Source organism: Mesoplodon bidens (genome assembly GCF_964165515.1).
Source record: "Mesoplodon bidens genome assembly, chromosome: 1".
Classification (NCBI taxonomy): domain Eukaryota; kingdom Metazoa; phylum Chordata; class Mammalia; order Artiodactyla; family Ziphiidae; genus Mesoplodon; species Mesoplodon bidens.
In genome coordinates, this window is record NC_138176.1 from 228440030 (window position 1) to 228584208 (window position 144179).

At 41.6% G+C, this 144179-nt stretch overlaps 4 protein-coding genes across 8 annotated transcripts; 2 read left to right on the plus strand and 2 right to left on the minus strand.

Moving 5' to 3' along the window:
• The first annotated feature begins 4291 nt into the window (after positions 1-4291).
• Positions 4292-5359, plus strand: LOC308619608 (toll-like receptor 2). The gene has a single exon (XM_081238593.1). The coding sequence runs from the start codon at positions 4313-4315 to the stop codon at positions 5090-5092; it is 780 nt and encodes a 259-aa protein (XP_081094719.1). The 5' UTR covers positions 4292-4312; the 3' UTR covers positions 5093-5359.
• A 1360-nt stretch (positions 5360-6719) lies between these two features.
• TLR2 (toll like receptor 2) lies at positions 6720-19161 on the plus strand. Of its 4 annotated transcripts, none has more exons than XM_081238560.1 (2): positions 6720-6772; positions 13910-19161. In XM_081238560.1, the coding sequence occupies exon 2, from the start codon at positions 13926-13928 to the stop codon at positions 16281-16283; it is 2358 nt and encodes a 785-aa protein (XP_081094686.1). In that variant the 5' UTR covers positions 6720-6772; positions 13910-13925; the 3' UTR covers positions 16284-19161. The 4 variants fall into 4 exon arrangements, with proteins under 4 accessions (XP_081094686.1, XP_081094684.1, XP_081094687.1 ...); XM_081238558.1 differs by lacking the exon at positions 6720-6772 and adding an exon at positions 7052-7616; XM_081238561.1 differs by lacking the exon at positions 6720-6772 and adding an exon at positions 7635-7891.
• Positions 19162-20669: 1508 nt separating this feature from the next.
• On the minus strand, positions 20670-85991 carry RNF175 (ring finger protein 175). The gene is given in 11 exon segments (XM_081228148.1): positions 20670-20796; positions 20799-20800; positions 30198-30277; positions 30281-30299; positions 33345-33475; positions 37974-38094; positions 42428-42535; positions 58202-58291; positions 64250-64302; positions 64306-64338; positions 85860-85991. Coding segments are annotated over 11 exon segments (870 nt in total). The 5' UTR covers positions 85977-85991; the 3' UTR covers positions 20670-20680.
• Positions 85992-122900: 36909 nt separating this feature from the next.
• Positions 122901-131309, minus strand: SFRP2 (secreted frizzled related protein 2). 2 transcript variants are annotated; one of them, XM_081228077.1, is made up of 3 exons: positions 130468-131280; positions 128021-128101; positions 122901-124059 (listed from the first exon to the last, which is right to left on the minus strand). In XM_081228077.1, the coding sequence occupies exons 1-3, from the start codon at positions 130964-130966 to the stop codon at positions 123755-123757; spliced, it is 885 nt and encodes a 294-aa protein (XP_081084203.1). In that variant the 5' UTR covers positions 130967-131280; the 3' UTR covers positions 122901-123754. The 2 variants fall into 2 exon arrangements, with proteins under 2 accessions (XP_081084203.1, XP_081084204.1); XM_081228078.1 differs by lacking the exon at positions 128021-128101 and having other exon boundaries at positions 130468-131309.
• Positions 131310-144179: the final 12870 nt, after the last annotated feature.

Below are 144179 nucleotides of genomic sequence, written 5' to 3' on the forward strand. Positions count from 1 at the left end.
AAGCTCTCTTAAATGTTTCAATGTATGACAAATGTTTCAATCCGTGTTTCTACAAACAATGAAAAATTTCAACTTAAAATCACAAGTATAAATGAAGTATACATTTTAAGTTGGAATTACAAGCTTGACCTTGACTCTAATAGACCAAATTTTAAAAATGTGACAAGTCTTTAAAACACAAATATTCATAGATTCATTAACACAAAATATTAATATAAATACTAATTATAAATCTTCCAGAGATTGCATCGAGAAACTTTTTGGGTCAAGTATGACTGTCCATACAATGGCCAAGAAGACAGCAACCTCCAGGCTTTGAAAGATACTTACACACACGTAGGAAACCATTACATCATCATACACAATTTGGGAATTCATTCATAGAGAGGTGGCAAATGATATGGCCTAGGAAGCTGGCAATATTCTTGTCTGTGACCGTGACTGGTACACACTGAACCCTAGTTATGCTTTGTAACAGGACTGAACCTAGAGAAGGCAGTGGTCACACAGCTCATGTCCCTGGCTCTGAGTCATTATCATGAGCTCATTTTTTTCCATCCACATGGAAGACGGCAACTTCTACCCAGACTGCCACATCACATGGTTGGATTTAGCAGTTATTTGATTCTTAAGATATTTCAATATATTTCCCAAGGCACTCCAAAGAACTTAGAAATTGATAAAATTCTGCCTTCTTTTTTTTTTTTTTTTCTTTTTGCGGTATGCGGGCCTCTCACTGTTGTGGCCTCTCCCGTTGCAGAGCACAGGCTCCGAACGCGCAGGCTCAGCGGCCATGGCTCACGGGCCCAGCCGCTCCGCGGCATATGGGATCCTCCCAGACCGGGGCACGAACCCGTATCCCCTGCATCGGCAGGCGGACTCTCAACCACTGCGCCACCAGGGAGGCCCTGCCTTCTTTTCATATTCTTCCTGACTGATGAGGCCATACAGATATTAAAATGATACCAGCTGCTCGCTCATGGTTTTGTCTGACTCTGTGCTTGGAAACAATACACTATATTTCTTCATTCTAGTCTTTAAACAAGGTCAGCTATTGTGCGGCAAGGGTAGGAAGTTGGGGCGAGAAGCCACTGGTCAGACTTCTCTCCCTTGCAGTCCCACCTGTGTCTGCAATGTCCGTACTCCATTCTTCCAGACCCAACTGTTGTTCTGAAAAGGCATGTCAATCCACCACTCAACAAGTAATAGTTGGGACTTCCCTGGTGGTCCAGTGGTTAAGAGCCCACCTTCCAATGCAGGAGACGCGGGTTTGATCCCTGGTTGGAGAGCTAAGATCCCACATGCCGCAGGGCAACTAAGCCTGCGCACCACAACTAGAGCCCACATGCTCTAGAGCTCCCGTGCCGCAACTAGAGAGCCCTCATGCCGCAACAAAAGATCCACGTGCTGCAACTAAGATCCGAATCGGCCAAATAAATAAATATTTTTTTAAAACAGCAAGTAATAGTTGATTAGTGCCTACTGTGTTCTCAGGGCTGGGAATACTTCACTGCAAAAGGGAGAACAAAGTCCATGCCCTCATGAAATTTACATCCAGCCATATTCAGCAGCTGTGTGTGAATTTGAAATCTCCTTTTCTATCATCTACTACCAGTCTTGCAACAGATGAAAATTATTTGCATTGTCCTTGAGAGTTTTGTATATTTGGACCTAACCTATACAAACTTACCTCATATATCATCTTCATGGTTTGGCCCTTTGCATCTGGGATAGTGCATCAGAGAACTTGAAGAAAAGTCTCTTCCCTCTCTTTTTTCATTTTCCCAAGTTTTAGATTCCTGAAATATTCACAGATTCTCTAAATTAAAAAAAAAACAAGACTTTTATGGACTTTCTGTTCTGAATTAACTTAAGTTTGATGCTTCCAATCCTTGGAGTTAGGTACCAAGAAGTCTGAAATCAATGTAGAAGATCAGCCACTTGGGCTGACAGATGAAGCAGTCAATTTTACTCTAAGAGATTTTATTGGTCTTTGTTTCTTCTTTCTTTCTTTCTTTTTTTAAAAAATGAACATTTAGACCATTCTGACTAGGAATATCTTAATTTCTGGAATCACTATAGTCTGATGAGTTTAGTCCTGGAATGGACTTTGTAAAATTTGGGTGATGAATCGCTCTGATTACACATGGAGTGGTATTGCAAGGCAGAAAGCTGAAAATAAGCATTCCAGAAGGAATAAAGCCATCTGAATATAATATTAGAAGATTTTATGATATTATATTTCTAGGTAGTTTGGACTTCCTGAGTCACTTAAGAAACAATTTTCTTTCCATCAGGAAATATCTTAGTCAGGTCTCTTTTTGTTGCAAGTGAGAGAAATTAATGTAAACTTATTAAAGTAAAAGGAGATATTTTATAAGCAAGGCAGGATGACCTGCTAGAGAAATTAGGTGTTTTCTCCCTCCTTCTCTATGAGGCAAGCAAAAAGTTTGCTCCTCTATTTTGGAGGCCTGATATATCCATCCTTTGCTCTTGGAGAGAAGAGGATGTTTTAAAGTCGGTTTTATTGAGATAATTTATATATAATAACATTTATCAATATATAAAGTACAGTTTGATGAGCTCGACAAAGAGATACAGTCATGTAACCACCATTGCAATCATGATACAGAACATTTCTATCACCCCCAAAAGTCCCCATATGCCCCTATACAATCAATCCCCTCCTCAACCCAGCTCCCTGATACCCTTGCTTTCTGTCATAGTTTTGCTTTATGTAGAATTTAAATCTAAATGAATTGTGTAGAATTCATTTAAATGAATTCTATAGCATGTATTTGTTTGTGTCTGACTTCTTTCACTTAGTATAATTCTTTTCAGATCATCCATATTCTTGCATATTTCAGCAGCTCTGCCTTTTTATTGTTGAGTGGTATTCTATTGTACACACATACAACGATTTCTTTATCTGTTCATGAGATGATAGATATTTGGGTCATTTCTAGCTCTGAATAAAGTACATACTTTTGTGTGGACTTATTTTTCCATTTCTCGTGGGTAATTACCTAAGATTGAGATTGTTGCATCTTTAAGTGCATATTTAATTTGATAAGAAACTGTCAAACTTTCCCAAAGTGGGTGTAGCATTTTGCATTGCCAGCAGCAATGTATGAGAGTTTCAGTTGTTCTACATCCTCGGTATTGTCGGTATTGTCTGTCTTTCATTTTAGCCTTTCTAGTGGGCATGTAGTGGTATCTCAATGTGTACCCCCTGCCCGAGTTTTATTGAGATATGATTGACATGTAGTATTGTATTAGTTTAAGATGTATAACATAATGATTTGATATATGTATATATAGTGTGAAATAATCATCACAATATGTTTAGTTAAAATCCATCATTTCACATAGTTATTATTTTTTTCTGGTGATGAGAACTTTTAAGATCTACTCTTAGCAACTTTTGAAGGTATAATAACAGTATTACTAAAACAGTACTACTAACTATAGTCACCATGCTGTACGTTACATTCCCAGAAGTATATATCTTATAACTGGAAATTTGTACCTTTTGACCACATATAAAGAGGTCAATTTCACTCTGAAAGGTTTTGTCAATCTTTCAAGTTTCCAAAATATTTAGAACTTAGAAATACTGCTCTTCATATGAGATCACAAGTAACAAAAGACACTCTTATACTCAGGCCCACAGTGAAAAAACTAATAGTAAAACAAGTTGAAGTAATTAAACAATAAGATTTGAAAATCAGTTATTGAATGTAGAACTGGAAGACTGTACTTCAGGAAAATGGAAAATGGGATGGCTGCGATTCCACAATCAGACCAGGCCCAATAGTAACTGTAATAACAACAGAGCTTAGCTATGAGAATTTTCCACAATGACAGAACTTTAAAAACATGCTTTTATATTAACTAAAGATATTCACAGTTGAAACTGCCAAAGCTTGCTTAATACCATATCTCCCTTCTCAATATTTAAAATCCACAGGATACTCGGATCTCAGTGAACATTTGATGGTTGGAGAATAACTGAAACAGTCAGTTCAAAGGTTCTCCCCTACATACTTTGACTTTAAGACAAAATAATCTATAAACTCGGGACAATGTTGCTTTCTCTAGAAAAACCTGACTAACATTGATCTTTGTCAGTGTACACTTGGTTCTTTACTTAACTCTTATCAGTGGCCAGAAAAGGTAACATACTTGAATTTATCCAGTGTCAAACTATACAATCTAACACTCAATGTTTCCCAGACACTAGGCATATTAGATGTTAGCAATGTAGTCTTTTATTTTGTCACATCTTAAAGAACTTTACATTTTCAGGTACATGTCAAAGATGCTCCCAGGTACTTCCTTCTTCTTGGCAAGTAAGCAAGAAAATAAAACTTTCTCTAAGCAGCAACTTGATTCTTTTCAAAAACTGAAGACTTTGGAAGCTGGTGGCAACAGCTTCATTTGCTCCTGTGACTTCCTGTCTTTCACACAGGGGCAGCAAGCCCTGGCCCAGGTCCTGATCGACTGGCCAGAAGAGTACCTGTGTGACTCTCCATCCCCCGTGCGGGGCCAGCGGGTTCAGGACACCCGGCTCTCGCTTTCTGAATGCCACAGGGCAGCCGTGGTGTCTTCCGTGTGCTGCACCCTTTTCCTGTTGTTCCTGCTCGTGGGGGTTCTGTGCCACCGTTTCCATGGACTGTGGTACATGAAGATGATGTGGGCCTGGCTCCAGGCCAAGAGGAAGCCCAGCAAGGCTCCCTGCAGGGACATCTGCTATGACGCCTTTGTGTCCTACAGTGAACGGGATTCCTACTGGGTGGAGACCCTCATGGTCCAGGAGCTCGAGCACTTCAGACCTCCCTTTAAGTTGTGTCTTCACAAGCGGGACTTCATTCCTGGCAAGTGGATTATCGACAATATCATTGACTCCATTGAAAAGAGCCACAAAACCATCTTTGTGCTTTCTGAGAACTTTGTGAAGAGTGAGTGGTGCAAGTACGAGCTGGACTTCTCCCATTTTCGTCTCTTTGATGAGAACGACGATGCTGCCATACTCATTCTGCTGGAGCCCATTGAGAAAAAGGCCATCCCCAGCAGGAAGGGTTTCAGTTGAAGAACAATTCTAGTTTTTAAAGGAAAAATATCTGTAAAATGAAATACTCTCAGGTTTCAAAACTCAGCTCTATGGTGATTCGGAGTTTTACTATTATCATTTTGCATAGACACTAATAAATAGTATTCTTCAAAAGTTACAGATGTTATTGAAATCTCTTCAAAGAAAATTTTTGAAGAATGAGCATTTGCGTACAACGATCTGTGTATTAGTGCAAGGATTACAGCAGATTTTCATTAAGTGACTTTTGACGGTTATATTTATTATTTTCTCTATTACAAAATATTTTATGTGAACAAGACAGTGTTTTTTGATAACTTCGTTTTAGAATTTCAGTCAGATTCTCAAAAAATAGATACCATGAGAGTTACTTTTTACCGAATTATCTTTTCATACTGTGTTCATTTTCTAACTTAAAAAAAACCCAAACACGTCGTGTAGGCAGTTAGAGGAGGTCTTATACTGCAAAGAAGCTAAAGGCGTTTGGAGTCTCACTTGGGATTTGCCACTTGGCTCTGAGCCATATGAATTGAGGCAAGTTCTTTAGTCACTTGAATTGAAGGCGTAATAATATCAGAACTATTTATTTCACGTGTTATTATGAGACTCAGGTGAAAAGATTTATGTGAAAGTGCTTCGAAAACGTGAAGAACTGAACACGTATAAGGATGTGCCTGAGTAGAAGGTGCTAATAGCTTTGCTGAGAGTGTAGAGAAAAATTCACTGCATGTAGATGACACTGGTAGTAAGTTGTGGGTAAATACATAATTTCTACTTAACTTTGTCAGGATATTCTAATCAACTTTGGGATTACAAAGCAATAGCATCAGTCAATCTAGGCAGCTTATCTAGAAAAGATACATAGAGAAAGAACAGAGGTTTTCAGTTTCAGGGCAAAAAATTGGAAAGAAGTTTTCTGAAGGACACACTTGAGAAATCATGAGGAAGAGAGGGGGAGATTTTGAAGTAATAAGAAGAAAGTGTTTCAGACAGCTGGAGAGCCTGGATGGTCAGGGATGCAGAGAAATGTCCCCACGGTAATCAGTAAACTGTATAGAAAAACAGACTTCATCCCCTCAAGTTCACATTCATGCCTATAGGCTAAGTTTGCCTAAGGCTGGAGCCTTTGATGAAGACTAGGCATGTGGAATAGGGTAACACAAAGAACCCTGGGTTTAGGGTAAAATTCTGGTTTCAAATCTCAATTCTGCCACTTAGAATTTGCATGGCATTTCCTCCTGTGTCAAAGAGGAAATAGAATGCTTCTTCAGCCTCCAATCTCAATTTGGGAAGGTCAAATGTAATTATGAAAATAAAATATAGTTTATGAATAGTAAGGCAGCTTAATTTTGAAAAGGGAGCTAGTTTCCCTTAAAAACATGTCTCACTAGTTTCTGTGGCAATGAAGAAAGCCAATCTAAGGCTGTTCGTTTTGGGAATTACCCACTTTGAGAAACAGGGGTGGAAATGCGCAAGGGAAGGACTTAGGTTCAAAACCTTAGACATAAGGAAGGGGGAGCCCACATCTTTTCAGGGTAAGAGCAGGGATGGGAGGTGGGTGCTAGGGAAAGTCAGCGCACCACCAGGGGACCGCCACAAGATTGATTTTTAAAAAAAATCTGGGCTGTCCTTATCTGCTCTTCAGGCAAAATCTTGCTGCGTTGGTTTGCATAGTGACTGGTGAGTTATTTTAATGCAGGAGAGAATAGACTTGCGGGTGGAAGTGGACCCTGGAGATATAATGACCGGGAAATTGTGTTTAAAAGGTCGTGGTCGGGGTGGGAGGTGAATGAGAGGCATGATTCGTGAGCCTGAATTTGGGCGTCCAAGGACGCAGAAGAATGGAGACGGCGTGTTTCAGGGCAGTAAGAGGCTCCGGGTGCCCGAGGCTTCAAGGAAATACTGGTTGGGTAATAAGCCTTCTCGTTAGTTTCGAAATCTAACTCTGTGCTGGGGGAATCCCACACGGAGGCCTTAAGCATCTCCCCACACCCTGGCCCCAGCGCCCGCCTCCGACCCGGGCCGGGCACCAGGCGGCGGTGGGGTAGCACCTGGGTCACGTTCACCCGACGGAGCCCGCGGAAAGGGAGGCGGCGGGCCCCAGGCCACAGGTGCCAGGCGCGCTCCGCAGAACGGGTAGTCCCCGGACCCTGGAGAAGGGGGCGCCGGCCACAGGCAGCGTCCCCGCGCACTCTTCCGGGGCGCGGGCAGGTCCCGGCCGGAGGCGGCAGAAGGCGCGGCCTGGCGGCGGCTGCGCAGTCTCCGGATACATCGGGCCGAAAATACGCTCGGTGGGCTTCCTCACTCCGCAGCCTTTCCCGGACCGGGCGGGCAGGGTCCCAGGGTGGCCGAGGCGCGGACGCGGACGCCGGGCATCCCCGCTTCCCAGTCGGCGGCACCCGGGACCCCAGTCGTGCGGCGCGGGCCCGGGGAAGGGGGGAGTCCCCGACCCCGAGGCCGTCGACGCTCCTGCAGCCCCGTCTGCTAGGCCTCGCACGGGAATGTGGACACCCGCCCCGCCGAGGTGAGAGAAGCGGGGGCCTCACGGAAAGGGACGGGGGTGTGGTCGAGGTTCGCCCAGCCCTTGGCGTCCCGGTGCCCGCGGGCCGTGGCGGGGCCGTCCAGCCTCCGAGGGGGCGCCGCGGGGAGCTTCCGCGGGCTCCGCGCTGCGGGCGGCCACGTTCCGGGAGGCGCGGTGGCCGGTGGCTCCGGTTCCCGAAGGGCCGCCCTCTCGTCGGAGGCTCAGGGCGCCCCGGTCGCCCCCGCCCCTTCACTCGGAGCGGCGGTGACGAGGTTCAGGTAGAGGCTTTCAAGGTTGCATAGGTGCGTCCTGCTGGCGGTGCGTCTGCGCTCACTGCTTACCGCTGGGACCCGACTTCCAAAGATGGGATTTCGGCCACCAGGGCTCAGCAATGGGACGGGGTCAGGACTCGCATCTGCCTAGGACTCTCGCTCCCCAACCCCGAGCCTGGTCTCTGCTCTGGGGTGGGCTTCATGCCATTAAGACTTCGTCAACGTCTATAAATGGCAACTTGTGCTTGGAACTTGGATGTCAGCCAGGATAGTGTTTTTCCTGTTTGGAAAAAAAAGGGGGGGCGGTGCTGGGAGAGAGAGAGAGAAATTGTTCCGGGTGTAAACAATTCAGCCGGGTGAGATGCTTGTAATCTTGTGGAAGGTCTTGTCTGCACTGTTACTAACTCAGATCTTTACCAAAAAGCAACTGGGAGATAGGATGGCTGACTTGAAAGTAGACACACACACACACAAAAAAGGCAAATATCCTGACCTGATTATTTGAAAATGACTTATTCACCGATATTTAAGTTTCTTCTTCCTGTTCTAAGCAGAGAACCTTTGTGTCTTCTTTAAACTTTTTATAATGTATCAATTTTATGAAAATTACCTGAAGTTGACAACATGTTTTGGAAGTTTCTAAGCCATCAGTTATTTTTTTCCATTGCTTTACTTAAGAATTTGTCTTGGTTAGTTAAATATCTTGTTTTGATTTCAGTGATTGAGCATAATTTATTGTATGTGGCACCTTGGGTGTGACCTTATAAAGATATTTCAGTAAATCTAAGTTGTATTTACTCCTCCCAAATAGGTTTGCTTGTCAAAAAAAAATTTTTTTATCTCCACAATGTCATTTAAAATTTACATTACTTTTTCCTCATTCAGGAAACCCATGTCTGAGTTTCTGAGTGCTGTCTTTCTTATCTGTCGTTACACTAAAAAAATCCACTCGTTGCTTCTTGTTGCCTACTCTTACCTGGTTTATTTTCCATGTGTTGAAGAACATTTGTTTTTGGGTACTTCTTTCAATGAAGGTCTACAAATGTCTGAAAATGTCTTATCTTTACTCTTGGATGATTATTTAAATGGGTATAGATGTCTAGACTAAGAGGTATGTTTACTCAGCCCTTTGAGGCTATTATTCCATCGTTTTGGGGCTAGATGAGGAATTTCTATTCTTTGGGATTCAATATGCATTTATAATTTGTAAATTTATGTTTTTCTTCAGTTCTGAAGAATTCTTAGTTATTATATCTTTTAATATTTGGATCCACACCAGCATATGTGACAGGCCTGGGTTTTGATTTCTTATGGGAGATTTCTAGGAGGCTAGCTTCTAGCCAGGTGGAGACCCTGGGTCAGAGGGCAGAGGTTTTTTTTTTTTTTTTTTTTTTGCGGTATGCGGGCCTCTCACTGTTGTGACCTCTCCCGTTGTGGAGCATAGGCTCTGGACGAGCAGGCTCAGCAGCCATGGCTCACGGGCCCAGCCGCTCCACGGCATGTGGGATCTTCCCGGACCGGGGCACGAACCCGTGTCCCCTGCATCGGCAGGCGGACTCTCAACCACTGCGCCACCAGGGAAGCCCAAGGGCAGAGGTTTTTGAGGCCCCTGTTCACATATGGCGTAGCCTCTTCTCTGCGCTTGGCTTTATGGAGAGCCCACTGTCACTTCTCTACCACGTGCTGCGCCACGAGTCCTTCTCCAGTCTGGCTTCACCCAGGCATCTCAGACCTTGCCCTAGAGTGGGCGTCTGTCCCTGGTTTCACTCTGGGCCACAGGGCTTCAACTTCCTCTCAGCTCAGTCGGCTCTAACACCAGGTTTACTCCTCAGACTTCCATCCTATCCCGAGCCTTGGACTAATAATTCCTCAGCACTCTGGCAACTTTCTGAATTCTTTAAGCGGATGATTTTTATACTTTGTGCAGATCCACAGCCTTTGTTAGATCTGACTCCACTCCATCTAACTTGAGCCATCGCCTTCCCTTTCTCAGTGTCTTACATTGAGGAGTTCTCTGCCCCCTCCTGTAGTGTATTGGGGAAATGGGAGGAGAGACAAGTAATTCTGACCTGAAGTGTCAAGTTGTTAACTGTAGTTTTAGCATCATCCATAATTATTATTTGTTGAAAACCGACCATGTAATAGGTATCATATAATATGTATATGAAATAGCCCAAGATCTCTGCTCTTATAATTTTTACGTTTTAAAGAGAAAAAGCCAGGAAAAATAAAAAATGAACGTATTTGACCTTAAATCTTAGCCAAAAATTGGTATAGATTTCTTAAGATTTGTGCAATATGTTACAAAGTGGAAAAAATCAAGTAAATTTTGGTTCTCCAATGCAATTATACTAAGGGGATTTTTTTTTTCAACAACTGATTAAGCAGAAAGACAGTGGGATAGACATAGTGCCAAATAGTAATAGCCATTTCATCTTAACCCTGTCAGTTTTAGAGGTGGGACAATGCTAGATCTGTGGCCTCTGTGGGTTAGTTTCTGTTGTCTGCTGTTTCTGCTTTTCTCATGCTTATCACCTTGCTTTCGTTAGCGCCCAGTTGTTTTTCATTTTTTACTGGACATTCTATTTGAAAAACTGTTTCTAGAAAGAAATCTAAGGGCTAGGATGATGTTTTATTCTTCTGGAGAACATTTTCCTTTGCTTCTGTAGGTACCCATGAGCCCTAGCGTTCCAGAAATAATCTTAGTCCATATTCAGAGATGGAGGCTGCCCGAGCCATCCAGATAAATCAAAGCTGTGCTGCAACCTGTGAGGACTTATTTTCCTCTAGTTCAGCCTTGTCTATCCCGTCCATGACTGCCCCAGACCTGAACATTTGACTCCCTGCTTCCTAAGGCTGTCAAACGTGCTCTGCTGCCTGTCACACTGTGCTTACTGTGTTCAACGCAAGAAAAGACAAAACTGAAAATTCTGGCAGAGAATGTGAAACTATAAAAATGTCATAGCAGAAGTGGAAAGGAACCAAATAGAAATTATAGAGATGAAAACTGTAATAATCAAAAAATGTAAAAGCAGTGGATGGATTTAACAGTACATTAAACATAGCTGAAGAAAGGAAAAGAAACTAGAAAATAGATCAGAAGAAAATACCTCGATTGAAACTTGACGAGACAAAAGTATGGAAAGAACAGAAGAGAAAGAGACATGGACAATACAGCTAAACTAGTGTTTAGGTGAAAATTCATGACCTGAAATGGATATATTAGACATGAAGAATGGCTGAAAATTAATGAGGAAGCATCTATCTCAGGAAATTAGAATGAGAACCGTAAAATAAATCTGGAGAAAGCAGAAGGAAGTAAATAGTAATATGAGTAGAAATTAATGAAATAGAAAATAAATAGAGGCTCTATAGAGTGAGAAGTTGTTTATTCAAAAATGGTGATAGGACTTTCCTGGTGGTGCAGTGGTTGAGAATCTGGCTGCCAATGCAGGGGACACAGGTTTGATCCCTGGTCCGGGAAGATCCCTCCCACATGCCATGGAGCAACTAAGCCTGTGCGCTGCAACTACTGAAGCCGTGCACCGCAACTGCTGAAGCCAGTTCGCCACAACTACTGAAGCCTGTGTGCCTAGAGCCCGTGCTCCACAACAAGAGAAGCCACTGCAATGAGAAGCCCGTGCACCGCAACGAAGAGTAGCCCCTGCTTGCTGCAACTAGAGAAAGCCTGCGCGTAGCAACGAGGACCCAATACAGCCAAAACTAAATGGATAAAATAAATAAATTTTTAAAAATGCTAATGAAAATGATAAACCTCTGGCAAGACAATTGAGAAAGAAAGCAGGCACAAATATCATCTAAGGAATAGAATAGAGGTGCTGCAGACATTAAAACAATAAGAGGATGTAAGCAACTATGTCAGTAAATTTGAAAATTTGGAAGAAAATGATAAATTCTTTGAAAAACACAACTGACAAAAGAATAAAAAGAAAATCTGAATCATTCCATAGCTGTTAAATTAATGTATTTAACAAAAACAAACAACAACAAAAACTGTATGAGGACATTAGGAGAAAGAAATTTGTAGGGCAATTTTACTTCTGAATATAGATTCAAAAATTCTAAACAAAATATTATAGATAAAATCCAGCAATGTATAAAAAGGATAATGCATCCAGACGAATGTGGGTTTATTCTAAAAATGCAACGTTGCTTTAACACAGACATTTATCCATTGTAGTCACCAATATTTATTAACAAAGTGAAGGAGGAAATGTTCTTATCTCAGTAGTTACAGGAAGAAAAAAAAATTTGATAAAATTCAACATTCACTAATCAAGACAATGAAGTAAAGGTATAAGGATTGGAAAAAGTAAATAAAGCCATCATTATACCTGGATGATATGATTGTGTATGTAGAAAATTAAAAGGAATCTACAAACTGTGAAATTGCTGAATTAGTTTTGCAAGGTTGCTCAATGCATGATAGATATGTAAAGCTTAATTGAATTTCTCTCTCTGTATATATAGGTATATGCCACATATAAGTAATAATACTATTTTCAAAACTTCAAAAGTATCAGATGCCTAGAAATAAACCTCACAAAATATACTCAAGTCCTCTGTGTAGAAAATCATAAGACATTATTGTGATAATGAAGACCCAAATAAATGGAAAGATATATCATGCTCATGGATTGAAAGATTCAATATTGTAGTGATGTCAATAATTCCAAAATATCTATAGATTCATGGCATTGCCAGTTAAAATCAATGGGTTTGAGCTTCCCTGGTGGCTCAGTGGTTAAGAATCCACCTGCCAATACAGGGAACATGGGTTCAAGCCCTGGTCCGGGAAGATCCCACATGCCACGGAGCAACTAAGCCCGTGAGCCACAATTACTGAGCCCGAGTGCCACAACTACTGAAGCCCGTGCACGTAGAGCCCGTGCTCTGCAACAAGAGAAGCCACTGCAATGAGAAGCCTGCACACTGTAGTGAAAAGTAGCCCCTGCTCACCACAACTAGAGAAAGCCCACGTGCAGCAACGAAGTCCCAACGCAGCCAAAAATAAGTAAATGTATTTTTTAAAAATCAGTGGGTTTTGTTTTTGAAACTGATAAGCTGATTCTGTAATTTATAAGAATATGCAAAGCACCAAGACTAACTAAGACTCACTTAAAAGAAGAACAGGGAGGAAGGCCTTGCTCTCCTGGATATGAAGATATGTCATATATTTAATATAGTGTGTTACCGGTACAAGGATAGACAAATAGACATTGGATCAGATTAGAGATCCCTGAAACAGACTGACCCTTAGATGGACACGTGAGTATTGGCAAAGGTAATACTGTTGATTGTTTCCCCAAAATGATCTTTTGAAAAATGTGCTGAGTCAAACACTGCTTCCTACACTTAGTTCACGGCAGATGAGAAGGTTCTGATGGTCTGATTGTCCCTCCGCCCAACAAACCACCTTGCTCTGCCTGGGGTTCTCAGCACCCCTTCCACCTGCTAGTGCCAAGTGCAAGACAGGTTGACGAGCATGGGACCTTTTTCTTTTGGTTAAAGAGCATGCTCCTCCTGGAGCTGTATTCAGTGAAAGTTGTTCAAGGAGAGCTGTGGTTTGGCACTGTGAGATCTCTAACGGGGGCATCAGGACAGGCAAGGGGCATGCTCCAATATAAGATCTGAAGTATACAAATACGAGGTTGTAAATCCATATGGTTAAGCCTAGCCCTTTGCTTAAACTGCTTGCTTTTTCATCCTCCCTCATTCATTTACTTTCATCTTTCAACCCACGTTTGGTCCTGCTGCATACTCCTAGATGGTACTGTGCCTTTAAGTCATTGTTCAGTGGCGGTCTGTTGCTGGATGAGTCAGGGAATTCATTTTTTTATCCTTATTCATACATTCCATTTCCCTGTCAGTTATTTCTTGGTGTGTGTGTGTGTGTGTGTGTGTGTGTATGCTCATGCTACATCTTACAAAACGTTTCTCAAGAACTGGAATTAAGCTATGTTGTCAAACACAATCACTCATTTGAGCCTCTTTTCTTTGTAGGTCAGATCACTGGACAATGCCACCTGCTTTGTGGACAGTGTGGGTCTTGGGGTCTGTAATCAGCCTCCCCAAGGAAGGAGCCTCTGATCAGGCTTCTTCTCTGTCCTGTGACCCCACTGGTGTCTGCGATGGCCGCTCCAGGTCTTTAAACTCCATCCCCTCAGGGCTCACAGCAGCTGTGAAAAGCCTTGACCTGTCCAGCAATGAGATCACCTATGTCAGCAACAGCGACCTGCGGAGGTGTGTGAACCTCAGGACTCTGAGGCTGGGGGCCAATGAAATACACACAGTGGAGGAAGATTCTTTTTTTTCCCTGAGGAGTCTTGAATATTTGGACTTATCCTATAATCGTTTATCTTACTTCTCATCCTCCTGGTTCAGATCCCTTTCTGCCTTGAAATTCTTAAACTTACTGGGAAATTTATACAAAACACTCGGGGAAAGACCTCTTTTTCCTCATCTCCCAAATCTGCGAATCCTGAAAGTAGGAAATAGTAACAGCTTCACTGAGATTCAGGAAAAGGATTTCACTGGGCTAACTCTTCTTGAGAAACTTGAGATTAATGCTCCAAATCTGCAGACGTATGCGCCAAAGAGTTTAAAGTCAATCCAGAACATCAGCCATCTGATTCTTCATCTGAAGCAGCCTGTTTTACTGTTGGAGATTTTTGTAGATATTTTAAGTTCCTTAGAATATTTAGAACTGAGAGATACTAATTTGAACACTTTTCATTTTTCAGAGGTATCCATCAATGAAACGAATACATCCATTAAAAAGTTTACATTTAGAAATGTGCAAATCAATGATGAAAGTTTTATTGAAGTTGTGAAACTGTTTAATTATGTTTCTGGAGTCTTAGAAGTAGAGTTTGATGACTGTACCCATGATGGAGTTGGTGATTTTAAGACATGGACTCTGGACACAATTAAATGCCTAGGTGACGTGGAGACATTAACAATACGGAAGTTGCATATTCCACAGTTTTTCTTATATCGTGATCTGAGTAATATATATTCACTCACAGGAAAAGTTAAAAGAATCACAATAGAAAACAGTAAGGTTTTTCTGGTTCCTTGTTTACTTTCACAACATTTAAAATCATTAGAATATTTGGATCTCAGTGAAAACTTAATGTCTGAAGAAACCTTGAAAAACTCAGCCTGCGAGCATGCCTGGCCCTTCCTAAAAACCTTAGTTTTAAGGCAGAATCGTTTGAAATCATTAGAAAAAACTGGAGAAATTTTGCTTACTCTGAAAAACCTGACTAACCTTGATATCAGTAAGAATAATTTTCATTCAATGCCTGAAACTTGTCAGTGGCCAGGAAAAATGAAATATTTGAACTTATCCAGCACAAGAATACAAAGTTTAACCCGTTGCATTCCCCAGACACTGGAAATTTTAGATATTAGCAATAACAATCTCGATTCATTTTCTTTGATTTTGCCAGAACTCAAAGAACTTTATATTTCCAGAAATAAGTTGAAGACTCTACCAGATGCCTCCTTCTTACCTGTGTTATTAGTTATGAGAATCAGCAGAAATATAATAAATACTTTCTCTAAGGAGCAACTTGATTCTTTTCAAAAACTGAAGACTTTGGAAGCTGGTGGCAACAGCTTCATTTGCTCCTGTGACTTCCTGTCTTTCACACAGGGGCAGCAAGCCCTGGCCCAGGTCCTGATCGACTGGCCAGAAGAGTACCTGTGTGACTCTCCATCCCCCGTGCGGGGCCAGCGGGTTCAGGACACCCGGCTCTCGCTTTCTGAATGCCACAGGGCAGCCGTGGTGTCTTCCGTGTGCTGCACCCTTTTCCTGTTGCTCCTGCTCGTGGGGGTTCTGTGCCACCGTTTCCATGGACTGTGGTACATGAAGATGATGTGGGCCTGGCTCCAGGCCAAGAGGAAGCCCAGCAAGGCTCCCTGCAGGGACATCTGCTATGACGCCTTTGTGTCCTACAGTGAACGGGATTCCTACTGGGTGGAGACCCTCATGGTCCAGGAGCTCGAGCACTTCAGACCTCCCTTTAAGTTGTGTCTTCACAAGCGGGACTTCATTCCTGGCAAGTGGATTATCGACAATATCATTGACTCCATTGAAAAGAGCCACAAAACCATCTTTGTGCTTTCTGAGAACTTTGTGAAGAGTGAGTGGTGCAAGTACGAGCTGGACTTCTCCCATTTTCGTCTCTTTGATGAGAACGACGATGCTGCCATACTCATTCTGCTGGAGCCCATTGAGAAAAAGGCCATCCCCAAGCGTTTCTGTAAGCTGCGGAAGATCATGAACACCAAGACCTACTTGGAGTGGCCCGCTGATGAGACGCAGCAGGAAGGGTTTTGGTTAAATTTGAGAGCTGCAATAAAGTCCTAGGATCCTTCATTAAGGGTCAGGCTTGGTCTGTTGATGATCTATCACTAGTTATAACTAAGTCCATTCTGACCGCATTATATGTAAACTATATGAATGAGGACTTGCTTACTGAAACAACTAAAACTGTTCAAAAACTGCTACCAGATTGGAAAAACATGGCTCTGGGCTTTTCTTTATCCTATGAGAGAATCATGATCTCACTGCATTATTGATCTCTGAATTATCTGTACCAATTGACTTAGTTCATTAGGAAACAGCAGAAATGAGCAGAAGATTTCAAATGACTGTGTCCGTCAGCTTTCTGCCAGGAGACTCATCCATGTCTGTAGAGGTCGTTCTCCATCTCCCCAACTATCCCTTCTGTGCCTGACGGCTCTCAAGAGCAGTAAGGCAAAATGTTATTGCTGTTCTTAGAAAAAAAGTGCTGTGTGTCCCCAGTAAGCTTCACAGGATACAGAAAAACCTAGAAGGTGTATTTTCATATGAACTGGATCTGTCTTTCTCAGTATTTGATAAGTTTCTCCAGCCATAGTTGCTTGAGAGAGGGTATATAACCCAAGATGCAGTAAATTATGTATTTCTATGAAAATGAAACTATTGAAATAAATACTCTGTTTTGAAGAATTTGAAAGAAGCCCCCTATATCCCTGACTCAGATCTTCAGCCTTTAACTATGTGTGAAGTTCTAATTAGTGTGTGGTTACTCTGCTTTCAGCCCCATCTTCTAGTCGGCTTCCCTTGCATCATGTGGCTTTTTCCTTCTTTGAAAAGTCTTGTTTCTGATTTTTTCTCTTTCTGAAACATTATGAAAGTACGTATGAGCTAAATAGATTTTAAAGCAAGTATAGACCTAGAGGTTCCTCACAATGACTCAGAAATATTTGATACACAATAATTTAAAAGATAGATATTACTTCCATGTGTTAATTTTTAGAATCTAGATAATAAGACATTAAATTTAAAAGTGAGGAGCTATTTATAGACTTCATGCAACTCACTCCTTAAGCTGGGAACCACATGTGAAAGGAAGGGACCTTGCTCAGTCTTCAACCAGAACTGGGTCTGTGTGGTTAGTTGGGATCTGGAATCAGAAGGACCTGGGTTAGTACGCATGTATCTTTGGGCAACTCAATCTGATCCCAAATATTGTCCTGTCCTTAAGATAAGGATAATAATAAATACATCGTAGGGTCTGATGTAGATGTCAATGTGCAGTAATATCAGTAAAGTGCTGGCATATGCCCCTGGATGAGGACCAACCCTATAAGAATGGGTACCATGGGGTACTCGCACAGGGTGACAGGTGCCTGTGGTAGGTGTTAGCTATTACTATTATTTTCCAAGAAGGAATTCCTCTTATGTATTATGGTTTGTAAATGAATGTTTTTGTGTTAACGGGTACTAGCAGGGATCTAGGGTATATTTTCTGTCGTTTGCAGAAAGTTATCCCAAAGAAATAAGTTCATTAAGTGCAGGACAGGCTTTAGTCCTTGGGAAACCCAAACAGTGGGTTCTTCTATCTCACACAAACTTCTGGGAGAGTGTAATGGAGTACCCAGCCTAAGAAAAAAATAGACAAGTTCAGGAGAAGGAGACTTGAGATGCCACAGAAACCAAACACAAAATGGACTTTTTGCTTTAGTCCTCTATTTCCTTCCTACATTAAGCACAACGTTAATTGTCATGAGAACCAGACAAATTTAACGTGGACTTGACCTGTAGATTTAATTTCAATAATTTAAACAGCAATAGAAAAGCTTCATAGTTAATTGATAGATTTAAAATAATATTTTTAAAATAATCTGTTTTTCTCATTGCAAGTATTAAATTGTAGAAAATTTGGACAAGAAACAAAAGCATATAAAAGAAATTAAGAATCAGCTCTTATCCCTTTACCTTGAGATAACCACTGGTAACTGGGTAGTATATACATATTACTTCACAAAACTGAAACTAGGTTTAATTTATTAATTTATTTAAAATTAATTTATTTAATTTATTTTTTGGCTGCGTTGGGTCCTCATTGCCGTGCGCGGGCTTTCTCTAGTTGTGGCAAACAGGGGCTACTCTTCACTGTGGTGCGTGGGCTTCTCGTTGCAGTGGCTTCTTTTTGTGGAGCACGGGCTCTAGGCACGTGGGCTTCAGTAGTCATGTTACGTGAGCTCAGTAGTTGTGGTTCGCGGGCTCTAGAGTGCAGGCTCAGTAGTTGTGACGCACGGGCTTAGTTGCTCCGTGGCGTGTGGGATCTTCCCGGACCAGGGCTCGAACCTGTGTCCCTGCATTGTCAAGTGGATTCTTAACCACTGTGCCACCAGGGAAGCCCCTGAGATTAGAGTTTAAATGCCTAAACTGTGTAAAAGAAATAGCATCTTTATTTTTTTCTGATATTGTTTAGTAATTATCTAACATTTCTGAGGGTCATTCAGAATTCCATGAAGACACACGCTGGTTTACTTGCCCAGAGTCCTAAAGGGTCTTCACTCAGCTCTCCATAAAAGGCAGATGGCAAATACATCAGAGGTGAATTTAAGGGCTCTGCTACAAAAGAAAAACTAATTTTTAGTTGGTGCTTTATCCAGCTGTGAGGTTTTTTATTTGTCTGTAGCCTGTAAGTTCAAGAATCTCGATTTATCTCTTTAATCCTTGCACATGCCTGGTACATAATAAATATTGAATTGTTGAAATGTTTGCTGAGTAGAGAAATAAAGCAGAGTTAAATCTTCTAATAATCTGGATGATGAGCCAGTTGTAATACTGAAGCACTGAGCAGTTTCAAGAAAGAAAATTACCAACCAGAAAAATCTTAATGTGAGTTATTGTCATTACAACTACAATGGAATTTTGTATAGCATTAAGTACGTTGCTGATATTTTTTAAAAGTTTATTGAAGTATAGTTGATTTACAATGTTGAGTTAATTTCTGCTGTACAGCAAAGTGATTCAGTTATACATATATAAACTCTTTTTCATATTCTTTTCTATTATGGTTTATCACAGGATATTGAATATAGTTCCCTGTGCTATACCGTAGGACCTTGTTGTTTATCCATTCTATATATAATAGTTTGCATCTGCTCACCCAAACTTCCAATCCAACCTGTCCCCACTTCCCCTCCCCACTGGTAACCACAAGTCAGTTCTCTATGTCTGTGAGTCTGTTTCTGTTTCATAGATAAGTTCATTTGTGTCATATTTTAGATTCCACATATAAGTGATATCATGTGGTATTTGTCATTCTGTTTCTGACTGACTTCACTCAGTATGATAATTTCTAGGTCCATCCAAGTTTCTGCAATGCGTCGCCAATGTTTCTGACAATAGATTTGTTTCTTTTCTACTTCATACAAGTGTAATGTCTTCAGGTATTGCAGAGTAGATGTCTGGTGTGATTTAGACAGTGTTGGCTGTTTAACAAATGACCAGTAATTAAAAATGAATTAATTTGGGGGAGTTCAACATATTCTTGGGTTAATTTGTTCTGACTGGTCTTCCCAATTCTGTTAATTTTTGCTTTCTTGCTGGATTAATTCATTTGTTCAGCAAATATTTATTGAGTGCCTGTTATGTGCCAGGTGCTGCTCCAAGTGCTGGAGAGATAGTAGGGAACAAAACATAAAATTCCAGTCTTCATGGAGGTGAAGGCAAACAGTAAACAAATGAGTCTATGATATGATTTCAGGAAGTGCTGTGAAGAAAATAAAAGTAGAGTATGGCCATTGATTGACTGTGTGTGTGTGTGTGTGTGTGTGAACAGAGTGGCACAGAAGAAGAGAGTGCTTCTCTACCCTTTAGTGCAGCCCTTGGGCGGGCTGAGTGCATGGGGCAGCCCCAGGAAACCCGGTGTAGCTCTGGCCCATTGAGTGGGCTGCAACACACTGGTGCTAGAGGCTTCAGGAGTGATCTCTACACAGAAGGGCTCTGTGGTGCCAAAGCTGCCACATGGTAACAAGCACAAAGAACAGAAAAGACTCTGTCCTTAAACCATAGATTTAACAACTCTGCCTACTTCTTTGAAGATGTTGAACTGATAAGGTATTTGTTGTAACTCAAAGTTGTACGTGAGGAGTACTTTGCAAACCTCTGAAACACGCCTCAGATGAGATCACTGTAAGCCAAAGTAGAGGTGGGATGTCCTCAGTGGGTTGTACCAAATGTGTCAGATGCTATGATTAGAAAATGATTGTAATTGGAGGGATGCAAAGCACGCTTTATTTGTTTATTCCATTGCTCAGCTTCTCTTTAAATTCTTTCCACACAAAGTGCCAGTTGTTATTCAGTTCTCTAAATTCTTGGGGTCATCTCTAAAATTAGAAAAGAATATCAATATTAAATGTAGGATTAAGGATTAGAAAATATTTCAACATGCAATACATTGCTTCCGGGTTAGGTGTGCCATGCTATTCCAGCCCTAGTGAATAATTAATGCCTTGGACGATTCCTATCACCACGGGTTGCCAGGCCACCAGACAATAAAGCCAGTCCAGGATTTGTCCATATGAAAAGTGTGTGTGGAGGAGCTTCAAGACAGCAGAAGAGTAAGAGGCGGAGATCACCTTCCTCCCCACAAATACATCAGAAATACATCTACACGTGGAACAACTCCTACAGAACACCTACTGAACGCTGACAGAAGACCTCAGACCCGCCAAAAGGCAAGAAACTCCCCACATACCTGGGTAGGACAAAAGAAAAAAGAATAAACAGAGACAAAAGGATAGGGACGGGACCGCACCAGTGGGAGGGAGCTGTGAAGGAGGAAAGGTTTCCACACACTAGGAGCCCCTTCACTGGCGGAGACTGCGGGGGGAGGGGGCGGAAAGCTTCGGAGTAGCGGAGGAGAGCGCAGCAACAGGGGTGCGGAGGGCAAAGTGGAGAGATTCCCGCACAGAGGATCGGTGCCGACCGGCACTCACCAGCCCGAGAGCTGGTGAGGTCAGATCCCAGGGAGAGGACTGGGGCTGGCGGCGTGAACACAGCCTGAAGGGGTTAGTGCACCACGGCTGGCCGGGAGGGAGTCCGGGGAAAAGTATGGACCTGCCGAAGAGGCAAGAGACTTCTTCTTGCCTCTGTGTTTCCTGGTGCGCGAGGAGAGGGGATTCAGAGCGCTGCTTAAAGGAGCTCCAGAGATGGGCACGAGCCACGGCTAAAAGCGCGGACCCCAGAGACGGGCGTGGGACGCTGGGGCTGCTGCTGCCGCCACCAAGAAGCCTGTGTGCAAGCACAGGTCACTATCCACACCTCCCCTCCCTGGAGCCTCTGCAGCCCACCACTGCCAGGGTCCTGTGATCCAGGGACAACTTCCCCAGGAGGATGCACAGCGTGCCTCAGGCTGTTGCAGCATCACACTGGGCTCTGCTGCCGCAGGCTTGCCCCGCATCCATACCCCTCCCTTCCCCCGGCCTGAGTGAGCCAGAGCCCCCGAATCAGCTGCTCCTTTAACCGCATCCTGTCTGAGCAAAGAACAGACGCCCTCCGGCGACCTACACGCAGAGGCGGGTCCACATCCAAAGCTGAACCCCAGGAGCTGTGCGAACAAAGAAGATAAAGGGAAATCTCTCCTAGCAGCCTCAGGAGCAGCAGATTAAATCTCCATAATCAACTTGAGGTACCCTGCATCTGTGGAATGCCTGAATAGACAACGAATCACCCCAAATAGAGGAGGTGGACTTTGGGAGCAACGATATATATATATTTTCCCTTTTGCTCTTTTTGTGAGTGTGTATGTGTATGCTTCTGTGTGTGATTTTGTCTGTATAGCGTTGCTTTTACCATTTGTCCTAAGGTTCAGTCTGTTTGTCTTTTTTAGTTTTGTTTTTAGTATAGTTTTTAGCCCTTGTTATCATTGGTGGATTTGTTTTTTGGTTTGGTTGCTCACTCCTTTCTTTTTTTTTTAATACTTAAATTTTTTTAAAAAATAATTTTTATTTTAATAATTTAAATTAAATTAAATTAAATTAAATTTTATCTTCTTTCTTTCTTTCTTTTTCTCCCTTTTATTCTGAGCCATGTGGATGACAGGCTCTTGGTGCTCCAGCCAGGCATCAGGACTGTGCCTCTCAGGTGGGAGAGCCAAGTTCAGGACATTCTTCCACAAGAGACCTCCCAGCTCCACATAATATCAAATGGTGAAAATCGCCCAGAGATCTCCATCTCAATGCCAAGACCCTACTCCACTCAATGACCAGCAAGCTCCAGTGCTGGACACCCTTGGCCAAACAACTAGAAGATAGGAACACAACCCCATCCATTAGCACAGAGGCTGCCTAAAATCATAATAAGGCCACAGACGACCCAAAATGCACCACAAGATGTGGACCTGCCCACCAGAAAGACAAGATCCAGCCTCATCCACCAGAACACAGGCACTAGTCCCCTTCACCAGGAAGCTTACACAACCCACTGAAACAACCTTAGCCACTGGGGACAGACACCAAAAACAACGGAAACTATGAACCTGCAGCCTGCGAAAAGGAGACTCCAAACAGTAAGTTAAGCAAAATGAGAAGACAGAAAACCACACAGCAGATGAAGGAGTAAGGCAAAACCCAACCAGACCTAACAAATGAAGAGGAAATAGGCAGTCTACCTGAAAAAGGAATTCAGAATAATGATAGTAAAGATGATACAAAATCTTGGAAATAGAATAGTAAAGATGATCCAAAATCTTGGAAATACAAGAAACGTTTAAAAAGGACCTAGAAGAACTGAAGAGCAAACAAACAGAGATGAACAACACAATAAATGAAATTAAAAATTCTCTAGAAGGGATCAGTAGCAAAATAACTGAGGCAGAAGAACAGATAAGTGACCTGGAAGATAAAATAGTGGAAATAACTACTGCAGAGCAGAATAAAGAAAAAAGAATGAAAAGAATTGAGGACAGACTCAGAGACCTCTGGGACAACATTAAACATGGGAACATTCGATTTATAGGGGTCCCAGAGGAGAAGAGAAAATGAAAGGGACTGAGAAAATATTTGAAGAGATTATAGTTGAAAACTTCCCTAACATGGGAAAGGAAATAGTTAATCACATCCAGGAAGCACAGAGAATCCCATACAGGATAAATCCAAGGAGAAACACGCCAAGACACATATTACTCAAACTATCAAAAATTAAATACAGGGCTTCCCTGGTGGCGCAGTGGTTAAGAGTCCTCCTGCTGATGCAGGGGACGTGGGTTCGTGCCCCGGTCCAGGAGGAACCCACATGCCATGGAGCGGCTGGGCCCATGAACCATGGCTGCTGAACCTGTGCATCCAGAGCCTGTGCTCCACAACGGGAGAGGCCACAACAGTGAGAGGCCCGCGTACTGCAAAAAAAAGAAAAAAAAATACAAAGAAGAAATACTAAAAGCAGAAAGGGAAAAACAACAAGTAACACATAAGGGAATCCACATAAGGTTAACAGCTGATCTTTTAGCAGAAACTCTGCAAGCCAGAAGGGAGTGGCAGGACATATTTAAAGTGATGAAGGAGAAAAACCTAAAACCAAGATTACTCTAACCAGCAAGGATCTCATTCAGATTTGATGGAGAAATTAAAAGCTTTACAGACAAGCAAAAGCTAACAGAATTCAGCACCAGCAAACCAGCTTTACAACAAATGCTAAAGGAACTTCTCTAGGCAGGAAACACAAGAGAAGGAAAAGAGCTACAATAATAAACCAGAAACAATTAAGAAAATGGTAATAGGAACATACATATCAATAATTACCTTAAATGTAAATGGATTAAATGCTCCAACCAAAAGACTTAGACTGGCTGAATGGATCCAAAAACAGGACCCATATATATGCTGTCTACAACAGAGGCACTTCAGACCTAGGGACACATACAGACTGAAAGTGTGGGGATGGAAAAAGATATTCCATGCAAGTGGAAAGCAAAAGAAAGCTGGAGTAGCAATTCTCGTATCAGACAAAATAGAATTTAAAATAAAGACTATTACAAGAGACAAAGAAGGACACTACAAAATGATAAAGGGATCAATCCAAGAAGAAGATATAACAATGGTAAATATTTATGCACCCAACATAGGAGCACCTCAATACATAAAGCAAATACTAACAGCCATAAAAGGGGAAATCGACAGTAACACAATCATAGTAGGGGACTTTAACACCCCACTTTCAGCAATGGATGGATCATCCACAATGAAAATAAATAAGGAAACACAAGCTTTAAATGATACATTAAACAAGATGGACTTAATTGATATTTCTAGGACATTCCATCCAAAAACAACAGAATACACATTCTTCTCAAGTGCTCATGGAACATTCTCCAAGATAGGTCATATCGTGGGTCACAAATCAAGCCTTAATAAATTTAAGAAAATTGAAATCATATCAAGTATCTTTTCCGACCACAGCACTATGAGACTAGATATCAATTACAGGAAAAAATCTGTAAGAAATACAAACACATGGAGGCTAAACAACACACTACTTAATAATCAAGAGGCCACTGAAGAAATCAAAGAGGAAATGAAAAAATACCTAGAATCAAATGACAATGAAAACACAATGACCCAAAACCTATGGGATGCAGCAGAAGCAGTTCTAAGAGGGAAGTTTATAGCTATACAAGCCTACCTAAGAAACACGAAACATCTCAAATAAACAACCTACCCTTACACCTAAAGCAATTAGAGAAAGAAGAATAAAAACCCCCCAAACTTAGCAGAAGGAAAGAAATCATAAAGATCAGATCAGAAATAAATGAAAAAGAAAGGAAGGAAATGATAGCAAAGATCAATAAAACTAAAAGGTGGTTCTTTGAGAAGATAAATAAAATTGATAAACCACTAGGCACACTTATCAAGAAAAAAAAGGAGATGAGTCAAATCAATAGAATTAGAAATGAAAAAGGAGAAGTAACAACTGACATTGCAGAAATACAAAGGATCACGAGAGATTTCTACAAGCAACTCTATGCCAATAAAATGGACAACCTGGAAGAAATGGACAAATTCTTAGAAATGCACAACCTTCCGAGACGGAACCAGGAAGAAATAGAAACTATGAACAGACCAATGACAAGCACTGAAATTGAAACTGTGATTAAAAATCTTCCAACAAACAAAAGCCCAGGACCAGATGGCTTCACAGGAGAATTCTATCAAACATTTAGAGAAGAGCTAACACCTATCTTTCTCAAACTCTTCCAAAATATAGCAGAGGGAGGAACACTCCCAAACTCATTCTACAAGGCCACCATCACCTTGATACCAAAACCAGGCAAGGATGTCACAAAGAAAGAAAACTACAGGCCAATATCACTGATGAACATAGATGCAAAAATCCTCAACAAAATACTAGCAAAGAGAATCCAACAGCACACTAAAAGGATCATACATTATGATCAAGTGGGGTTTATCCCAGGAATGCAAGCATTCTTCAATATACGCAAATCAATGTGATACACAATATTAACAAATTGAAGGATAAAAACCATCTGATCATCTCAATAGATGCAGAGAAAGGTTTTGACAAAATTCAATACTGATTTATGATACAAACCCTCCGGAACGTTGGCATAGAGGGATCGTATCTGAACATAATAAAGGTCACATATGACAAACCCACAGCCAGTATCGTCCTCAATGGTGAAAAAGTGAAACCATTTCCACTAAGATCAGGAGCAAGACAAGGTTGCCCATTCTCACCACTATTATTCAACATAGTTTTGGAAGTTTTAGCCATATCAATCAGAGAAGAAAAAGAAATAAAAGGAATCCAAATTGGAAAAGAAGAAGTAAAGCTGTCACTGTTTGCAGATGACATGATACTATACATAGAGAATCCTAAAGATGTTACCAGAAAACTACTAGAGCTAATCAATGAATTTGGTAAAGTAGCAGGATACAAAATTAATGCACAGAAATCTCTGGCATTCCTATACATTAATGATGAAAAATCTGAAAGTGAAATTAGGAAAACACTCCCATTTACCACTGAAATAAAAAGAATAAAATATCTAAGAATAAACCTACTTAAGGAGACAAAAGACCTGTATGCAGAAAATTATAAGACACTGATGAAAGAAATTAAAGATGATATAAATAGATGGAGAGATATACCATGTTCTTGGATTGGAAGAATCAACATTGTGAAAATGACTCTACTACCCAAAGCAATCTGCAGATTCAATGCAAACCCTATCAAACTACCAATGGCATTTTTCACAGAACTAGAACAAAAATTTTCACCATTTGTATGGAAACACAAAAGACCCCGAATAGCCAAAGCAATCTTGAGAAAGAAAAACAGAGCTGGAGGCATCAGGCTCTTGGACTTCAGACTATACTACAAAGCTACCATAATCAAGACAGTATGGTACTGGCACAAAAACAGAAATATAGATCAATGGAACAGGATAGAAAGCCCAGAGATAAACCCACGCACTTATGGTCACCTTATCTTCATAAATGAAGCAAGAATATACAATGGAGAAAAGACAGCGTCTTCAATAAGCAGTGTTGGGAAAACTGGACAGCTACATATAAAAGAATGAAATTAGAAGACTCCCTAACACCATATACAGAAATAAACTCAAAATGGATTAAAGACCTAAATGTTAGGCCAGACACTATGAAACTCTTAGCTGAAAACATAGGCAGAACACTCTATGACATAAATCACAGCAAGATCCTTTTTGACCCAACTCCTAGAGAATTGGAAATAAAACCAAAAATAAACAAATGGAACCTATTGTAACTTAAAAACTTCTGCGCAGCAAAGGAAACCATAAACAAGACAAAAAAACAACCCTCAGAATGGGAGAAAATATTTGCAAATGAAGCGACTGACGATGTATTAATCTCCAAAATTTACAAGCAGCTCATGCAGCTCAATATCAAAAAAACAAACAACCCAATCCAAAAATGGGCAGAGACCTAAATAGACATTTCTCCAAAGAAGATGTACAGATAGCCAGCAAACACATGAAAGAATGCTCAAGATCACTAATTTTTCGAGAAATGCAAATCAAAACTTCAGTGAGGTATCACCTCACACAAGTCAGAATGGCCATCATCAAAAAATCTACAAACAATAAATGCTGGAGAAGGTGTGGAGATAAGGGAACACTCTTGCACTGTTGGTGGGAATGTAAATTGATACAGCCACTATGGAGAACAGTATGGAGGTTCCTTAAAAAACTACAAATAGAACTACCGTATGACCCAGCAATCCCACTACTGGGCATATACCCTGAGAAAACCATAATTCAAAAAAGAGTCATGTAGCACAATGTTCATTGCAGCTTTATTTACAATAACCAAGACATGGAAGCAACATAAGTGTCCATCAAGAGGTGAATGGATAAAGAAGATGTGGCACACATATACAATGGAATGTTACTCAGCCATAAAAAGAAACGAAATTGAGTTATCTGTAGTCAGGTGGATGGACTAGAGTTTGTCATACAGAGTGAAGTAAGTTAGAAAGAAGAAAACAAGTACTGTATGCTAACACATATATATGGAGTCTAAAAAACAAACCAAAAGATGGTCATGAAGAACTTAGGGGCAAAATGGGAATAAAGATGTAGACCTACTAGAGAATGGACTTGAGGATACGGAAAGAGGGAAGGGTAAGCTGGGACAAAGTGAGAGAGTGGCATGGACATATATACATTACCAAATGTAAAATAGATAGCTAGTGGGAAGCAGCTGCATAGCACAGGGAGGTCAGCTCGGTGCTTTGTGACCACCTGGAGGGGTGGGATAGGGAGGGTGGGAGGGAGGGAGACGCAAGAGGGAAGAGATATAGGGATATATGTATATGCATAACTGATTCACTTTGTTATAAAGCAGAAAGTAACACACCATTGTAAAGCAGTTATACTCCAATAAAGATGTTAAAAAAAAAAAGCATGTGTGCTCCGAGCTGAATCTCAGTTAAGTAGGTTGCTCTACCTACAGCCATGTAGCAGAGTCATTGTCATTTACACTACACCGAATTTCCAAAAATAAATCGAATCCATCCACGTTAAAATCCGCAAATATCATAATCCCAAACAAGAATAAAAGGCAAGGGTCACATACTAAAAGAAAGAGGAAAGGGGGGAATGCTTACAGTGGAAAACCAAGAATAATGGGAACTACCGTCGTGAGCAAAAACAGCTCTGGGCTCTCCTGCCTTCAGCTCATCGGAGGGAACTCATTGTATATTACAAAGGAAAACATTAGTTCACAGATAATACGTCCGTTATCCTGGTATCTTTGATAAATTGTACTAAGGGAACTTAATACCCGGTATCTCTGTTAGCAATGTTCCAAACAGAAAGGCAGATTTTTCACATGTAGCTTTTCTCTTACACTGAGTCTCAATAAAGAGTACATGTATTTCTTTAGCTGCCTTAGAAGAATGACGATTGTTGTTAGGATGTTACATTCAGAAATAAAGTTCTGTATCTCATAGGGAAAAAAAAAAGAGTACATGTAGTATTCAAACATTTCTTCTCTCAAGACCATTTCTTCCTCTCAGAGAAACCAATTGTCCTTTGTTATTTAAATGATTGTTAAGGTGACGTTTATGATCATACCACCAATTTTATAACAAAGATTTATGTACTGCAGTTTCATAAGTAAGTTATTAACCAAAAGCTGTTCTGGACTCGTGTTACGACGAGTGGAGGGGAGGAAGGCGCATGACAGGCCGTCAGCCTCGCCTGTGCCCGCCTCGCACGGGCTCTGCGAGGAAGGCCAGGCCTGGGACGGGAGCTGGCGGCCGCGGAGGGTGCTCTCTGTTGTCGGCGTGTGGCTCTGAGATCCAGGGGCCCACGCACGCTGCCTCCTCCACTGCCCTGCTTGCAAGTCCTTCCTTGGTCCGCAGTCCCCAGAGATGGGGGCGTTGCTGCCAACGCTTCCGGTTCAAACTAAACACTTAGGGTTTGAAGAGTTGGCGGGGCAGGGAGCAGGGTGGGGGTCTCCGTTAGCACTGTGAATGCAGGTGACTGGAACTCAGGAGGAACAGTAAGGCTGTCACTTAGGAGAAGAGCGAGTACTTGGCAGGTGGAAACCATCCCCTCAGTGCCCTTCTGCTTAAGGGGGGATATGTTTTAGTCCCACTTACGCCCCTGGAAGATATACATGATGGTCTTGGACCAGTGGGGGGTTGAGGGCTAAGTCTTTGTAGTCAGCTCTGGATGGGGACATTCCCTTCCTGTGACCTTAAGGAGATTTGGGTTTATTCAGTTGGGGATCCCTGCTGTCTATAAAAATCCTTTTGCTGCCATTTGTCGAGCAAATCTGTAGTAGGTCTTCACTCCTTTCAAAATTATTATTACTTAGGTTAGCCTAAGAAAAGATGAGCTGTAGCAAGGAATTAAAAAAGCCAATAGTCGGGAAAAAACCCCTACTCATGTCTGGACATAATACAATTTGGTACACCTTCAAAATACTTTTCTATTCTAGCTCACATTTGGGGTCTTTACAATTTCAATTCTAATCTATTTGTCTCCCCACCCACTCGTCCCATCCACGTGTTACTATCATCTATCTGTTTGCCTATCTATCTATTATCTATCTATCTACATCTATGTCTATCTATCTGTCTGTCTATCTATCTACCTACCTATGTACCTACCTACCTATCTACCTACCTATCTTTTCCTTCCATATATTCACCTATCTTTTGTAATATCCCATCACATTTCCACTAAAGCCCTAATAGTGGAATATGTGGAATATAAAGAGTAGAATGTATCTTTTTGGCATTTAACTTCCTAACTAGAATGGTAATGTAGGCACAGGGGAGAAAAGAAACCAGAAAGTTGTTTCGAAATAGGTGGTTAGGGAGAACAGAATGTTTTCTGCTGTACCTATAATGAAGATAAGGAAAGTTTAAAGAATGCATCACCAGAAAAACATTTAAGATAATATTTCATAACTTTATAAAAAAGGATACGGGTTATTGATCATCCTCTTCAAATTGACCGTCTCTTTGCAGTGAAGGCACGTCTGCTTTTTACCAACAATACACCAACCTCAGATGCAGAATTCATGAAACCTTAGGGATCTTGTTAGGGAAGCTTCTGGATATTAAAGGGCAAGGTCTGCTTCATCATGATGTAATGGAAGTGATCCCACCTGTAGGGCGGAGTGGTGGAGGTGGGAATGGCTCTCGGTTATGACTCAGTTGTGTCCATCACTCTGTTAGGGAGATTCTGCAGGACAAGGGAACCACCAAGTCCCAGAGGAGCCTGGAGTCAGAGCTGCAATAGCTTATGACCCTGAGGAATTTACTGATCTTCTTGGCCTTACGTGTTCTTACCTCACTCGATTCTTGTGATTAAATTAGATAAAGAATGTGGACATGCTTTTTTACAGGAATGTCTTACGTAAACATATTGTATTTCTCTGTCTCGCTTGTCATGCATTTTTCTGTGTTTACCGTAACATCTCTCCATTCGGCTTTTTGTGCACCTCCTCACTACCTACTATGTATGTAACCAGACTTGTATTAGGCGCTAGACAAGTTTAAATTATTTGTGGTCAAGAATTTGTACAAATATTTCTGTTAGCTTCATAAGTTTTTTCTCAACTTTTTATTACTGATAAGGGGCCAGTTATTTTTAATAGAATATAAACCTATAATGAACATCTAAAACTCTAGGCATTTACAGACTCAGTTGTATACAACCCCTTGTCTAGAAAGTTTGACCCTTTGGCCCCAAAGTTGCCAGTGAACTGTATGTTTTTCTGCAGCACCAGGGACGGAGTCTTACAGAGCACAAGTCACTCTGTGCCATGACTTTCTGTGTATTTACATGTCTCTCCTGGGCAATATGTTACCTGTGGGACCATGACTCATTCATCTCTGTGCTCAGCACCTTAAGCAGTGCCTAAGTGCCTATTTATTGAATATATATTTGAATGAATCATTCAAAACCGATTACTTTTGCAAATGTATTTCCCCCAGGTTCCACAGCTTATAGATTTGGGTAAAATGATTAACTATAATGAGATCCATCATGTTGATTTATTTCTACAGTCGTTGACCCCAGTGTGGCTTTCTGGATCAAGATCACACGATGTTCTCTCTGGCCTGCTATGCACCTGTCTCTGGCCTGCTATGCACCTGTGTGAACAACAATGATGTTCCCTCTCTAACAGATGGAGGGTATGAAGGTGGAGGCAAGTCAAGGCCATGTAGATGATTCCTCAATATTAGATCTGTGTGCAACTAAGGGTTCCCACTCTTTTATGTTCTTGGCGTTGGGGTCACTTTTGCAACATGCTTGCGTTAACATACAGTGTGTTATAACAAAGATTCTGAATCAAAACCCATACAGCTCTTCATTCAAAAGGGCTGGAGAACAGCCCCATCTTCCAGATAGGTATGGAGTTCAGGGGTCATCGAGCCAGCATCGAAATGTCCATCTCCTCTTTAATATTCTCTTTTGTCTTCAAAATCTCATCTGCAAAGCTTCCACACTGGCAGAATTGCCGCAGAGCGAGATTCAGATTCCCGCCCCCTTGTTAATGTGATTCCGGTTTGCCCACTCCTTGTTAATATGACTCATGCTAAAATGGAGCATTAATAATACTCCCTGCAAAGCAAATTTAAAGGTGACTGCATTTTCGATTACATATGCACACGTGTACAACAATCCCTAAGGGCTTTTAAAGGTGAAGAGAGAGAAAATACTTCCACTTGCAAATGGCAGAAGGGGCTCTGTTCCAACATTTGAAAAGTAAATCGTATTTAAAACTAGGACCAGACTTGGAAAATTTCTACTAAGAATGATAGTTTTTTGGGGAAAAGTATCACACTGAGAAACCACATAAACTTCCACATGGAGTATCTTTGTGTTTCTCACCTTAAAATGTTAAGACTTAAATGTTGGAATAATACATTTCAGATGCATTTGGTCCAGTTTTTGACTCTCAGGATTGAATAAATGGAATCTGTCCAGATTAAACAGAATCAAATCATGAGTGCTGCATATCTAGGGTATTACTGATTGAGTTAGGTGGGCTTCAGAGGAAAAAGACAGATGGTTTAACCACCTCATAATGCCAGAGCTTTGAACAGTGCATAGCAATATTATAAAATTGATATTGTACTATAAAATAAAGATAAATGATGCCTTCTTTTCCCTCTCTTAAGAAAACAATTAAAATACTGATTGTTGGCCAATGCAAACACAACTCTGCTATCCAGAGTTACTTTCTCAGGCAGGGCAGGATGCTGGGCTCTTGACCTCAGCATCTTTCAGCACAGTGGAGATCTTCCTCATGGTTACTGGAGTCCCAGAGGATGCTGGTTTCCAGGCCCAGGCTGGTCTGGTCCCTAATACCTAAAGATCCCTCAGCCAGTAGATAGCGATTTGGGGTACAGCCCATAGGCAGAGGAACCAAATAGTCCAAGAATTGGATGCTCACGTTTTGGTCCCTCCTTGTGTATCTTAAGGTGTCCTGCTGCCTATGACGTTATCCTCTTTTCGAGACCAAAGCTGATACTTGGCTTCCCCCATCACCACTGTTGACACAAGCAGGTTCCTAAGGATTATTTCCAGGCAAAGAACACCACTTTGTCGTTCTTGTTCCTCTGAGACTCAGACACAGGCTCCACCTGGAGAGTCCTGAGTTCCTTCCTGCACCTGAAACTTCACTCTGTTTTTCACTCGCCAACCCTTTCTTTCTCTTGTCCTTCTTGGCTACCTGTTCGCTTATAGCTTCGCCAGCTTTCCCAGCCAGCCTCTGCACAGATGCTGCAGCACTCCTGTCTGTGTGGCATAAAGATTCCTTTTTAAAAAAGAAGTTACTGGATGGGGAGGAGGTTCACCTCCTGCTAATTAAGAGCAGTTCATTATTCAGCAGGGATTCCCAGAAAGTCTCAAAAAAAGATGGGTGGGAGGATAAAGGCTTGGGGTTTGGGGATGAACGTTAAGCAAGGCAGAGGGTGGGGGTAAGGGGAGGAAAGGAAGGAGGGAAGTGATGAGACAGTCTTCCCTGACTGGCTATCTCCCACGTCTGACACAGATTATCTGAAAATTGCCTCCTGGCACTGGCTTGATGAAGACCAAAGGGTCTCCCGTGGAAAGGATACACATGCTTGCACGAAAGCTGGTAAGTGTTTTCAGTGAGTCCTTCTTCATTGAGCACCACGATGATCTGCCCACAGGTGGCACAGATGTTGTCTGACAAGCTCCTGGTGGGCATCCCACTGACTCTGTAGAACTGTTGGAGGAAAAGCACAGAGCACCGCCATTCTTGGAGCACAGGGAAGCCATTGCTAGGCTTGGGAACATAGTCTTTACTGTTTCTCTGTTGGTTTAGAACTTGAAACACTTTTTCCCATAGGGACAATGCTACTGTGGGGTAAAGGTTTCTAGGCAAAACCCCGCTGAACCCTAAATGGACCCAAAGCACATCACTAATTATAACTACCTAACCTCCCCACCAAGGAATCCTTTGAGAGGAACAGTTTTTATCCAGAGCCGTAAGTTCAGACTCACACGGGAAGCTTTTTAAGCTCACCCAGAGCCTGACCCTTCTCTTTATTTTCCTGGAGACTCTGATTCATAGATCTGGAGTAAACCTAGGCATCTATGTATCTTTTAATTAATTTTAATATAATTAAAATTTTAATATAATCCCAAGTGATTATACGGAGCACACAGACTAATCCCATTAGAAGGCAATGCATCCAGAACCCTAATTTAAGACACTGCGTCTCCCCAGGGCTGCGGATGAGGAGTGATTCTCAACATTAGCAGCACATGAGAATGTCTCAGAAGCTTTTTTAAAAATAAAATATTTATTTTATAATAGCTTTACACTTAAAGATACGAAGATAGTACAGATTTCCCATACCAAGTTTCCCCTATCAGTAACATCTTACATCAGTATGGTACATTTGTCACAATTAATGAGCCAACATTGATACATTATTATGAAATAAAGTTTATACTTTATTCAGATTACTTGATTTTCCCTTAATATCCTTATTTTATTTCAAAACCCCACCTAGGATACCATTAATTATCGTGTCTCCTTAGGCTCCTCTTGGCTTTGGCAGTTTCTCAGACTTTGTTTTTTTTCTGACTTTGACAGTTTTGGAGGCAGGTATTTTGTAGAATGTCCTTCAATTGGAATTTAGCTGATGTTTATTCTCTTGATTACGCTGGGGTTATGGTTTTAGGGAGGAAGATAACAGAGGTGAAGTGCCATTCTTACCACACTGTAGCAAGGGTACGTGCAGTCAACATGACGTCACTGTTGATGTTGAACTTGATCACGCTGGGGTTATGGTTTTAGGGAGGAAGATAACAGAGGTGAAGTGCCATTCTTACCACACTGTAGCAAGGGTACGTGCAGTCAACATGACGTCACTGTTGATGTTGACCTTGATCACCTAGGCTGAGGTAGTGGTTGTCAAATTTCTCCACTATAAAGCTACTTGTTCTTTTACTTCTTTTTATACTGTACTCTTCGGAAGGAAATCATCATCACCATGAGCAGCCCATACTTAAGTAGTGGGAAGTTATAAGTTATGCTCCACCTCTGTGTTAGTCAGCGTTCTCCAGAGAAATGGAACTGATAGGATATACATGAGTGTGTGTGTGTGGAGAGAGAGAGAGAGAGAGGGAGGGAAGGCAGGGAGGGAGGGAGAGGGAGAGAGAGACTCATTTTAAAGACTCGGGGCTGGGAAGTCTGAAACCTGGAGGGCAGGCTAGCAGGCTGTAAACTCTGCAAAGAGTTATTTCAGACTTAAGGCAGTATTCCTTCTTCTCTGGGAAACTTCAGTTTTTGCCCTTAAGGCCTTTGACTGATTAGCTAAGACCCATCCATATTTTCAAGGGTATTTTCTTTCCCTTAAAGTTAATCATATCTACAAAATGCATTCAAAGCAACACGTAGACTGGTGTTTGATCAAACAACTGGACACCAGAGCCTAGTCAAGTGGACATATAACATTTAACCACACAACCTTCTTAAGGGTGGAATATCTACATAAATTATGTGGAATTCTTCTACATAGGAGATTTGTCTATTCTCCTCTATTTATCTATCTATTTATTTATTTATTTAATTTATCTATCCAATCATTTATTTATGTCACTATGGACTCATGGATATTTATTCTATACTTTGAGTTATAACCCAATACTATTACTACTACTACTATCTACTATTGTGTTGCTCAAATTGTTTCAGCTTTGGCCATTGGGATCTCTTTCAGTTAGCTTCTGTGTCTTTTTGACATATCCCCATCACTGTGGGTTTTTTCTTGTGTGGGTTTTTTTTTTTTTGAGCACTTCCTTACTTTCTGACACTACAATATACTCCAGGCTCATATTGTATATTCCCTGCCAAGATCAGGGTCAGCCATTTTCCCAAGAAACACTGCTTCCTCTTATTATAGAATGGTATTAGAAACCAAGATCTGGGTACTCGGTGTGCTCACTGCTACTGAGGTGTCATTGCTTCTACGGCTTCATAGCTGACAGAGCAAGGAAATATGTCTGTATATACTAACCCATGTGTATACACATATCTATAAATATTTCTATATGTATCATCTACATTAAGATACATTAAGCTAAACATGAGTTCAGACTGATGACTTTGACTCATCCATTACTACATAGATAATTCTAGCCTTTTCTCCTTGCTTGTATGTAAGCTTCTGAGAGGAAGAAATGTAGCTCCCACAATCGGTCTTCCATTTACTTGGTAATCCAATTCCAAAATACATGTATAGTGGTATCAAAATTGTTAACCCATAGCCCTGAGGGAAACTACTTTATGAACTAGCATACAGTGCTTATGTATAGTTCCTTTTGCTTTTAATCTTAGATCTCCACTCATTTCAAAGTGACTTAGGTCAGCACTTTCCCCCCACCCCCTTCAGTGAGGTTATTTCATACATTTGTAATACAGTTAAACTCTTTTGTCACAGTCTACATTCTATCCTGGCATTCCCTGACATCTTAAATGATTTTTTAAGATTTGCATACATTAAGGTTTACCCTTTCCACTATAAAATACTGTTGATTTTGACAAATGCATAGTGTCATGTATTCACCATTAGAGTATCATACAGAATAACTTCACCACCCTAACAAATTACCTGTGCTTCACACATTCAATCCTGCTCCCTCCCTAAACCCCTGTCAACCACAGATCTCTTTAGCATCTCCATAGCTGTACCTTTTTCAAGTTGTCATAGAAGTGGAATCGTGTAGTATGTAGCCTTTTCAGGCTGGCTTCTTTCACTTAGCAATATATATTTACAATTCATCCAAGTTTGGCATGGCTTAATAGCTCATTCCTTTTCCTAGGGAGCTTTTAAAACAAAGCAGATGCATTGGCTCCACTCCCAGAGTCTGACAATTAGTGTGGGGCTTGGGCGCTGGGGTGAGAATGGAGAGTGCTCATCCTTTGCTTCCTCTTTACCTCTGTCACAAGTGTGCATGCACACACACACACACACACACACACCATCAGTTTAAGTCACAGATGGCTGTGCCAATGGCTTGAGGCAAGGGTTTTTATGTATCTGGTGGTTGGAAAGAGGATGACAGGAGATGACAAGATGTTGAAGACTGGTGGGATGGGGTCAGGTGAGAAATCTCCAGGATGTTGGTGCTTAAAGACTTGGTTGTCTTGCCAGGTTAAGTCTCTTCTTCCTGGTCCACTGGAGAACAGAGGACATACAACCCTTCTCTTCCTCTCCTGTCCCTAAACAAGCACAAGAGAGTTTGGGAATTTTTTAAAGGGGGGATGGCTCTGGTTTTTGTTTGAGGAAGTAGGAGTGAAAATGCTCCCTCCTGTGTTCACCTTAAACCTTATAAGAAAAGCTGTTGTCTCAGAGATTACACATGGCAGGGCGATTCCAGAATTTCACTATAGAAGTTGGATTCCAGGCTCTAGGAAAAGAGTAAGATGGGGCCTACAGAGATGGGGGATGAAGTCAAGGTCTTGTTTACTCAGTCCTGTCCCATAAAGAGAGGGAGAACAACAGTCCAGAAGTTCACTCTTCTCTTGCCACTCACACTGGTTTTTCCATTTTACATCTGGCTGTGTACCAAAAGACTGGTAGAGGGCAGAGATGTGGAATTTCTGAAACCACTGGGTCTTCCCTGGAGCCCTTAGTATGCAAGTTTTTAAGAGATGTGCATGTGTTAGACACAGATGGATACTCCTAATATCTGAATCTGGAATCCATCTAACCAGAAAGTATGTCCATTCTGAGTTTTATTTTTAAGAGAGTTAAAAAAAACTATTAGGGATTTTTTTAAATTCCAGGGAAGAATATTACAGTTAGAATATATTTAGCACACTTTTTTGTCTTTTACTTCTTCAAATGCTGTATAATGATAACTGCTGCATAATAATAATGATAACATCATATCTTTATGATGAGTATTACTCTGAGGCATTGGTTGATTCTAAAGTGTTTTATGTGCATCAAATATGACTTTTATTTGCATTAACAGAGATCAAGTGTTTTTGTTATCGCTGAATTTTTACTAATCCTTTATATGTTGGCAATTGGAGTATGCTAGACATGGTTACTTCCAGATAATCTGATGCCACGAGAATCCAGGGAGCAGTTGGGCTGACAGAACCAAAAAAGACTTATCTATTTTTGAAAATGGATGCAAATGTGTAAGATGAGACCATTTCTCCATGTACCATAGAAGATTTCAAAGAATGAAAGCAACGCTTCCCTTATAGTAGAAGCCATGTAATCTGAGCAGATCTCTGCAAAGTCTCTCCCCATTACTCCATAGTAGAGGCCATAGAACAAGGGCACGATGCCCAAATCCATGGAATCTCTAGCCTTGATTCTATTGAAAACAACAGTGAAGGGAAGTAGGGATGTGGCATTTGTGGGGATGGGTGAGGGCTGCAGCTTGGAAAGTATTCGGTTGGCCAAAAAGTTCATTTGGTTTGGTCAAAAACCCCGAACGAACTTTTTGGCCAATGCAGTATTTCCTGCCATGGTATCTAACAGAGCCTTGGTGATATTTCCCCCCACTTATTTGTTTAATTTTTTTTTTAATGAAAGAATTTAAAATTCTCTCAATCCCATTCAAATTTTACTACTCAGGGCTAAGTGGACAAAGTCATTATTGAGAGTGTTTAAAGGCTTCTTAGGACTGCAGTGCTGAGACAAGCCAGCTCTAACCAGCAGTTCTCAAGCTTGGCTGCGTGTAGAAAAACCTGGGCAGCTTGTAAAAACCTCCATCCCCAGGCTGCACCCTGGGCCAATTACATCAGGCTTTCTGGGGTTGGGGCCTGTGCAGCAATATTTTTGGAGGCTCTCCAGACACCAGGTGATTGCAGTGGTCCACTAACATTAGGAACCTCTTTAATAGTCCAGTGGTTCTCAGCCCTAACCGTAGATTGCAATCACCTGAGGGAGATTTAAACATATACTGATACACGAGCCCACTTTCAGGGGCTGTAATTTAAGTGGCCTGAGGTGAGGTCGGGACAGCAGCTAGGGTTGAGAATCCCTGCTATCAAACTTAGATTTTACAGAATGCTTTCAAATACTTTATCTTTCCTAAAAATCTTTGAGATAGATATTATTATCCCCAATTTACCTTTGAAAAAACGGAGACTTAGAAAAAATGATTTGCTTAACATGACAATTGGTACAAAATGAAACCAGGAATTAAGTGCAAATTTTGAGGCCCTTTGCTGCTATGCCGTGGTTGCCGTGTGTTAATAAAAAAAACCTTTTGCAAGTTGGATCATATTTCAAATGCACTAGGATTCTCTATGACAACCCCTATTTCTTTTTTAAAGGTAAAGGTTTCTTGAAAAAGTAAATGATTAGTATCACCTCACACCAGTTAGAATGGGCATCACCAGAAAATCTACAAACAACAAATGCTGGAGAAGGTGTGGAGAAAAGGGAACCCTCACGCATTGTTGGTGAGAATGTAAATTGATACAGCCACTATGGAGAACAGTATGGAGGTTCCTTAAAAAACTAAAAATAGAATTACCATTTGACCCAGCAATCCCACTATTGGGCATATACCCAGAGAAAACCATAATTCAAAAAGACACATGCACCCCAATGTTCATTGCAACACTATTTACAATAGCCAGGCCATGGAAGCAACCTAAATGCCCATTGACAGACGAATGGATAAAGAAGATATGGTACATATATACAATGGAATATTACTCAGCCATAAAAAGGAATGAAATTGGGTCATTTGTAGAGACGTGGATGGACCTAGAGACTGTCATACAGAGTGAAGTAAGTCAGAAAGAGAAAAACAAATATTGTACATTAATGCATCTATGTGGAATCTGGAAAAATGGTGCAGATGAACAGTTTTGCAAGGCAGAAATAGAGACACAGATGTAGAGAACAAACGTATGGACACCAAGGGGGGAAAGCGGTGGCGGGGGGGCGATTGGTGGTGGTGGGATGAATTGGGAGATTGGGATTGACCTATATACACTAATACATATAAAATAGATAACTAATAAGAACCTGCTGTATCAAAAAAAAATAAAAATTCAAAAAGAAAGTAAATGATTATCTTCTAATGTAATGTCTGGACCTTAATCATTGCACCTTTGATGTGCTACCTCTGTAAGCAGTCTCAAATACTAGCAATGGATGTAGGTGGGTCTGACTGAGTTGGGAAGGAAGTGGAGAGAGGAGAGGCGTTGGGTAGTCTGTCTCTGGAACCTTCTTCTGATAGTTTTTGTACTCTTAATTTGAGGAGGAAATGGTAAAGGCAGAGGGCTGTGTAGACCTAGAGGGCAGCCATCTTTTGGTAATGTGAACCGGGAATTCCAACACAGTGGGTGGTTTCATCCTTTCAATATTTGAGAATTGGGGCAGTGAGGAAGAATGAAGATGACCTTCCCTCCATACCCAGAGGAGCAAGTATTTATAATCTAATTGATAAAAAGTGTAGCAATGAACTCGTTTTTCCACAGAAAAGAATCTTAATACCATAATGCTCAACAAAAATTAATAGTGAAAAAAATAGTTCCTTCCCATCTGAAGGGTTAGATTCTTTGAATGCCTCACTATAGGAGAATTCCTGGTTAAGGATCTTAAAATTGTATGGATAATAATCTTGGGGAAACTCTATTTCCAAGTAACTTCATAAAAGTCCTTATGAATACTTTTATGTTCATTAAAGTAATACAGACAGTGTGCTGAAAAAAATAAATCAGTGTCTTTCTACAGCTTAAACTAATAATAATAGATCTGTACAGTTATTTTCTATCCCTTTCCTGCTAGAGAATGGTAGGAGTTCCCACTCTGAAAGTTTCATGAAATACTTATAAAATCAGATTTCTATGTTGCCATAGGAAGAAGCTTTCCTCCCAGGGCTGGCTCTCCATCTGATTGTCTTCCTTATTTTATTTATTTATTATTATTATTTTTTAAAGTAGTTTTTAAAATTTATTTTATTTTTGGCTGCGTTGGGTCTTCATTGTTGCACGCGGGCTTTCTCTAAGTTGCAGCGAGCTGGGGCTACTCTTCGTTGCGGTGCACGGGCTTCTCATTGTGGTGGCTTCTCTTGTTGCAGAACATAGGCTTTAGGTGTGCAGGCTTCAGTAGTTGGGACATGTGGGCTCAGTAGTTGTGGTTCATGGGCTCTAGAGCACAGGCTCAGTAGTTGTGGCACATGGGCTTAGTTGCTCCACGGCATGTGGGATCTTCCTGGACCAGGGCTCGAACCCGTGTCCCCTGCATTGGCAGGCGGATTCTTAACCACTGCGCCACCAGGGAAGCCCTGTCTTCCTTATTTTATGAGTTAAGGGTTGCTGACCTCTGCCTCTGAATTTCTGTTAAGGTCCTAGAGATTTAGAGTAACTTTGATGTGAATTTTTCATTTGAGATGTTTTCCATGGCTGTGCGGTATGTCTTACATTCCCTTTCTAGGACATAGGTTGATTACACAGCCTCAGCTCTGCCCGTGAGACCCTCACCCATAGCACATCTCAGCAACCATCTTCGCAATGGGAGCACGGTTCTGAGTCATAGATATTATTCCAATTTCCTTTATTTCTCCTTAGACTTTCTTGTTTTTTAATCTCTTCACCTCTCTTTCAGTGAAAGTTTCAGTACTCAGTTTCCTCTTTTCCTAACTGCTCCCAGCAAAAGGGATTTCATGGATACCAGAAACAAAATTCTAGAGCAGTGCTGTCCAGTGGAAATATAGATTGGACAAAATTAAAAGTTTTCTTGTAGCCACACGAAAAAGGTAAAAAGAAACACATGAAATAATTTCACCAATACAAACAGAGCACTATCATCTCAGCATGTAATCGATAGAAAATTTATTTTCTTATGCTGTCTTTGAAATCCAATGTGTATTTTAGACTTACAGCACCTCTTATGTCATAATTTAAGTGCCCTGTAGTTACATAGGCTAGTGGCTACTGTATTGGATAGCATACTTCTAGAGGTTTTAAGGAAGAAGATCTATAGAAGGAAATGACACTTCAGAAATTTGTGGAAGGGAAATTTGTAGTTCAGTAAGAACTACTCTACCATAAATGTCAGCCGACTTTTTGTTTGTTTGTTTGTTTAAATTTATTTATTTATTTATTGGCTGCATTGGGTCTTTGTTGCTGCGCGCGGGCTTTTCTCTAGTTGTGGCGATCAGGGGCTACTCTTCGTTGCAGTGTGTGGGCTTCTCATTGGGTGGCTTCTCTTGCTGCAGAGCAGGGGCTCTAGGCGTGTGGGCTTCAGTAGTTGTGGCTCATGGGCTTTAGAGCACAGTCTCTGTAGCTGTGGTGCACAGGCTTAGTTGCTCAGCGGCATATGATATCTTCCCAGACCAGGGCTCGAACCCATGTCCCCTGCATTGGCAGGTGGATTCTTAACCACTGTGCCACCAGGGAAGCCCTGTCAGTCTGCTTTTAATGGTGATCTTTTAAACTTATAGACCACGTATAGATTCTCCTTAAAGCTTATAATTTTGGGAAAACTTTTAAATCTGTGGGTTTTCTCTTCCTTTTCTACTGGTTTTCCCCAGTGATATCTACAATACCAATGATAGGCCTATAAACAACGTGTGCATGGAAAAGTATAGGGCCAAACGTGGCTTCCAGAGACAGAGAACTTGACCAGGTGAATGTTATAAGCAAGTGCTTGGAGATATGAATGTCTTAATTGGAGATACTTACTTGAAAAATAAATTGAATCCACACATTGTAAACATGATAGCCAAATAACCCACAGCACCAAATGCACAGCTGACTTTTTGGATAAGAAGAAACCATTTGTAGAGCAATCTGTGGAGTAAAAAATAGGGAGAAGCACAAAACACGATGCACTATAAAATATTTTACCTTTTTAGAACATTGTTATAAGTCAATTTTTAGTTTCTAAAATTCTATTCATTATGCAATATACAGAACATGAGTATATTATATCAGCTAAACCCCGTAATAATCTCTTCTAATCCACTATCAACAAGCAGTATATAAAGAGTACTATCATGCACATGTGTTTCTGTGTATATGCATATGTAAGTTCACTGTGACTTATTTATGTTCCTCATGTAAAAATGGCCTTCAGGACTGGTTATTCTATATGGGACCTTGCCTACCTTCCTCTCCTCCTTTTCTCATTTGGCCCTAGGTTAGCTTAGAGTGGTTTTGGCAGGAGTACCTTGGGGGCAAGCAAAAGATGGGAAGAGAAGTCTAGAGGGGAGACCTCCAGGAGTTTCTCTTCCCTCCTGCTGCCCCAGCCCAAGGGCAGGCATCACCAGCCCTCACCCCATCACCTCTCCACTCAAACAGCACCCCACTCCCCAGTCCTGGAGCAAGAGTGCTTCAGACTTGTTTTTCTGCTATGTGGATGGGTCTTTTGTGTGTCCCACACTCACCATGATGACTTCTAAGGCCTTTCCCTCTTCCCACAGGGTCCAAGTGGAGAAGGAAGAGTATGGAGATGGAGGACAAGAGTGGAGATGATCTAGAAGGAGCCGTGTACCCTGTTCATTTCCCTCATTCCAGGCAGTAAAAGCACTTAGAAAAACTACAGAAAGGCCACACGGCTGCTTCGTGCCTGAGAGAATGTGGGAAGAGGATGGGGGCACAGCTCCATTCCTGGGACACTGTGGTACAAGGACCCTACCCACTGGAACAAGAAAAGAGGGTGGAAGGAGAAGACCTGGGGGGCCCAGGCTTGGTGCCCAGAGAAGATAGGGGGTGCTGGCACATTGCACACAAGGGTGAACAATGGCAGGGGGCCCTGTTCACCCTCAGCCCTTTCCCTCCTCATCCTCCTGAAGTCCCTCTCCTGCATTTCACCCCAAACTTCATTCAGAGTCTCCCTCGAAAGACCTGGCCCCCCCTTTTACCTCTAACCCTTGGAGCCCTGTCCCCAACTCACACCTTCCCCAACTTCCTCCCTGTTGGAGACATTGCACCAAATGCTTATGTTCTATGGTATTACTGATACAATGTTTCAGCATTATTTAATTTATTTTTAAAAAATTTTTATTGAAGTATAGTTGACTTATGATATTATATTAGTTTCAGGTGTACAACATAGTGAGTTGACATTTTTATGCATTACGAAATGATCACCCCTATGAGTCTGGTTACCATCTATCACAATACAAAGTTATTACTATATTATCAACTATACAGGCAGACCTCGCTTTATTGCACTTTGTAGATACTGCGGGGTTTGTTTTGTTTGTTTGTTTTTTACAAAATTGAAGGCTTGTGTCAACCCTTTGTCGAGCAAGTCTATATGCGCCATTTTTTCCAACAGCATTTGCTCACTTTTTGTCTCTATGTCCCATTTTGGTAATTCTTGCAAGATTTCAAACTTCATTATTATTATATTTGTTATGATGACCTGTGATCAGTGATCTTTGATGTTACTATTGTCATTGTTTTGGGGTACCACAAACCACACCCATGTAAGATGGCAAATTTAATTGATAAATAGTGTGTGTGTTCTGACTGCTCCATCCACTGGCCATTCCCCCATCTCTCTCCCTTTCCTCAGCCCTCTCTATTCCCTGAGACACAACAATATTGAAATCAGGCCAATTAATAACCCTACAGTGGTCCCAGTGTTCAAGTGAAAGGAAGAGTTGAGTGTCTCTCACTTTAAATCAGAAGCTAGAAATGATTAAGCATAGTAAGGAAGGCATGTCAAAAGCAGAAGTAGGCTGAAAGCTAGGCCTCTTGCACCAAACAGTGAGCCAAGTTGTGGATGCAAAGGAAAAGTACTTGAAGGAATTTAAAAGTGCTGCTCCAGTGAACACAGAAATGAAAATGAAACAGCCTTGTTGCTGATGTGGAGAAAGTTTTAGTGGTCTGGATAGAGGATCAAACCAGCCACTACATTCTCTTAAGCCAAAGCCTAATCCAGAGCAAGGCCCTAACTCCCTTCAATTCCCTGAAGGCTGAGAGAGGTGACAAAGCTGCAGAAGAAAAGTTTGAAGCTAGCAGAGGTTGGTTCATAAGATTTAAAGAAAGACGCTCTCTCTGTAACACAAAAGTGCAAGGTGAAGCAGCAAGTGCTGCTGCACCAAGAAGCTGCAGCAAGTTATCCAGAAGATCTAGCTAAGATAATTAATGATGGTGGCTGCACTAAACGACAGATTTTCAATGTAGACAAAACAGCTTTCTATTGGAAGATGCCTTCTAGGACTTTCACAGCTAGAGAAGAGAAGTCAGTGCCTGGCTTCAAAGCTTCAAAGGACAGGCTGACGCTCTTGTTAGGGTTTAATGTAGCTGGTGACTTTAAGTCGAAGCCAATGCTCATCTACCATTCTGAAAATCCTATGGCCCTGAAGAATTATGCTCAGTCTATTCTGCCTCTGCTCTATAAATGGAACAACAAAGCCTACATGGCAGCACATCTGATTGCAACACAGTTTACTGAATACTTAGTACTCCTCAGAAAAAAAGATTCAAAATATTACTGCTCATTGACAATTCACCTGGTCACTCAAGAGCTCTGATGGAGATGGACAATGAGATTAATGCTTTTATGCCTACTAATACAGTATCGATTCTGCAGCCCATGAATCAAGGACCAATTTCAATTTTCAATTCTTATTATTTAAGAAATACATTCCATAAGGCTATAGCTGTCATAAATAGTGATTCCTCTGATGGATCTGGGCAAAGTAAATAAAAAACTTTATAGAAAGGATTCACCATTCTAAATGCCATTAAGAATACTTGTGATTCATGGGAACAGGTAAAAATATCAGCATTGACAGGAGTTTGGAAGAAGCTGATTCCAACCCTCATGATGGCTTTGAGGAGTTCAAGACTTCAGTGGAAGAAGGAACTGCAGAGGTGGTGGAAATAGCAAGAGAACTAGAGTTTGATGTGGAACCTGAAAATGCGACCAAATTGCTGCAATCTCCTGATAAAATTTGAACAAATGAGGAATTGCTTCATATGGATGAGCAAAGAAAGTGGTTTCTTGAGATGGAAACTTCTCCTGGTGAAGATGCTGTGAAGACTGTTCAAATGACAACAAAGGATTTGGAATATTACATAAACTCAGTTGATAAAGCAGCAGCAAGGGTGTGAGAGGACTGACTCCAATTTTATGTGTTTTTTTTTTTTTTGTGGTACGCGGGCCTCTCACTGTTGTGGCCTCTCCTGTTGCAGATCACAGGCTCCGGACGTGCAGGCTCAGCAGCCATGGCTCACGGACCCAGCCGCTCTGTGGCATGTGGGATCTTCCCGGACCCGGACATGAACCCATGTCTCCTGCATCGGCAGGCGGAATCTCAAGCACTGCGCCACCAGGGAAGCCCTGACTCCAATTTTAAGAGAAGTTCTATGTGGATAAAATGCTATCAAACAGCACCACATGCTGCAGAGAAATCGTCCATGAAAGAGTCAATCGATGCGGCAGACTTCACTGTCTTATTTTAAGAAATAGTCACAGCAGCCCCAGCCTTCAGTAACCACCACCCTGATCAGTTAGCAGCCACCAACATGGAGGCAAGACCCTCCGCCAGAAACAAGATTACAACTTGCTGAAGGCTCAGATGATAGTTAGCACATTTTAGCAATACATATTTTTAAATTAAGGTATGTACAACATTATTTTGAATATATTTCTATCGCACTAAATCAATTACTAGTATGAAATTGAATCAGTAATCAAAAAACTTCCAACAAACAAAAGTCCAGCCTATTAATAGGCTACAGTATAGTGTAAGCATATGTAGTGTAAACTTTTATGTGCACTGGGGAACCAGAAAACTTGTGTGACTCACTCTATTATGAAATTCACTTTATTGCAGTGGTCTGGAACCCGACACAAAAGGTATGCTTGTACATTGCATTCCTGTAACTTACTTACTTTATAACTTGGAGTTCATACTTCTATTTTTAAAAATTATTTAAATTATTTAATTTATTTTTGGCTGCCTCGGGACGTAGCTGCAGCACGTGGGATCTTCATTGAGGCATGCGGGATCTTTTGTTGCAGTGCGAGACCTCTTCATTGTGGTGCGTGGGCTTCTCTCTAGTGGCGAGCAGGTTTTCCTCTTCTCTAGTTGTGGCGCGCAGGCTCCAGGGTGCATGGGATCTGTAGTTTTGACGTGCAGGCTTAGTTGCCTCGAGGCATGTGGGATCTTAGTTCCCCTACCAGGGATCAAACCTGCGTCCCCTGCATTGTAAGATGGATCCTTTATCACTGGACCACCAGGGAAGTCCCAAAGTTTGTACTTCTTAATTCCTTTCACCTATTTCACCCATTCCTCCACTCCCTTCCCCTGTGGCAACCACTAGTTTGTTCTCTGTATCTATGACTCTGTTTGGTTATGTTTGTTCATTTGTTTGTTTTTACATTCCACCTATAAGTAATATATGGTATTTGTCTTTGTCTGACTTTTAAACTTAGTATAACACTTTCTAGGTCCATCTATGTTGTCCAATCAAAATGCAAAATTCGATACTTTTAATGGCTGAGTAATATTCCATCGTGGGCATATACCCCATCTTCTTTATCCATTCAGCTATCGATGGACACCTAGGCTGCTTCCATATCTTGGCTATTGTAAATAATGCTGCCATGAACATGGGGGAGCACACATGTTTTTAAATTAGTGTTTTTGTTTTCTTTGGTTAAATACCCAAAAGAGGAATTGCTGGATGGTAAGGTAACTGTACTTAAACATTTTTTAAAAGAACCTCCATGCTGTTTTCCATAGTGGCTCCACCAGTTTACAGTCCCACCCACAGTGCACAAGGGTTCCCTTTTCTTCACATTCTTGCCAACACTTATTACTTCTTGTCTTTTTGATAATAGCCATTTGACAGGTGTGAGATAATATCTCATTATGGTTTTGATTTGCATTTCCCCAATGATTGATGTTGAGCATCTTTTCATGTGCCTGTTGGCCATCTGTATGTCTTCTTTGGAAAAATGTCTATTCATGTCCTTAGCCCACTTTTAAAATGGATTGTTGGTTTTTGATGGAGTTGTATGAGTTCTTTATATATTTGGAGATTAACCCCTTATCAAACATATCATTTGCAAATATCTTCTCCCATTCAGTAGGTTACCTTTTCACTTTTGTTGATAGTTTCTATTGCCATGCAAAAGCTTTTTAGTTTGATGTGGTCCCATTTGTTTATTTTTGCTTTTGTTGTCCTTGCCTGAGGAGACAGATCAGACAAATATTGCAAAAACTGATGTCAAAGAGTGTACTGCCTATGTTTTCTTCTAAGATTTTTATGGTTTCAGGTCTTACATTTAAACCTTCAATCCATTTTGAGTTCATTTTTGTATATAGTGTAAGAAAATGGTCCAGTTTCATTCTTTTACATGTAGCTGTTCAGTTTTCCCAATGCCATTTACTGAAGAGACTGTCTTTTCACCATTGTATATTCTTGCTTCTTTTACTGTAGATTAATTGACCATATCAGCATGGGTTTATTTCTAGACTCTCTATTCTCTTCCACTGATCTAATTGTCTGTTTCTGTGCCAGTACCATACTGTTTTGATTACTATAGCTTTGTAGGATGGTTTGAAATCAGGGAGTGTGATACCTCCAGCTCAGTTCTTCTTTCTCAAGATTGTTTTGGCCATTTGGGGTCTTTTGTGATTCCACACAAATTCTAGGACTATTTGTGAAAAATGCCATTGGTATTTTAATAGGGATTGCATTGAATCTGTAGATTGCCTTGGGTAGTATGGATATCTTAACAATATTAATTCTTCCAATCCATAACCCCAGTATATCTCTCTATTTGTGTCATCTTCAATTTCTCTTATCAGTGTCTTACAATTTTCTGACTACAGGTCTTTTACCTCTTTAGGTAGGTTATTCCTAAGTATTTTATTCTTTTTGACGCTATGATAAGTGGGATTGTTTCCTTAATTTCTACATCTGACAGTTCATTGTTAGTGTACAGAAATGCAACAGATTTCTTTGTATTAATTTTATATCCTGCAACGTTACCAAATTCATTATTGGGCTCTAGTAGTTTTCTGGTGACATCTTTAGGATTTTCTATGTATAGTATCATGTCATCTGCAAACAGTGACAGTTTTACCTCTTCCTTTCAAATTTAGATTCCTTTTACTCCTCTGATTGCTGTGGCTAGGACTTCCAAAACTATCAATATGTTGAATAAAAGTGATGAGGGCTTCCCTGGTGGCGCAGTGGTTGGGGGTCCGCCTGCTAATGCAGGGGACCCGGGTTCGTGCCGCGGTCCAGGAGGATCCCACATGCCGCGGAGTGGCTGGGCCCGTGAGCCATGGCCACTGAGCCTGCGCGTCCGGAGCCTGTGCTCCGCAACGGGAGAGGCCACAACAGTGAGAGGCCCACGTACCACAAAAAATAATAATAATAATAAAAAATAAAAGTGATGAGAGTGGGCATCCTTGTCTTGTTCCTGATCTTAGAGGAGAAGTGTCCAGCTTCTCACTGTTGAGTATGATGTTAGCTGTGGGTTTGTCATAAATGGACTTTATTATGTTGAGGTATGTTCCCTCTATACCCTTTGTTGAGAGTTTTTATCATAAATGGATGTTGAATTTTGTCAAATGCCCTTTCTGAACCCATTGAGATGATCATGTGATTTTTATCCTTTGTTTTGTTAATGTGGTGTATCATGTTGATTGATTTGTGGATGCTGAACTATCCTTGCATCCCTGGAATAAATCCCACTTGACCATGGTGTATGTTCCTTTTAATGTATTGTTGAATTTGGTTTCCTAATATTAATTAAAGATATTTGCATCTATGATCATCAAGGATATCGGGCTGTAATTTTCTTTTTTGGTAGTGTTTTAGTCTGGTTTTGGTATCAGGGTATTACTAGCCTTGTAGATTGAGCTTGAGAGTATTCCTTCCTCTTTAATTTTTTGGAATTGTTTGAGAAGGATTAGTATTAACTCTTCTTTAAACGTTTGGTAGAACTCCCTGTGAAGCATCTGGTCCTGGACTTTTGTTTGTTGGAAGTTTTTTGATTACTGATTCAATTTCATTACTAGTAATTGGTCTTTTCAGATTTTCTATTTCATCCTGATTCAGTCTTGGAAGATTGTATTTTTCTAGCAATTTATCCATTTCTTCTAGGTTGTGTAATTTGTTGGCATATAATTGTTCATAGTAGTCTCTTATGATTGTTTGTATGTTTGTGGTTTTGGTTGTAATTTCTCCTATTTCACTTCTGATTTTATTTATTTGGGCCCTCTCCTTTTTTCTCAATGAGACTGGCTAAAGGTTCATCAGTTTTTTTAATCTTTTCAAAGAAACAGCTCTTAGTTTCATTGATCTTTTTAATTTTTTAAAGTCTCTATTTCATTTATTTCCACTTTGATCTTTATTATTTCCGTTCTTCTACTAACTTTGGGCTCTGTCTAGTCTTCTTTTTCTAGTTCCTTTTAGTTGTAAATTTAGGTTGTTTATTTGAGATTTTTCTTGTTTTTTGAGGTTGGCCTGTATTGCTATGAACTTCCCTCTTAAAACTGATTTGCTGCATTCCATAGATTTTGGATCTATGTGTTTCCATTTTCATTTGTCTTGAGGTGTTTTTTGATTTTCTTTTTATTTCTTTGTTCACCCACTGGTCGTTTAGTAGCATGTTGTTTAGTATCCATGTGTTTATATTTTTTCCAGTTTTCTTCCTGTAATTGATTTCTACTTTTATACTGTTGTGATCAGGAAAAACACTTGATATGATATTGATCTTCTTAAATTTATTGACACTTGTTTGACACATGGCCTAGCATGTTATCTACCCTGGAGAATGTTCCATGTGCACTTGAAAAGAATGTGTATTTTGCAGTTTTTGGATGCAGTGTTCTATATATATCTATTAAGTTCATCTGATCTAATTAGTTAAGGCCAGTGTTTCCTTACTGATTTTCTATCTGGCTGATCTATCCATTGATATAATTGGAACAGTAAAGTCCCTTGCTCTTACTGTACTGCTGTCGATTTCTCCCTTTATGTCTGTTAATATTTGTTATATTGTACTTAGGTCCTCCTAATGTTGGGTGCATAAATATTCACAGATGTTATATCCTTTTCTTGGACTGACACCTTTATAATTTTGTAATGCCTTTCTTTGTCTTTTGTTTTAGTCTTTGTTTTAAAGTCTATTTTGTCTGATATGAGTATTGCTACCCTAGCTTTCTTTTAGTTTCCATTTGCATGGAATATCTTCTTCCATCCTTTCACTTTAAGTCACTGTGTGTTTTTAGATCTGATGTGAAGCCAGCATATAAATGGGTTTGGGTTTTTTTCATCCATTCAGCCACCCTATGTCCTTTGATTGAAACATTTAGTCCATTTACATTTAAAGTTCTTATGATAAGTATGTACTTATTGCCATTTTGCTAACTGTTTTTTGTTTTTTGTAGTTCTCTGTTCCTTTCTCCTTCTTTTAGTCTCTTCCCCTGTGGTTTGATGATTTTTAGTGTTAGGTTAGAGTTATTTTCACTTTATTTTTTGGTATTTCTATTGTGGGTTTTTGGTTTGTGGCTCATGAGTTTCATATACATGTAACCATATATATATATATATATATATATGTGTGTGTGTGTGTGTGTGTGTGTGTGTGTGTGTGTGTTTGTTTTAAGCTGATGGTCACTTACTTGAATACATTTTAGAAGTACTACATTTTTACTCCCCTCCAGCCCATGTTTTATGGTTTTGGTATCAAATTTTATATCTTTTCACTTTGTGTATCCCTTAACTACTTATTGTAGTTATAGTTTATTTTACAAATTTTGTCCTTTAACCTCCATACTACTGGTGGTTGATACACTGCCTTCACTATCTATTTGCCTTTACCAGTGAATTTTTTTTCTTTCACATATTTTCTTAGGTCTAGTTATGGCTATTTGTTTTCCACTTAAAGGAAAGCCATCAACATTTCTTGTAAGGCTGGTTTAGTGGTGATGAACTCTTAGTTTTTGCTTACTTGGGAACCTCTTTATTTCTCCTTCAATTCTGAATGATAACCTTTCTGGGAAGAGTATTCTTGGTTGTAAGTTTTTTTCCTTTTAGCACTTTAAATATATCCTGCCCCTCTCTTTTGGCTTGTAAAGTTTCTGCTGAAAAATTGGGGGTTTCCTTGTATGTCACTTATTTTTTCTTGCTGCCTTTAAAATATTCTCTTTATCTTTAACTTTTGCCATTTTAATTATGACATGTGTTGATGTGGATCACTTTGGGTGCGTCATGTTTAGAATTCTCTGTGCTTCCTGGATCTGCATATCTGTTTTGATTTCCAGGTTAGGGAATTTTTCAGTCATTATTTCTTCAAAGAAATTTTATGTCCCTTTCTCCCTCTCTTCTCCTTCTCAGACCCCTGTAATGTGAATGTTAGTATACAGGATGTTGTCCCAGAGGTCCCTTAATATATCCTCTTTTTTAAAAATTCCTTTTTCTTTTTGTTGTTCTGATTGGGTGATTTCCACTATTCAGTCTTCCAGGTCACTGATCCGTTTTTCTGTATCATCTAATCTGCTGTTGATTCCCTCTAGTGTATTTTTCATTTCAGTTTTTGTATTCTTCAGCTCTGATTGGTTCTCTTCCTAACTATATGATGAAGTTCTCACTGTATTCGTCCATTCTTTTCCCAAGATCTGTGAGCATCTCTATGACCATTAACTCTTTATCGGGTAAATTACTTATCTCTGTTTCATTACTTTATTTTTTCTGGAATTTTATCTTGTTCTGTTCTTTCAAATTCCTTTGTCTCTTCATTTTGCTTGGCCTTTTGTATTTGTTTCTATGAATTAGGTGTAATAGCTACCTCCCAGTCTTGAAGGAGGTGGCCTTGTGCAGCAGCACCCCTGTGTGGACTGTGTGTGCTGGGCAGCTTTGGCAGGTTGGCTAGGGCTGGAGTGACATGGGTTGGGGATTTCCTAGGGCATGCTGGGGCTGGGCTGCCTAGGCAGGATGGTTGGAGTGGGTATGGGCTGGGGCCAGTGCTGTTTTAAAAGATACTGTGCTTCCAAAAAAGAAAACTACAGGGCAATATCACTGATGAACATAGATGCAAAAATCCTCAACAAAATACTAGCAAACAGAATCCAACAGCACATTAAAGGATCATACACCATAATCAAGTGGGGTTTATTCCAGGAATGCAAGGATTCTTCAATATATGGAAATCAATCAACGTGATACACCATATTAACAAATTGAAGGAGAAAAACCATATGATCATCTCAATAGATGCAGAGAAATCTTATGACAAAATTCAACACCCATTTATGATAAAAAACCTGCAGAACGTAGGCATAGAGGGAACTTTCCTCAACATAATAAAGGCCATATATGACAAACCCACAGCCAACATCATCCTCAATGGTGAAAAACTGAAAGCATTTCCACTAAGATCAGGAACAAGACAAGGTTGCCCACTCTCACCACTCTTATTCCACATAGTTTTAAAAGTTTTAGCCACAGCAATCAGAGAAGAAAAGGAAATAAAAGGAATCCAAATTGGAAAAGAAGAAGCTGTCACTGTTTGCAGATGACATGATACTATACATAGAGAATCCTAAAGATGCTACCAGAAAACTACTAGAGCTAATCAATAAATTTGGTAAAGTAGCAGGATACAAAATTAACCCACAGAAATCTCTGGTATTCCTATACACTAATGATGAAAAATCTGAAAGTGAAATCAAGAAAACACTCCCATTTACCATTCAACAAAAAGAATAAAATATCTAGGAATAAATCTACCTAAAGAGATAAAAGACCTGTATGCAGAAAATTATAAGACACTGATGAAAGAAATTAAAGATGATACAAATAGATGGAGAGATATACCATGTTCTTGGGTTGGAAGAATCAACATTGTGAAAAGGACTCTACTACCCAAAGCAATCTGCAGATTCAATACAATCCCTATCAAACTACCACTGGCATTTTTCACAGATCTAGGACAAAAAATTTCACAATTTGTATGGAAACACAAAAGACCCTGAAGAGCCAAAGCAATCATGAGAATGAAAAAAGGAGCTGGAGAAATCAGGCTCCCTGACTTCAGACTATACTACAAAGCTACAGTAATCAAGACAGTATGGTACTGGCACAAAAACAGAAAGATAGACCAATGGAACAGGATAGAAAGCCCAGAGATAAACCCACTCATATATGGTCACCTTATCTTTGATAAAGGAGGCAGGAATGTACAGTGGAGAAAGGACAGCCTCTTCAATACGTGGTACTGGGAAAACTGGTCAGGGACATGTGAAAGTATGAGATTAGATCACTCCCTAACACCATACACAAAAATAAGCTCAAAATGGATTAAAGACCTAAATGTAAGGCCAGACCCTATCAAACTCTTAGAGGAAAACATAGGCCGAACACTCTATGACATAAATCACAGCAAGATCCTTTTTGACCCATCTCCTAGAGAAATGGAAATAAAAACAAAAATAAACAAATGGGACCTAATGAAACTTCAAAGCTTTTGCACAGCAAAGGAAACCATAAACAAGATCAAAAGACAACCCTCAGAATGGGAGAAAATATTTGCAAATGAAACAACTGACAAAGGATTAATCTCCAAAATTTATAAGCAGCTCATGCAGCTCAATAAAAAAAAAACAAACAACCCAATCCAAAAATGGGCAGAAGACCTAAATAGACATTTCTCCAAAGAAGATATACAGACTGCCAACAGACACATGAAAGAATGCTCAACATCATTAATCGTTAGAGATATGCAAATCGAAACTTCAATGAGATATCATCTCACACCCGTCAGAATGGCCATCATCAAAAAATCTAGAAACAATAAATGCTGGAGAGGGTGTGGAGAAAAGGGAACACTCTTGCACTGCTGGTGGGAATGTGAATTGGCACAGCCACTATGGAGAACAGTATGGAGGTTCCTTAAAAAACTAAAAATAGAACTACCATACGACCCAGCAATCTCACTACTGGGCATATACCCTAAGAAAACCGTAATTCAAAAAGAGACATGTACCAAAATGTTCATTGCAGCTCTATTCACAATAACCTGGAGATGGAAACAACCTAAGTGTCCATCATCAGATGAATGGATAAAGAAGATGTGGCACATATATACAATGGAATATTACTCAGCCATAAAAAGAAACGAAATTGAGCTATTTGTAATGAGGTGCATAGACCTAGAGTCTGTCATACAGAGTGAAGTAAGTCAGAAAGAAAAAGACAAATACCTCATGCTAACACATATATATGGAATTTAAGAAAAATAAATGTCATGAAGAACCTAGGGGTAAAACAGGGATAAAGACACAGACCTACTTGAGAAGGGACTTGAGGATATGGGGAGTGGGAAGGGTAAGCTGTGACAAAGCGAGAGAGAGGCATGGACATATATATAGTACCAAACGTAAGGTAGATAGATAGTGGGAAGCAGCCGCATAGCACAGGGAGATCAGATCTGTGCTTTGTGACCGCCTGGAGGGGTGGGATAGGGAGGGTGGGAGGGAGGGAGATGCAAGAGGGAAGGGATATGGGAACAGGTGTATATGTATAACTGATTCACTTTGTTATAAAGCAGAAACTAACACACCATTGTTAAACAATTATACTCCAATAAAGAAAAAAAAAGATGCTGTGCTTCACTGAGTTCTGGTTAGAAGGGACCTTATGAAACATGATTTAAATGGGGGTTTGTGGGCTTGCCTGAGGAATGATTTGTCATTTACATGATTTCTATGATGAAATGCTTTCTTCACTTCAAGCAAGTGACATACAAGAATTATCTAGACAGCATCTTCTCCTATAGGTGTAATCCTGCCTCATCAGAGGGCTCAACAATGGAGAGTTACTTGGAGCAGGAAACTCACATGGGCTGCACAAGCTGTCTTAAATCACTATGAGGCTGTGTCATCTCCAAAGAGAGCCAGAAAGGGCTTTTGGGGTCTTTTTGCCACAGTGACTCCTTGGGCCATCTGTCCTCATGACTTGCCAGTGCTGAGCACTGTGGAGCATCGTTCAGTGCATCAAGATAAAGGCAGAAGTTAATGTTGCCAAAAAGGGTGATGATGGGAAAATTGGGAAAAGTGGCAACTCTGAGAGGATATCCCCTCCAACCCTCACAGCATTGGCAGCACCAGAGTGGGCTTCCCTGAACTCCACATGTACTTTTTGCCCATTTCAAGGTTGTATCAGCATTAGAGGTGTGTCTGATTAATAACTGTTTAAACTGCAAGGTTTCTCTGTGCAAAGCAGCTGGTTGATGTAATTAAGCCACAGCATGTTCTTGAGGCAGAAGCTTTGCATTCCAGTAGTCTGTGGCTTGATTCTGGGCTCCCTGGCTTACTACCTGTGGGAACTTGGCCACCCTATTTAGCATTTCTGAACTGTGATTGCCTCGTTTATGAAGTGAGGAGGGTAGCACCAGATCCTACAGCAGTCCCGAAGATTATGTGAGAAAATGTAGTAACTCAATATGTCATATTGTTGTTATGGTTGTGTTATGTTTTCCAAATGTACCCCCCCTCCCCCCACCCAAATCTTCCTGCTTACTGGCGGTATGAGTTTGTAAAGCCCAGAACTTCCTTGCTACTCAGATTACACTGGATGCAGATATGCTAGATTAGATATTGTGTTGGTGTCAGAGCAGCCTCCAAAAAGGGAAGCTTGGCCTTAAGTTGGAGTTGATGTGATCGAGCCCAGCTCTTTGTGGCTGGCTTGTGGCCTGTTTTTGAGCCTGAATATAGCTTGACAGACAACCCAACTATAGTAGAGAGGAAACCCACTTCCCTTTCTCTGTTCTCTTTTCCACAAAGGAGCCCTGGTATACTCTGGGAGTGGAACAGCCAGTTTTTAAATGGCGTTGGTACTGGAGACTCTTCTTGGGTTTGCCTTCTGCCCCATGCCAATTCGCTCCGACCAGCTTTCCTCGTTTGTCATGAAATCCTCCACTTCCAAATGCAACATAGCTAATATGAGACTTACCTATAATATGATGAATAAGCAACGATCCATAAAGATCCTTAGGGTGTACTACCTCTCATGAACTGGAGCTTCTTTATCCAGGAAGAAATGGGACCCTAATGAGCCTCTCCCATGGTCTCTTAAGATGTCAGTGGAGCATCTTTGCTCTCAGACTGTGTCAGTGCTCGGAGCTGAGCAGCCCGAAGAAGCTGGAGTGGGAGCATGGTGAGCATGAGCAGCAGACAGCATGGGCCCTGGCCATCTGAGATATAGGAGCTGTGAAGTGCCATGAGGCCGCATTTGGGTATTTTTGGTATTGGAGTTCCTCTTCATGTGCACAGAAATACAGCACTTAGCTCAGGTAATTCATTATACAGTAGAAAATTGAGCCATTCTCATTGAAATAGAATATGGATTATGTTCAGGGGATGAAAACAAGTAAATTTCAATTCATCCAAAACTTAGATCCCTTTCACAAGCTTTAAACAACTTATATTTTGTAAGAAGGAGAAAAGGTACCATATGTCCATTTACTGATGGATAAACCAGGCCCTACAAAGGCTGTGTAAAACTCCAAACTGGCCAATTTAGAAGGTCTCTTAATACCACCCTAAAGCTCTTCCCCAAATGGGATTAAATTAAGATACTCATAAACAAGAATTCATTTATTTGAATTTCAATCTTTATCTTTAGATTTATTTATCTGGTTTCTCTCACAGAATATATATTCCTTCTCCAAAGTAGAAGAAAAAATTGATATTTATCTTTCCCACTTTTCTAGAGGATTAAAAAAGAATACCTGAATGGCTAAAAAATCATAAAAATATTTCATAGAAGCTTATGATTTATTCTCCTACACAGATCAAAATTTGACATTGCCTTATTATCATTGAACACTACACATTTTCTCTTCATCTCAACAGTTTTATCTGGATTGGATTCAGATCTTGTTCAGAACAAGAACACAGAGAGCAAGAAGAAACTTGTGGACACATTATGAGATTATAAGCCCTTTGGAAAGATTTGTGAATGATCTGATGGAATTAGATGCATTTCAAGAGGTTGGCAATGGTAATTAAAATGAGCACTGGAATATTAAAGCCTCATTTGTTATGAGAATAATAGCTTGTCCATTACTCATGATTTATCAGACATAAAATACATACATAGTTGTTAGAAGTACAAACTTCTAACTCTTGCTTTATGATAAAATGTATGTGATGTGACTTAGCATGGGATCCAATAAAATGCTGAGGAAAAAGTCAACATGCAAATAGTGCTCTAAAAAATTTAAACAATAGTTTCACTTCTCTTTCTCCAGGCCTTCACTAGCTGATGTCTAAAATAATAAATTTCACAGACATGTTGGAATCACCATTAAATAGGAATGTGAATGCACAGCAGTAGAGCAAATCTCCAGTTTTGCTACAAAGGGTCAAAGAGGTGTAATACCCTCGCCCCCATCAGGAAAATGGAAATTAAATACACTTTCTAATGGTTAAGTTAAGGGTGTGGTGGGGAAAGAATGAGTGGAATACAAACTGTGGTGTTCTCCCTGAGAGGGGTTTTCGGGTAGCACTGAAGAGGACGTAGCTGGCAACAACTGAGAACATTCCCCACATAGACAGAAATCACCACCAGTAAAGGTTTTTTTTTAACATTTTATTGGAGTATAATTGCTTTACAATGGTGTGTTAGTTTCTACTTTATAACAAAGTGAATCAGCTATACATATACATATGTCCCCATATCTCTTCCCTCTTGCATCTCACTCCCTCCCACCCTCCCTATCCCACCCTAGAGAGGTGGTCACAAACCACCTAGCTGATCACCCTGTGCTATGCGGCTACTTCCCACTAGCTATCTATTTTACGTTTGGTAGTGTATATATGTCCATGCCACTCCCTCACTTTGTCACAGCTTACCTTTCCCCCTCCCCGTGTCCTCAAGGCCATGCTCTAATAGGTCTGTGTCTTTATTCCCGCCTTACCCCTAGGTTCTTAATGACCTTTTTTTCCCCTTAGATTCCATGTATATGTGTTAACATACGGTATTTGTTTTTCTCTTTCTGACTTACTTCACTCTGTATGATAGACTCTAGGTCCATCCACCTCACTACAAATAACTCAATTTCGTTTCTTTTTATGGCTGAATAATATTCCAGTGTATATATGTGCCACATCTTCTTTATCCATTCATCTGTTGATGGACACATAGGTTGCTTCCATGTCTTGGCTATTGTAAATAGAGCTGCAGTGAACATTTTGGGACATGACTCTTTTTGAATTATGGTTTTCTCAGGGGATATGCCCAGTAGTGGGATTGCTGGGTCATATGGTAGTTCTATTTGTAGTTTTTTAAGGAACCTCCATACTGTTCTCCATAGTGGCTGTATCAATTCACATTCCCACCAACAGTGCAAGAGTGTTCCCTTTTCTCCACACCCTCTCCAGCATTTATTGTTTCTAGATTTTTTGATGATGGCCATTCTGACCGGTGTAAGGTGATACCTCATTGTAGCTTTGATTTGCATTTCTCTAATGATTAATGATGCTGAGCATTCTTTCATGTGTTTGTTGGTAATCTGTATATCATCTTTGGAGAAATGTCTATTTAGGTCTTCTGCCCATTTTTGGATTGGGTTGTTTGTTTTTTTGTTATTGAGCTGCATGAGCTGCTTATAAATTTTGGAGATTAATCCTTTGTCAGTTGTTTCATTTGCAAATATTTTCTCCCATTCTGAGGGTTGTCTTTTGGTCTTGTTTATGGTTTCCTTTGCTGTGCAAAAGCTTTAGAGTGTCATTAGGTGCCATTTGTTTATTTTTGCTTTTATTTCCATGTCTCTAGGAAGTGGGTCAAAAAGGATTTGCTGTTATTTATGTCATAGAGTGTTCTGCCTATGTTTTCCTCTAAGAGTTTGATAGGCTCTAGCCTTACGTTTAGGTCTTTAATCCATTTTGAGTTTATTTTTGTGTATGGTGTTAGGGAGTGTTCTAATTTCATAGTTTTATATGTACCTGTCCAGTTTTCCCAGCACCACTTATTGAAGAGGCTGTATTTTCTTCACTGTATATTCTTGCCTCCTTTATCAAAGATAAGGTGACTATATGTGTGTGGGTTTATCTCTGGGCTTTCTATCCTGTTCCATTGATCTATATTTCTGTTTTTGTTCCAGTACCCTACTGTCTTGATTACGGTAACTTTGTAGTATAGTCTGAAGTCAGGGAGCCTGATTCCTCCAGCTCCATCTTTCTCAAAATTGCTTTGGCTATTCGGGGTCTTTTGTGTTTCCATACAAATTGTGAAATTTTTTGTTCTAGTTCTGTGAAAAATGCCAGTGGTAGTTTGATAGGGATTGCATTGAATCTGTAGATTGCTTTGGGTAGTAGAGTCATTTTCACAATGTTGATTCTTCCAATCCAAGAACATGGTATATCTCTCTATCTATTTGTATCATCTTTCATTTCTTTCATCAGTGTCTTATAATTTTCTGCATACAGGTCTTTTGTCTCCTTAGGTAGGTTTATTCCTAGATATTTTATTCTTTTTGTTGCAATGGTAAATGGGAGTGTTTCCTTGATTTCACTTTCAGATGTTTCATCATTAGTATATAGGAATGCCAGAGATTTCTGTGCATTAATTTTGTATCCTGCTACCTTACCAAATTCATTGATTAGCTCTAATAGTTTTCTGGTAGCATCTTTAGGATTCTCTATGTATAGTATTATGTCATCTGCAAACAGTGACAGCTTTACTTCTTCTTTTCTGGTTTGGATTCGTTTTGTTTCTTTCTCTTCTCTGATTGCTGTGGCTAAAACTTCCAAAACTATGTTGAATAAGAGTGGTGAGTGTGGGCAACCTTGGCTTGTTCCTGATCTTAGTGGGAATGTTTTCAATTCTTCACCATTGAGGATGATGTTGGCTGTGGGTTTGTCATATATGGCCTTTATTATGTTGAGGAAAGTTCCCTCTATGCCTACGTTCTGCAGGTTTTTTATCATAAATGGGTGTTGAATTTTGTCAAAAGCTTTCTCTGGGGCTTCCCTGGTGGCACAGTTGTTGAGAGTCTGCCTGCCCATGAAGGGGACACGGGTTCATGCCCTGGCCTGGGAAGATCCCACATGCTGCAGAGTGTCTGGGCCCGTGAGCCATGGCCACTGAGCCTGCGTGTCTGGAGCCTGTGCTCCGCAACATGAGAGGCCACAACAGTGAGAGGCCCGTGTACCACAAAAAAAAAAAAAAGCTTTCTCTGCATCTATTGAGAATATCATATAGTTTTTCTCCTTCAATTTGTTAATATGGCGTATCACATTGATTGATTTGCATATATTGAAGAATCCTTGCATTCCTGGAAAAAACCCCACTTGATCATGGTGTACGATCCTTCTAATGTACTGTTGGATTCTGTTTGCTAGTATTTTGTTGAGGATTTTTGCATCTATATTCATCACTGATATTGGCCTGTAGTTTTCTTTTTTGTGACATCTTTTTCTGGTTTTGGTATCAGGGTGATGGTGGCCTCGTAGAATGAGTTTGGGAGTGTTCCTCCCTCTGCTATATTTTGGAAGAGTTTGAGAAGGATAGGTGTTACCTCTTCTCTAAGTGTTTGATAGAATTCGCCTGTGAAGCCATGTGGTCCTGGGCTTTTGTTTGTTGGAAGAATTTTAATCACAGTTTCAATTTCAGTGCTTGTCTGTTCATAGTTTCTATTTATTCCTGGTTCAGTGTGGGCAGGTTGTGCATTTCTAAGAATTTGTCCATTTCTTCCAGGTTGTCCATTTTATTGGCATAGAGTTGCTTGTAGTAATCTCTCATGATCTTTTGTATTTCTGCAGTGTCAGTTGTTACTTCTCCTTTTTCATTTCTAATTCTATTGATTTCAGTCTTCTCCCTTTTTTTCTCGATGAGTCTGGCTAATGGTTTTTTCAATTTTGTTTATCTTCTCAAAGAACCAGCTTTTAGTTTTATTGATCTTTGCTGTGGTTTCCTTCATTTTTTTTCATTTATTTCTGATCTGATCTATATGATTTCTTTCCTTCTGCTAACTTTGGGGTTTTTTAAATTTTTCTTTCTCTAATTGCTTTAAGTGCAATGTTAAGTTGTTTATTTGAGATGTTTCCTGTTTCTTAAGGTAGGATTGTATTGCTATAAACTTCCCTGTTAGAACTGCCTTTGCTGCATCTCATAGGTTTTGGGTAGTCATGTCTCCATTGTCATTTGTTTCTAGGTATTTTTTGATTTTCTCTTTGATTTCTTCAGTGATTTGTTCATTATTATGTAGGGTATTGTTTAGCCTCCATGTGTTTGTATTTTTTACAGATTTTTTCCTGTAATTGATATGTAGTCTCATAGCATTGTGGTCAAATAAGATACTTGATATGATTTCAATTTTATTAAATTTACCAAGGCTAGATTTGTGATCCAAGATACGATCTATCCTGGTGAATGTTCCATGAGCACTTGAGAATAATGTGTATTCTGTTGTTATTGAATGGAATGTCCTATAAATATCAATTAAGTCCATCTTGTTTAATGTATCATTTAAAGCTTGTGTTTCCTTATTTATTTCCATTTTGGATGATCTGTCCATTGGCGAAAGTTGGGTGTTAATGTCCCCTACTATGATTGTGTTACTGTCAATTTCCCCTTTTATGGCTGTTAGTATTTGCCTTATGTATTGAGGTGCTCCTATGTTGGTGAGTAAATATTTACAATTGTTATATCTTCTTGGATTGATCCCTTGATCATTATGTAGTGTCCTTCTTTGTCTCTTGTAATAGTCTTTGTTTTAAAGTCTATTTGTCTGATATGAGAATTGCTACTCCAGCTTTCTTCTGATTTCCATTTTCATGGAATATCTTTTTCCATCCCCTCACTTTCAGTCTGTATGTGTCCCTAGGTCAGAAGTGGGTCTCTTGTAGACAGCCTATATACGGGTTTTGTTTTTGTATCCATTCAGCCTGTCTACGTCTTTTGGTGGGAGCATTTAATCCATTTACATTTAAGGTAATTATCGATATGTATGTTCCTATTCCCATTTTGTTAATTGTTTTGTGTTTGTTATTGTGGGTCTTTTCCGTCTCTTGTGTTTCTTGCCTAGAGAAGATCCTTTAGCATTTGTTGTAAAGCTGGTTTAGTGGTGCTGAACTCTCTCAGGTTTTGCTTGTCTGTAAGGTTTTAATTTCTCCATCAAATCTGAATGAGATACTTTCTGGGTAGAGTAATCTTGGTTTTAGGTTTTTCTCCTTCATCACTTTAAATATGTCCTGCCAGTCCCTTCTGGCTTGCAGAGTTTCTGCTGAAAGATCAGCTGTTAACCTTATGGGGATTCCCTTGTGTGTTTTTTGTTGTTTTTCCCTTACTGATTTTAATATATTTTCTTTGTATTTAATTTTTGATAGCTTGATTAATATGCATCTTGGCCTATTTCTCCTTGGATTTATCTTGTATGGGACTCTCTGTGCTTCCTAGAGTTGATTAACTATTTCCTTTCCCATATTAGGGAAGTTTTCAACTATAATCTCTTCAAATATTTTCTCAGTCCCTTTCTTTTTCTCTTCTTCTTCTGGGACCCCTATAATTCGATGTTCATGCATTTAATGTCCCAGAGGTGTCTGAGACTGTCCTCAGTTCTTTTCATTCTTTTTTCTTTATTCTGCTCTGCAGCAGTTATTCCCACTATTTTATCTTCCAGGTCACTTATCTGTTCTGCCTCAGTTATTCTGTTATTGATCACTTCTAGAGTATTTTTAATTTCATTTATTTTGTTGTTCATCATTGCTTATTTCCTCTTTAGTTCTTCTAGGTCCTTGTTAAGTGTTTCTTTCATTTTCTGTATTCTATTTCCAAGATTTTGGATCATCTTTACTATCATTATTCTGAATTCATTTTCACGTAGACTGCCTATTTCCTCTTCATTTGTTAGGTCTGATGGGGTTTTGCCTTGCTCCTTCATCTGCTGTGTGTTTTTCTGTCTTTTCATTTTGCTTATCTTACTGTGTTTGGGGTCTCCTTATTGCAGGCTGCAGGTTCGTAGTTACTGCTTTTTTTGGTGTCTCTCCCCAGTGACTAAGGTTGGTTCAGTGGGTTGTGTAGATTTCCTGATGGAGGGGATTAGTGCCTGTGTTCTGGTGGATGAGGCTGGATCTTGTGTTTCTGGTTGCAGTTCCACGTCTGGTCGTGTATTTTGGGGTGTCTGTGGCCTTTTTATGATTTTAGGCAGCCTCTCTTCTAATGGATGGGGCTGTGTTCCTGTCTTGTTAGTTGTGTGGCATATGGTGTCCAGCACTGTAGCTTGCTGGTTGTTGAGTGAAGCTGGGTGTTGACATGGAGATCTCTGGGAGATTTTCGCCCTTTGATATTATGTGAAGCTGGGAGGTCTCTTGTGGAACAGTGTCCTGACTTTGGCTCTCCCACCTCAGTGGCACAGCCCTGATGCCTGGCTGGAGCACCAAGAGACTGTCCTCCACGTGGCTTTTGGGAGGTCTGAGGTCTTCTGCCAGCATTCAGTGGGTGTTCTATAGGAGCAGTTCCACGTGTAGATGTATTCCTGATATATCTGTGGGGAGGAAGTTTATCTCCACGTCCTACTCTTCTGCCATCTTCTCCTGTCCCCACCACCAGTGAAGTTTTACTGTGAAATACTAAGGGACAACCCACATCTGCAACAGGGTCACCAGCTGTCAGAGAGATAAACAGAAAGGCTCCTTCAGTGACTGAGGGCCAGATGGCATATCTACTATTACATGATTCAGAAGCTACTCTGGGGCAGGGGGAAGCCACCTTCACCATCCTGTCTGGAACATGCACCTGGCTCAGCACCCACTTGCAAGCTGCTCTGTACATGCACAGCTATGGAGGGCACAGTTATTTGAACATTACGGTGGGAAATAATCCAAAATATCCATCTTCTGTCACCTCCTTCTCCAGATATTTCAGATGAAAGGAACTTTAGGGTACAACAGCTATGTGATTTTGGACAAATGAGCTGCACTTTAGTTGTAAAATCGGGGGCCACAATGTTTGCTTCCTCTCTGTTGACTGAGGTGGGGAACAAATGAGATTACAGCTGGGAAAGTGCTCTGGAAGCAGTACTGGGCCACAGGGAGCCGAGCGGCTGTTGTTACAGCACATATGCACTGTGATGGCAAAGGAGGGAGTGGTGTCGATGCAGCAGCAGCTGGGACTCTCCTGCCTGCTGTCCCACTGAACCCTGCAGGGCTACTCTCATATCCCTACTGTGGGGCTACCTTGTCCCTCATGATTGGATCTGCAACCCGCCATATTTTTTCTTGTCTCTTCTCTTCAGTTATTGGTGCCCTGTCCAGGCAGCCCCAGATGTGGATCAGACTCTTTTGTGTCCCTCTGTGTGTAACCCCTTTGTGGCCTATACCACTGACCTGAGTCCAAGTAGCCTTCAGAGGGTCATGTAAGTTGGCTGGCCTCAATCCCACTTGGCAAGAAGCAGGATAGACTGTGCTGATGGGCTGTGGGGTCAATGACGTGTTATGGTTACCATAGTGACACTCTTACTCTATAGATCAGGCCTAATGTCAACTACACACCTCCTTATAAAAAGCACAATAGTAATAACCTTTGATCTTTTATGTTTTATCACATTCAGACTAACCACCTATATATGCTCAGCACCAATATACGAGGAGGCTGCCAAAGAGGTTTTGTCTCAGGTGTAGACTTTAATAGGTAGTGGCACCTGGCAATACTCTATTGAGTAAGATTTTGAGCTCGGGTCTTAGTTTAGCAGTAAAGAGTATCGTGATCAGTTAATTATGTCTGCCAGTGATGTGGAAAAAGTTGCCACAGCACGCATGTCACATGTTTGTCATCTGAGTATAAAAAAGACTGATGTCATTTGTTTGTTTACTTTCTTCATCTTCGTGATAAAAAGAGGTGGCTTAGAAAAAAAGTTTGTGAGTATATTTTTGGGTCCTTTAATAAGAACTTGGTTATAATAGTCTCAAGGTCAATAACCAAAATTATTTGATAGAACTTCAAGATTTAAACCAAAAAGGCCCAAGGCTACAGCCATTCTTCTTTCCATGTCAAATAAGAAGACATCTTCCAGGCTTTTTATTCTTTTTACTTCTTCATCTCATAAATGGCCTGGATCTGAAGTCTTCTTAGAGTGGCTCTAAATCTTCTTTCTGAGAACACTACAGTTGTTATTATATATATGTATTTGAACAAAAATACACACAGATCAAATCTGAAGTAACTATTTGGAGAGTCAAGGAAAAAAGTCTTATAATAACTTACTTTTTTTTGTCTTTAAATTACAGGCAGTACTTTCAGGGAAGAGTAAATACTCTTTACTTCTGTCCAAATTAGTCAGATCATTGTTTTAATTTTCCATTCTACTTTGTGGGTACCGCCAAAGCTTATGAATGAGTTTGCACCTTTCTTTCTGAAATTGAGATAAAGATATATATATCTAAACAGGAAAAACAGGCTTTACTTAAGGAAGTAGAGTAGTTTTCATGAGGGCCACAAACCACATGCTAGGTAACCAGGACTCAAGATATGTTTCCTTTAGCACTCAGCGTCAGCAACTTTGACTCTACTGGTGATAATGAAAGTGTGCAGCCCCTTGAAAAATCTCCTCTGTATCTAGATCATTCATTTCCCATGGCTGATCATAAAGATTTTTAGCTATGATAAATGATAGATTTTGGCTTTTTTCTTAGTTTATTACTTCTGATATTAGAAGAGGACATGGACATAAACTCCACCTTTCAAAATCTGATCATCTCTCATTTGCATTTTTCATCTTTTTGTTTTAAGAATTTGATTCACTTTTATATCTACCCCATAAAATGCTGATTTTTTTAAAATAAAAAGTTAAGATTCAGTTCAGTTTAATTTAGTGAAACTACCATTCTCCTATGTTTTATACTTTAGATTATAAGCCAAAATTTACAAGACTAATCCATTTCCTCTAATCAGTGGAGCTACACTCTTTTACAGTTTGAAGTGACGACTGGACTATATTCTTATAAAACTAGTTCTTTCCCTGTAGGTCTATAAGTACAACCTATTTCTAGAAGATGCCAAATTTCTCTTACTTGGTGCCTGGATTTAATTAACAGTAAATAACAATGTTCAAATGTATACACAAGCTACTTTAAACAAACAGCCCTTGGAGATCAGAAATAAAAGGAAAGCAAAATATCATTATAATGTATTGTGTATGCAAATATTTAATTTCTTAACTATCTTTAAAGTGGATACCCAGTGCCATGTTTTCTCAACATGCAAGGGGAAAGGTCAGAAGTTTGCATGATGAATTCAATAATTGTATGAGAACTCATTTTGAAATGAGGGCCACATTTCAGAGCAATTTAAAAGATTCTTTATCAATTTCCAGAGCAGTTAGAACTTCTCATTTTTAATAATAACTGCCACATATGAAATGTAGGAATGTTGTGCCTCATAAATAAACGCATGAAATATGTGAAATTGAGGCACATGCATGCAAAGGAGGAAACCTGCCAGCTGGGACACATTAATAATGCCCGAGGGGTCACCATCTGGGCATGTGTGGATAAAACACATCTGCATTCCTGGCAAAGGGCAGCCTGTGCATCTGGATCACATCACCCCGTCCTCCCCACCCACACATCATGGCAGGAGGAATTTCCTGATGAATAAGATGCCGCTGAAAGGTACCATGTTTGTTCTTGCAGCCATGCACATAATGAATCTGAAAAGAACTGCTAATCAAGTCAAAACAAAGGAATCTTTTCATTTGTCTAATTGTACAGAATGATGAATGAGTCACACAGTATGAAAGAAAGAAAGAAAGAAAAAGAGAAAGAAAGAAAAAGAGAAAGAAAGTTGTGTTATGCCCATTCCCTTTGCGCTACAAATCCCAAACTATCTGCAACCATTTGTAGTGTGTCTGTGTGTATTTGTATGGGTGGGGCTGGAGGGAGAGCAGAGGGATGCTCAGAGGTAAGCAGAAAATTATAATGTCCTGGCTCCAGGAAATACTGCTGCTATCCGTTCAAAGTCAATGAAGGAGAGTGTGGGCAAATCGAACAAGTAAAAATACGGAATCCTGGCATATGAAGGGCTCTTAGAAATTCACTTGCCCCATATTTCTATCTTCAGATCAATTGACTGTTGATTTTGCTACTTAAATTCTTAAAGGAGATTCTGCAGTGGCATATATGTATGCATGTAAGTATGTATACAACTATGTATGTATTTGTGTATTAAAAAGATTCGAATAGATAACACTTTATTGGTACAATAATATGTTCTAGTGTTTCACAGCTATTAATAGGCAGGAAGTTTGATTTAAATAGAGCAAATTTTCAATCTGTGGCAAATTATTTGCCTGTGTATTGAGGCAAGTTAACAGTGTATCTGAAGCTGAAATTCTGTGTACTTACTCATCAAGCCTTCTATTGATTTGAAGAGCAGTAGAAAGATTCTTTGTTGGTGCACCCTCCTCCATTTCCTGGAGATACGAAAAACAGGATACATAAAAGAAGGTGGCGAGGGTGTAGTTGAATGAAATTTTAGTTTTAATTAAATGCTGTTAAAAGCATTTGGGAATGATTTAAGTCTGAGGCTTTGCCTATGTCTATACTGTATCAACACTAGCAGCTGGAAAGAGAAAAATTCAAATATCCAGATCTTCAGTCTATGTTGTGCTAAAAATGTGATCGTGTATTTACAAACATTCAGGAATTTAGTAGTATCTCAAACAAAATATGAAAAATTTTCTACTAGAAAGTAGAAACTTTTTGGCATCACCTAGGAGCAGTTAATGTTATATTTTTCAACTTTATTTTCTTAATAACCTATTTCCTTTGCTTTAGGTATTTATGATAAGCTGCTCCGAAGTACACAGCTCCTATAGACCATGCAACAGAATTAGACTAGACAAATTAAATGAGCACTTCAGAAGACAGACAAATTTGTTAAAAGCTGTATCTAAAAAAATTCTGAGCTTTTGGATTGGTCTCTCGCCTCTGAAGTACCTGGTCCAAATTATGCATGAAGTAATGTGAAAGTAATAATACTTTATGCATAATAAATAATACCTTCAGAGCATAAATATTATGTATAAATAATTATAATACCTTCAATGTACAAAGTTGCTCACACATATTATTGTGTGTGTACTTCCTACTTTTTTTTCTAAATTCCTCCCTTTTTTATCTGTAAACTCCCACTCCCACCAGTTATCATTGATTGACTGAATTGTTCCATCTCAGTACACAAATATAGGAGTATCAGAATTGTTAACCTGTACCCCACGGGAAACAACCTTACCCACTAGTGATCACATGCAGCTCTTATTGCCTTCATCTTACAGACTCCTCTCATTTCCAAAGGTACTCAGAGTAGCACCTTTCCCCCTGATTCCCTTCAATGTGGTTGTTTCACACACTTGTAATGCACTTAGATTTTCTCTTCACGGTCTGCATTTCTCCCTGGGATTCCCTAAACTTCTTAAATGATTTTTTAAAATTTGCATACCTTAAGGTCTGCTTTTTGTGCTGTATAGTTCAATGGGATTTGACAAATGCATAATACCTTGTAAGCAAAATTACAGTATCATACAGATCAGTTTTACTGCCTTAAATTCCCATTTCACTTCCTTATCCTTATCCTTTTCCTTCCCTGAGCCACTGGCAACCACGCATCATTTTATTGTCTTTGTTTTTGCATTTTCCAGAATGTCATATAATTGGAATCATACAGTATATAGCCTTTTCATATTGGCTTGTTCCTCCATGTATTTTTGTGGCTTGATAGCCCATATCTTTTTACTGCTGACTAATGCTTCATTGTATGGAGGCACCACAGTTTGCTTATTCATTCATATTTTAAAGGACATCTTGGTTGCTTCCAGTTTGGGGTGATTTTGAATAAAGGTGCTATAAATATTTTCATGCAGGTTTTTGTGTGAATGTAGGTTTCAATTCAATTGGGTAAATACCTAGTAGTGATCGTTGAATCATAAGGCTACATTTAGCCTTGTGGGAGACTGCCCAGCTGCCTTCCAAAATGGCTTTACCATTTTGCATTCCCACACAGCAAGAGTTCCTGCTGCTCCACATCCTCATCAACATTTGGTATTGTTAGATTTTTTATTTTAACCATTTTAATAAGCATGTATTTGTAACTCATTATTGTTTTAACTTGCAATTCCCTAATGACAAATGATGATGAGCTTCTTTTCATATGCTTATTTGCCATCTGTATATCTTCCTTGATAAGCTGTCTTTTTAGATATTTTGACATTTAAGTGAGTTGATTTCTTATGATTGAGCTTTAAGTATATTTTGGATAGCAGTCCTTTATTAAGTATGTATTTTATAGTTAGTTTCTCCCAGTTTGTAGCTTGTCTTTTCATTCCCTTAACAGTGTCTTTCACAGAGCACTTTTTACTTCAAATAAAATCCAACTTACCAATATTTTCTTTCCTGGATCATGCTTTAGGTGTTGTATCTAAACACTCATCACCAAATGCAAATTCATCTAGATATTTTTCCTATGTTATCTTCTAGAAGTTTTATAGTTTTGCATTTTACATTTAGGTCCATGATCCATTTTGAGTTCATTTTTGTGAAATACATAAGTTCTATGTCTAGATTGTCTAGATTATTACTTTTTTTGCATATGGATGGCCAATTGTTTCAGTACCATTTGTTGAAAGATATCCTTGCTCCATTGAATTGCCTTTTTGCTCCTTTGTCATGGATCAGTTGACTATATTTGTGGGGGTCTATTTATGGGCTCTCTATTCAGTTGCATTGATCTATGTGTCTATTCTTTCACCAATACCACACTGTAGTCATTACTACAGCTTTATAGTAAATCTTGAAGTTGGGGAGCATCACTCCTCCAACATTGTTCTTCATTGTTGTGCTGTCTATTCTAGGTCATTTGCCTTTTCTTATAAATTGTAGAATGAGTTTGTCAATGTTCACAGAATAGGTCTCTGGGATTTTGATTGGGATTGTAGAACCTATAGATCAAATTGGAAAGAATCAACATCTTGACAATATTGAACTTTCCAATCCATGAACATTGATTATTTTTCCATTTATTTTAGATCTTCTCAGTTTTTGCATATAGATCTTGTACATATTTTGCTAGATTTGTACCTAAGTATTTCCTTCCTAGGTATTGCAAATGGTATTGTGTTTTAATTTTAAATTCCAATTATTCATTGCTAGTATATAAGAAAGTAATTGACCTTTGTATATTCACCTTGTTTCCTGCAACCTTGCTATAATCACTTATTATTTCCAGGAGTTTTTCGTTGATTTTTTTGGAGTTTTCCATAGAGACAAACATGTCATCTGCAAACAAAGATGGTTTTATTTCTTCCTTCCCAATCTGTGTACTTTTTATTTCCTTTTTTTTGTCTTATTGTACTAGCTAGGACTTCCAGTACAATGATGAATTGTGGTGATAAGAGGAGACATTTTTGTCTTCTTCCTTATCTTAAGGGGAAAGCAACCAGTTTCTCACCATTAGGTATAATGTTAGGGTAGGTTTTTTGTAGATATTCTTATCAAGTTGAAGAGTTCCCCTCTATTTCTAGTTTGCTGAGAGTTTTTATATGAATGGGTGTTGGACCTTGTCAGATGCCTTTTTTACATCCATTAATATAATCATGTAAGTTTTCTTCTTTACCCTCTTGATGTGATTGATTGCATAAACTGATTTTTAGTTGTTGAACCAATCTTACCTACCTGGAACAAATTCCACTTGGTCATGGTGTATAATTCTTTTAATGTATGGTTTAATTCAATTTGCTTCTATTTTATTTAGGATTTTTACAATTATTTTCATGAGAGATACTGGTCTAGAGTTTCTCTTTCTTGTAATGTCTTCATCTGGTTGAGGTATTAGGATAATGCTGGCCTCAAGGAATGCATTCTGATATATTTCCTCTGCTTCGACTTTCTAGAGATTGTAGAGAATTGGTATCATTTCTTCCTTAAAAGTTTGGTAGAATTCACCAGTGAAACCATCTGGACCTGGTGCTTTATGTTTTGGAAGGTTATTAATTATTGATTCAATTTTTAAAGATAGATATAAGGCTTATTCAGACTATTTCTCCTTATGAGAGTTCTGGTATAGATTGAGCCTTTCAAGGAATTAGTCTATTTCATCTAAACTTGTAGGCATACAGTTGTTCATAATATTCATTTATTTGCTTTTTATGTCCATGAGATCAGTAATAATGACCCTTTATTCTTTTCTTATGTTAGTAATTTGTGTTCTCTCTCTTATTTTTCTTTGTTAGCTGGCTAGAGGTTTATTAAATTTATTGATCTTCTCAAAGAACTAGCTTTTGAACTAGTTTTGAACTCTTCTCCTTTTAGCATGACTCGTAATTTTTGGTTGAGAAGTTCTTATTGAGGTTCTTATTTGGGTAGTAAGAACATTTAGTGTGAGATTTTGTGTTAATTTGGCTAGGAGTTGGGCTGTGTTTGATGTTTGCTATGTGTTAGAGGCTTCAATTTCCATTAGTATACGTGTTCGTGTCTCCCTTTTTGTCACTGGTGTCCCTAGACATGCATTCTTGTGTAGCTTGCAGCTCTTTCAGCTGTAATCCACTGTTATACTGGATGCCTGATGATATGGGGGTCAGGTGGTGGGCAGTGGAAGTGTTCTATTATTCTGTGATTAAGCCTTGGTCTTTTAGTAGTCCCCATACTACGACCTTCACAGTGTTTCTGAACTTTTTGTTTTCCCCTGAGGTGAGACAGGAAGGCTAGAGGGGCCTGGAGTTGGGTAATTTCCCTTTCTCCACATTGGCTAAGTCTCTGATAAAATCTTTTCCCTTGCGGTGCAGGTCTTTGTCATGGTGAACACTCTGGGTCTAGTTCAAAATAATTAACTTTTCCCCAACCCTGTCAGAAGCACAAAAGTTTTTCTTTGCTTTTTACCATGAGAAGAATTGGTGGGATCCTTGGAGGTAAAACCTACAAAAATATGGGCTGTCCTTAAGACTGTGGCCCCAGGAGTTTCTCACTCTTACACTGGCCTAAACTCTACTTCCAGCAATTCTTCCAAGTTACCCATTAAGTGTTTCCTCCAGTTTATGGCTCTTGCAGCTTCTGCTCCCAATAAGCAGATCTTAGTTTTGAGTTGCTGTATTCATCTGTCTTTCCAGTTTTGTGGGTGATGGCTTTCCCTGTGACCTCAATTCTCTGATAGGTCCAGGAAAAGTCACTGACATTCAGTTTGTTCAGCTTTTTTTTTTTCTTGTTATATGGGAGTGATGACTTTCAAGCTTCTTACATATTAGAGCTGAAACTAGAAGGCCTTCCTATTTTTAAAAATTCCATCAATTTTAAGATCAGGAAACAGGATCACTGTGGTAAGATGAGTAGCTACAGTCGTCTAACTACTAAGCCAGTGCTCCTCTCTTCACAGCCTGCCCCTGGTTCCCGGTAATACATCTCACAGAACCAGCCCGGGGAATACTCCTAGACAAAGCAGATGGTAGAGTAGGAGGGTGTGCTAAGGCAGGGTAAACAGGTGTGATGTTTGAAAAAACAATACATCAAAATCTCCTAACACAGAATGTAATTTAATGGGGGGTGTCTTCATTTTAGCTTTACAAAAGCATTCAGAAAAGGACTCTTTTATTAGTAAACTGCTTTTACAGTGTATGATTAAATTTGCACAAATGTTATATACAAGTCATATCCCTCGAATGTATTCAGAGTCAACTAATGGTACTGAACACTCATTATGTATCTAGATATTCTCACAGGGAAATATTCTGAATCACAAGTCTGGGAGATGAGCTCTTATCTGCAGTGTTTGCATTTTGCAGATTAGGAAACCGTGATTCAGAGATATTGAAGGAGCTGATCCTTGATATGAGAGAAAATAACTAGTGAGGTTGGATCCTTGTCTCCTCTCTGCAACTAATTAGTGATATGACCTTGACCAAGTTATTTAATCTCTCTGAACTATATTTCACAAAGGGAAGAAAAAAAATTATTATCTCCCAGGGTAACTTAGATAGTGTACAAAAAGCACTTATTACAACTATAATAAGATGTAATAGTTATATATAAATTTATATATAGTATTTTGTATATAAGTATATTATTATGGTGATATAATAATTATTATTACTATGGAGTAACTATTATTATAGTAATTATAATTAGTTTATATATAATAATATACTACTAATATACTGGTGGAAGTTACAATATCAAATCATGGAAATAAACTTCACTATATGGCCCCTTATAGAAAAGAGTCAGGGAGAGGACCTTCAAGATGGCGGACGAGTAAGACATGGAGATCACCTTCCTCCCCACAAATACATCAGAAATACAGCTACACGTGGAACAACTCCTACAGAACACCTACTGAACGCTGGCAGAAGACCTCAGACCTCCCAAAAAGCAAGAAACTCCCCACGTACCTGGCCATGTGGCTGACAGGGTCTTGATCCTCCAGCCAGGTGTCAGGCCTGTGCCTTTGAGGTGGGATGGCCAAGTCCAGGACATTGGACCGCCAGAGACTTCCTGGTCCCATGTAATACCAGTAGGTGACAGCCCTCCCCAGAGATCTCCATCTCAAAGATAAGACCCAGCTCCACTCAACACCCAAGTTCCAGTGCTGGACACCTCATGTCAAACAACTAGCAAGACAGGAACACAACCACACCCATTAGCAGAGTGGCTGCCTAAAATAATAATAAGTTCACAGACACCCCAAAACACATCACCAGATGCGGTCCTGCCCACCAGAAAGACAAGATCCAGCCTCATCCACCAGAACACAGGAACTAGTCCCCTCCACCAGGAAGCCTACACAACCCACTGAACCAACCTCAGCCACTGGAGGCAGACACCAACAACAATGGGAACTACAAACCTGCAGCCTGCAAAAAAGAGACCACAAACACAGTAAGTTAAGCAAAATGAGAAGACAGAGAAACACACAGCAGACGAAGGAGCAAAGTAAAAACCCACCAGACCAAACAAATGAAGGGGAAATAGGCAGTCTACCTGAAAAAGAATTCAGAGTAATGATAGTAAAGATGATCCAAAATCTTGGAAATAGAATGGAGAAAATACAAGAAACGTTTAACAAGGACCTAGAAGAACTAAAGAACAAACAAACAATGATGAACAACACAATAAATGAAATTAAAAATTCTCTAGAAGGAATCAATAGTAGAATAACTGAGGCAGAAGAACAGATAAGTGACCTAGAAGATAAAATAGTGAAAATAACTACTGCAGAGCAGAATAAAGAAAAAAGAATGAAAAGGATTGAGGGCAGAGGGGAGACCTTCGAGACGGCAGAGGAGTAAGACGTGGAGATCACCTTACCCCCAACAAATACCTCAGAAATACATCTACATGTGGAGCAACTCCTACAGAACACATACTGAGTGCTGGCAGAAGACCTCAGACTTCCCAAAAGGCAAGAAACTCCCCACGTACCTGGGTAGGGCAAAAGAAAAAAGAAAAAACAGAGACAAAAGAATAGGGACGGGACCTGAACCTTGGGGAGGGAGCTGTGAAGGAGGAAAAGTTTCCATACACTAGGAAGCCCCTTCACAGGTGGAGATGGTGGGTGGTGGTGGGGAAGCTTCAGAGACACGGAGGAGAGCACAGCAACAGGGGTGCAGAGGGCAAAGCGGAGAGATTCCCGCACAGATGATCGGTGCCGACCAGCACTCACCAGCCTGAGAGGCTTGTCTGCTCACCCGCCAGGAGAGGTGGGGGCTGGGAGCTGAGGCTTGGGCTTCGGAGGTCAGATCCCAGGGAGAGGACTGGGGTTGGCTGCGTGAACACAGCCCGAAGGGGGCTAGTGCACCACAGCTAGCCAGGAGGAAGCTGGGAAAAAGTCTGGAACTGCTTAAGAGGCAAGAGACAATTGTTTTGGTGTGCACGAGGAGAGGGGATTCAGAGCACCACCTAAATGAGCTTCAGAGATTGGCACGATCTGCGGGTATCAGTGCAGACAACAGACATGGGCATGAGATGCTAAGGCTACTACTGCAGCCACCAAGAAGCCTGTGTGCAAGCACAGGTCACTATCTACACTTTCCCACCCGAGAGCCTGTGCAGCCTGCCACTGCCAGGGTCCCATGATCCAGGGACAACTTCTCCGAGAGAACACATGGCGTCCCGCATGCTGTTGCAACGTCATGCCGGTCTCTGCCACTCACCCCACATTCAATACCCCTCCCTTCCCCAGGCCTGAGTGAGCCAGAGCCCCCTAATCAGCTTCTACTTTAACCCCATCCTGTCTGGGGGGGAACAAGACTCTCTCAGGCGACCTACATACAGAAGCAGGTCCAGTCCAAAGCTGAATCCCAGGAGCTGTGCAAACAAAGGAGAGAATGGGAAATTTCCTCCAACAGCCTCAGGAGCAGCAGATTAAATCTCCACAGTCAACTTGATGTACCCTGCATCTGTGGAATACCTGAATAGACAATGAATCATACCAAAATTGAGGTGGTGGACTTTGGGAGCAACTGTAGACTTGAGGTTTGCTGTATGTGACTGACTGGTTTCTGGTTTTAGGTTTATCTTAGTTTAGTATTTAGAGTTTATTATCTTTGGTAGATTTGTTTATTGATTTGATTGCTCTCTTCCTTTTTAAAAATATATAGATATACATATTTTTTTCCTTTTTCTCTTTTTGTCAGTGTGTATATATATGCTTCTTTGTGTGATTTTGTCTGTATAGCTTTGCTTTTACCATTTATCCTAGAGTTCTGCCTGTCCTTTTTTTTTTAAGGATAGTTTTTAGTGCTTGTTATCATTGGTGGATTTGTTTTTTGACCTGGTTGCTCTCTTCTTTCTTCCATTTTTCTTTTTTTAATTACTTTTTAATTTTTCTATTTTTAATAATTTTTAAAATAACTTTATTTGTTTTTATTTTAATTTTTTATTTCTTTCTTTCGTATTTTCTCCCTTTCAATCTGAGCTGTGTGGCTGACAGGGTCTTGATGTTCTGGCTGGGTGTCATGCCTCTGCCTCTGAGGTAAGAGAGCTGAGTTCAGGACATTGGACCACCAGAGACCTCCTGGCTCCATATAATATCAGACAGTGAAAGCTCTCCCAGAGATTACCATCTCAATGCTAAGACCCAGCTCCACTCAACAACCAGCAAGCTACAATGCTGGACACCCTATGCTGCAAAACTAGCAAGACAGGAACACAACCACACCCATTAACAAAGAGGCTGACTAAAATCATAAGTTCACAGACACCACAAAACACACCACCGGACGTGGTCCTGCCCACCAGAAAGACAAGATCCAGCCTCATCCACCAGAACACAGGCACTAGTCCCCTCCACCAAGAAGCCTACACAGCCCCCTGAATCAACCGTAGCCACTGGGGGCAGACACCAAAAACAATGGGAACTATGAACATGCAGCCTGTGAAAAGGAGACCGCAAACACAGTAAGTTAAGCAAAATGAGAAGACAGAGAAATATGCAGCAAACGAAGGAGCAAAGTAAACACCCACCAGACCAAATGAAGAGGAAATAGGCAGTCTACCTGAAAAAGAATTCAGAGTAATGATAGTAAAGATATCCAAAATCTTGGAAATAGAATGGAGAAAATACAAGAAACGTTTAACAAGGACTTAGAAGAACTAAAGAGCAAACAAACAATGATGAACAGCACAATAAATGAAATTAAAAGTTCTCTAGAATGAATCAATAACAGAATAACTGAGGCAGAAGAATGGATAAGTGACCTGGAAGGTAAAATAGTGGAAATAACTACTGCAGAGCAGAATAAAGAAAAAAGAATGAAAAGAATTGAGGACAGTCTCAGATGCCGCTGGGAAAACAGTAAATGCACCAACATTTGAATTATTGGGGTCTTAAAAGAAGAAGAGGAAAAGAAAGGAACTGAGTAAATATTTGAAGAGATTACCATTGAAAACTTCCCTGCCATGGGAAAGGAAATAGTCAAGTCCAGGAAGCACAGAGAGTCCCACACAGGATAAATCCAAGGAGAAACACACCAAGACACATATTAATCAAACTATCAAAAATTAAATACAGAGAAAAAATATTAAAAGCAGCAAGGGAAAAGCAACAAATAACATACAAGGGAATCCCCATAAGGTTAAGAGCTGATTTTTCAGTAGAAACTGCAAGCCAGAAGGGAATGGCAAGACATATTTAAAGTGATGACAGGGAAGAATCTACAACCAAGATTACCCAGAAAGGATTTTTTTTTTTTTTTTTGCGGTACGCGGGTCTCTCACTGTTGTGGCCTCCCCCGTTGCAGAGCACAGGCTCGGGACGCGCAGGCTCAGCGGCCACGGCTCATGGGCCCAGCTGCTCCGTGGCATGTGGGATCTTCCCGGACCGGGGCACGAACCCGTGTCCCCTGCATCGGCAGGCAGACTCTCAACCACTACGCCACCAGGGAAGCCCCCAGAAAGGATCTTATTCAGATTCAACAGAGAAATTAAAACCTTTACAGACAAGCAAAAGCTAAGAGAATTCATCATCACCAAAACAGCCTTACAACAAATGCTAAAGGAACTTCTCTAGGCAGTAAACACAAGAGAGGGAAAAGACCTACAGTAAAAAAACCCAAAACAATTAAGAAAATGGTAATAGGAACATAAATATCATAATTACCTTAAATGTAAATGGACTAAATGCTCCAACCAAAGGACACAGATTGGCTGAATGGATACAAAAACAGGACCCATATATATGCTGTCTACAAGAGACCCACTTCAGACCTAAGGACACATACAGACTGAAAGTGAGGGGATGGAAAAACGTTATTCCATGCAAATGGAAAGCAAAAGAAAGCTGGAGTAGCAATTCTCATATCAGAAAAAATAGACTTAATAATAAAGACTATTACAAGAGACAAAGAAGGACACTACATAATGATCAAGGGATCAATCCAAGAAGAAGATATAACAATGGTAAATATTTATGCACCCAACATAGGAGCACCTCAATACATAAGGCAAATACTAACAGCCATAAAAGGGGAAATCGATAGTATCACAATCATAGTAGGGGACTTTAACGCCCCACTTTCACCAATGGACAGATCATCCACAATGAAAATAAATAAGGAAACACAAGCTTTAAATGATACATTAATCAAGATGGACTTAATTGATATTTCTAGGACATTCCATCCAAAAACAACAGAATATACTTTCTTCTCGAGTGCTCATGGAACATTCTCCATGATAGATCATATCTTGGATCATAAATCAAGCGTTGGTAAATTTAAGAAAATTGAAATCATATCAGTTATCTTTTCTGACCACAGCCCTGAGACTAGATATCAATTACAGGAAAAAAAAACTGTAAAAAATACATACACATGGAGGCTGAACAATACACTACTAAATAATCAAGAGATCACTGAAGAAATCAAAGGGAAATAAAAATATACCTAGAAACAAATGACAATAAAAACTTGATGACCCAAAACCTATGGGATGCAGCAAAAGCAGTTCTAAGAGGGAAGTTTATAACAATACAATCCTACCTCAAGAAACAAGAAAAGTATCAAATAAACAACCTAACCTTACACCTAAAGCAATCAGAGAAAGAAAAAAAAACACCCCCCAAAATTAGCAGAAGGAAAGAAATCATAAAAATCAGATCAGAAATAAAGGAAAAAGAAATGAAACAATAGCAAATATCAATAAAACTAAAAGCTGGTTCTTTGAGAAGATAAAAAATTTCATAAACCATTAGCTAGACTCATCAAGAAAAAAGGAAAAAGACTTAAATCAGTAGGTTTAGAAATGAAAAAGAAGGAGTAACAACTGACACTGCAGAAATACAGAGGATCATGAGAGATTACTAAAATCAACTATATGCCAATAAAATGGACAACCTGGAAGAAATGGACAATTTCTTAGAAATGCACAACCTGCCGAGACTGAACAAAGAAGAAATAGCAACTATAAACAGACTAATCACAAGGACTGAAGTTGAAACTGTGATTAAAAATCTTCCAACAAGCAAAAGTCCAGGACCAGATGGCTTCACAGGTGAATTCTATCAAACATTTAGAGAAGAGCTAACACCTATCCTTCTCAAACTCTTCCAAAATATAGCAGAGGGAGGAACACACCCAAACTCATTCTATGAGGCCACCAGCACCCTGATACCAAAACCAGAAAATGATGTCACAAGAAAAGAAAACTACAGGCCAATATCTCTGATGAACATAGGTACAAAAATCCTCAACAAAATACTAACAAAGAGAATCCAACAGCACATTAAAAGGATCATACACCATGATCAAGTGGGGTTTATGTTAGGAATGCAAGGATTCTTTAGTATAGGCAAATCAATCAATGTGATACACAAAATTAACAAACTGAAGGATAAAAACCATATGATTATCTCAATAGATGCAGAAATAGCTTTTGAGAAAATTCAACACTGATTTATGATAAAAAACCCTCCAGAAAGTAGGCATAGAGGGAACCTACATAATAACATAATAAAGACCATATATGACAAACTCACAGCCAACTTCATTCTCAATGGTGAAAAACTGAAACCATTTCTACTGAGATCAGCAAGAAGACAATGTTGCCCACTCTCACCACTATTATTCAACATAGTTTTGGAAGTTTTAGCCAGAGCAGTCAGAAAAGAAAAAGAAATAAAAGGAATCCAAATCGGAAAAGAAGTAAAACTGTCACTGTTTGCAGATGACATAATACTATACATAGAGAATCCTAAATATGTTACCAGGAAACTACTAGTGCTAAACAATGAATTTGGTAAAGTAGCAGTTTACAAAATTAATGCACAGAAATCTCTTGCATTCCTATATACTAATGATAAGAAATCTGAAAGAGAATTTAAGGAAACACTCCCATTTACCACTGCAACAAAAAGAATAAAATACCTAGGAATAAACCTACCCAAGGAGACAAAAGACCTGTATGCAGAAAACTATAAGACACTGATGAAAGAAATTAGATATAGTACAACCAGATGGAGAGATATTCCATGTTCTTGGATTGGAAGAATCAACATTGTGAAAATGACTCTACTACCCAAAGCAATCTACAGATTCAATGCAATCCCTTTCAAACTACTAATGACATTTTTCACAGAACTAGAACAAAAATATGACAATTTGTATGAAAACACAAAAGACCCTGAAGAGCCAAAGCAAACTTGAGAAAGAAAAATGGAGCTGGAGGAATCAGGCTCCCTGACTTCAGACTATACTACAAAGCCACAGTAATCAAGACAGTATGGTACTGGCACAAAAACAGAAATATAGATCAATGGAACAGGATAGAAAGCCCAGAGATAAACCCATGCACATATGGTCACCTTATCTTTGATAAAGGAGGCAAGAATGTATAAAGGAGAAAAGACAGCCTCTTCAATAAGTGGTGTTGGGAAAACTGGACAGCTACATGTGAAAGAATGAAATTAAAACATTCCCTAACACCATACAGAAAAATAAACTCAAAATTGATTAAAGACCTAAATGTAAGGCCAGACACTATAAAACTAGTAGAGGAAAACATAGGCAGAACACTCTATGACATAAATCACAGCAAGATCCTTTTGACCTGCCTCCTAGAGAAATGGAAATAAAAACAAAAATAAACAAATGGGACCTAATGTAACTTAGAAGCTTTTGCATAGCAAAGGAAACCAAAAACAAGACAAAAAGACAACCCTCAGAATGGGAGAAAATATTTGCAAATGAAGCAACTGACAAAGGATTAATCTCCAAAATATACAAGCGTCTCATGTAGCTCAATATCAAAAAAACAAACAACCCAATGCAAAAATGGGCAGAAGACCTAAATAGACATTTCTCCAAAGAAGATATACAGATTGCCAACAAACACATGAAACGATGCTCAACATCAGTAGTCATTAGAGAAATGCAAATGAAACTACAATGAGGTGTCACCTCACAATGGTCAGAATGGCCATCATCAAAAAATCTACAAACAATAAATGCTGGAGAGGGTGTGGAGAAAAGGTAACCCTCTTGCACTGTTGGTAGGAATGTAAATTGATATAGCCACTATGGAAAACAGTATGGAAGTTCCTTAGAAAACTGAAAATAGAACTACCATACGGCACAGCAATCCCACTACTGGGCATATACCCTGAGAAAACCATAATTCAAAAAGAGACATGTACCAAAATGTTCATTGCAGCTCTATTCACAATAGCCCAGAGCTGGAAACAACCTAAGTGTCCATCATCGGATGAATGGATAAAGAAGATGTGGCACATATATACAATGGAATATGACTCAGCCATAAAAAGAAGTGAAATTGAGCTATTTGTAATGAGGTGCATAGACCTAGAGTCTGTCATACAGAGTGAAGTAAGTCAGAAAGAAAAAGACAAATACCTCATGCTAACACATATATATGGAATTTAAGAAAAAAAAAGTCATGAAGATCCTAGGGGTAAAACGGGAATAAAGACACAGACCTACTTGAGAATGGACTTGAGGATATGGGGAGGGGGAAGAGTAAGCTGTGACAAAGCGAGCGAGAGGCATGGACATATATACACTACCAAACGTAAGGTAGATAGATAGTGGGAAGCAGCCGCATAGCACAGGGAGATCAGATCTGTGCTTTGTGACTGCCTGGAGGGGTGGGATAGGGAGGGTGGGAGGGAGGCAGACGCAAGAGGGAAGGGATATGGGAACAGATGTATATGTATAACTGATTCACTTTGTTATAAAGCAGAAACTAATAAAAAACAACAACAAAAAAGAAAACAAAACAAAAAGTCATGTACTTAATGTTCATTGCAGCACTATTTACAATAACCAGGACATGGAAGCAACCTAAGTGTCCATCAACAGATGAATGGATAAAGAAGATGTTGCCCATATATACACAATGGAATATTACTCAGCCATAAAAAGAAACGAAACAGTTATTTGTAGTGAGGTGGATGGACCTAGGGTCTGTCATACGAGTGAAGTAAGTCAGAAAGAGAAAAAGAAATATTGTATGCTAACACATATATATGGAATCTAAAAAAAAAGAAAAGGTTCTGAAGAAACTAAGGACAGGACAGGAATAAAGATATAGACATAGAGAATGGACTTGAGGACACAAGGAGGGGGAAGGGTAAGCTGGGACGGAGTGAGTGAGTGGCATGGACCTATATACACTACCAAATGTAAAATACATAGCTAGTGGGAAGCAGCCGCATAGCATAGGGAGATCAGCTCAGTGCTTTGTGACCACCTAGAGGGGTGGGATAGTGAGGGTGGGAGGGAGACACAAGAGGGAGGAGATATGGGGATATATGTATACGTATAGTTGATTCACTTTGTTATACAGCAGAAACTAACACAACATTGTAAAGCATTTATATCCAATAAAGATGTTAAAAAAAGATGTAAAAATTAAAAAAAATAATAAAATAAAAAAAGAAAAGAGCCAGGAACCTCATGAACATGTTCAAAGCTCTAGCACTGGTAGGTCCTACATAATCTTAAATGACAAGAGAAACAAGTTAAAAGTTAGGTTATTTTTGGATGATAAGGCTATTTAGGTCAGCTTTTGTGGAAACATGTTCAGCAAATTCCATCCCAAAGATATTAAACTGAGCAGTGTATTAGGTTCAGGTTTTTGGATACCATTCATGCAGAGCACAATAAAAAAGCTGGAAACCAGTGCTGGAATCAGCTACTGGTGCTCTGGGAACCATTTCCAGGCCCAGTGTTTGCAGATGTCACCAAGAGTTCCTGAAATGGCTGAGTTCTGATGTTGGCTCTTGTAGTGAACCTCCAAGTAGGGATGCACAGCATAGGGCAAAGTCAAAGCTGCAGCATGGGGAAAGCTCAGCCTCACGTACTGACTCTCACCTTGAGCTAAAGATTGTCATCAGAGACATGCAGGGGAAGGGGGCTACTCCACCTGTTCCTTTGGGGCAATACAGTAATAGATGGACAGATGGACAAAGGAGTAGAAAATACTCCACTGTATTTTCAGCTGTATCTATGAGCCAACCCAGAACAGTTCCAATGGCTCCACAGTTCCAATGAGACCCATATCTGTCCTTGACCCCTAAGGGCATCTTTAGACTCCTGGCTTTGTCAAAGTGCCAGACTGGGTCATCTTAAGAGATGCCATGATCACAGTCACCTGGGTACCTCCAAGGTATCCTTAGGACCACAGAGGCCCTCTGGGTAGCCATAAAATAGCACAGCTGTGTGACAGAAGGAGACAGAAACAGGAACCTCAGGGAAAAGTGGGGTGACTAAGGGAGTCTAGTTTGGGGGGAGAGTGGAGTACAGTCAAAAGCAACGTCCCTGGAGAGGCATTCTAGGCAGTACAACTCGTATAGTGAGCAACAGGAAACAACTTGGGCAGACCACTCCAGCTAACCAACAGTTGTAGCCTGAGCCACCAAGGGTTGGAACCTCCAATGGCAACAAGCCTTCAAGGGGCCTCTGACTCATGGGCAGGTGTATCTGTGGTATAGCCAGTGTGTGAACTCCACATTGACGGACGCAGTGAAGAAAGTTTGTCCAAGTGGAATATAGAGGGTGTTCATTTTAATTGACAAGGCAATGGTGGCATGGCAGCACATGGATGTATTTGCTTCAGAGAGTTGACACATGAGCAACTTCGTCAAATACAAGACAAGGACAGATTCTTTTTGGCATAAGTCCCTCAAAAATCATCAAATAAAAATGGCGGAGGAGTGGTGGGACACAGTGCAAGTCAGTTGGCTCATGTGGTGTTTCCTTTCCAGGGGAATTTCTTTCTATGTAAAATCCACACCTGTGTCATCATGGAAACGGCAAAAAAATCTAATCCAGAGGTAATTAACAGTTATAAAGGAAGGATGGAACAGGGCTATGCACCTTTTCATTAAGAAGCCAGGTTTCTTCTTAAGGACTCTAGAAATTCTATGTTAGGTATTTCCATTTTGAAGATAAGGAAACCGTATATTTAAGGGGCTTTTCTTTGATATAAGATAACTAATGAGGTTTTATTCTCATCTCCTTCATTGAAGAAACTTTGTCCAAGTGGAATATAGAGGGTGTTCATTTTAATTGACAAGACAGTGGTGACATGGATGCATTTGCTTAAAAAACAAACTCCTCCCCCCAAGATTCCCCTTTCTAAATAAATGTTCAAAATTACCTAAATTTAAATATTATAGGGAACTCAAAAGAATTCCTTTAGATCCCATGCTATGTAGGAAGTAATATTTATGATGGGTAAAAAGAAAATAAAATACCGGTCTAAGCCAGCCCTTCATATGTCACAGGCAAGTCTTATTATACAACGACCAGTCCAAGACCCGAACCATGGAGAGCATTAATTGAGGGCCTTTCTCCTCTGCAACGTTTCTCCACTCAGGCCATACTCAGGTCTAAACCATTGGTTCTCAGCATGCTGTCCCAGGACCAGTAACATCAGTACCACCTGGGAACTTGTTCGATGTGCAAATTATTTGGCCCCTATTGAATCAAAAACTCTGGGGGTGGGACCTGGGAATCTGAGTTAAGGAGCCCGCCAGGTGATTCTGATGCACCCTAGGATGTGAGCACCACTGCTTTCCACATTGCAGTAGCCTGGTCTCAGGTCCAACAAGCCTGGGGTATGACTCTGAGGCCATGAGATGGGAAGGCTTCAGTGGGCGTGCTTGGGTGGGATTGGTCTGTGACAACAGGATCCCGCTCTGTGTGGCCAAGGTCAGTGCAGTGTCTGCCTTATCACGCTTCCTTGGATATGGAAACCATCAACGCCAAGACAGTTTATTGCTAATGAAGCAAAGTTAGACAGACTCAGTCTTTTGTTTCTGCCATTCCTAATCCTCCTGTCCTGGGCCACTGGCAGAAGTAGCTCATGCCCCAAAGGAAAATTGGGTTTTACGTAAACCAGGGTTTCTCAATCTTGGCACTATTGACATTTTTGTCACGAGGAGCTGTCCTGTGTATTTTCAGCGGCATCCCTGGCCTCTACCCACTACATTCCAGTAGCAGCTCCTATCCCCCCTCCCCTCCCGCTAAGACGTGACCATCACAAATGTTTCCAGATGTTGCTTCCGAGAGCAAAACTGTACTGGGTTGAGAGCCACCAACTGAAACCAAACCATTTCCTTCAAAGTGGTAACAAAGGAGGGATGCGGTGGGAAGAGGAGCAGGCTCCCAGCGGCCCCCGGGGTGACTCACACTGTAGGAATGACCACGCTTCTGTCTCCACTGCACCAGCACTATCTGGGCGATGACCAGGGCACAGAGGAAGATGAAGATCATCTCCATGTGCGTGGACTCATGGCCCCGGTGCATCCTGTACACCCTCTCCTGCTGTAGGCTGGAACCAGCAAAGGAGGTCAGCTGAAAAAGCCCTCAACTCCGGCACATTTAGCAGAACAAGAAAAATAGGTGGGACTTACAAGAAGCAACTGGGAATTTCAAAGGTAGGGTTTTTGAAGCTTTGGTTACAAAGTTTTCCAAAGTCCTTCTTGGTTCCTCCCTTTGCCCTGGGCTTGGGGAAGGGACAGTGGAGAGAAGGAGCCTGAGTTTGTCAGCAAAACCAATTCCTCTCCGGCCTTAGCTTTCCCACGTGCTTTTGGCCTCAGCCTTGTCCTTTCAAGGAAAGTGATGGGGCCAAAAGCTCACTGATGGGCCCTGGGAAGACCTGGGTTCTAGCCCCTGATCTGCAACGTTGATCGCCTTGGGAAAGTCACTTATTCTATCTGAGCCTCAGTTTCCTCATTTGCAAATCTCAAATAATGATCCCTCTGTACCTCGCAGGATTGGTCTAAAACTGTAAAGCAAATATATATTTTATTTATACCTATATGAGGAATAATAATTGCTATTAGGTTGAATCATATGAAATTGCCATTTTTGAAAGTAAAAAAAAAACCCAGTCAAATATTGGTAATTTCAAGTAATTGCTAACATTCTCAAGTACAAGGATATCCTGCAGATGGTGCCTGTGAAGAGAATATTATCCGCGGGGCTACAGAAAACTCCTGAGTTGTATAAATCATTTTCATTATAAGGAGAAAGAAGAGGCCTAAGTATTATCTTAGGCACAAACATTCAGAGGATGGCTAAATGCTTCAGTGTTTAGTTGGACTCTTAATTTTATACAATGGTAGAGAAAACCACTAAAATATTAGGTCATCTGGTTTAACTTCCTACAGCAGAAGTGGCCTCTAAGAGAATCTAGAGCAGGGGCTCTTGACCTGGTCTGTGAGTTGGAGGTCACTAGGGGGCTTTTAAAAATCACGGTGCCCAGGCTGGACCCCAGATCAATGAAGTGAGCATTGCTGGGTGTTCTGGGCTGAACTGGTTCCCCTCAAAATTCATATGTTGAAGTCCTAACCCCTAGGACCTCAGAATGTGACTGTGTTTGGAGAGGGGGTCTTTAAGGAGGGAATTAAGGTAAATGAGGTCGTTAGGACGGGTCCTAATCCAACATGACTGGTGTCCTTACAGGTGAGGGCACAGACTCCCACAGGGAAGACCATGTGAAGACACAAGGAGAAGGTGGTCCCCTGCAAGCCAAGGAGAGAGGCTTTAGAAGAAACCAAAGCCTACCGACCTCTGGATCTTAGACTTCTAGCCTCCAGTCTGTGAGAAAATAGATTTCTGTTGTTATAGCACCCAGTCTGTGGTGCTTTGCTATGGCAGCCTGAGCAAACCGATAGAGATTTCCAGGATGGGATCCAGGCATCAGTACTTTTTAAAGTTCCCTGTGTGATTTTAAGGTGCAGCCAAGATTGGGATTCACTGACCTAGAGGAGAGAGCAGTCCAGGATCAAGATTAGGGGAAAGGGGGAAAGGTATGAATCTTGCCACTCAATTATTTTATAAATATTGGTTAGCATTATCTTCCACCCCAAGTGGGGAACCACTGGTCACAAAATCTCTCAGTGTCCACTTATGACTTGGTCACAGTATATGTTTAGTTAGAGCACTGATCAGAAAGCACGCCAGGGTAACATTCCGTGACCTTTTAAAGGCACTTGTTGTGTACCTGGGTTGAGACCTTGTCTTTACCAGCAGTTCTACAGAGCTGCCTCAGTAAGAGTCCCATTCAAATCCCAGGGGTGCCCCCTGCTGGAGAATGCACAAAAATGAGCCCACAGACCCTCATAAATATTCCTGCTTGAGTTCAACTTTTCTGCGATGGAATCTGAGGATGTTAGTGCTGGGAGGTGCCATAGATGTACTGAGACCCCTTCATTTATCAAACGAAGAAGCTGAAATCCGCATCAGGTAAGCAACCTGAATAAAATTACATGGCTATTAGTTTCTGTGTTGGAAGCTGAGCTTAGGAGCCAAGAATGATTTCTAGAAGCTCTTTAAACAATATATTCATTCTTCTGAAGAAATGGGAAGTGCAAAAAAATAAAAAATAAAAGGGTACAAGCACTTAGTTATAGTTTTTACAGCCCCAAATCCCAAATAACTATTTAATATTCTCTGTAATGAGTGGACTTCAACTTAGGCCATGTAGATAGAAGAGTGACTTTATCATCAGTGTAAAATAGGGCTTGCATAGATATCAAACAAAATATACTTTATGACATTAATCTATTTTGTGCATGTACAGTAAAATGCATCTCAGATGGTTAACCTATGTGGAAGTACTTTGGGAGGTATAAAGCAGTGTACAAATGTAATAAATATTTCTACTTTGATTAGGAATACATTCATAATTGATAACCATAATGCAAAAAAGGAGGAACATTTCACTTTTATTTCATTTGGTGCCCATAGGGGTCCAATGGTCCCACAGTAGGTACCATAGCACAGGGGAAACAGCCTATAAAGAAAACCAGATGTGTCTGTGCCTCAGAGGACAAGGACATATAAGGACATGTACTGAGGGACATATGCATTTGTGGGACTGCATGGAGCCTACTGCAGAAAACAAATGAAATCCCTGTGGTTTTGGTCTATACAATCACTGTGCACACATGGCCATGCTAACCCACCTTCTATCCTGGGAAATTTATAAATAAAATGATGGCTTCATTTAATTTCTCAAACTGTTAAGATGGAAGTCTAATTTTTAGTATATCAGCTATAAAAAAGTACAAATCACTTACTTCCACTCATCATCTGCAGAAAGCTTTGTGTGAGAGATCTGAAAAACATAAAAAGGGCCCTTCTCAAATTTTTCTTGTTTTCTTAGCTTGTATTTTACAGCATTACACGAGAAACCCAAACCATGAAAAAGAGTGATGTTTCTTAGTACTGGAATAGTTTAGGATGAAAGTGCTAATAAAATATTTGCTTATGGAACAAAAACACACATACACATACACACCCTAAACAAAACAGTAATCAGGTCACTATTAATAAATACTTGATTCTTCTGTCTAAGGTCAGAGAACCAGATGAGGCCCCATTCCTGTGGTTTTGTTTGGCAATTCAGCCAGGGTTGTAGGGAGTGGCCGCCTAATGGGCAATGTTACCCTGGCTTCTGATATATGATCTGTGAGTTGGAGAACCTCTAAAAAACATCTGTTTTGCTGGTGTCTTAAATGATGCCAGTGAGTAAATATAATCTCCAAGTTCAAGGTTTTAGAGTCAGAGCTGACCAGCTACTTGTTTGCAGCATTTTTGTGTCCTCCTGTTAATTTAATTTAAACCCTGACCCCAGGGATGGCGGGTAATGTGGCCTTGCCCTTGCACACTGAGCGGGAGAGCATAGAGACCATCCCCAGGAAGTGCTTTAGGCTGATCTACAGAGTGTTCCCACATGCTGCCTGCCTTCCGTTGGTCACTGCTAATCCACTACATTGGGTCATTTGAAGCCTTTAAGGCCAATCTTCGAAAAGACGTCATCGTATAACCTTCATGGAGAACACAGGCTGCTTAATCTCTAGTCCAGGAGCATCAAAAACTAAAAATCCCTAATGATGGCAAAGAAGAGAAGGCAAATAAAGCATCTGTTACACAAATCTGACATTACCAGCTTTTTTTCCCTTTGTTTTCTTCAAATGGCATAAGCAATTCTGACAGATGGAAAGAAACAGCGCCATCCATATTTCAGGCTAGGCTTTCTCTGACTTGAGGTCAACAGGTTCCATAAAACACCTATGCCTTGGTCAGAGGCTGGAGGGGTTCCCCTATAAGAGAGATGAAAGCTCCAGGCGATACAGCTAAGCAGAGGCTTGGGCTGTATCTGCACAACGCGAGGGCTGGCTGGATGATGCCAGGAGAGGAAGTGGGTGAGGAAGCAGGGGATGCTGGAAGCTTCTCCTGGGCTCTCTGCCCACTGGTGGTCCTACCAGGTGGTCCCTGATATCCAAATGGAGGTCACAGCACCTGGGCTCAAGGCTGCTTTCCAGGAGCAAAACCTTAGTGGCAGCCCTCAGGGAAGAGTGGTACCCGAGTCCCCTCCTTTGTCTTGATAGGGCCCACTCGTCTGACATCTGCTTTGGGGGAGAAAACACTGGATGGGCTTGGAGCCCTGAGCCATGCAGCCACCCAGCACCACCCAGCACTAAACATCGAGCTGACTGGGGCTTTGGGTGACCCAGGGCACATCACCAACCTGTGTTTGTCTCCATTTCCATCTTAGAGACTGGAGATTGACATAAAAGCTGCTCTTGTCTACTTCACTGGAGTACTGTGAGTATAAATAAGACAATAGATGAGAGTTTTGTAAGAAGGTGCTTCATCCAAGGGCCAGTTATCTCAGTAAAAGTTGTAACCAAAGACTCCCTGGGTCCTTTTCCTTTTGCTATTCAAGATCTTTGGATTCACAGTGCTTTTTGTTCAGATAACCTTAAAACAGGGAACTGGGTTTTTTGGTGAGAAGATAAATTCCCTTTGACTTTTACAAGCAATATAGCCCTGGGCATAAATGTGTAACTATCTATCAGATTCTAAGCCCTTTTTTTTCATTGAAGTATAGTTGATTTACCATATTATATTAGTTTCAGGTGTACAGCATAGTGATTCAGTATTTTATAGATTATACTCCATTAAAAGTTATTACAAGATAATGCTATAATTCTCTGTGCTATACAGTATAACCTTGTTGCTTATCTATTTTATACAGAGTAGTTTGTATCTCTTAATCCCACACCCCTAATTTGCCCTCCCACCTCCCTTTCCACTTGGGTAACCACTAGTTTGTTTTCTATATCTTTTAGTCTGTTTCTCAAGTCATTTTAAAAGAAGTATGATAAATTATTCTACAGAAGACCAGGAAAGCTTAGGGAGTGTAAATTATAGCTGAAAAGATTTCTGCTAAATATTGGATACAGTTAAGGACTTCCTTGGATCAGGTGATATTGAAACAATATTCTTATTTCCTAGGGAAAAAGCAAACTATGATGATGATGGAAATGATAATGATACGCTTAGAGACATCTCTTTCCTAGTAATTGTTCCCTATAGTACAATATTTTTTTCTAGGGTGGAATCTACTTTTCGACAATTTTTTTCTGGTATGTAAGCGCAACTGGGATCTTAAGAGAATTTATTTTGGAAATTGAAATGACGCTAAGACTTATGCTTATCTGAAAGATAAACATAAGGATAGCCAGGAAAATTCAGAAGAAGAGTAAAGACTTGGCCTATCAGCCACTGAAATCTATAATACAGCCATAGAAATTAATTGAAAGCATTACTGGCCCAGGAAAAAGAAGACAGATGAGTGAACAGAACACAGAGGCCAGGAACAGACCCAACTACATATGATAAGCAGTGAGAAATCAGTGAGAAAGAAATGGATTGTTCAATAAATGGTGCTGAGACCATTAGCTAGTCATTTGGGAAAAATGTAAAGCCAGATCCATACCCGGCTTCAGAAGGATCAAATATTTAAATGTAAAAAGGAAAATCTTAAAAGGGCTAGAAGTAAACATGGGTAAATATTTTAATAATCACGCAGTGAAGAAGGCACTTCTAAGTATGACGTGGAGCCCAGAAATTGTAAAGTAAAAAAATTGATGAATTTTGAGGACATAAAAATCAAATACGTTAGATCACCTATATTTGAAAGACAAATTAAACTGGAGAAGATACAACATATGTGAAGGCAAGAAGTGAATAACCTGAAGAGAAAAAGAGCTTTTACAATTTAATCCAAAAGAGACAAAACATTTCCAAAGGGCAAGGCACATGAACAAGAAATTCATAAAATACAAATGAAAATGGCTCATTTATGAAAAGTTGTTTCAACTCACTAGTAAAAACTTTGGAAAAGCCTTTGTGCAAGAAGACTGATTGTGCTAAAGACCCTTGGGAAGGCTGAGGGGTGGAGGGGTCCTAGCACTTCTGGAAGTGTGGGTGCAGCTGGGTGAAAACAGAAGGTTCAGTTAAGAGTGGTGGGAGGCTTTGTGTCCTTCTCCCCTGCACCCCACCCCTAGGGCAATTGGACGGGGCTCAGAGGCCCAGGAGCTCGGAGGGAGGGTGGGGGCATTGAAAGCCTGTGTCTGGAGGAGGGATCCCAGCCCCATCCTCTATCAGGCCCCACGGGCATTGCCTTGCTCTACAAAGCCCTGTGCATCTCAAACCTGGAAACACAAAAACTTTTTTTGTCTTTTCTAACTAACTCTTAAGAAAATATTTTGAAAGTTTTGTTGCTGGTTGAGTAGAAATTGACAGAAGAGGGCTGGTGTAGGGTGGAGGCCCTCAGGTGGGTTGAGGGAGAAGGGTGGAAATAAAGAACAGCCCCAGCCCTGGGAAATCAGACATAGAGTTTTTTATTTGCCCACCCGCCCAGGCCATCCGAAGCTGGTGTCTAAGCAGATGGGGTCCCCCTTGTAACCGCACTGCATCTCTCCCTCCACTGTGGTGGGGTTAGTTTGGAAGGAGCTAGGAACAGCCTGGAAATCCTAAGTCTGAGAAGTGATGAAGTAAGGTGTGCGGGGGGGCCCTTCCTACCCCAGGTCCTTGGGGCGTCTGATGGGACCAGTCCTCCTCCCTGGTTTCCGTGCTGCAGTCGGTTGAACTATGTGCCTCCACGTCTGCCACCCCACCCCAAAGATATGGCCAATTCCTAACCTCTGGTATCCATGACTGTGATCTTATTTGGAAATAGAGTCTTTGCAGATGTGATCAAGTTAAGGATCTTGGGATGGGATCATCCAGGATTTACAGTGGGCCTTAAAGCCAACGGCTGGTGTCCGTATAAGAGAAAGTCAGAGGGAGATTTGACACCCAGAGACACATAAGCACAGAGGAGAAACATGCAGGAGGAGGCTACGTGAAGACAGAGGCAGAGACTGGAGATAAGCAGTTATAAGCCAAAGACACTTGGAGTCCCCCGAGGCTGGAAGAGGCAAAGAAGGATTCACCCTAGGGTCTTTGGAGGGATCATGGCCCTGCCTATATGCAGGTTATGGACTTCTGGCCTCCAGAACTGTGAAAGAGTAAATTTCTAATTTTTTTCCCTTTTCTGTCAATATTTCTTTTATTTTCTGTATTTTTAAAATAATTTTTATCAGAGTACAGTTGATTTACAATATTGTGTTAGTTTCAGGTGTACAGCGTGGTGATTCAGTCATACATATACATGTATCTATTCTTTTTCAGATTCTTTTCCCATATAGGCCATTACAGAGTACTGAGCAGAGTTCCCTGTGCTATACACTAGGTCCTTATTAGTTATCTATTTTATATATAGTAGTGTCTGTATGTCATCCGAATCTCCCAATTTATCTCTCCAGTAAATTCCTATTGTTATGGCAGCTCTGGGAAATGGATACACGCATGTCCAGCCCCAGCAGGTCTTTATACACTCCGGTTTGCAAGCAGCGGGGTGGGTGGGGAGGGCATGACCCCTGTAAGCTCTGGGTCAAGCAGGCTGCACAGGTCCCGAGTGGACCCTGCAGGCAAGCCTGGCAGAGCAGCTTGGCTTATAATCTTCAGACGTGTGGCATGTGGGACTTTACTTGTACTCTTGCCCTGGGCCTATCAGATGTGGGCCTGCCACTTGACTGGGGATGCTGGCTGCCAGGCAGCACATGGAAGACCAGAGGACTCTTTGTAAAACCATCCAGGACTAGAGAAAAAACTTACAGATATGGACCGTCATTATTCTTCCCGTGAAAAGGTCCAGGTAGGTCCCCTTCCAGTGCAGCCTGCCTGTCAGCAAGTTCGCTCTGCTTACGGGAGCGTCTGAACAGTGTTTTAGTGTCTCCCCTTAAATATAAACAGATGGCCAAAGATCACCAAGTCCTTGAGTCAGGAAAGGGTTCTGCAATGATGACAAGGATCCCAGGCTTTAAAAATGGAAACAAACAAAAGCTCTTAGAAATGAAAAATTTGAGAACAGAAATTAAAAATCTAATGGAAAAGTTGAAGATAAATTATGAAACTCCCTCAGAAAGAATAACCAAAACCACCAAAGGAGATGGAAAACAAGAAAGAAAATATATGAAAATTAGAGAATCTGGCCAGGAAATCTCAAATCCAAAATAGAGTAGTTCCAGAACAAGAGAACAAGATAGCTGAGAGTAAGAAATTTAAAAGAAATTCTACAAGAAAATTCCCAAGGATTGAAAGACACTTGTTTTCAAATGAAAGGACTCACCAGGTGCCCAGCACAATAAATGATAAAAGAGACATGTCAAGTCACACCAGTTGGAAATTTGAGAATTGTGGTTCAGAAGGAAGAGCCTATTCAGAGAGAAAATGCAGGTCAAATGTAAAGGAACAAAACTCAGGATGACACTGACCCCTGAACACCATCTCCACAAGTTACAAAGAGAGCAGAACAAAGTGTTCAAACTTCCAAGGGAAAATTACTTCTATAGACAAACTACCAATCAAGTCTGGAAGCAGAATGAAGATATTTATGGACATGCAACATTTCAAAAACATTCATCTCCCATGTGTCCTGTCTCAGGAGGCTCGACTAAAACAACAGAGTAAATTGAGAAAGAGAAAAACTGGATTTCCAGGAAAGAGGGGTGCAACCAGGAGAGTCCCCTCCAGGTGAAGGGATGCCCCAGGAGGACGGTGGAGGGGGATCCAGGACTGGTGTCTGGGCCTCAGACTGGGGATGCGGCCAGCCTAGACTGGACCAGGCATGGGGGGTTTCACCAAGTGCATCTCCAAGAAAAAGATGAAGCTGAGAGATCAGCCAGTGTGTTCTGGAATGTTGAGAAGATCCATACAATTCCAGCAGTGGGTTTGGGGATGAATGGGTGACTGGTACACAGAAAACTAAGGAAACCAGAACATGAAACTCAAGGGAAAGCAGAATAGTACAGAGTGCATGTGTAGCGACCCGCCTGGGAGTGACTAGTACTCACTAGAGTCGCTAACATAGGCAGTGAGTGAAGACTTAGCCAAGATGTGTGATGTAACTAAACTGAGAGGATGGAAGAAAGGAAAGCAGTGGGGGTCGGGTGGACAGGCTGGTGGGAGAGAGTATAGTTCTCACCATCCACAGTAGGGAATCAATCAGATAACACCAGTGACTAAAAATCAAGAAATGCTGCATGATCGTGTTATTGAAAATATGGAACACATACCAGAAAAAATGGGTGGAAGGGTTGAAAATTGTTGCCTCTGGGGAGTGGAAATCAGGAATGGGGAAAGGTGAATGAAAGTGGGGGTGCTTTTTTTGTTTGTTTTAAGTCTTACAGAATTATGTATGAGTCTTTAAATTTGGGATGTTCAAAACTTTAATAAAAATTAACAATAAAAAGAAAAAGTTCCCATAACAACAAGGTATAATTTTCATCGAAAAGAATGAAACGGGTGAAAATAGCCCTCTCACGCATGTCACGTGTGGGTGTACATTAAGACAGTTTCTCTGGAGAGAAATTTGGCAACCCATATCAAAATTGTAAGTGTTTGTCTATTCTAGTGTGGAATGTTCTAGGAATATTCTCTCAGGAAATGAAGAGATAAGGAAGGATGACACAGGTGTTCATGTAATTTTATTTATAATATTGCAAAAGTGGCAACAATCTATGTGTCAGTGTGTGTGGGGGGATCAGTTAATGAGTTATGGTATCTCTCTGCAAAGGAAATCCATGTAGCTCTTTAAAAGGATGGGGCGGAGCCGTATCTATCAACGCAGAAATATTTCCATGATGTATGGTTAAGAAAAAATGCATGCTCCAAAAACAGTTGTGTATAATATGAGCCTATCGGTGTAAATATGCAGTTATATAGAATGAAGAACAGAGACATCCGGAAGAGAGAGAGATCCAGAACAGTTACCAAAATGTAACCATGACCCATGGGTGGTGCTGGATCTTGGGATATTTACTTCTTTTTTTTGAATATATTCTACATGAACACGGCACTTAAAAGAAATCAAGCAGTCGTGTTTACTTGCCCCTTCTCCTTGTCTGTCAGTTGCTAAGCCCTTTTCTTCCTATCCCTGCATCATCATTCCAATCGACCTCTCCTCTCCTTTTAAGCCAAATCTCACTTTGGAGTTCTGGATTCTTCTACTGAAGTGACTCCTACACAAATCCACCTGGATGTCCCTCAGGCACATGAACTCAACCTGCCCCAAACTGAATACACTAATTTCACCCAAACTGCCCCCATTTCAGCGCCCCCCACCTCCCCCAATAGCCCCATGTCCCATCTACCCAATCGCTCAAAGCAGAAACCTGGGGCACCATTGTTGATCTAACCCTCCGCCTCCAGCCTGTCATGCTCCCATTGACACTACCTCTAAAGACCTCGCAAACCACTTCTTTCCACCTCTATGGCCTCTGTACCATCCCTGTTTTCATTCATTCAACAAATATTTATTGACCACCTCCTGTGTGCCAGGCACTGGGTGGGGCTGGCATACAATGGAGAATAAGACAGACGAGGTTGTGTTCTCATGAATGGAGCCTTGTGTGCGACAGAAAGCGTGGACAATAAACAAATAAACAAAACAATTACCTAATGGAGTAAATCCTAGAAGAAAATAAACACAATGTGTGATAAAGCATAACCGGTGGTGGGGGAGGGGTCCTGACTCTAGATGGGGGGCGGGGAAGGAGATGGAGATGGAACCAGGCACCAGGGCGCTCCCCTCCTCCCGGGGCCCTTGCCTTCGCCTTTCCCCTCTTCAAACAGTGAGGTGATCTTATCCAAAGCCACCTGATCACATTAGCATCCCCCTGGCCACCCTTGTTAATGTCCCTCATGAGGCCTCGTGTCTCTTTCTGGCCTCACCTCCATCCACTGCCCCTGCACACCCTCTGCTCCAACTGAGCAGAACCTTCTATCTCCTGAATGCTTTTTCTGCACTCCCAGCCTCCCTGTGGGTTGTCCTAGACCCACGTCCTCCAGGAAGCCCTTCAGGTTTGGCCCGTGAACACTGTTGATGCACTGCACTGTCACTGATGACTATTTCCATGTCTGAATCTGCAGGAGGGCAGGGCTGGGCCACCCTCATCACTGAACCCCCACTGGTGTCTGTTCTTATCCTTTCTCACCCCAGCTGCTACCTTTCCCTTTCAACTCTTCCTTCATGACAATCCATCTGACAGAAGAATCTTGCTAAAACGAGTGGCAAAAGCAGAACAGTAAACTCAAACTACTGATGTCCCTAGGGCACACGTGAGTGGGAGGGAAGGGTGTTAGGTTTGGAGCGCTGTGTCCAGCGATAAGGAATTCGTGTTACGGGGAGGAGGACAATATTCCTGTGCACAGAGAGGACGGGAGGGCCGTGAGGCAGAAGTGGGTCTTCTCGGGGGACGATAGAGCCTGCAAAGCAGATCTCAGTCAAGCAGAAGAGGGAACACATGAATCCACACTCTCTGCTCCCTTGCACCCCAACTTTGAGGCATCTCAAAAGCACGTGAGGCTAGCTGGCTCAGCAGACCCCAGGGGTGCCGCTGAGCTGGGGGGAGGAGGATGGTGGGGAATGGGGCGGACCTCTGCCACAGAGAGGTTGGCTGGGAGCTGCGCAGACTGCGTCCCAGGTCATGGGGTTGTTTGCTCATTCGTCCACTCATTCATTCTTTCAGTGAATATTTCTTGACGTCCTGCCATTTGCCAGACTATTTTCAGTGCTGGAAACCTAGTAGCTAGTAAAGCAGGTGAAGTGCCTGCTCTCTTGGACCTTGGGAGGTGATGGAGGCTCTTAGAGAAACAAATACACAAATAGACTACTTCAGGTGGCAATGGCGATGAAGGAAAATAAAACAGGGTGAGGTTTAGAGTCAGTAAATTTTTACTGGGTGCTCAGTAACCCTATCTCTTTTTCTTTAGTTATCCCCAGCTCTTATAAAGTCTGGTTTAAACCAGCACTTCTCAAACTTTGATGTGCAGTCACCCAGGGGTCTGGTTAAAATGCAGATTTTAATTCAGTACGTCTGGGATGGGGACACAGACTCTCACTTCTAAATAACTCTCAGGTGACACCTTGGCTTCTGGTCCCTGGACCACACAGCTCTGTCTTTGGGGCTAAGGAGAAAGCTGTGGGTCCCTCCCAGTTAAGAGAGGGACCATGCCTCCTGAGGGCGACAGCAAGACAGTGATGTCAGCCTTAAGGGAGAGCAAACGGCAGCAGCAAAAGTGACCCTTGCCAGTCTTCTGCCCCTCCTGGTGTGCAGAGGTCTTCATCCATAACTCTCTCTCTGGATGATCCGGGTTTGAAACCAGCAAGGAAGCCATGGAGTTTCCTTAGAACTTCTCCATTTTGGAGACGAACTCCCAAATGCATAGTGCACATGAGGCCTGCAGCAGCCTAGCTCTCTCCCTTATCTTTCACTACAAGCCTTCATGAACCCTGGATTTCTACCAGGGTCACAGTGAGTACTGCTCCCTCTCCCTTTTCCCCAGGGTCTCCATCCCCCAACACTGTTCTTCACCTCCAAGCAATTTGGTACTGCTGTTCCCTCCATTTAGAATTTCCATTCCCCTCATAGCCACAAGGTCAGATCTCACCCATCCTCCAAGGACCAGCTCAAATGCCATGCCCCCCACCAGCCTTGCCCATCCCCGCTGCCAGGAGCAATCCCTTGTTTCTTAGAAACCCTACAAAGCGTCACTTGAACCTGTTTTTGGTTCAGTAATTTCTTCCTCCCCTCAATGAGTTATTTGTGTCCTAGTTTTACTTTCCTTCCAGGATGTGAGCTCCGAGAGGAAAGGCCCACCTCTAATCGTATTCTTCCCCACCCCCCCACCCCAGTTCCCAGTATCTGGTCATGACCTAAGAATTGTCCTATGAATGAAAAATAAATGAACGATTGGGTTTGAAATCACCACCAGCAGGAGGAAGAACGTGCTAGCCCAGTGATTCTCAAAGCTCAAGCAGTAGCACCCCCTGGGAACTGGTTAGATTGCAAATGGTGAGGCCCTACCCCAGAGGTGAGGCTTGGAGACCCTGGGGGCAGAGCCCAGCAATTGATCTACATCTACTTTTTAACCAGCCCTCCAAGTGGCTCTGACGCTTGCTCCAGGGTGAGAACCATAGAGTTGAGCCTGATGTACATCCATCATTCCTCAGCTGTCCTCCTCCAGTGCCTCGGCCTTCACCCGGTTCTGCCAGGGAGCAAGGAGGAGAGAGGGGTGCAGCCGGCACGGAGGGCAGGGAATGGAGAGGGCTGAGTAGAATGGATAGGGCTGAGCAGAAGGCTCACGCTGGAACAGACAGAGTGGGTGGGAGACATGGAGGGAAGGAGGAGGGAGGAAAAGAGGGGAAGGGGAGGAGGAAGGGGAGAAGAAAAGGAGAGACAGAGAGGGAAATGGAGAGGAGCTCGGCCTCCTGGGGTGGGGCGGGGCGGGCCGAAGAGACAGCGTTTCCCAGAAGGTCATCCCTCCCTCCATCCCAGGCCAGTTCACACGGGGTGCTGGCGGGGGACCCCGGAGACCTATCCATGTGGCCTCCCAGCCCCTGTGCGGGCCTTGGAAACCCAGCCCGGTGTCCCCCCCACACCCGCACCCCATGCCCGGTACTTGCTCGTGCTGGGGGGGCACCCCCAGCCCCAGCATCACCCCCGCGGCCATACCTCTGGCACACACAGCCGCTGCCGAGGGTCTCCGAGTCCGCGGGTGGAGGCTGCCTGGATGCCCAGCCCCAGGCAGTGCGGTCCCGGTACCAGCACGGGGAGCCTCCTGCAGAGCAGAGACGCACATGATGGTCACCATCACCACTGAGGAGACCCTCTGGGTCTCGGGGCCCTCTACGGTGTAGCCATTCCATCAGCTGCCATCGCTAGTGAAACGTCCTGTGCCCCACTCCCCCTTCCCGTGCTCTGGGCTGGACCCAGTGGCTCTGTTACCAGGTTACAGGAAGGATAAGATGTAGGGAGTCTAAGAGTGAGCAGTGGAGATGAGAGAGGAGAGAGAACGAACGAAGTCATTTTCTCCTCAGTTCTCTCCCTCAGAAGGGTTTATCAGAAGACAAGAGTTCAGGTGATGGTCCACATGCCCAGAGACTGACCCTCTGCTGCCTGTCCAGCCCCCTGACCCTTCCTCCTCAGTTATCTGCAGCCTCAGTCAGGTGGGACAGCTCCCTGGTAGAGTCCCATCAGCCCCTGCACAGATGACAAAGGAGGGAAACTCCACTGTGGGAGAATGCAGAGCCCCTTCACTGCTGTGCTCCTCCAGGACCTGGGCCTTCCCCTGGGAGATCACCTGAACTCTTGTCTTCTGGGTCCAGCCCATGTAATTTTCAACTTTGTTTCCCAAATAGAATGGTTGGCAGCTGACTCTGTCATCAATGTGGAAAAGATGAACTTTAGTCCTGTTGTTTAGCTGTAATTTCTTCAGCATGTTAGCCCCAGTCTGCTGCCCCCATCCTCTCCTGGTCTAGAGTCCCGAGGTGATTGTAATGATGTAAGAGAAGAAATGACATAATGTCATAAAGGTGCTTGAAAAACAAGGTGGAGTCAAGACTAGATAGACAAATATGGTATATTGTACAGGAAGACAGAAATAGACCCATGGGATAGAGCAGAAAGACTCCAAATGGACACATGCATTGACAGGAACTATCTTTATGAGAAGAATGGCAAATCAGCAGCGAAAGGATGGACTGGGTAGTAATTAGCTTATCCATGTGAAAAAAGTTACAGCATAACAAGACAAACAGATGGTTTAAAAAGCAAAACTTTAAGAAGACAATTTAAAAGAATATCTTTGTCATCTCAATATAGTAAAGATATATTAAACAAGAGTCAAGACCAAACCATGAAGGAAATGATTCATAAGTTAGTCTACGTTAAAATGTAAACTTTCTGGGCTTCCCTGGTGGCGCAGTTGTTGCGAGTCCGCCTGCCGAAGCAGGGGACACGGGTTTGTGCCCCAGTCCGGGAAGATCCCACATGCCATGGAGCAGCTGGGCCTGTGAGGCATGGCTGCTGAGCCTCTGTGTCCGGAGCCTGTGCTCTGCAACGGGAGAGGTCACAACAGTGAGAGGCCCGCGTACCGCAAAAAAAAAAAAAAAAAAAAAAGTAAAATTTCTGTACAATGGAAAGTTGCCATTAAAAAGAAGCAAGCTGAGAGGACAGACAGCAGAAGTAAGAAGAACTACAATTCTGCAGCCTGTAGAACAAAAACCACATTCACAGAAAGATAGACAAGGTGAAAAGGCAGAGGGCTATGTACCAGATGAAGGAACAAGATAAAACCCCAGAAAAACAACTAAATGAAGTGGAGATAGGCAACCTTCCAGAAAAAGAATTCAGAATAATGATAGTGAAGATGATCCAGGACCTCGGAAAAAGAATGGAGGCAAAGATTGAGAAGATGCAAGAAATGTTTAAAAAAGACCTAGAAGAATTAAAGAACAAACAAACAGAGATGAACAATGCAATAACTGAAATGAAAACTACACTAGAAGGAATCAGTAGAAGAATAACTGAGGCAGAAGAATGGATAAGTGACCTGGAAGACAGAATGGTGGAATTCACTGCTGTGGAACAGAATAAACAAACACGAATGAAAAGAAATGAAGACAGGGCTTCCCTGGTGGCTGAGTAGTTGAGAGTCTGCCTGCCAATGCAGGGGACACGGGTTTGTGCCGTGGTCTGGGAAGATCCCACATACTGCAGAGTGGCTGAGCCCGTAAGCCATGGTCGCTGAGCCTGCATGTCTGGAGCCTGTGCTCTGCAACGGGAGAGGCCACAACAGTGAGAGGCCTGCATAACACACACACACACACACACACAGAAATGAAGACCACCTAAGGGACATCTGGGACAACATTAAATGCAACAACATTCACATTATAGGGGTCCCAGAAGGAGAAGAGACAGAGAAAGGACCAGAGAAAATATTTGAAGAGATTATAGTTGAAAACTTCCCTAATATGGGAAAGGAAATAGCCACCCAACTCCAGGAAGTGCAGAGAGTCCCATACAGGATAAATCCAAGGAGAAACACACCAAGAAACATAATAATCAAATTGGCAAAAATCGAAGACAAAGAAAAATTATTAAAAGCAGCAAGGGAAAAATGACAAATAATATACAAAGGAATTCCCATAAGGTTAACAGCTGATTTCTCAGCAGAAACTCTACAAGCCAGAAGGGAGTGGCATGATATACTTAAAGTGATGAAAAGGAACCAAGATTACTCTACCCGGCAAGGATCTCATTCAGATTTGATGGAGAAATCAAAAGCTTTACAGACAAGCAAAAGCTAAGAGAATTCAGCACCACCAAACCAGCTCTACAACAAATGCTAAAGGAACTTCTCTAAGTGGGAAACACAAGAGAAGAAAAGGACCTACAAAAAAACCCCAAAACAATTAAGGAAATGGTAATAGAAACCTACATATCGATAATTACCTTAAACATGAATGGATTAAATGTTACAACCAAAAGACACAGTCTCACTGAATGGATACAAAAACAAGAGCCATATATATGCTGTCTACAAGAGACCCACTTCAGACCTAGGGACACATTCAGACTGAAAGTGAGGAGATGGAAAAAGATATTCCATGCAAATGGAAATCAAAAAAAAAAAAGCTGGAGTAGCAATTCTCATATCAGATAAAATAGACTTGAAAATAAAAAATGTTACAAGAGACAAGGAAGGACAATACATAATGATCAGGGGATCAATCCAAGAAGAAGATATAACAATTACAAATATATATTCACCCAACACAGGAGAACCTCAAAACATAAGGCAACTGCTAACAACTATAAAAGAGGAAATCGACAGTAACACAATAATAGTGGGGGACTTTAACATCTCACTTACCCCAATGGACAGATCATCCAAAATGAAAATAAATAAGGAAACAGAAGCTTTAAATGACACAGTAGACCAGATAGATTTAATTGATATTTAAAGGACATTCCATCCAAAAACAACAGATTACACTTTCTTCTCAAGTGCGCATGGAACATTCTCCAGGATAAGTCACAACTTGGGTCACAAATCAGGCCTAAGTAAATTTAAGAAAACTAAAATCATATCAAGCACCTTTTCTGACCACAACACTATGAGATTAGAAATGAATTACAGGGAAAAAAACGTGGAAAACACAAACATAGGGAGGCTAAACCATACATTACTAAATAACCAAGAGATCACTGAAGAAATCAAAGAGGAAATCAAAAAATACCTAGAGACAAATGACAATGAAAACACGATGATCCAAAACCTATGGGATGCATCAAAAGAAGTTCTAAGAGGGAATTTTATAGCTATACAAGCCTACCTCAAGAAACAAGAAAAATCTCAAATAAACAATCTAACCTTACACCTGAAGGAACTAGAGAAAGAAGAACAAACAAAACCCAAAGTTAGCAGAAGGAAAGAAATCATAAAGATCAGAGCAGAAATAAATAGAAATAGAAACAAAGAAATAGAAATAGAAACAAAGAAAACAATAGCAAGGATCAATAAAACTAAAAGCTGGTTCTTTGAAAAGATAAACAAAATTAATAAACCATTAACCAGACTCATCAAGAAAAAGAGGGAGATGACTCAGATCGATAAAATTAGAAATGAAAAAGGAGAAGTTACAACAAACACTGCAGAAATACAAAGCATCCTAAGAGACTACTACAAGCAACTCTATGCCAATAAAATGAACAACCTGGAAGAAATGGACAAATTCTTAGAAAGGTATAACCTTTCAAGACTGAACCAGGAAGAAACAGAAGATATGAACAGACCAATCACAAGTAATGAAATTGAAAGTGTGATTAAAAATCTTCCAACAAACAAAAGTCCAGGACCAGAAGACTTCACAGGTGAATTCTATCAAACATTTAGAGAAGAGCTAACACCTATCCTTCTCAAACTCTTCCAAAAAATTGCAGAGGAAGGAACACTCCCAAACTCATTCTATGAGGCCACCATCACCCTGATACCAAAATCAGACAAAGATACTACAATAAAAGAAAATTACAGACCAATATCACTGATAAATATAGATGCAAAAATCCTCAACAAAATACTAGCAAACAGAATCCAACAACACATTAAAAGGATCATACGCCATGATCAAGTGGGATTTATCCCTGGGATGAATGGATTCTTCAATATATGCAAATCAATCAATGTGATACACCATATTAACATTGTTAATATTAACATATTAACATGAACACATACACAATGTTAACATTATTAACATTAACATTAACATAAAAACCATATGATCATCTCAATAGATGCAGAAAAAGCTTTTGACAAAATTCAACACCCACTTATGATAAAAACTCTCCAGAGAGTGGCCATAGAGGGAACCTACCTCAACATAATCAAGGCCATATACGACAAACCCACAGCAAACATCATTCTCAATGGTGAAAAACTGAAAGCATTTCCTCTAGGATCAGGAACAAGACAAGGATGTCCACTCTCACCACTATTATTCAACATAGTTTTGGAAGTCCTAGCCACAGCAATCAGAGAAGAAAAAGAAATAAAAGGAATACAAATCGGAAAAGAAGAAGTAAAACTGTCACTGTTTGCAGATGACATGATACTATACATAGAGAATCCTAAAGATGCCACCAGAAAACTACTAGAGCTAATCAATGAATTTGGTAAAGTTGCAGGATACAAAATTAATACACAGAAATCTCTTGCATTCCTATACACGAATGATGAAAAATCTGAAAGAGAAATTATGGAAACACTCCCATTTACCATTGCAACAAAAAGAATAAAATACCTAGGAATAAACCGTCCTAGGGAGACAAAAGACCTGTATGCAGAAAATTATAAGACACTGATGAAAGAAATTAAAGATGATACCAACAGATGGAGAGATATACCATGTTCTTGGATTGGAAGAATCAATATTGTGAAAATGACTATACTACCCAATGCAATCTACAGAATCAATGCAATCCCTATCAAGTTACCAATGGCATTTTTTACGGAACTAGAACAAAACATCTTAAAATTTGTATGGAGACACAAGAGACCCCAAATAGCAAAAGCAGTCATGAGGGAAAAAAGCGGAGCTGGAGGAAGTAGACTCCCTGACTTCAGACTACACTACAAAGCTACAGTAATCAAGACAATATGGTACTGGCACAAAAACAGAAACAGATCAATGGAACCAGATAGAAAGCCAAGAGATAAACCCACACACCTATTGTCAACTAATCTATGACAAAGGAGGCAAAGATATACAATGGAGAAAAGACAGTCTCTTCAATAAGTGGTGCTGGGAAAACTGGACAGCTACATGTAAAAGAATGAAATTAGAACACTCCCTAACACCATACACAAAAATAAACTCAGAATGGATTCAAGACCTAAATGTAAGACCAGACACTATAAAACTTTCAGAGGAAAACATAGGAAAAACACTCTTTGACATAAACCATAGCAAGATCTTTTTTGATCCACCTCCTAGAGTAATGGAAATAAAAACAAAAATAAAGAAATGGGACCTAATGAAAGTTCAAAGTTTTTGCACAGCAAAGGAAACCATAAACAAGACCAAAAGACAACCCTCAGAATGGGAGGAAATATTTGCAAATGAATCAATGTACAAAGGATTAATCTCCAAAATATATAAATAGCTCATGCAGCTCAACTTTTTTTTTCTTTTTTGTGGAACATGGGCCTCTCACTGTCACGGCCTCTCCCGTTGCAGAGCACAGGCTCTGGATGCGCAGGCTCAGCAGCCATGGCTCATGGGCCCAGCCGCTCCGTGGCATGTGGGATCTTCCCGGACCGGGGCACGAACCCGTGTCCCCTGCATCGGCAGGCAGACTCTCAAGCACTGCACCACCAGGGAAGCCCCATGCAGCTCAATATTAAAGAAACAAACAACCCAATCCAAAAATGGTCAGAAGACCTACATAGACATTTCTCCAAAGAAGACATACAGATGGCCAAGAAGAACATGAAAAGCTTCTCAACATCACTAATTATTAGAGAAATGCAAATCAAAACTACAATGAGATATCACCTCACACCAGTTGGAATGGGCATCGTTAGAAAATCTACAAACAACAAACGCTGGAGAGGGTGTGGAGAAAAGGGAACCCTCTTGCACTGTTGGTGGGAATGTAAGTTGATACAGCCACTATGGAGAACAGTATGGAGGTTCCTTCAAAAACTAAAAACAGAATTACCATATGACCCAGCAATCCCACTACTGGGCATATACCCAGAGAAAGCCATAATTCAAAAAGACACATACACCCCAATGTTCCTTGCAGCACTACTTACAATAGCCAGGTCCTGGAAGAAACCTAAATGCCCATTGACAGATGAATGGATAAAGAAGATGTGGTACATATATACAATGGAATATTACTCAGCCATAAAAAGGAACAAAATGAATCATTTGTTGAGACGTGGATGGATCTAGAGACTGTCATACAGAGTGAAGTAAGTCAGAAAGAGAAAAACAAATATTGTTTATTAATGCATATATGTGGAACCTAGAAAAATGGTACAGATGAACCGGTTTGCAGGGCAGAAATTGAGACACAGATGTAGAGAGTAAACGTATGGACACCAAGTGGGAAAAGTTGTGGGGGGTCGGGGTGGTGGTGTGCTGAATTGGGCGATTGGGATTGACATGTATACACTGATGTGCATAAAATTGATGACTAATAAATACCTGCTCTATAAAAAAATAAATAAAATAAAATTCAAAAATTCAAAAAAAAAGATGTGGTATACACACACACACACACACACACACAAATAAAAAAATAAAAATAAAAAGAAGCAAGCCTTGGACCAAGGGAATATATTTGCATTTATGTAGCTGTCAAAGGATCAGTGCTCAGAAATAATTTTTTTCAAAAAATCTAAATCATTAGAAAATGGTCAAGGGATGTAAACCAATTGGAAGAAATAGTTATGAGATGCTTTTGTAATTTAAAGAGAATTAATTACTGCATTTATGTATATAAGAGTTAATCTAAAGTGCATGCTTCGGGCTTCCCTGGTGGCACAGTGGTTGAGAGCCCGCCTGCCGATGCAGAGGACACAGGTTCATGCCCCGGTCTGGGAAGATCCCACATGCCGCGGAGCGGCTGGGCCCGTGAGCCATGGCCGCCGAGCCTGCGCGTCTGGAGCCTGTGCTCCGCAACGGGAGAAGCCACAACAGTGAGAGGCCCGCGTACCGCAAAAAAAAAAAAAAAGAAAAAATAAAGTGCATGCTTCACAGAGATGCCTTGTATATGTTAAATTAGCGAATGCAAAGTGTGTCCCTTCCACCTTCCCACCCATTCTGACCATCTATTAATTTCCCCGTTCTCTGCTGAGAACAACCAAACTGCTGATGGCTGATGGTGCCCCCTAATGGTTTGATCTTTCAAAAGACCACTATATTGCTTTATAAATGATCTTTTCCAAGCAACTTTCTTTTTCCCTGTGCCCCTTTCCTCTTTCTCATGCCCTTCTCATAGTGATAGATAAAATTTGTATCTCATCTTCATCATTACAGCTAAAATGGGTGATTCAGGATGTCTTCAGCCAGGTGCAGTGCTGGTCACGTGGAGTAGGAGCTGGAGGGAGGGAGTCTAGGAGCCTGGCGGGGCCTCTCCTCTGTGAAGGGCTGTCAATGGCAGATTCAGTCTAAATGGGGCATTTGAGTCAAGTTCAAAACCATCCAGGCAATGTGAGTAATCAACTGCTTGCCTGGTCTCAAAAATCAGTATTAAAAGAGGCGCCAAAAGTTCTGCACTTCAGTGATTCTCGGGGTCAGGGGCAGCCTGGGTCATTGATGGGGGCAATCATCCCTTAAAGGAAAGCGACCCCAAAGCCAGGTTCTACCTTAGAAGATGGAGTGGCTGCATAGAGATAATTAGGCTGACTTTCCACCCCGGCACTTCAACCACCATCCCCTCATCCCCCTCTGGATGATAGGTTAGTCTTCAGGTGTAGACACCGGCAGAAATCACGCAAGCTCATCTGATTGCCAACTGCCTGGGCTCCTGACTACAGTAGCCGTGTTCCCAGGGCCCTCAGCCTCACGGGGTAGACCTTTACATTTTCCTTTAATTAAATCTGCTTTTGCTTAATCACTAGTACTCAAGACAAATGAAAGATGTTCAACTTTATTATCTCATTCTTTAATTATTAGTATTGTAACATTATTGACTTCTACTTTTTTGGCTAAAATGTTCAGTATTTAGCTATATTATGGTTACATGGAGTTTTGTGAGCTGGCGTGTGGCCCTAATCACCATTTATAACATCGCTGCTTTGGGAAAGTGTATTTTGCCTTTCAAACCACAGCCTTCCAAATGCACATTTGGAACACAGTCCACTTGTGAGCTTGGAACTCTCTGTACTGATGTCTCTTGGCCCAGAGCAGCCCCACTACCAAATGACATGTGGTTTAAAGTTCATGTAACAGCTGGTTCATTTAAATAATGTTAGCTGGAGCTTAGCTTTCAGGTTCTCGGGTTTCTGGTTAATTTAAAATCGAGGTGGCAGCCGAGTCGCAGTGATCAAACAATAGCATGTATGGGGCTCCCGCTTCCTATAGAGAGATGGCACATCCCCACTCTTCATGGTTTTCCCTGCAGGTTTTAGGACTAAGCCTCTTCTGAGGGCAAGCTTTCCAGTTCTGCTGAATAACTGATCTAGAAAACGAAGACCTCCTTTTAAAAACCAACTATACTTTGAAGCCTGAAAGTTCAACCTGGGTCATTTCGGTTTATTGAGTACAGGAGCCCTCTCAGCAGGAGGAAAAACCACATTTAAATCCTTGATCTTTACTAAGTTGGAAGCCAGACATCCTGTCCCAGGCAAGCCAGCCTCTCCCCTGTCCTATCAAAAGAGTTAATACTTATCAAACACCTACAGCATGCCATGCTCTGGGCTAAGCAGGCTACGTGTCTAATATCATTTAATCCTTAAAATGACCCCCAGTGACAGGCTTCAGCATCTCCATTTTGCAGATGAAGCCATATAAGTTAGAAGAGGGTAATTGTTTCATCTAAGAATGCTGAGCTGCGACACTGCCCCACTAGTGCCCTAATCCCTGGGTGGGGTGGGAGGTCCCCTGCTTCATGGGGGTGCCCCCAGGAAACCCCGTCCTGGTGTGGAAGTTGTATTTGTCATTTCTAGTTAAGACCAAGGACTTGCCATCGTAATTCCTCTACCTCAGGTTAATTGCCAAGATCACGTTGCACCTTTGTTCCACAAAAGTCACATTCTCGTGAAAGAGAAGTACTAACATTCCTATTTTCTCTTGACTTGAGATATTTGTCCTACTTGGGGGCTTGGAACAAGATCAGTTATAAAAGCAATGCCAAGAGGACACAGTTATTATTTTCTGGAGTAAAAAGCCTTCCAGTGTACCTTTCTGGCCTTACTTACTTTGTTCCCGGCCTGCCATAATAGCTAAGACTTTTTCTAGTGCCTACCAGTGCCAGGTACTTTACATATACTTAATCCTCAAAACCACCCTAGGAGGTAGGTGTACTATTCTTACCATTACTTACAATTAAGGACAAATAAGGGCTTCTGGGCCATCCCCTCTGCTTATAATGCCCTTTCCTTTCCTCGTTTGGATCTGCCCAAGTCCCACCCCTCAGCCAAGGGCCTGGACAACTTTGTTCTCTCACCAGGCTTTCCCAGATCCCAGGTGGGAACACATCTCTCTCAATCCTGTGCTCCCACAGCTTTTTGCATTTGCCTCTCTATTCCAGACTGCTTTGTGTTCAAGGTGCTGGCACATATGTCTCTGTCAGCCACCAACTGCAAAGGCTTGGAGAGCAGAGACCCATTCTCATCTTTATTCCACCTCTGCATCTAGCACGATGCCCGGCCTGGAGCCAAATGGAATTGGTGGTGTGGTCACATTCCCAGGACGGATGTTTTCATTTTTTCTTTTTGTTTTAAACATCTTTATTGGAGTATAATTGCTTTAAAATGGTGTGTTAGTTTCTGGTTTAAAACAAAGTGAATCAGTTATACATCTACAAATGTTCCCATATCTCTTCCCTCTTGGGTCTCCCTCCCACCCTCCCTATCCCACCCCTCTAGGTGGTCACAAAGCCCCGAGTTCATCTCCCTGTGCTATGCGGCTGCTTCCCACTAGCTATCGATTTTACATTTGGTAGTGTATATATAGGACGGATGTGTTCCCTTAGCCCATCGCCTGCAGAACTTCCTTCAGGAAGGAGATGGAGCTGCTGTCAATGTGGCCGCAGACTTTAGCCATCTACCCATTACAGGACCATCGAGAATTCTGTACATCGATACGGACTTAAAATAAGAGGCCTAAACTGTGCCCTGAACATAAATCCATCCAGTTCAGAATGTATGTATACTACTTGCTTTATGATGTGGCATTGTTCACCAGGGCAGGGACATACTTTTGCCATCACTTAGAGATGCTGACACGGGATTGGGAGAAGGAAAGCCGTGCCTGGTTAAGGCTTGAGTCTGTTCCATTCTTCTTGTTATTTTATCCTTGTGTCGAAGGAACATAAATTTTGGTGTTTAGCCACATAACTGCTGAAAATATGTGGCACATGAGTGTTGATGATATAGTTGCTTTTCTAATTTATTCCATAAATGCAGTAATCCTAGCACATCATATAATAGTTGGAATAGTGCATGGATGGAAATAAAACACATATTTATATTATTTTAGAGTATGAGAGAAATGGAATATTAGTGTCTTTGGTTGGTTGTTGTTGACTGCACCTTTTTTGCGGGGGAGGATGAAGGATTTCAATTATTCCAAGTAACTAAATGGTTATAAAGAAAACTTTGGGGCTGAGCGTGTTGTCTAATTATGGCTATTTTTAAATTTTAATATCTTGGCATAAAATTACTTATGTATGTTTAATTTTTATAGCAAACATATTTTGCTAGGTCTCAAAAGAAGGAAACTTTTAGAAGCTATCCTAGATACAATAGTTAGTGTATAACTTAGGGAATAGTTCGACTTTACCAGTTTAAGATTTTCCTGAAGATATCCACCAGAATGACCGTAGTCTTGGGGATGACTTTAAGAGAACAAGTCAAAGGAAGTTTCATGTGGAGACAAGCATGTGTGTTCCCAGTGCACAGCAAGACTTGAGTCCATGTCCTACTTCCACTGCTGGCTCTCTAGAAGTTTTTGGAGACAGGGTCTTTATCATTTCCCCTTAGTTGCTATTGTGTTCATATCCTAAGGCATTATTAATGTGAAATAAGGATGAAAAATCTCTTGGGAATATGTCTTCTGGGTGAAGAATCAGCAAAGAGAATGGTCAGAGCTGGTAACATGAGCCTGAAAAACTTGTGCATTTACTGGACTTGGGGGAAGTTAAGTATCTTTGCTTTCCAAATAGCCTGAGGAATGGAAAGGACAGCAGTGAACTAGGAATAACTCCCAGTGAAAGCTGTTCATAAAAGGAAGATAAGGTTGTGGAAGGTGAAGTTAAATTTGGTTTAACACATGTTGATTTTTTTTCAAGTATGTTCAGTATCATTTTATTGACATCTGAATACATAGGTTGAAATAACTGGAAAAAGATGTTGAAGGCAGATCGTGATAAGACATACATTGAATAAAATGATAATGATAACAATAATAAAAATCAACAGTCACTGATGGCATTGATATGTTATACATTGAGTTAGGAATTTCAGATAATTAATTATTTATAGTCATTTGTATCTGCATATTTATAGCAGCAATTCTGTGAAATGGATTAAGAAATGCTTGTTCTAATTTTACAGATGTGTAAATTGAGGATATATTTTAGGCATTTTATTTAAGGTCTTATGGATTGAGTGTCTGCCTTTCATACAGACTTTAGTTAATTTAACACATATTGATTTTGAGGCCTCTCTAGGCCACACAGGCAGAGTAGTCCACAGTGAGAGACAAGTCCACTCAGGAGAAAAATAAGAGATAGAGATAGAGATCTGGTGTTGGCCAAATTCACTCTATAGGATGAATGGCATCGTCCTGAAAGTCAATGTGAAAAAAGAAGGCAGCCCAGGAGTATAGTTGTTCGTTAAGACAATGAGTTTCAGAATCAAGCAAGCTTCAAGTGTCACTTACAACATACACAGTATGTCACTTTAAGCCTTAGGATACCTGACATTGTTTTTTAATAATAGACTTGAGATATAATTCACATACTATACAATTCACCCTTTTAAAGTATATGACTCAGCAGTGCAACTATCACCACTATATAATTTCAGTACATTTTCCTCAGCCCCAAAAGAAACCCCATATTCATTAGATGTCACTGCCCATTTCCCCCTTCTTCCACCCACTAGCAACCACTAATCTACCTTCTGTCCATACAGCTTTGCCTGTTCTGGATGTTTCATGTAAATGAAATCACACAATATGTGGCCTTTTGTGTACAATGTTTTCATTTAGCATAATGTTTCAGGTTGTAACGTGTAACAGTACTTCATTTCTTTTCATGGCCAAATAATATTCCAGTATACAGTTATGCCACATTTTGCTATCCACTCAACAACTGATGGATTTTTGGGTTGTTTCCACTTTTTGGCTCTTATGACTGACGCTGCTATAAAAATTCAGATACAAGTGTTTTTGTGGATATATGTTCTCAGTTCTCTTGATTATAACATCTAGTAGTACAATTGCTCTGTCATATGGTAACTCTATGTTTAAGATTTTAAGAAACTGCCAAACTGCTTTTCAAGTTAGCAGTACCATTTTACAATCCCACCAGCAAAGCATGAGGGTTATGATTTCTCTACATCCTCTGACTTTTTGTTTCTAGCCATTCTGGTGGGTGTGAAGTGGTATCTCACTGTGATTTTGATTTGTATTTCCCTAATGACTAATAATGTCAAATATATTTTCATGTGATCATTGGCCATTTGTATATCTTCTTTGGAGAAATGTCTTTCTTTGCCCATTTTTAAATTGGGTCATTAGTCTTTTTATTGTTGACTTTTAAGAGTTCTTTATATATTCTGGATATCAGTCCTTTAGTAGATATATGATTTGCAAATATTTTCTCCCATTCTGTGAGTTGCCTTTTAATTATTTTGATGGGATGCTGTGAAGTGCAAAAGTTTTGAAATTTACTGTTTTTTCTTTTGTACCATGTTTTTGGTATCATATCTAAGAAATCATTGCCTAATCTCAGATTGTAAAAGTTGACTCCTGTGTTTTCTTCTAAGAGTTTCATAATTTTAGTTCTTATATTTAAGCCTTTGATTCATTTAAAGTTAATTTTTGTGCATAGTGTGAGGTAGTGGTCCAACTTTATTTTTTTTTGCATGCAGATGTGCAGTGTTCCGGGTACCATTTGTTGGAGACCATTCTTTCCCCATTGAATCACTGTCTTGGCACCCTTGTCAAAACTAAATTGCCCAGGGCTTCCCTGGTGGCGCAGTGGTTGAGAGTCTGCCTGCCGATGCAGGGGACATGGATTTGTGCCCCGGTCTAGGAATATCCCTCATGCCGTGGAGCGGCTAGGCCCGTGAGCCAAGGCCGCTGGCTCTGCACATCTGGAGCCTGTGCTCCGCGATGGGAGAGGCCACAACAGTGAGAGGCCCACATACCACACACACACAAAAAATTAAAAAAAAAATAAATAAATTGACCAAAATATAATGGTTTATTTCTGGACTCTCAGTTCTATTCTTTTGACCTACAGTTCTATTCTTCTGTCCTTATGCCGGTACCACACTGTCTTTATTACTGTTAGTTTTGTATTAGGTTTTTAAATTGGGAAGTGTGAGTCCTCGAACTTTCTTCTTTTTTTCCAAGATTGTCTTAGCTATTTTTGGTCTCTTGCATTTTCATGAGAATTTTAGAATCAGCTTGTCAATTTCTATAAAAAAGTAGGTGGAATATTGATAAGGATTGTATTGAATCTGTAGACCAATTTGGGGGAGTATTGCCATATTAGCAATATTAAGTTTTCCAATTCATGAACGTGGATGTCTTTTCGTGTATTTAGTTCTTTCATTTGTTTCAATGATGTTTTATCGTATTCAGTATAGAAATCTTGCACTTCATTTGTTAAATTTATTCCTAAATATTTTCTTCTTTTTAATTCTATGGTAAATGGAATTGTTGTCTTAATTTCATTTTTGGATTGTTCAATGCTAGAGTATAGAATTACAATCGATTTTTGGATGTCGATCTTGTATTTTAGAGCCTTGTTGCTCTCACTTGTTAGTTCTGATAGTTTTGTAGTGGATTTCTTAAGATTTTCTGTACACAGGGTCTTGTTATCTGCTAATAGAGGTAGCTGTTTTACTTCTTCCCTTCTGATCTGGATTTCTGTGCTCTTCCGCTCTCTTCTTTTCCCTTCCCTCCCTTCCACCATTCACCTTCCTTCTTTTTTTTGTTTTGTTTTCCTTTTTTCCTTATCATGCTGGCTAGAATTTTCAGTACTATGTTGAGTGAGCGTGCTTAGGGTGGATATTACTCTTTTTTCCCCCGATCCTAAAGAGAAAGCATTTATTTTTTTCAGTATTAAGTATGATGTTAATTGTGGCTATGTAGCTGGCTTCATCAGGTTGAAAAAGTTCCCTTTTATTCCTAGTTAATTAAGTGTTTTTATCCAAAAGGTGCTGAATTTTGTCAAGTGTTTTTCTGCATCTATTGATATGATCATGTGATTTTTGTCCTTCATTATATTAATATAGTGTATTACATTGATTGATCTTTGTATGTTAAACCAAGCTAGCATTCCTGGGATGAGCCCCACTTGGTCATGGTGCATAATCCTTTCAATATGTTGCTAGATTGTTGAGGCTTTTTGCATCTATATTCATAAGGAATATTGGCTGGAAGTCTATTTTCTTGGGATTTCTTTGTTTCATTGTGGTATCAGGGTAATATTGGCCTCCTAGTATGAGTTGAGAAGTGTTCCTTCCTCTTCTATTTTTTGGATGAATTTGTGAAAGACTGATGTTAGTTCTTCTTTAATGTGTGTTAACATTATCTAATTTATTGGGTTAAAATTGTTCATAGTATTCCCTCATAACTTCTGTGAGGTTGGCAGTAATGTCCCTCTTTCATTCCTGATTTTAGTAACGTGGGTCTTCTCTCTTTTTATTTTGGTCAGTCTAGCTAAAATGTTGTCAGTTTTGTAGAGTTCTTTAAACAATAAACTTTATTTTCATTTATTTTTTCCATTGTTTTTCTATTCTCAATTTTATCAATTTTTTCTCTAATCTGTGTAACTTACTTTCTTCTGCTCACTTCGGGCTTAATTTGCTGTTTTTGTTTTTTAAGGTGGAATATTAGGTTGTTGGTTTGAAATCTTTCTTCTTTTTTAATATAGGCATTTACATCTATTTCTCTCTGAGTGTTGCTTTAACTGCATCTTACATGTTTTGGTATATTGAGTTTCCATTTTCATTCAACTAAATTTCAAACACACTTAAAAATGTGGTGTTTAATTTTCACATATTTGTGAATTTCCCAAATTTCCTTCTGTTATTTATTTCTAATTTCATTCTTTTGTGATTGGAGAACATTCTTGACATGGTTTTGGCCCTTTTAAATATATTGAGGTTTCTTATATGGCTTAACACATGGTCCATCCTGGAGAATGTCCCGTGTGCATTCACTTGTGTGTTGAGTTTGAGGATTTTGGAGTTGATCAAGGAAAGACCGGAGCATGAGATGGCTGTGGTGCACAGTGAGCTTATTGGGCAGTATTTGGACAGGGCTGCATGCGAGGGGAAGAGCCTCACAGCAGAAGATCTTCCAGAGACAGGGGCCACCATCCAAAAGGGGGAGAGGGTAAGTGAACCCCCAGAGAAGATGGAAATGGAGAGGGGGCTTATGTGTCAAGGTGATGTCACTCAGCAGCAAGGTAGGGGGGGTTTCTGCAACAGAGAGCTCTGAGGGGCAGCAGTGGTTCTGGGTCCTTTACGCCTACAGGGTTTGTCTTCTCTATGGTTTGCAGATATTGGGTGCAGTTTTGCAGGGTATACAAAGCAGGCAGGCTCTAAAGGCTAAATATGTGTTTACTTTGGATATATTTTAAAGCAATTGGATATGTAAGAGTTTGAGTTTGGCTTTGGGTTGATGGTGCCAACTTCTTGTGAAAAAGTAAACAACGTGAGAACCAATATACAGGGGTCACTTATAGAACAATTTGAGAAAAATGTGTATTCTGCGGTTGTTTGATGGAAAGTTCTATAGACGTTTGTTTGTCTGGTTGGCTTATAGTGTGTTGGAGTCTTCTGTTTGCTTTTGATCTTCCAGCTATTTGTTCACTCCCTTGCTGAAAGTGGGTTTTGAAGCTTCTATTATTGTTGAGTTGTCTGTCCACTTTGTCCCCTCCCACTTTCTCCTTTGTCTAGATAACTCCTTCTCATACCATAAACAGTCATTCAAGATTCAGGTTTTTGGTCTGGATCTGCTGAGCAGGGGGTAACTTTACTGGTTTGGGTTGGTTTTAGTTTAAATTTTATTTTCTAGTCTTTCATCACAGGCCAGTGTGCACATTCTAATCCTCTGAAGGACAAGAATTTAAAGGAGCTAGGCCAGGAAGCATGAAGGGACCATGTTACACTCAGAACCTCTCCCCTTTCTATATCAGCAGTAAGTCAGTGTTCAGATTGTTAGAAGTCCAAAACACTAAAAATATTGTTATGACCTCCCCACATCACCCCCATATTTTCATTCTGAAAACAAACAAAAAACCCCCCCAAAACAAAACAAAAAAACACTAACTTATTTTAAAAGGTATAAGTAAGCATACAATGGTTTGGTTTTCTTCTATGGTGACTATGTTGATGCTTTTTTAAAAAATCAAAAACCAAAATCAATGCTTTTCCCCCAGTTGTCCTGTTTTTAGAACCCCTGCTTTACTGGCACTCTAAACACAATGTGTTGCCCACCACAGAATCAAGCACTGCAAGTCTCCTTTGCCCCTTAGGGCCTGGGTGGCAAGCATCTGGGGCGTGGCTACCACTCCCTCTTCCCAAGCCCGTGTGGTAGATACCATCAAGGCCACATTCATATCCTCTTCCACTGAATGTCTGTTAATATCTTTACCCATTTTCTAAATGCACTGTTTGATTTTTTTTTACCTTTGACTTCTGAGAGTTCTTTATATATTCTAGATACAGGTCTTTTTGTCAAATATGTGGTTTGCAAGTATTTAATCTGTAATTTATCTTTTCATTTTCTAACAGGGTCTCCCACCACCCCTATGTTGAGGTATGATTGATAAACAAAATCGTACAATATTGAAAGTGTACAATGTAATGATTTGATATACATTTAATGGAGTTTTCTTGAATAGCAGAAGTTTTACATTTTGAAGAGGTTCCATTTATCAGGTTTTCCTTTTATGGATTGTGCTTTTGGTATCAAATTTAAGAATTCTTTGCCAGGTCCTAGGTCTTGAAATAATAAATTTATCTTCTGTTTTTTCAAAAACTTTTATAGTTTTACATTTAAGTTCATGATCAATTTTGTGTTAGTTTTTGTATACCATGTAAGGTTTAGATTTTTTTGTTTTGCCTATAGGATATTCAGTTGCTCCAGCACCATTTGTTGAAAAGGCCATCCCTACTCCATCATGTTGCTTTTACATCTTTGTAAAAAATGAGCTGGGTTCATTTCTGGGTTCTGTATTCCATTCCATCGATCTGTGTGTCTATCCCACAGTACCATACTGTGTTGATTAGAGAAGCTCTAAAGTAAGCCTTAATATTAGGAAGAATGATTTTTCTTGCTTTATTCTTTTTCATAATTATTCTGGCTATTCTAGGGTCTTTCCCTTTCAATACAAATTTTAGAATAACATTGTCCATATTTACAAAGAAGCTTCCTGAGATTTTGATAGAAATTTCATTAAACCCTTAGATCAGTTTGAAGAGAGCTGACATCTTCACCATGTTGAGTCTTTCAGTTTATGAACATGGTATGTCTCTCCAATTATTTAGGTCTTTTTTGATGTCTTTCATCAGTATTTTGTAATTTTCAGTGTACAGAACCCATACATGCTTTGTTACGTTTATACCTAAATATTTTAACTTCTTTGGAGCAGTTGTAAATGGTATTGTGATTTTGTTTTGATATCTACTTGTTTGTTGTTAGTATATATAATTACAATTGATTTTGTATGTCAACCTTGTATCCTAGCTCCTATCTATTCCTAGTTCGCCAAGAGATTTTATCATGAATACGTATCGAATTTTGTCAAATGCTTTTTCTTCTGCATCAATTGACATGATTGTATGATTTTTTTTCTTTAACTTGTTGACATGGTGGATTACATTGATTTTTGAATATTGAAACAGCCTTGCATACCTTGAATAAATCCAGTGTGTTTGTAGTATATTATTCTTTTTACACATTGCTGGATTTGATTTGCTAATATTTTGTAGAGGATTTTTGTGTCTAAATTCATTAAAGATATTGGTGTATAGTTTTCTTTTTTTTGTCCTTTATTTGGTTTTGGTATTAGGGCAATACTAGCCTCATAAAATGAGTTGGGAAGCATTCCTTCCTCTTCTATTTTCTGGAAAAGATTATGTAAAACTGGTGTCAGTTATTCTTTAAATGTTTGGCAAAATTCTCTAGTGACACTTTCTGGGCCTAGAGATTTTGATTTTTCGTATTATTTTAATGTGAACTTATCTGTACCCATAAGAACAAATGGAACCCAGGAAGACTGTGTTCAGGAAAGTCTGGAGAATTTTGAGTCTCAGTTAATATTGTATGTCACATGTGTATATGACACATTAGCCTGTGTTCTTCTTGAGAGTAGGCATGTATGTTGGTCATTGTTGGGACCTCAGCACCTAGGACAGCACCTGGCACATAGTAGGTGTTCAATGTAAGATTGCTGAATAGTTGAAACGACTCTCAGCACTCTGCTGCAGATTGGAAGCCTGATGCTGTTAGAGGGCAGCATGGAGGCACCCGAATCTTCTTTGGGGGTGGAAAAATCTTTTGGGAAGAAGGGAGGAGTAGATAGTATGTATGGTTCCATTTTCCCCCTCTTATTTGCCTAAGCTGCTTCCAAGCAGGCCGTGATCAGCCATACCACCTAGAGCAACCCAATGTGCTCAAGAATTTGAAGAGCCTGGGGTTGCTGGTGGGGCAGCAGAGTGTGTCGGGGTAGGACTAAGGTTGGTTGCAGACTGATGCTCCTTCCTGTTCTGGGTGCCTCCTTACACAGAAACAAGCTCTGAGAATTCCACCTTAAAACAGATGATGAACAAGAGATGAGAATGTATTGAGATTAAGCATAACTTATAGAGTAATAATTCTTAATTATTTATTGATGAGTAGTCTCAGGCTTGCAGAAACTATTGACTTGCCTAGGTCTCTCTGAATTTCAAAAGCTACACCAAGGTGCTTACCACTTGAACTGCAGTTTCTAGTCTATTAAGTGGTTTGTTCTGACATCCCTTAGATTATACAGTTATAGATTTCCTGCCAGAGCTACATTTGTTTGTGGGTGTACAAGAAAGCACATGCATGCATGAGGAAGTGCATAGGTTTTTAGGTATTGCTACTGGGGAGCCAGTTAATGACAGTAAGTTCTCGTGCTTTGCACATTTCATGGTATGGCAGAATGTCTGGGTTGTTAAATTAATAATTACTATTACTCTCTACTGGGACATCTTGGGACAGTTAAATTCTTTGGTTTTTTTCTTCTAACACTATCTGTATTAACTGCTATTTTTATCAATAGATTTTTTTAACACCTATCTATCTGCATTATTCTCTGGACAATCATGGACAGCTTTAAGAAATATTTTATTATGCTCACTTGCTCTTTGTTTCTCAGATAAATGTGAATTCATTTGTTTGTAATTTGAGGATGTGGAGATTTTATTGATTACAAAGGCAATGGGCCTTATGCCAGGTTTATTTGTAGTGTCTAGAACAATACCTTCAGCACGATAATTGTACAAGGTTGATTCATCAATATGTAAAACTGATGATAAATACTTAATTTCTAGGACTCTGTCCTATTAGAAAATATTCTGGTACAACTCAGTGAAAGTTCTCTCCTTGCAAGCACCTTTACCTGAGTTCGACCTGAACCAAACATTCTATTTTCTACCTGAGTTAATCCACTCTCTCCCTTATGCCATCCCTGGGCATGTGCATACCTCCCTCTTAACAGAGAATGTTGGAATTATTTGTTTGCATGCCTCTCTCTCTTACTGGATTGAGAGTTCCTTTTGGGAAGGATCCGTCTATCTTCAGTGCCTAACACAATTTCTAACTCTAGAATAGAAGCTGAACGAGGGCAGGATCACTGTGCATCCACCACCTAGAACAGCGCCTGGCATGTGGGTAAGCACTCAGTACCTATTATTGAGTGAATACATCAATGGCGATAGTTGGTGCTCAGAAAATCTTTGCTGAGTTAATGAATTAATGTGTATTTGTGCAACAAGTTTCATGGGCAAAAATCACATTGTTTCATAATCCAGAGGCAGTGACTGCACGCAGGATACATATGCCTGGACTTGCTTTCCAAGGTGACCCCTCCCGCTATCAAGAACATTGAAAACCTGGTAGTAAACAAGATCTGAAAGGTAAAAAATCAAATTATCACTTGATGACAGAATAGGAAGTGAAGACTGGAGGGTGTTATTAGATAAAATGGATCTTTTTTAACTCTATGAATTTCAGTGCACATAGACAGAGCCTTTGAACACTTAGGAAATGTTGCCCCAGAAGTCTTATAAATGTGTTCTTGTACACAACTCATTTCTCAAGTTATTTAGGAAAGGGAAGAGGAGTTACATGTGTAGTAGATGTGTAGTTTTTATATCTCTAAACTTTCCTGATCTCCTATTTGGGGCATTTTAGCAGTTTATTAACAGGTCATGAATCATATTAGGAAACTCAGAAATCCAATGTCTTCTGATGGCTTGCTTTCTTTTTCCAATAATGGGTGAACATTTGTGTTTTTATCTGCCTACGAAAGAAACCTAATAGTTGAAAAACTAATTAAGAATACAGCCATGAGGGCTTCCCTGGTGGCACAGTGGTTGAGAGTCCGCCTGCCAATGCAGGGGACACGGGTCCGTGCCCCGGTCCGGGAAGATCCCACATGCCGCGGAACGGCTGGGCCCGTGAGCCATGGCCACTGAGCTTGCGCATCCGGAGCCTGTGCTCCACAACGGGAGAGGCCACAACAGTGAGAGGCCCGCGTACCACAAAAAAAAAAAAAAAAAGAAAAAGAATACAGCCATGATTATTTCAAAAATGAGCCATATATATATTTGAATCATCGTGCAAAAGAAAACAATAAAACAGAATGAAAAATGAACCAAAAACCTACCTGCTCTGTCCAAACATGTCTCATTGGCTTATAGGCTTGCCAAAGATGGGAACAAGATGTGTGTGGGGATGGGAAAGTCCATAGAGTCCATAAGGCAGGACGCAGGCACGGGAGTGATGCCTCTGCTACTTCTTTACAACGTGACCAAAGGAGACTGTGTCTGGCATCAACGAGCTCTCCAGAGCTGGAGAGTTTGCATCCCTTAACACCGGCAGGTGGCTTTTGTTTTGATTGGAAAAGGGGCATTCAGACAGGTCAGTTTCTTCCAAATTGTTTCTTTCCACTACTTTTGGATGTATTGTACCTATTTTCACTTTCTAATTCTTAAATCCTTGGTCTACTTTCTTTTGTCTTTTATCTTTCTCTCTCTCTCTCTCTCTCTCTCTCTCTCTCTCTCTCTCTCTCTCGCCTTTTCCAGGGTTCCTAGCTTCCTGTTTCAAATGTTTTCAATGAATAATGGCCTTGGTCATGAGTGTCCCTCTTCCAGTCTATGCGTGCCTTTTAGGAAGAGGGTTGTGCCATGCGTTTGTGGAATTGGTTTGGTGAGAAGCAGAGTCAGGTGGTAATTCAGAGAAAGATGAAAGGAATTGTGCAGCTCAGGTAGGCAGAGGGCTCTATTGACTTTTGGAGCTAGAAGAGCTTGAAGTGCTGTAGAGAGATCATGGCTGTATGTTCAGGAAACTTTTAAACTAAATCAACAAAATGCTATCAGATAAAGTCTTCACACGAACACCACTAAAAATTTCAGATTTGCTGAGGACACTCTGCTGCTCTCATGTATTACCTGTCCTTATACTTCATGTAACTTATCAGTTGTAAATATATAATTGTAATTGTGGTTGTTTTCTTTCACCCTCTCATGTAAACGCCATGAGAACAAGGACTGATGTACATGTCCACAGCACTTAGAACAGGGCCAGGCATGCAGCAGATGCCCAATGAGTATTTGTTGAATAGATGAGTGCCAACCTTTTCCTATAATCCATCCTGGATTAAATAGAAGATAGAATTTGTCATCTGAAAGGCCTGAGTTTTAGCTCTGACTCTACCTTGTGGCAGTGGGTCCACGCCGCCTAACCCCGCTGAGCCTGTTTCCTCGTGCGTTTAATAGAATTTGTCTGGAGGCTCCTAAAATAGAACAACGAAGCGTTTGGATGGGAGCTTTGTGGATGGATGCCCTTCTCATCATCCCCTCCCTACCCTCTGCCTTCCAATGGCTACTCTTTAAATCATGGCTCTGTTTAGCTGAGCGTTAAAGTTGAAGTGGGGAAAGAATGAACATTTTTGCAATGGTGATTCTTTTTCATTACAGAAATCTGCAGAAATGAAAAGCACAACTGTCAAGCTTGTGAACCGTAGGCTAAGACTAGTGTCCCCATGAGCTGCCCCGGGACTGCTGAGACCAGGCAAAAGCCTTCCCATCCCTGTCTCCCAGCAGGGTCCGCAGTGGTAAAACCTGAGTGAGATGGGGGGCAGGAGTGGGTGATGGGTGGTGTGGGGAAACGCACTTTCTGAGTCACAGAGGAAATGGCACTTCAAACTGCGGGAAGGCTGGGCCTCAGGACAAAGGAGGTGACGGCTCTTGTTCAGCTCCCTTCCCAGTTCCTCCCACGAAGAAGACAAGACACAAGACCAGGAATTGGTAAAGCAGGAGGTAAAGTTTATATACAAGAATATAATGTTTATCTGAAATATTTACAGTGTTGGTTAAAGCAGTATTTTTACAACTTTTTCAGGTCAACTACTATGTATATTACAGGTAAGCTACAATGGTTTAATTTGCAAAATTAAGTAAAAAAATGTTTTAAACAAATCTTAAAGTACTCGGGTCAATCATAACATCAATCTGTCTTGCCCTTTATTTGAAGAACTCATGCTACGGTGGTTAATGTGGTTTTTATAAATGGAAGTACTCTACCTGGAAATGCAAAATGCAATACATGCTAGAGTTGTAAGTTCCCAACAGGGATGTAAAATGACAGGTGAATTGTTATAAGACTTAGGTGCTGAGTGTCAGGCTGGAGCTGAGAGAGAAGTTGAGATAACAGCCAGCTTTATCTCAACTGGGTTTTGGACCCACAACAGAAAAGTGAAAGTTTGGGCCACATAGAAAAGTAAAGCTCCTTGCACATTATGGCAACCTCAGCAGAAAGTGAAAATCGGTTGACCCAAACCAAACAACCAAAAAAAATCAAACCCAAGTCACAGTTGCACGTACTCAAAACCAGCTTTTCAGTGAGCTATTTTAAAACTTCATAAAAATCTTCGCGATTTTATTCGTTGGAAGATTTCTACAAGATTTGGGTGGGTTTTTCCTTTATGTGAAAACAACTATTTGTTCCCCCTCCTGGGGCCTTATAACTCAGAAAATGCCAGGGGTACAAACGTGCAAAAGACAGGGGAAGCCGCTCCAGGCTGGGGCTTGGGAAATGAGTGCTGAGGTCCCACAGCAGAAGTGGAAAGGGTCAGCAGAGCCCGGGGGTGGCCCCGGGACTAGCACTGCAGCTTGCGGATGCTGCGGGAGATGCGCTTGAACTCTCTCTGGCCCTTCTGCCACCGCTTCACAGAGGTGATGACCAGCTCTCCGCCCAGTTTCTGCCCCATGACCAGGTAGGGCGCATTGATGTCATTCATCTCCTCGCACGTGCACTGCAGGCTGTCTTTGAGCCACAGCACCGACTTCTTCAGGTCCCTCTCGGACACGCCGTTCAGCTTGTAAATGGTCTTGCTCTTGGTCTCCAGGATGATTTTGGTATCTCTGTTGATGTAGGTGATCTCCTTCACTTTTATTTTCAGTGCTACGAAGACAAGAGAGGACAGTGATAAGGAGGGAACACATCCCACCGCATTATTTGTGACTCGGCCTGGGAGAGGGAAGAAGAGCTTCCCAGGGCTGATGGGGCTGCCAGGGGCTGCGGGGAGGGGGTTGGGAGCTGAGGGCAGCAGGTGGCTCCATTTCTAAAGCCTCAAAGAGTTTGTCAGGCACTTTGTTTCAAACCAGCCATCCTTTAAAAACTCTCTTTGCCGGGACTCAATTGACTTTTCTTCCTTGCCCTTGTGTTCTTGTGTTTGTACGTAGGCTGCCTGTGGTGTGTGCTCTCCTTGACAAATGACTTCCCCTATTGGAAACTTCAGCATGAAAAGAAATGCCTGACTCTTAGGTGAAACAGGATCCTTCTGTGGCCGTAAACGTTAAACCCAATTTATTACGTCGGAGAGGTTTTTGGACAAACCTGTAAGGAAATTATATCACAAATCATTGTTTTCTAAAGAACAAACTACAGGGAAGGAGAATTGATCTTACAGCTGCATTTGATTTGGTAAAGTAACTCAGAAAAAACGGCCAAGACTCTTTTTAAGAGCACAACATGTTTAGCTGTAAAACTGTTTTTCTGAAGACCTCATCCTCATATGCTATCATTTGCCTGTCCGAGGCCAAGGCGTTTACAGATCATATATGTACTGTTTCCAAGATGGATATGGAGACTCATTAGAATGCTAAGACCAAAAGTAAGTGGTTTACGATAAAAGACACATTTTATAGTCATGAACAGTATGCTTTGGGAAAGACAACCCTACAAACACACATGCTGGAATTAAATTTCAAGACTCCATGAAGGCAGGGAAAGGATAGGATTTTAAGGTTGTGAGGGATCATCCAGTTAAAATCTCTTCTTGGTACACAAAGAATCTGAAATCCAGAGAAGCTTAGTGACTTAACATGAGGTCACCCCGTTAGGCTGTGCCCTGGCTGAGTCTAATCCTCAGAACTCTGGTCCCCAAACCTCCTCCTGTAACACCACTGTGATCTCTTAGGCATAGTATCGAATTTCTTGTCCTGGTTGGTGCATTAATACGCCCACTGTAATGTGTCTTCAGACCCCTGGTGACATTAACAATTGTTCCATAGAGACGACATGCAGGTGTGACTTCCTGACTCTGATGGAGTTTAATGCATTGTTTAAATTAGTAATAGAGGAAGAGGTTTTTTTGTGTATATCACTGTTCTGGAAATTTCTTCCTCTTTCTTTCTTTCTCTCTCAGAAGGAGAATTTGACTAAGCATGGCTTTTCTAGTCAACCAGGAAATGACTGAGGCTCAACCAGGTAAATCAAGGATACTGGGACTTGGCCAACCATTATTGGTCTGATATGCATCTGGGCTGTAGTACTGAGTTCTCAGGGTTTATCATGAGATAAGCCACATGGCAATGTCACATGTTCCTATGGTCTCTGCCTAAGGGCTGGGAGTGGGGAAGGTATATGGTGGGAGGAGTGATTGTAATGTTACCTGGGAGCCTCATCCATAGCACAGACAGAGCATGTGTGAGATTTCGCCTGGTCAAATGAGACATTCTTGAGCTCCAAATATCAGAAGAATGATCACTTTTAACAAGGGGGGAGATTTATTACTCATCTTTCTCTAGCTATGAAATAACCAACTTTGTAAGAGCTTACCATGGGAAAACTTCAGACATTTCCTCCCTGGGTTTTCAGCTGGGACCAAATATAGGGAATCAAAGCCGTCAAATAACTTTTCCTGCCCTGGAAGATGTGAATGGGGATGCCACACATGGTAGGAGGCAGGGTGTTGATAATGTCTGCTCCAACAATAGGCTGCATACAGAGGCAGGCAGTTCTGGGCTATTCTTTGTTCACCAGTACTTTCCCCACTGTAATGAGGAGGTCTTCTCCATCTTCCCTGTACTCCAAGTGCAGTGGGGAGAGTGTCATGCTTTCATGGATGATTCCGATTTCTACCCTTTCATTACTCCCCCAGAGTACAGAGGCGATGTGGAGAACCGCTTATAAACCAGTATAACACGCACCCCCTACAATTTAGGTTCATTATCCCCTTTGGGACAAGTTGAAGGCGGAGAAATAGAAAACAAAGCTTGTGAGGTATCTGCATGTGTGATACCTTAAGTGTAATGACTTCCATGTTGTTTTGAGAGGCTCTCTCCTCTAAGGAGAGAGAACGTTGAATGCACACACACACACACACACACACACACACATTTCTTTGGCCCAGGTCTTGATACAGCATCCTTAGGAAGGAGGTCTTCTGTAAGGTAAGCCACAAAGCAAGCAGGTCATATGTGTGTGTGTGCGTGTGCTTGAATTACACTTGTTTGGAGCCCCACTAGACGTTTTCATGGAGGTCAGGAGAGTGGTCTGTACGAAATCTAGTGCAAAGGCCATAACTTGCCAGAATAAAATAATATTTTATTACATTTTAATATAAACTTTATTAAAATTATATTAAAATTTTTTGTCCTTAATCAAATCCTGTAGCATGGAAGCTAAGAACCGTGTTTTGGGCAAGGCTCTGGAGCTTTAGGGTTGCTTTTGCCAACATGCCTGGCCCTCTCCTACTTTGAGAGTTGTATGTATTAGAATATAGACATTTGAAACCCTATCATCCATCTGTGGCTCTCACTGAGGGGAAGGACTGGCTAGGACTCAGAGTTACCTCCTTCCTTTCCCCTTCCTCAGCTGTTTGAAGCTTCTCCTATAGCTACGGATGTCCCGGGGCCTGCTAAGGTTAAGCCCAGGACCCTTCCTGCAAGAGACCTGGGGTTGTAAGGGGCAGTGATTGGGTTGTTTCCAGTTTCAGGGACCTGGCCAGGTCTGAGATTTCTGGGCTGGTAAGCTGTAAGGAGAGGGTGGGAGGGCAGTCCTCCACAGTGGGCGCTGGAGTGATTTCTCTGTCTCCAGGACTTAGTTGAGTATGTAGAAGTGTTCATACAGATCTGGTACAGTCTGTTATTGTTTGCTAGAACAGGGACCACATCTGTTTACCAGTAAATTCAACCTTCTGCCTGAATAAATACTTTTAAATACCAACCCCTCAAACACACCCAAAAGTGCCTGCTCTTGGAATGGGAGGAAAACACGAACGTCTCAGGTACCTCTGCAAAGTTCCTGGCCACCCCCCACTCCTGCCCTAACACAGCACTGATCTGTGTCTAGCTGGCTCCTCTGATCCCCTTGGAGGGCTGAGGACACAGATGAGGTGCTGCTGCAGCTCTGGGTGGACAGTCTCCAACCCTCCTTCCTCTTATAGTTCTTTCTTAAGGGGAGTGACCCACACGCCGTGGAACTTGGGTAACATACCTCGCACATTATTTACTGTCCTCCAGTACCCTGTCATCACGGCACCTGGCATGTATCTTGCCAAAGTAAACTCCTAGCTTTATTGTTTCTTCTTTTTAAATTTAAGGAAACTCTCCCCGACATATTATTAACCAGTACCTTGGATATACTCACTGATGGTGGAACATGGGAAGCAGAACATCATGGGTTACGAATAACGTAAAAATACTTGTTTGGCACTGGAGTAAATTTCAATTTTTGGCCAACTTCATGCCTTGAATCTGTTTTGCTGAGGCTAATATTTACATGTTCCCATCCCTGGGACACAGGTTAAGTGACTAAAAGAGAACATGGTCCAAGATTACGCTTGTTGGCAAGAAAAAGCCATAGTGAAATGAAAAATGTGCCATCAGAAATTCATAATGCGAACAATTCTCATTATTTGATTATTGCTTAACAGAGCAATGACTCTCACCTAAAAAGATACAACTCGATACAAGATAGTTACATAGGGAGGAAAGTAGGATAACACAGATGATTCGCTCAAGGAAAGATGAGCTGTGATGATATGTCACCCAAACTTTATCTAGTAACATCTTAAAGAATTGTACCTTTAAGTTGTACTGGGCAATAAAACTTCTGTTGTTAGTGGTGTATTACTTACCAAAATCATTTTTACAAAGAGTTTCCATTATGTCGTTGTCATCTTCGTTTTTATTTTTGCAGGCTTCACATACCTTTGGAGCTAGAAACGTGAAGGTTAGTAAGTTTGCTTAAAACGAAACAGCAGGTGGCATTTGTAAACAACTCACAGGGGCTTATTCCGGCAAGAGTAGCAACTGTCCTGTAAGACCCCAGCTTCTGCCTCATTTATGAAAGAAGGACCACTCATTCCTAAGAGAGTCTCCCATGCCTCCCATCTTTTGGACAGGCAAAAATGCCCACATGCTGTGTTTCATGTATGATGACTCCCCAGGCAAAGGGCGCCCTGGTGGAGTGTGCCGGTGCAGCCGCAGGTAACTGAGACAGGCTGCAGCTTGTCACTCTTCCTCCCACTCCTGGGACAAACTCGGTCTCTGAAAAAGTTAGTCCCAAAGCCTCTCTGAGGAGAAAGCACCAAAAGACCCTTAAGGGATTTTGGGAAACTAGCAACCACAAACTACGGCCAGAAGATCGTCTTTCTCAGCTGCAGGTCACTGGCGCAGCCTAGCCTCTGCTGGGCTCTTCAGCTGCCTTGTCTCTCGGGGGAGTCATTTCAAGATATTTTCAGGTCTGGACAGGGCGGGGTGGCTAGCACTGTAAGGCTCACGTCTGGGTTCTTCCCCCTTGGAAGCACACCTTGCTAATGACTATAGCCTGCTCTAAATGGCTCTGTATCACCTCGTGCTGTCTGCCGAGTTTGTGCTCGAGTTAAGCAGCATTTATTTCACTGTTATCTTCATCCCTGGTGCAGATTCTTCTTGCCTCTCTTTGCCTGTTTCAAACTCTCGAAAACAAACAGACAAAACAACAGCAACAACAAAACCCAAACAAACAAAAACCCAAAGCTTCTCCTGAAGCCAGTGAAAATCTGACCAAACCCAGGAAGGTGCACTAGCACAATCATGAGAGAGCCTGCTAAAGGCTCTTCTAAGAGTCTGATTCCTTGGGAAAAGGGAAAAAAGAAAACATTCATTTTCTCCCACTTATAAATGTACTAATGCTGTCTTTAAAATTTAGGTGAAATTTCATTAATATGAAATTGCATTTTCGCAGGGAAAAAAGAACTATATGGCTCACTTTAGAAGTTATTTATCAAATAAGAAAAAGCGCAGAGCAGATTTTGAAACACATAAACTTTTATTTTGAAGGGAGAAATGACTTTTTCGAGAAATGTAATATATAATGCTGGTGGGGCTGTGAAAAATAAAAACAAAAGCAACACACATAAAACTGCCCTTAACTCCCCTGTCTCAAACAAAATGAAACTTTTCCAATTAGGAGCTCTAGGAGTGTATATAAAATGTTACTAACCTGTGTTGGTTGGTCTGTGGTATATGTTGGACAAATGTTTGAAATATGCCAAACATTTGCAATAAATTATAAATCTAACCAATAAGATGATTGCAAACTCACGGTGCCTGCCAGGAAAGATTGCTAAGCAACTTTGCATTTTCTTTAACTAATGATGGCTGTAGGAAAACAATTAGAGATGGAAAGGGAGATGCTGGTGGAGCCCTGAAAGGGATTAGGAAGCCCCCTTTCCATCCCGGGGGGACCTAAATCAGCTCAGACACATTGTATATGTTTTCCTTTCAGGAAGACTATCAAGAGCCCATGAGGTTTTCATTGCTTTGATGGTTTCTGCACAGGAACTCCCCCTCTATTTTCTAAAAAACTTGGGAAACTCTCTTTTGCACGATTTTCTCCAGTTAATTAAAACCACTCCTAAGATAAAAGCTGATTAGTGATAGAAAAATGATTCCTGGAGATTCCCTTTGTGCCCTCTTGCTTGGACCTCTGAGCAGTTACAACCAACGCTCAATTTTCAACACGCATGAGCCAGTCCTGCTTTTTATTTTCAAAGCCTAACTCGGCAAAGAACAGAGAGGGCCTTAAAAGACTATCTGTTTGCACATTTTGGCGATCGTGCCTGTAGGGAATGTCTCTGTGCCTAGAATCCTGCCCCGTGGTAAGAACATGCTGCGTGAGGCTGAGGCCAGCGCGCTCTGGCCAGGGTGCTCACCGCCAACTCCTCCTAGCAGGACCACTTCCAACACTCTAAGTCGCGGCCCCCTTGCTAGCATCTTCAAAAAGAATTGGACATATATCTACACGGGAAAGATCTCTTCCAGTTCTACGTTTTCTCCCCGCACCCCCCTTTTAAACGGTCCCTAAGAAAGAGTAACTGGTATAACTCGGGAAGGGAATGAGAGACTTGGGTGTGTGTTTGGGCGGGGGGGAGGTATCTCAGATTTGTCACGATGACACACCAGGGCAAGGAAAGAGTCTGCCCTGCTCGGGACTGGCACCCCCGGCGGGGAAGCATCGGGATGGGGGGCGGGGGCCGCGAGAACACCCCCGGAAAGTCTTAGCGGAGCTGGGGGGGGTGTAATATGGGGGAGGGCTTACCTTCCTCGGTGGCCGGCAGGAGGTGGTCGCTGCTAGCGAGGGGGATGCAGAGGTCGTTGTCCTGGGGGAAACGGTCGCACTCAAGCATGTCGGGCCAGGGGAAGCCGAAGGCGGACATGACCGGAGCGCAGCGGTCCTTCACCTGCACGCAGAGCGAGTGGCACGGCTGGATGGTTTCGTCCAGGTCATCGAGGCAGACGGGGGCGAAGAGCGAGCAGAGGAACTTCTTGGTGTCCGGGTGGCACTGCTTCATGACCAGCGGGATCCAGGCGCCCGCCTGCTCCAGCACCTCCTTCATGGTCTCGTGGCCCAGCAGGTTGGGCAGCCGCATGTTCTGGTACTCTATGCCGTGGCACAGCTGCAGGTTGGCCGGGATGGGCTTACAGTTGCTGCGCTTGTAGGAGAAGTCGGGCTGGCCGAAGAAGAGCCCGCGCGCGGAGCCCAAGCAGCAGTGCGAGGCGAGGACGAGCAGCAGCAGCGAGCCGGGCCCCTGCGGCATCGTGGGCGCGCAACCCCCGGTGGGGCGGAGGGAGCCAAGGCGGGGAAGCGCGAGGCGGCAGCGGCCGGGAGCTCTTTCCCGCCCGCTCGTTGCGCTCCACGCGGCTCGGGGCCTGGGAAGCGGGCGGTGGGAACGCCGGGACGCCGGGCGCGCGGACTGCGGCGGCGAGGTGCTGTGCGTTCGGCTCCGCGCAGCAAGTCCGCGCGCAGCTCCAGGGGGCTCCGACCCGGGGGGAGCAGAGTGAGCCACTGCTGGGGCCCGGCCAGCGTTTTCTTGGCCTTTTTTATGCAAATCTGGAGGTGGGGGGAGCGAGGGAGGAGCCAGTGGAGAGTAATCCGAGGAGGTTTGGTCACTATTCTCTGGGTCTGGTTTTCCGTTGAGAATGCCCCTCACGCGCTCCCTGGAAGGAAATTCTGGCTGCGCCCCACGGACCCCTGTTCCCCCCGCCCCACAGGATGCTGCTAAGCGCGCGCTCTAGGACTGCTGTAAACAACAAACAAACAAATAGACCAGCCTGGCAGCTAAGCCCCAACAGTGAGCGTGCGGAGCACGGGCTGCGGGAGATAGGGGGACGTGACCAGCGGCCTTGTCGCCAGGTCCCTGAGGGAACGCGCTCCGCCCCCGCGAGGCCCGGACGTGGGTTTGTTTGACCCCAGCACGAAGTTTCTGCTCGGGCCCCGGGGCTGCGGGGCGGAACTGCGTTCCAGGCAGTAGCGAGCCAGCAGCTGGCAGGCTCTTTGTGACCCTGGCCCGCGCCCGGGGCCTGCCCGCCCGAGGCTGTCTCGGCCTGGTTGCTCTCCTCTCGGATCCCCAGCCACGGTTCCCAGCCTGGCCCAACCCGTACAGTGGCTCCCGCCTGCCCTTTCAAATATCAGAATTTATATAACTAGAGTCCTATGAGCAAAACTTTTACATGAAAAAGGAAATATCAATAAAACCTTGGGGGTGTTGTTTTGCTGGGGTAAGCCTAGAAATTTTGGCCATTGTGGAAGCGCCTCTACAGAGTTTCGTCAGAATCACACACGACTGCCCACCACTTCCCGGTTTGGGAGAAGAGACCTGCCCTCCCTGCCTAAAGGAACGGGTTGACTCAAGGCTCGAAGGCACCACGCGCCCTAACCCACTCTGGCCCTGGCGGCGGGCGCTGAGGACACGGTTTGGAAAGGCTGGTGCCCGGCACAAGGGACTGGTAGAAAGTGCCCCAGGTGGACAGGCTGGGCAGGGGTGGGGGTAGAGGAAGAAGCCCTGCTTAGACATCCACGAAGCCTGGGCAGAGGCGGCTCCCTCATGCTACATATGCCGGCGGGCACCGGGTGTACGGAGGCGAACAGGCAGAGTGCCTGTGCGCTCGCGGAGCTGGGGACCTCGTGCCCCGGAGGACTCCAGACCAAGTTCACAGCTGTAAACCGGCACTAGGGTGTCAGCAGGAGGAAGGTGTGTGTGTGGAGGGGGGGGCTCCTTTCTCCTAATCGCCCCGAGTTTCCCCTTGTGGCTGATCGTCTCCTCCCTCTCAGCCACCCCGCCTCCCCGCAGGTTGGCGGTGCAGCTCCAAAGAGAGAATCCCCGGGGAGCGAGACTCCCAAGGTTCTTTCCTATGGAAGGTGGGCGCATTGTTACCACTTCCCGGTCACTTAGAGCCATCAGTGGGCTCCGTCCACAGATTCTCTATTTCCCTCCTTCCGGAAGATGCTTTGGCCTTGGCGGCCCCCCAGGCCCAAGTCGCCCAGCTAGCTTTGTGGTCCCACTGCTTAGAGGAGGGGTTAACGTGGGATGGCGAAAGCCCACTCGGTGTTTTCTCTTACCCCATCCTGGCCGTGAACCCTCCAGGAAAATCGCCACCTGGAAGGAGAGTATCTTTGGATTCTGACCCAATCATCTGGGTCCTTAGAACCCCAGCTGCGTCTTGTCTCCTTTGACGCCAGTGCTCTGCAGGAGAAGGGCCGGGAGCTGCAGCAAAAGGCCGCTCTTCCGCCGAATGCGTCCTGGGTCTTTCCGTGTCTAACTAAAGCACTAAGATGCCTAAACGCCCCGCTCCCCAGCACAAACTACTTTGAAAATAAACCTCAAATAAAACGGAAGCACACCGAACCAAGCAGCTATTCAGAGCCTGAGCTCTGAGAGATGTTAGGACCTGGGCCCGGGGCTGGGATGAGGGCCCTCCCGCCTCCACCGCCCCCAGCCCCAACACCTTCCCCTGGGTCCCCTCCGCTTCTCAGACCCCCGAGGGGGTCAAGGAGCCCGGGGCACAAGGAGCCCGAAGCCGGTCGGGCGGCTTCGAGGCGGTGCGCGGCCGTGCACCCGAGAGAGGCTGGGAGCCCAGGAGCCTTTGGGGCCCGCGCGGCCGGACGCATTGTTTCGAGAACTCGCTGCCTCACTGGCCGCCAGGGGGCGTCGGGAGCAGCACTAGGGGCTCCATCTCGGCCGCGCCTAGTTTCGCGCTCTGGCCTGCCTGGTTCCGGGGTCGCGGCCCCTCCACGCACCCGCGCCAACCAGCCTAGACCTCACCCTGCACAGGCTGCGTCTTCCTCCCCCACCTCGGGTCGCGGCCCGCTCCCTTTCTCTTCCGCCGCTCGTTAGCGCCTGGCCAAGCGCGTGCGCGTGTGACAGGCGCACCAGCCAGACGAGCAGATTGCAGACGAACAAGAGAATAACCTCTCCCCGAGGCCCGGACGCGAGCGCGGACCGTTGTCTGTGTGTCAAATGCTCGAACACAGATGCTTGGCGCGTCTCCCCCGCCCGGGTCGCTGCGCCACCGCAGAGAGATGGGCGCACGTGGTGCAGCCCAGCGGCGCCTTCAGTAACCCGAACTCTACTGCCCTCCAGGCCGGCCCTTGGGCCTACAGGTCTCCTCTGATCCACGCAAGTTATCAAAATCCGCCAAAGGCTTTTTTTTTCCACAAATGGAGAGTCAGTGCTTACCCCCCTCACCCTTACGCCCCCCACTCCTCCGGGGTCTATTTAGTACCTGCCGTTTTTTAGGAACGGAAACTATGCGCCCAAACCCAGGATAAGTAGTGGGGGTGACCACTCCTCTGAGGACCGAAGTACACTGCCGGGCGACCTGCTTAAAGGGGTGGCCCATGGGCCCCAGGTGACGGGGTTGGGCGTGCTCCCCACCCCCGCCACGGTGAACTACCCCCACCCGAATGCTGCAGGCCTGAGAACCTCAGCAACCCCGTGTTCTGGATTTGGCCCCGCTTCTCTGCTTATTTTCTGTTGTCAAGGCACTAAAGAATCATGAGGCACAAAGAAAGTTCCTGCCAATGTCGCCAGAACAATTCGGCTGCTTGGTTAAACCTGTGCTGGCTGGAAGAGTTTCTGGGCAGGCAGGACCCTCATTCTGCGGCCCGGAGATTCTGCCCTGGGGCTGGGGCGGTCTCCAGGAGGCCTCCAGACCTCTGCGTCTGCTCTGTTTCGGCGGAGAAGCGGGGAAACGGAGCCTTCCAACCCCCCACCCCCGACCCCCGAGAATAGTTGAGTAAAGGCGTTCAGACTCTTATTTCCGAGAGGGGGTGCAAGCAAGAGAGGGGAACGACACGTGTGATAAACCGACGTCTTAATTTCTCACAATCCAGCACCGGTGGAGGGGCACCTCGAACCGGAAACAAGCTTCTTGGCCCCCACTAGATCGGAAAGCTTGGCTTTCGACGCTCCCTGTTAGAATGCACGGCCTCTTGCGATTTAAGCCTTTACAACACCTCGTGAGTGGGGAAGAATGCAGTTACAGAGGGCAGGCCCGGAGCGCCTGGGTAAGCACGGAGAAGGCCGCCCCGCGCCGAAGCCCTAACAGACCGGCTGAGCGCTACCCCCGTTCCCGGAAACCCTCACTACCACCCGGCAGGTGGGTGTGATTCTTATCATTTTGCAAATAAGCAGTCACGAAGAAACTGAGGCACGGAGGGGTTAAGGAACCAGAACAGGGTCACACAGCGTGTGGCACAGCTGGTGGTGTTGCACGTGCCTCGGCTGGGTGAGGTTCCTGCCCCGGCGGCTGTGGGGATGCACCCTGACCTGTCAGGACAGCGCGGTGGTTTGGCTTTCGTCCACGCGCAGGCCGGCGGGGTGGGTGACGTCACCTTCTCCTAGTGGGACTGGGGACCCGGGCCTTCCCTGCTCCCCGGGGGCGGAGCAGCGCGCCAGCCCCAGCATCTTTCGTGGGATTCGCGGCAGCCATCTGGGGGCGCCATTACCCAAAACAGATCGTTTCCCCAAACCCGTTTAGGGTTGCAAATCGGCTTCCTTTACTCTGTTGAGGCTCTGAGATCTTTTGTATTTTTACACGTTGGGCGTCAGGGTGTTTTGTTCGTTTGTTTTTTAAATGTGCAGCGGGAAGGGATTACCTGGATGTTTCGCTTTTGGCGCTCCCCTACACCCACCGCCGGGACGCCGACTGCCGCTGGACGTGAAGGTGTCCGGCGCAAACGCGCGCGGGGCAAGTGCCCGCAGCTCTCCTGACGCCCACTCTGTGCTCCCCTTGGGCCCTCGGAGTCCAAGGGTTCAGTCGCGGATTTCCAATACCGAGGTCCGTGCCTGCGACCGCAAAGCCTTTGCCTCGCATTTTAAGAAAAGTCAAGGCTGAGAGCGAACAGTTTACCGGCTGCTAACCCAAGCTCTCGCGCTTATCTCCTTCTTTAAGATTTGAGGGGCTGATGGGCCCCAGATCCGCGCTGCAAGAGCAAACGAAGGGTCCAGAGAGGCTCAGACTCGGCGAGCTGGCCGAGGAAGGGAGCGGGAGGGGCGGCGGAGACCAGACTGTGGTCGGCGCTGTACCGGAGCCCTGGCGCAGGGCTCGGGGCGACGAGTCCCTGGGGGAGAAGCAGGAGTCGTCTCCGGGCCCTACTTGGCAGCGAAGGAGCCCGCCGGCGAGAGCTGTAATTGCTCGGGTCTGTGTGAGCTCTCTGGGGGTGGGGGTCCAAAGCCAGTGCGAACCCCTGGTTCCCGAGGCCTCTGGGTACCGAGTACAGTGAACTAGCTGAGAAAGGTCTGAAGGCATTGTGGATGGATACTCCTGGAGCTCAATAGAAAACTAGTGAAAAACAGTCGCTCCAAAATGGTAAAAAACAATTACACCTACAATGATCATCTGCTAGTGCAACAGACCATTTTCTTGCTCTTACCCGGTCAGTGGAGGGTTTTAGTCAAAGCTGACTTGGGATGGACTGAGAAAGCTGTTTCAGTATACTTTTCACATTATGGAGGCTGTCTGCCTTGGGAGAGACCACTTTCCATTTCTTCTCTTGTTCCTTCAATGGGAAAATGGCCCTAGACATTTTGGGAATAAGGATGGAGCTAGGGCATGGTATGTCCTACTTGCATCCCGGGGCTGCTTCTGCTTCAAAACAAAAACAAAAGAAAAAACAGAAAGAAACCCATCCAACCAAACAAAAGCACCTGAGGTGGTTCAGTGGCCTGGACCTCTGGGAAGGAGATTCTATTTCTGTGCAGTGCAGGCATCCTCCTCAGCAACTTTTTGTTTACAGCAGAAAGTCTCAAATTTGCTGGACCAATAGTAACTCCTTGGTCTTGGGGGTTCAAAAACTTGGAGTTCGTGTCACCTGTGTACAGCTAGTCCATTTGGCATTCTTAAAGAAATACTTACTGAGCACAACTTGTGTGCAAGGAACCCCGTGGATACTTTCCCTTTCCTCTCCCCTGCCCCTTTCTTCCCAATTTTCCTGTCTCTTTCTGGGGTCTCAGTAGTTCATTGCTCACCGATGTGTTGCAACTGCTGATGAGACTCTTGAAATGAAGCATTTCCTAATTGCCCACATTAGGAAATCCTGAATGGAAAGTGCAGAATCCCAAGGCCATTCACAGAGGGCGTCCAGAAGCCACAGAGTGTCTCTGGGAAGAAAGACCTGCTCCATTGTCTGATTTGAACAGCAGGGGTCACTGGCTAAGCTGGTGTTTCACTCTGTTGGGAATTTACTGCCATCAGATAAGAGCACAAAGTCAATACAATAAATTCTGTTGGCTCTAAAGCAACAGATGGAATCTGAGTTCCTGCACACATGTACGGCCTTTCCAGATACAAATCCCAGAATCAAAAGCCCTTTGTCATTCTTACCGAACTGACTTTTAGGGACACCTTTTCATACTCTGTGTGTGTTTGTCTGTTTAGGTCTTTCTCTATAATGGTAGATTTTTGTGTTGCCCAAAATAAGACATTTGTCAGATTCATTAAAGTGATTCATCCTTTTATGACATACTCAGTAAGTCACAGGTATTCACAGCAACAAAGAAATCTGTAAATTAGAAAAAGCATTTGTTTTTAGTTAATTTAGGGCTAATAGTGTAACCTGTAACTTCAAACTACAGTATCCAAACACACAGACTCAGCACTCTGAATGAATTCATTGGCATTAAATGTTAAAGTTTCATTAGCAAGCCTAATATTTCTTAATAGCTTGTAAATCTCCAGTGGTACAACAGGGAGTGAAATATTACATAGAAATAACAGTTCCAAATGTTAAATTGGGTTTCTGGGAGATGGCCAGTCTGTGAAGTGTCTAGGGATCATCTTAGACATGTCGTCCACAGCTTCGCTGTTTTCCCTTAGTTTCCTTGAAATGTTCATTAATTAAAGACACTCATGACAAGTTCTGCCCTGGAAGAAAATAAAGAAGAAAAGAGTGCTTTTATGAGTACAGTTAATTTATTATTATTTGTACTAGTTCAGAAACCCTTTCCATGTCCAAGTTTGTCTGGATTAGAGCTTCAAAGTGAGCCAGATTATCTGATGTTTTCTTTTATCAATTCTTCCCTGGAATAAACAAGTCTTTAACTCTAAGCTGTTTGGTTTTATTAAGTTGAAACTTTTACTTCTTATGCCAGTTATCTTTCCGTTCAGAGCAGTTGGGTGTGGTGGTAGGGGGAAGATGGAGGGGGGTTGTCAGTTTTGCTTGTACCCCGCCTCACAACCAGATTTCTTCTATTTTGGATATTTATTTATTTATTTATTTTTTTGGTGAAAGAATGTATTATTCCCTAGGATAGTCTCATGGTATCTGAAAGACTTAGCCAGGTAGTCACTGAATTATTTCCATGGAATGTTGCCATATCACCAGAGGCAGGACAAATATTCTGCCCTGCTCTTCTCTTTAAACATAGATGATGTAATTAGCAGCCTAATGCCATAAAGAAGTAATTCCTCAAGTTCCTCAGGGTTTAATTCTATCCATCCAATCAAAAGATTATTGGGGGCTTCCCTGGTGGCGCAGTGGTTGAGAGCCCACCTGCCGATGCAGGGGACATGGGTTTGTGCCCCGGTCCGGGAAGATCCCACATGCCGCGGAGCGGCTGGGCCCGTAAGCCATGGCCGCTGAGCCTGCGCGTCTGGAACCTGTGCTCCACAACGGGAGAGGCCACAACAGTGAGAGGCCCGCGTACCGCAAAAAAAAAAAAAAAAAAAGATTATTGGGCCTCTACCCCATACTGTGGGAGTAATCAAAAGGTCCCCACCTTTAAAGGGTTTATGGTTTAGTATTTGCAGGTAAGGGTAAAATTTCCACTTCCCTGCGTTTAGCTTTAAAGGTGAAGATGGCACATATTTCTGAGGATAAAGACTTTTCCCCGCTGCACTTGGATAAAAGGCTGTGAAAGCTATGAAGATTCGCATAGAGCAAAATATGTGTTGTAGGTCATGTCTGAGAACCTTAGTTCCTTTTTGAATTGTGATAGAATATAGTCATAAGCCTTATTAGAAAGCAGGCAATCGGAAAAACCTTCTGTAAAAGATCTTGAGAGGAACAGATGGACCAGCTTAAGCTAACAAAAGGAGATTACATTCTGTCCAGTTTATGAAGCTACTTCCAGAGAAGAATATTCAGTGTCTAAGAAACTCTGGACTGTAATAGATACATGGGAAATTCTCATTAACCACCAGATAAATGATGTATCCTGCACAGCTGCATTTCCCAAATCAACAGCAGACAACTGGATAGAGGACTGAAGGAATGAATTGAAAATTAGATCAAGTTAATATGAAACTTTCATTTTTACTCATGAATTGCTCCCCCCCACCAATGCCTATTGTTTGTAAAGGTAATACATGTAAAAAATTCAGGCAACACAGAGAATTATAAAGAGGAAAGTGGAAATTTTTTAATTTCACTGTCCTGATTTGCCAAAAAATGAGAAACAATTGTATTTTTCTAATTTAAGAGAAAATGAATACACACAAAGCTTTATAAAAATGCAGTCAAACATACGTACTGTTTATAACAACTTTCCATATGTCAACAAATGCTGATCTATGTCATAATAAATTACCTTTGAATATAATATTTGAACCATATTCAATTTCATGAGTGAATTCCTCTGCATTGATGTTTCCTCTCCAGTTTCTTACCGGCTCATAAGTGACACTGCTTTTGTAGTGACTGATTTGTGCCTATCATGATTAACATGGGTCTGGGTAAGCACCTCACTGTCCAGATTTCTTCCAACATATTAGTTTGATCATAATGTCTTCTGGCATTTGGACAGGTTGGCCACAACGCAGAAACTGTTTTTCTCATATTTCCCATATCAACTTGGTTGAAAAGAGGAATTTTAGATTTGCAATGAAAAAAGAAAAAAGCAATTGAGCTTAGCTTTTAACCTCAAAAATGGCGTGGTTAGAATTTGAGAAGGGTTAGCTCTTATTTTTCTGAGCCATTTTTTCCCATTCATGTATTTCAAATATCCCTTTGTGCAGAGAAGAATGTCCTTTGGGAACCAGAACTTTCTGGTTCTTGGAGAACATCCTTGGAAGGCTCAGTTTTGTCTGCCACGAGGGTGATCCACAGGGAAGGTGAGGGGAGGATGAGTCACGGTTAAGGGCTGCCACTCCATGAGGTCATGTTTTCTGGGAGAAGAATGTGTTCACTCTCAGATGGGTGTAGGTATTTTTTTTTAAATTGAAGCATAGTTGATTTAAAATGTTGTGTTAATTACTGCTGTAGAGCAAAGTGATTCAGATATATATATACACATTCTTTTTTAAAATGTTCTTTTCCATTATGGTTTATCATAGGATATTGAATATAGTTCTCTGTGCTATACAGTAGGACCTTGTTGTTTATCCATTCTATATATAAAAGCTTACATCTGCTAACCCCAACCTGCCCCTCCATCCTTCTCCCAACCCCGTCCCCCTTGGCAACCACCAGTCTGTTCTTTATGCCCATGATTCTGTTTCTGTTTCATAGGTAGGTTCATTTGTTTCATATTTTAGATTCCACATATAAGTGATATAGTATTTGTCTTTCTCTTTCTGATTTACTTATATGATAATCTCTAGTTGCATCCATGTTGCTGCAAATGGCATTATTTCATTCTTTTTTATGGCTGAGTAATATTCCATTGTATATATATACCACATCTTCTTTATCCATTCATCTGTTGATGGACATTTAGGTTGCTTCCACATCTTGGATGTTGTGAATAGTGCTGCTATGAACATAGGGGTGCATGTAACTTTTTTTAAAAAGTATTTATTTATTTATTTGACTGTGCCAGATCTTAGCTGTGGCATGCAGGATCTAGTTCCCTAACCAGGAATTGAACCCGGGCCCCGTGCATTAGGAGCTTGGAGTCTTAACCACTGGAGCACCAGGAAAGTCCCTGCATGTATCTTTTTAAATTATAGTTTTGTCTGGATATATGCCCAGGAGTGGGATTGCTGGATCATATCGTGATTCTACTTTTAGTTTTCTGAGGGACCTCCATACTGTTTTCCACAGTGGCTGCACCGACTTACATTCCCACCAACAGTGTAGGAGGGTCCCTTTTCTCCTCTCTGGTGGGTGTAGTTTTCGAAGGAGACAGAGTCAGGATGGGTCTGACACACTCCCATGAGTGGTGCTCTGTGTGTTCACACAGTGTGTGCCTATAAGACCTTTCGTAAGGCTCTTCGTGCTGGCATGAAATAGCTGGACATGGTCGGATACGTTGTGTCTATCTATGTTCTACTTCTAGCATCAATTTAGCTAAAATAGATTTTTGATTTACAAGATGTAATGAACTGTCCTTTATGGCCGAGGATGGTCCTATTGAACATTAATCATTAAGATATGTGCCATCACTCGCTTTTATTGAAGTCAAGGGAATGTACACTTATTTATGCAAATTATCTTTCTCAGTTTTCCTTGTAACACACATTAGTACTCATTTTCAAGATGGTAGGGTTACAATGATGTTTAGCCATTGACAAAGCAAATTGCCTGGTTTACTTAGGAATTACACACATGGCCCTGGGCTTCAGTGTGATGCAAATCATGCATCACATACAATACCACATCAGTCAGGAGAGGCGAGGTTTTACTGCTGTAACAATCATCACCAAACAACAGGAGTCTGTCTGTCACTAATGCAAAGTTTGTTGTGGGTCAGGATCAGGGGGCTCTTCCAGGGCAGCTGTTTTCTCGGCTCAGCATTCCCAGCTGCTTTATTTTATGGCATTTCCATATCAAGATGTGCTCCCATAATCACTTAACAGGCAAAGGGCTGGTGAATCCATTACTGGAAGTAAATGCTTCCATTGGGAAATGATACATGTCACTTTCACTCACATTCCATTGGCCAAAATGAGTAAGAAGGTCACCCCTAACTTCAGAGGGGTCGGGTCGAATGTGCACTCCTGCCCTGCGGCTGGAAGTGGAGAATTGGATGTCAGAGAAAGGTAGCAACACCTATCGCGTATATGTACACACTCCACATCTAATTCCATGCTTTGTACTGTGCTTAAGCTGCTATTGTTAATCAATAAATGTCAATAAATGTCAAGTAATAAGTAAATACTGGTAAGGTTTATATATTATACTATGCTGTAAAGTTGGAGTTAGTGAAAAAATTGACAATTGGAAAATATTACATGAACCTTTTTCTATGGTTATGCTTTGAGTTGTATCAGAGAAGAATCTACATGACAGCAAGCTAGGTTATGATCTGAGTCCACTGCATTTTAACTGGCATTGTCAACTTACAAGAAGAAATAAAAATAGGCCACTGTTAAGAAGTCTAGAGAAATATAAACCTGCTCCCTGGAATTGAGAGGCCTGAGTTGATGGGTGCTATAGAATTTCCTCTACATTTCTAATTGGTAATTTTAATGAACTCCTATAGGTGTTTCCAGTAGTATAGGAAATAAGAGCATTACCTAAAGGACCTATCTATGGAAATTTGCTTTAATAATATGTTTCCATTATGTAGCTTAGAGAATGATTTCTCTGGGAGAATGTAATCTGGGAGAATAAAACTCTTGAAGAAATAAAATGACTTTGTGAAATAATTTCTTTTAATAAAATAAAATCCGTGAGCAAACTGAAATCTATCAGGGCTCTAGCCAGGAATACATATTATGTTGTATTTTGTATAACATGAATTTCTGGTCTTCACGGATTAGATTTTTCTGGTGGCATTTTAAGGTGATCCGGCTATGCAAATATGTTCAATGAAATGTAAATTGCCAGGAAATTAGATAAAGATGGCAGATTGAGGGAAGGAAGAGAAAGGAACCCTCTGAACTATTTTGATTCTCTTGTTTTCCATGGACCGAGGAATGCCAAAAAGAACAGGCTTCAAGACTCCCCAGGGGAGGGGAGTCAGAGTCTTTCTTGTCACAGAGGGGGAATGAGGATTGCAGATGTTTTCTTAGAGACTCTTGCAACAGGGTTGCAACCGAAGAAAGCAAATCCTGTGGCTTAATTTGAGCTATCCATTTGGTACTGGGAGAGATCAGCTTCTCCAAGGCTGATTCCTGGGGCTGCCTGATGGTGAAAACTCTGCGTTCAAATCTAACTTCAGTTTTCTAGCTGAGAGATTCTGGGCAGGTTACCTGAGCTCTCCGTGCCTCAGTTTCTTCACCAGTTGAACGGGATACTAATGTGCCTGGTGAAAGGAATAAAGCACTTAGCAGTACAGTTAAGTACTTTACATAAGTGCTGTTTATTATTTTTGTTCTACTAGGTAGTCATTAGTGCATGATGTCAGCCAACTCTAGCCACGAGGCTTCCTCTGGAAACTTCTCATGTGGGTGTAATGAAGTGTTAAGAGACTTGCCCAGGTCACAAAGAAAGCCCTGGATCATTAGGAGACGGGGAGTGCCACTCAGCTGTGAAAGACTGGGCCAGGGGTGGACTCCACACCTGCATCCCGGGAAGGGGAAGACAAATCCGACTTATGCTTTACACAGGTTCAAAAGGAAATCAGACTCACTAAGTTGGAAAGAGATCTAATTATTGTTTAAATGTTGTTACTGTTGTTGGAATTTGAATTTGAAGTCAGAATTGTATTCCAAAATAGATGACAAGTAGTTGAAATATTAACTGAGGGAAACAGTTTTGGCACTTCAAGAAAAACCCTTGTAATTCATCTTCACTGGTAATCTCAGGGTAACCGTTACTAATTAGAAACACATTTTCTCAGCCCATCCAGAGTCTAGGCCTGGGGATGGCAGGAGTATATTTTTTGGGTACTGCCACAGCCCCAAGACTTAGTGGTGTGGTGTGCATACAGCAAGTGTATAATCAAAGTAGTTTGTTACCCTCTGCAGTGCGAGTAGGACATCAAGTCCTAGACTTCAAACATAGAACAGAAGGGTTTCCTGGAGCAGAACCATTCCCTTTTCCAATCACACACGGTGTTCAGAGACAATCCACGTGGGAAGAGTGAACTGGGGTCTAACAGGAGGAGCCTCCCGTCTGGCCCTTCACCCTCGGCCTTCACCTTCTCCTTCCAAAACAGTAGACAGACAGTGCTCGTAGAAAAATGATTCAAACAGCATAAGAGTGTAACCTTGTCAAACCTGCCAGGGCAAGGGGACTCATGTTTTGCAGACAAGTTCATACTGAGTGTTATTCTCAGCATAGAGACTCCAAGTCTCTTTGGGTGCAGATGATATAATTCTCAACTCTCCATTCCTATTCCCACCCCACCACACTGACCAACATGGTTTTATTTATCCATGACCTACCCTCTTAGAAGGCTGACAGGCTTAGAGGTGTTATTTTATTATGTGACTAAAACTTGGTGTTACTTTTTTAAAATTGTGGTAAAATACATATAACCTAAACTTTACCATTTAATCCTTTTTAAAGTGCACAGTTCAGTGACATTAAGTAGATGTATTAACTTTTTGATCAAAGTGCCATTCACATTTTGGGGAATCTACTGTTCATTAGCATTTTTACCAAAGAGAGGGTACAAAAGAGCAAGGACACCCTTATCATTT

Bases quoted from the DNA above. Each gene is read 5' to 3' on its own strand.
- LOC308619608 (XM_081238593.1), top strand. From the start codon at position 4,313: ATGTCAAAGATGCTCCCAGGTACTTCCTTCTTCTTGGCAAGTAAGCAA.
- TLR2 (XM_081238558.1), top strand. From the start codon at position 7,594: ATGTGGACACCCGCCCCGCCGAG. The intron at 7,617-13,909 runs GTGAGAGAAGCG...TTTTCTTTGTAG, and splicing joins TGGACACCCGCCCCGCCGAG to GTCAGATCACTGGACAATGC.
- SFRP2 (XM_081228077.1), bottom strand. From the start codon at position 130,966: ATGCCGCAGGGGCCCGGCTCGCTGCTGCTGCTCGTCCTCGCCTCGCAC. The intron at 128,102-130,467 runs GTAAGCCCTCCC...TCACGTTTCTAG, and splicing joins CCTGCCGGCCACCGAGGAAG to CTCCAAAGGTATGTGAAGCC. The intron at 124,060-128,020 runs GTAAGTAATACA...TTGTCTTCGTAG, and splicing joins TCTTTGTAAAAATGATTTTG to CACTGAAAATAAAAGTGAAG.